The sequence below is a fragment of the Camarhynchus parvulus genome, chromosome 4A (genome assembly GCF_901933205.1).
Source record: "Camarhynchus parvulus chromosome 4A, STF_HiC, whole genome shotgun sequence".
Classification (NCBI taxonomy): domain Eukaryota; kingdom Metazoa; phylum Chordata; class Aves; order Passeriformes; family Thraupidae; genus Camarhynchus; species Camarhynchus parvulus.
In genome coordinates, this window is record NC_044600.1 from 5285049 (window position 1) to 5427272 (window position 142224).

Genomic DNA, 142224 nt, shown 5'->3' on the forward strand with positions numbered 1-142224 from the left:
TCTCGCACATCTCTCAGCGCAAGGAGTTTCTTTATCTCGTCTTGCGGCGGGATAAACGCAAGGGCTCTCAAATTTTGCGTTTTTCACCTGTGGCCCCTGGGTTACACTGACGTATCCCCACCTCTTCCCCCGCGTTTTTTTTGCAGCCCCTGGCAGCTGTCTGAAATGGAATTCACTGTCTGTCACCTCCCCCAGACGGAACTTGCACGGGATTAACACCACGTAAAGGCAGCATATTTACCCCAAAACAGAAACCCACGCGCTGCCAAGCCCGGGATGCTCCCGGGGCAGAGCAGGCTGGGCGGGAGGAGCATCCCTTACCTGTGAGCAGGTCGGGGCCGAAGCTGGGGGCACGCTGGATGGAGGAGCAGTTCCAGCGCATGTCCGCAAAGCTCTGCTGGCACAGCTGCTGCGTCCGGCGGGCGGCCCGCACGATGCTGGGCATCGCCTCCAGGTGCCGGCGGCACAGCTGCAGCTGCTCGGGCACCAGCAGCCGGCAGTGCTGGCTCTCGTTCCAGGCCACCCCGCTGCCCGCCAGCCCGCTGTGGGGAGAGCTGGGGGTCACTGGGGGCGCCGCAGCGCCCCGAGGGACCGCCGAGAGGGGCTCTGGAAGGAGAGATCCCGATCCCTACTCACAGCCACTGGATGGCTGCGGAGAGCCCCAGCTGGCACAGCAGCGCGGTGGCAGCGGCGGCAGGGCGGCCCATGGCTGGGAATGGGGCTGGGAATGGGGATTGGGGGCTGGGATGGGGCTGGGAGGGGGATTGGGGGCTGGGATGGGGCTGGGAGGGGGCTGGGGGCTGGGATGGGGACTGGGATGGGGACTGGGGGCTGGGAGTGTGTTGGGACAGGGATTGAGAACTGGGATGGGGCTGGGATGGGGACTGGGAGCTGGGATGGGGCTGGGGCAGGGATTGTGAGCAAGGCTGGGGCCGCTCGGCCCCACCGCCCCTTTTATAGCAGCGGGTCCTGCCCCCCGGGGAGGGGAACAAAGGCGGTTTCGGTGCCATTCACAGGGTTAGGGACAAGGAGGGGCTGGAGGGAGGCCAGCTGTCACCAGCAGTGGCCGTCCCCAAACAGCACCTGGAGGGGGTGAGGGATGACCCGCCGCAGGATGTTCCCCCAGCACTGCTAAGGCCACTGCTGACCGTGTCCCCAGAGTGCCACATCCACGTGGATTTTAAATCACTGCAGGGATGTGACTCCACCGCTGCCCTGGGTGCCTTTCCCATGAGGAATTTTCCCTAATATCCAACTAAACCTCCCCTGGCACAGCTGGAAGCTGTGCCCTCCTGTCCCTTGTCCCCTGGGAACAGAGCCCGACCCCCCTGGCTGCACCCTCCTGTAGGGTCAGCACAGGCTCACAATTTCTATTTCTTTTTCTGCCCTGGCAGGGCACCAGGGCTGGCTCGTGCCTGTCACAAGGTGCATTTCTCAGGATCTCTCTCTCCTACAAGTACAAAACCAAAAGTGCTGCCTGGAGCCCGTGAGGAACCAGGTAGGCCGGGATTTTCCCACAGTGGGAGGTGACATTTGCCACAAGCCCAGCTGACCCCAGGTTTTGGAAGGCATGACAGGTTGAAACCACTTTTTAGGCTTTCACTTTCTCCCTGGCTGTGCTACTTCCTCTCTTTCTGGAAGGTGCTTTTCCTTGACAGAACCAAACTGGTGTTTGGTTGCCATCCCCCTGTGAGCTCTCACCTTGACAGGACATGCCTGGATGGTTGATTGTTGTCCCCTTGTGACCTTCCTTTGACTTGGGATCACGTGCACTGAAACCAAAACACAAGGCTTGAGTTATTGTCCTTCCCAAACTGTTCCCTTGGGATGCAAAGGCCACAGCCCATTGTGCTGGAGCAATGGCCCTTGAGGAAGGGTCCCAGGTCACTCCCAAATGCCCCACCAAGTTACAGGGGATTGGTTAAAGGGCAGAGAGAAAAGGAGGAACACAGGGGTGACCCCTAAACACCAAACCTGATGCTTGGGATTCTGTCCCTTGTGGCTTCCAGCTCAACTCCTCCTCAGGGTGTGGATGGAGTCTTGTGTTGGGACCTGGAGGATCTCCAGGGGATTGCCAGGACAGCACTGGGGTTGGATGGCAGCTGGGAAGGCACCTGAGTTCCCAGGGGGTTCCAAAGCCATGAGAATGGTCAGGAAAAGAGCTGGAATGCAGAGAGGAACCAGGGCTGGCAGGAGGGAATTCCCTTCACAGGCGATGGGGGCTGTGATCAGCACCAGGATCGGCACCAGGTCCCACCCCATCCCTTCCCTTGGGATGGGAGCTCACCCTGGGGATGGGCAATGGAAGCAGTGCCAGCACAGGGAACTGTCACAGGCTGCCACCTCCCACCAGAGGTATTTTTACCAATCCCTTTTCACAGGAAAGTTTTGCAATGACGGAGTAGTAAGAAAAACACAAACCCTTCCTTTTAAAGCAAACCCAGCCCTCCTTTGAACGTCAATTCCTCTTTTTAGCTCAATCCTTGGAAAAAGTGGAGGGTGAGTGCTAAAAATACCCCTTCCTTCCCCTTCCAAACTGGGCTGGCGGTGGGCAGGAGGGGATTCCCAGCGCAGGAGAGGCTTCCCTTCCCCAGCTGGGGCTTCACTGCTGGGCAGAGACCAAAGGAGCCGGGAAAACATTGGGAAAGGTCCTGTCCCATCCCATCCCCCTGCCTGGTGTTGGCCACCCTGGGGACACAGGGAGGGGACAGCTCCAGGAGGGGCCAAAGGGGCAGAGCTGGTGCTGGCTCAGAGCTCCTGGGGGGAGGCTTTAGTGCAGGAACAGCAAAGAGTTGTCCTGGAGGGGCAAAGGTTGCTGTCCCTCACTCCAGGGAGGCAGGGGCCAAAGCAAACACCTGTGAGTGGATTGTGACCCCTGTGAGCACGCGGGGTCCCCATGCACTGTCCCAGCTCCCAGTGTCCCTGGCTTCCAGGCTCAGCAGGGGCAGATCCAGGGACCTTCCAGGGGTTTCCCTGCCATCCAAGTGTCCCCTCAGGCCCCGGCGGCCTCGGCTCCCAGCCCAGCCTCACCTCCCGGCCGAGCCTGTGAGGAGCCACATCCTGTGCCAGAGCGGTGACAGCGACACAGGGGGTGGTGGCACGTGGTCATGGGGCACTGACGCTCCAGCTTGGGATGGGGATGAGATTCCTGCTGCTGGTGGGCACTGGCAGCACCCTGTCCCCAGTGGGACGGTCACCCTGGGTGGCAGGAGCCCTTCCTGCCACGGAGCTCAGCTCTCCTTCAGTGAAACCATCCCCTTCCTCTTTCCAGAGAGCACGAGAGAACAGGCTGGGGACAGTGGCAGGGACCTGATCCTGCAGAGCCACCTGTCCCCACAGCATCCCAAACCTGGGAGCAGGGACAGTGCCTCTGCATGAGGACACACACTGGGTGACACTTCCCGGTGCCAGCGCTGCCTGTGCCCACAGCAGTGTCCCCGTGCAAGCCCAGCACAGCTGGCAGGGAGGATCCAGCTGCAGAACATGTGGCACATCTGTCCCAGCACAGGGAGGTGACACTGCAGAGGCAGGAGGGACCCGGGGGGACACGTTCCACATCTGCCACACCCCGAGGCACCTCGGGATGGAGGGCCCAGCCCGGCCAGAGCCTCTGGAGAGGAGGAAAAGTGTCATGAACGACACGGCCGGCCTCCCCCCGGGCTGGGAGGAGCTGCCAGGGCAGCTGTGCCAGTCACGGAGCCGCTGGGGCAGGCAGGGATAATGGGAAGCAGCCCTACGGACGGGAGGGACGCAGGGCGGTGTCCTGGAGGTGCCACCAGCCTCTTGTCCCATCCCAAAGCCACAGAGAAAGCACCACATGCACCAGGAGAACATCCCAGGCAGCATGAGGATGGGCCTCGATGAGATCAAAAGGGTTTGGGAATGGGAGCTGCAGCAATATCAGGGAAAATAAAATAAACTGTACCTCCAGCAGCCCTCTGGAAAGGGATGTACCTTCAGCTGGGTGAAAGGAGTCCTTATCTTCCTTATCTTATCAGGGCTGGGGAGATTTAGGTTAATTTGGGCTCTGTCTGAACACAGAGGAGAAGAAATGCTCTCCTCTCTGCCCAGCTGGGATGGCCTGAGGAGGGAGATCTGCCAGGCACTTCCCAGGACATCCTTCAGCTCCTGCAGCAGATGAAGCTCTGGATCATGAAAAAAAAGACAAAGAAAAAGGAGGGAAAAGGGAAAAAATAAAAGAAGAAAAAGGGGAAAAGCAAAACTGCTGTAATTGAAGGGAGTTGAGGGAAGGTAATTTCCGCCTGGGTTAGTGAAACAGCTCGGTGGAAATTTTTGATGAAAATCTATTCTTCTTTGAAAATGCAGATCCAGGGAAATGTGAAGGCTTTCCACTGGAAAGAATGAGTTTTGCTGGATTTCTCAACCAGTTCTCTAGAAAATTTGTCAATGGTCACAACATTTTAATCACTGCTGCTTTTTTTGTCAGACCAAAATTTACACTCCTGCCGTCTTCCAGCCTGACACGAAAATGCAACATTTTTGGCATCGTCGCTTTATTTGTTCAAAATTTAATATTCTACAGATCTTTTGCCCTCCTTCTGGATCAAGAAAACACTGGAAATGCCAAGACATGCCTGGGATAGGGAAACCATTTCCCCTAAAGCACGGGAAGCTCCGGATGAGCAGCAGAGCAGAGCTCAGCACAGACCCCGCGTTTCTCTTGGCCTCGTGTTGGTTCTGGGGACACAGACGTGGTTTGCTGCCACCTCACTGTCCCACCCTGGGCCAGCACAGGCTCACCTCATGTCCTGCTCCTGGCCAAGCTGTTCCTGGGGCTGGAAGAAGTGGGCATTGCCCTCAGATTCAATTCTTGGTAAATCCACGAGAGCACAACCTGGAATCCTGTTTTTCTTTGAGGCAGGAAAGCACGCAGACATCAATAATGGTGATAACCCAATAGCACTGCCCTGGCTCATTTTCCACACCTTCACAGCCCCTCCTCAGCCTGGGAAGTTCTCCCTCTCCCCCCCTTACCCTGGGCTTTACAGAACCCTTAGGGCTGGAAAAAATCCTCTGAGATCAAGCCCAGTTATTTGGGAGCTTTTTTCTGTGGGGTAAAACCAAACCCAGCATTCTCCCCCTCTATTTTTAGTGCGTTTTCCAGCAGATGCTTCAATCCCCAGAGAAACCCCAGCATCAGCAGCCGCTGTCCCCAAGTGCCACTGCCCTGAAGAGGTCAACCCCCGCCAGCTGCTGCTCTGCGGGGACACAAACACGGCTGGGGACACTCAGGATGGCCGAGGCAGCGCCTGGCACCGAGTGGCGGCAGCACATGGTGTCCCTGAGCACCCCGTGGTACGCGGCGTCCCCGCCCGTCCCCAGCTCCCAGCGTAACGCTGGTGGGAGAGCAGCACAAAGCCAGGACATCTCCTGTGATACAGCCTGGGAAGGGGTTAAAACGAGGAGCAGAGGCCACAAAAATGCACCAGAGACGCCCAGGGAAGGCAGTTTGGGCACTGAAGTGTCCCTGCAATATCACCGAACGCTGGGGCAGGAGGATGGCATGGATCGGGATGGGCTGAGCTCCCCCAGCTGCTGCCCCAGCACTTGGAAAAGCAAATCCTGCCCCAGGGACAGTCTGAACTCACCTGGGGACACTGGGGAAGCAGGTCCCTGCCCCTGGAGCTCGGGTGTCCCCCAAGGACAGGGGACAGTGCTGGGGAGAAGCCCCAGGTGGGCGCAGCAGCTCCTGGGACACTCCATGCCCAGAGCCCGGCTGGCTGAGGCTGCCCAGGGACATCAGCTGGGGACAGCACTGGGGATGGGGCCAGGGAACACCGGGATGGGAGCAGACAAGGGTTGTGGTGGCTGTGGCACAGGGACTTTGTGACCTGAGAGGGACATGGGAACAGGAGTTCAGGGGGAAGGGGTGTGGGAGCAGGAGATCCAGCAAACAGCAGCCCTGGAGCAGGAGACTGGGTTCTCTCCTGTCCCCAAGGTCCTGCAAGGTGGTGACACACAGTGACACAGCCATAGCCACTGGCTGTGAAAGGGCACAGAGCTCTGCATCAGAGGGAAACTGAGGCAGGGGTGGGAATGTGGGGGCCACCAAAGTCACCAGGGGGGTGACTGGAGCTGTGTGCCCAGCAAAGGACAGGAAGCTGAAGCCCTGACATATTTTACACCAAAAATGCCCTTTCTGCTTCCCAGTAAAACCATGATAAGCTTGAAAAAAAAAAAAAGAAGAAAATGAAGCAATTGGGATTTTAAGTAACTTCCAAGCCCTTTTGCTCCCACAGCTCCAACCCCCCAGGTGTGTGGAGGTGACTGGGCCCAGCTGGGGACTTCCAAGGTGGAACCAAATGGATGTGAAACGTTAAAGGTTTCACTGCAGCCTCAGTTTTGTATTTCCTGGAGCTGGCCCAGCCCTTCAGGTGCTGCCCTGGGAAGCTGGGCAGGTCACTCAAGGGGGAGATGGGCACCAGCACACAGTGACAATCCCACTCAACACCTTCTCCTGCTGCCTTGCCAAGCTGGGGTCTGAGCCCCTGGATGATCCCTGGCTTTGGAGGGTGCTCAGAGGGTGCCAAATCCACCCAGGACCACAATTCGGGCAGCACTTACCTCGTGCTGGGACCAGCTGTCTCTGCCACCGTCACCTCGGGGGTCCTGGCACTGAGGGTGGGACATCTTGTGCCAGCCAGGGACGGCACAGACCCCCACTTCTCCCATTCCCACTGTCCCAGTGGGTGAGGACAGGGTGGAATTCCTCCCAGCATCCACAGCAAGGAAAAGCAGCAGAGAGGTGGGCACACAAACCCCCTCCCCACCCCAGCACTGAGAGCCACCACTAAGCACCATTCCCATTCCCTCCTGCTCCTTCCTGGATTAGGGAATGCTTCAGGAGGAGCAGCAGGGCATTAGCAGAGCTATTAAACCTTTTTAAAGGGGCTGCTGGGCTAGCTGGGAAACAGCCAGGTGGCCCCAATGGAGACAATTCCCATCCAGCTGAGTGTGATGTGGAGGAAGGGGGATGCTCAGAGCAGCCAGCCCAGGGCTTGGTTTCCTGTGCTGAGAGATGGGAATGTGTGATGGCACCCCAAATTCCATGTTTAATTTCTGGCAGGGGTCAGAGAGGATGGGGGAATGTCCCTCCTGGAGAAGGGGAGGTGGCTCAGAGCCCAGCACCCACCACGCTCCTGTCACTGGGTTCACAAATCACGCAGGTACCAGTGAGACTTCAACCACAATAATATTATTAATATTAATATTATTAATAATAATTAGAGTTCTGACCGATGGCTGCAGCTCTGGGCTACACTTTGGTGATGCTGTCAGGTGGCCTCTCCTCGGCTGACCCCTGTCCTTTGGGGTGGGGCTGGGACACTCCCACCCTGTTGCTCTCCAGTCCCGCACATCCCGGAGCCTTCCGCCCTTTCCTCAGGAGGCAGAAAACCCAGGCCCCGAGGAGGAAAAGGCCCATCAGGGCCACCAGCAGAGCCAGGGAGGCAGTGCCCTCGGGCTGGGGACAGATCCACCGGGGAGTGCCGGTGATCCTGGCTGAGATATTCCGGCCGTGCTCCTGGAAGAGGCAGCGGGCCTGGCGCAGGTCCGGCACGGCCACGCCGGCCGCACGCAGCGTGTCCAGCCAGCCCAGAGAGCAGCAGCTCCAGGGGTTCCCAGCCACAGACACGGCCCTCAGGCTGTGGGACCAGCTCCTGACTGCTCCCAAGGCCTGCAGGTTGTTATTCCGAACGTCCAGGCTCTGCAGAGGGGAGCAGGAAAGCCCTGGGGGCAGCAGGCTCAGGCGGTTGCCCGACAGGTCCAGCACTCGGAGCGTGCCCAGGCAGGGCAGCGCTGCCTCGTCCATCTGGTTGTCCCTCAGAGAGAGCTCCTGCAGGGACAGCTCCAACCCTGTCAGCGCTCCCGTGGGCATGGACAAGTCCCTGTTTCCTGACAAGTCCAGGGAGAGCAGTGGGGTCCCGCTGAAGGCGTGGGGCTGCAGCCTGGAGATGTTGTTCTTGGACAGGCTCAGGTGCTTCAAGCGAGGCACGTTGTAGAAGGGGGTGCAGGTGTCTCTGAGGGGCTGACATGTGAGAATCCCCTTGGAAATCCCTTCCCTGGTCACTCCCCTGGCTCTCACAAGGCTGGAGGCTGTTGGAGCCCAGATCCACGGATTCCAGGTGAGGCAGGGAATCAAAGAACCACTGTGGCAGCACACGGAGCGCGTTGCTGTGGAGGTCCAGAGAGTGCACGGACAGCTCCGTGCCATTGGTGACAGACTCCCTGGCCACGTCCTGGAGGCAGTTCCTTGCCAGGCTGAGGCTGTGCAGAGAGCCCAGGCTGCGGAAGAAGGAAAATGGGAACAGCTCCAGGCGGTTATTGCTGAGATCCAGGTCAGCCACGTGTGTCAGAGCGGCCACGGGACGCACGGTCCTATTGAACCTCTGCATCTCCTTGTAGGGCAGGACAAACTCCCAGGGATGGGGTGAGCCTGGGAGCAGGGAAGCAATGAGGTTGTTGGAGAGGTTTAAGTGTGTGAGATCATGGGCTCTGGGGAGCTCTGGGAAAGAGAGGAGTCTGTTATGGCTCAAGTCGAGCACTCGGAGCAGGTAGGGCTCTGCTCCCTCCCCCTCGGAGAAGAGCTCCAGGGCGTTGTGGCTGAGGTTTAAAACTCGCAGCTGCGTGAGGCTGAAGCCAGAGATACAGTGGAGGGAATTCAAAGCCAAGTTCAGCACCTCCAGCTCTTCCAGAGGCTCAAAAGCTCCCTCCTGGATCTCCATGATGTAGTTGTTGCTGAGGTCGAGCCGGCGCAGCCGCGGTGAGCTCCGGAAGGTCCCTGCCAGCAGCTTGGTCATCGTGTTCCCGGAGAGATCCAGCACCCTCAGGCTGGTGAGGTTGCTGATGTACCAGCTGGCCATGTGGCTCTCCAGGTTATTCACAGACAGGTCCAGGACCTCTATATTCCTGAGCAGATGGAAAGCTTCCCCGTTAGCCAAGTAATTCCGGTCCAGGTGGTTCGAGCCCAGGAGGAGCGAGCGCAGCCGAGGCAGCTCAGCCAGGGCGGTGGCTGACACGGATTCCAGCTGGTTGAAGCACACATCCAGGTACTCCAGCTGCCCAAAGCCTGGCATGTTGCTGCCTGACAGGTTTTGGATGAAGTTGTTGGAGAGTTCAAGGTACTTAATTCCTTTGCCAAGCTCCTTGGGAAATTTCTGCAGGCCAACTCCTTTGCAAGACACCTTCGTGGGGCTCTGTGGGGAGACAGGAGAGGTGTGAATGAGGGAGGGCTACAAACCACAGCTCCAGGCAAGCCATCTGCTGTCCAAGATGGGCATGAGAAATGGGAATGAGCACTGCTCCCCCTTCTGAAGCCCAGCTGGTCCAGAGCATCCCTGTTTAGGCAGAGGAAGGGCACTGTGTAGGCTCCACCTTTCCTCTCACTCTGCTTTCCTCTGGAGTTGGGAACCTGGATGGGAGCAGCTGATGTTTTTCTGGGGAGACAGAAACCTGCTGTTCCCCATCCAGGCTCCCAGCTGCCTCCCTGGAATCCCTGTACTCCATCCTCTGAGCACCTCAGGCATGGCAGGGACGTGGGAGCAGCTGGATGCCAGGGACCACCTCACAGGAAACCAGCTCCAAGGCAGGAAAACAGAAGAAAAGCTGGGAAAGTTAGAGATGGAGGCTGGAGGGAGGTGAGAGCCATAGGGAGGAGACCCAGGGTGATGCTGGCAGCCCCAGCCACGCTGCTGGAGCCATCCCAGCCCAGGTGCTCCTTGGAAAACAGCCTTACCTGCTGGCACAGCGGGGAGCTGGGCCTGGTCTCGGGGCTAGCCCGGGCTCTGAGGATGGACGGGAGCAGGCAGAGCAGGAAACATCCCCGTGCAGCCCAGAGCATGTTGGGCTGCGGGCGCTGCCAGCCCCGTCCCGCTCCTGCGGCGTCGCTGGCAGGCTGGGCAGGAGCCAGGCTCTGTATAAATAGGCTTCAGGATGGGATGGGGGAAGGAGATAAGGCATGTGGGTGTTCGTAGCTACGGAAGTGGGAAAAGAAAGACATCAGCTCGCAGAGGGGGAAAAACGGCACAAAGCCACAGGGAAGGGAAAGAGAAACGGCAGGATGGGGAGGAGGGAGCTCAGGTGACCAGCTGGACCCGCTGTGACATCAAGCGCCAGGAGGCAGAGGTGGCACGTAGGAAAGCTGAGAGGGTTTGGGGGAGTTTCCCTGTGCCAGGGACAGGATGTGCCAGCTCCCGGGACAGCAGGGGCAGCCATCCTGAGCCAGGGACAGCTCCTGGCTGTGGGATCACCCGACGGCCACACCCAGGCAGTGACAGTCCCTCCCCATCCCAGCGCAGCCCAGCCGAGGGGACTCTGCCTCTCTCGGGAAACAACAGCTTCCCAAGGCTCACCGCCCCTTCCCGGCGAGATGCGCAGGGCTGGGATCCCCCTCCTCCTCCTCCTCCTGCTGTCACACGCCGTGTCCCCACCTGGGCTGCCGGGTCACCTCCTCGCTCAGGGCAGGAACAGAAGGGAACTGTCCCTGCGGCAGCTCCAGGTGGGATCTGTGCGCCCGGAGCTGTGCCCCACCCACAGGGACATTTTTTTGGTGATGGTATCTCCGTGTCCTTGTGCCACCTAGTGCTGACACACTCCTTGGGGACACGCCCCCCATGCTTCACGGGGCACTCTCCAAAATGCACAGTTTGGGGGTTTTTTTGGCTCAATGTGGCTAATTCCACGTGAAAGAGCAACTCAGGCTACTGAAACGTTGTCCAAGGATGTGAAGGTTCAGCCACAGAGCTCATGCTCTAATCCTGGAGGTGTCTGGCAGGAAAAAAATAGTATATAGACATAAAATACATAAATAAATATAGATTATTTATATATATATACACACACACAGAGTTACACAAGTGAGTTACCCCTCTGATAGTCGGCGTGGTGGGGGACACTTTGTCACCTCAGGATGTGACTCAGCCTTGAGCTGGCCGGGTGTCCCCAGCACCCAGGTCAGGCAGGACAGTGGTGACAGGCCAGGGACAGCGTTTTGGGCTGATGCCCCGCAGGGCACACGGCACATCTGTGCAGATGTGAGCTCCTGCTAGGGAAACACCGGCCTCTGGGTGACCCCCGGGCCGGGCCCTCCCAGAAGCAGAACCGGCACATCCGGCCCTGCCACGCCCGGGGAAGCCCAGCCTGTCCCCCTGCACCCCAACTGCTGGACGTGGCTCTGCACGGTGACACAGCCCCTGTCAGCAGCTGAAAAGTCCCTGATGTGGAGCAGGGACTTCTGCAGAGAATCCCGGAGCATTTGCATCCCAGGGCTGTGAACTCCCTTGGCTGGAGCGCCGGGCGTGGATCAGAGCCGGCAAACACCGAGGCTGTTCTTGGATTATGATAAAGGCAGAGTGAACCACACGGCCTGAGCAGGGAGAGATCTGCTCTGAAACCAGCTCCCCTGTGCTTCTTGGCCTTCCTGCCCTCCATGCTGGCTCCAGGGCTCCAGCAGGATCTGTTGGAGAAGTTCCCTGGTCCCACTGAGGCTTCTGTGGGAGCAGTCTGCAAAGGATGTGAGGAACGAGCAGTAGGACTGAGGTGTGGAGGAAGCAGGGACAGAACCACCTGCCCAGGTCACATCCCTGCTGTGGGTGATGGGCTCCAGCCTGGCTGTTTGGGAGCAGGACACCTGTCCTGGGCAGGATCCAAGTCCATTGGCTCTGCCCTTCCTTCCCTGCATTCCCAGGGCATTGGGAAGGTGACTCCTGAGCAGATCTGATCCCAGCAAGGGGACCATGCCTCTCCCAGCCCCTGAAGGATGGAGCTGTCCCCTCACAAAGCACAGCCAACACTCTGCTGTGGCTGTACTGACCTTCCTTGGGAGCTCCTGGTGTGGCTGGGGAGGGACATCCCACCGGGAACACTGAGAGCAGGACAAAGCTGTATTTGCCAAGGCCACCTGCAGCCAGCTTCAAGTCCATGTCTCCAACTCACACTTTGGTTAGTGTGAGTACCAGAAAAAGCCTGTTAACGCATTCCATGAAGGAATTGCTCCCTCCTGCACCCCAAGCACGCATCAGGAAGAACTTCCATGCAGGAATTGCTCTCTCCTGCTCTCATCCAACATCCCGAGCGCACACCACAGGGGACAGCAACACTCCGGCCTTTTACAGAGCAAAGGGATTCTCCCTCTGCCTCCCCCTGCCCACAGCCATGGAGCACATCCCAGATCCTGCCAGTGGGGGACATGGAATGCAAACTCCATCCCCGGCTCTCCCAACCCCCTGTTATTTATGGCTGCCCCCAGCCTTGCTGCTCAGGCCTGTTCTAAAGCAATCCTGTTAACGATTTGCTTCATGTTCTCACTGTACACAGTTGTCCCGCTTCATTCTTGTCACAGGAACATGTCCCTCTTAATCCATTTGAAAGGAAAGAAAACCACAAAGCCCAGTGAAGAGCCCCCAAGGCTCTTGCCCGTCCCATATGTCGAGGCTGAAGGGAGGAGAAGCCACTAAAAAGCCAGAGCAGCCCATTTGTCACGCAGTTGTTTCCCGAAGTGCACGGCTCCTGTGAATAGCGAGGCCGCGGCCAACGCTGCTGCCCCGAGGAATTTTTCTGTCCCAATAACTGCAACACTTGGCAAGGGACATCACTCGCTAGGGCTGGAGCCAGCAACGCTCCAGGCAGGGCGGACCCTCTGTGGCCACAGCACAGCGCTGGGACACGTCCCTCCCACACCCTGCAGGTGACCAGAGCCACCTCTGCATGGAGCCAGCACCAAGAGCATGGAATCACAGCATTGGGCTGGGAGGGTCTTATGGATCAAACAGTTCCACACCCTGTCATGGGCAAGGACAGCTCCCACTAGCCCAGGCTGCTCCAAGTCCCATCCAACCTGGCCTTCAACACTTCCAGGGATCCAGGGGCATCTTTCCCTGTGCCAGGACCTCAGCACCATCACCGGGAAGGATTCCTTCCCAATGTCCCCTCTATCCCTGCCCTCTGGCAGTGGGGAGCCATTCCCCCTTGTCCTGTCAGTCCAGGCCCTTGTGCAAAGTCCCTCTCCAGCTCTCCTGGAGCCCCTTGAGGCACTGAGGTCCCCAAAACCTTCCCTGCTCCAGGCTGAAGATGTCACTTTGGGATTTGTCCCGTTTCTACACAAGCTGCAACTTCACTCCCCTCTTGAATGCACAAACAGGCTCTGGAAAGAAACACGGGGAAACAAAACCCCAACCAAGCTGAGCAAGTGTGAGCCAAGGGCTGAGACAACAGAGCAATTTGTGCCTCTTATGGCTCAGAGCATCTTATGGCTTTAGGTCTCCCCAGCTGAGGGGAGGTAACGGGACAGAGTTGCTCAAGAAGCCAAAAGAAACAATAGTGTCCCAGCTCCTCTATTAGTCACCAGAAATCAAGTTATGACTAGACTCAGCAGGGCTCAGAGAAAAGAAAAAGTGGTGACTTCATGCTGGACCGGATTTTAAAATCCCATTTTTTTTCCTTTGCTAAAGTCTCCATCACCACTTATTTTAGGTAGAAGGGTGCCAAAAGGAAAGGGGTGGGGGGAGGAAGGCTAAAAACCACATCTAAAAGCAGGACAGTTGCTATTAAAACAGAAAAAAAAATCCTGTTTGAATATTTTATTCTTAAACATAACAAACTTCCTCCGAGTGTTGTCATAAGTACTTGTGGCTGCTCTACGTGGCTTGGTGAAGCCTGTAGAAATGTGTTCTGGTTTGCAAAATATTAATTAAAAAGAACAAAACAAACCTCCCCCCCAAAAAAAAAACCAAACCAAAACAAAAAAAAACCAAAACCAAAATACCCCCAATCCAACACAACTTGCTGTAACAGCAGCAGTACTTGAAGGCAGCCCCCGCTGGGGCAAGGTTACCTCTGGGGTAAGGGCAGGAGCTGAAAGGAGCAGAGGCCTGGACCCGGGAATCGGCGTTTTCTTTGGGATTTGGTGGTTTCTGGAATGTGGAGGCAGTTTCCTATCTGCTAAGCCTGCTCTAGTTATTCCTCTTCCTCTCGCACTTCCTGCTTTTGCTTCCAAGCTCTATGTCGAGGCACTTTTCCTCCTCCTCCTCCTGAGGATGAATGTAAACACCACTGACCCTGTCTCACGCACCTCCCCTCGCCCCCCAGCCCTTCCAGCTCCCCCTGGGAAGGCAGGAAGCCAGAACCCCCTTCCTGGCTGTGGTTAGCGTGCACATGCAGGAGCCTGGCTGGGATTTTGGGACAGGAGTCCGTGTCCTCCCGCTCCCTCCTGCCTGGGATGCTCCTGCCAGCGCCAACATCCGAGCAGAGCCCCCAGCTCCCCCAGCAAGCCTCGTGTGAAGGTCACAGAGCAGAGTATCAGTGCAGTAATACTTGAAATACTGAGACAAGGCACACCCAACAGCCTTTCCTCCTCACAACGCTCTCCCCACCAGCTTTTTGGTTTGATCCGAGTCTCCCCGCGAGTCACAGAGGACAATTGTGCTTCCTGCATTCACATATAGGAATAAATAGCTCTGGATCAGTTTCCTTTATGGCCGGATTACAGAACCCCTGAAATACTGATAGGCTTTATGAACAGCAGCACTGGGCAGTTCCGTGGGCGTCCCTGGCCACGCCAAGTTCCTCTCTAGGACGCGGGTGCATCTCCCAGGCGGATGGCCCCAAAGAAAGTCGTGTGCTTGCTCATGTTGATGGAGATGTCAGCGTGGACCATCTTCACAGCAATCTTCTGCCTGGCCTTGAGCAGGCACACGCCGGCCGTGTAGCAGGTGTTGAAGTTGGTCTTGCCGGTCTCGATGCTGCGAGTGCATTGCAGAAAGGGCTTCTCGTCCACCACCACCTCGTAGCTGGCGAAATCGGTGAAGTTGATGTAGTAGACCTGATGTGAAGTAGGGAGGAGAAAGGTGTCAGGGAGGGGGTTGGGGTGTGGGGACCAAGTGCAGCGTCCTGGGGGTGCGTGCAGCCCCTGCTGGCCCCAACACCTGCACGCACAGGTGACTTGTGCGAGGCAGGGAGAGCCCCAAACCAACCAGGAACCTCTTTTATTCCGCTTCAGACTGACCCAAGCATGCAAAAACCCCTGAATCCGTGTGCCTAAGGCTGAGCTACCATCCTGCTTATTCCAGGTAAGTGACACACCTGCACAGAGCCATGCAGGACCCCCTGCGTGCTACAGCAGCTTCTCACCCCACACACAGACACACACATTCGACTGAAGGCCTCTTGCACTTACCTGGCCAGTCCTGCTTCCTGGTGCCAGGAGCCTCCTTTAGTGGTGACATCAGAACTGCCCTAAGGTGGCCTGGGAGCTGCCTCCTGGGTAACTGGACTCGGTGCTTGCACAGGCACGAGCTATTATAGGGAAAAGGCTCTCCCAACCTCCACAGCTTGGAAGGAAATCACCTCACAATGCTTCTACTGATTGAACTCCCTGACTTCTTCCAAGGCCCTGTGACTCTACTTGTCCTCACTTAACCCTCTCCCAGACTCTCATTCCAAAGAGCTGCAGGAGGAAGACCTGTCCAAGAAGTCAGTCTCAGGGAGCTGCTTCTTCCTGAGAAAGGAAATCCAGCCCTTTTGGAGGCAGGAGCTGCCTGAACACTGAATCCCTTTTTTTTCCTTGATGGACTACAAATGATGAGACTTCACTGGTCCAACACTGTGGACAGCAATCAGCATCAAGCACGTGGAAAACAATTATACTTTGGCCCATATGGAGCTATATTTTCTGTCCCCATCCAAACTGGACACGTCACCAATTCCATGGAAGAGCACCTGACATCCATGGCCCACTTCATCCCAGAGCTGGTTCTGGGGAGGAGCTACATGGAGCACGGGGAGACAAACGGAGTCACCTGGGCTGGAATCTGGCCAAACCACTGGGCTGGGAGTCCTGTGCTTCCAGAGCGACACAGCTCCAAAATAACCACAAACAACCACAGTTTGGGTCTTTTAAAGCACTGAGCTCAGCGTCCTGCCTGCAGGGAGGTTTGGAAGGGTCGGGATATGGATAAACGGAGGGATAACCCCGGGATTGGCTGGTGCGGGGTGTCCTGGCGGTGACAGGGGTGTGACACCCCTCCCCACACCCCTCCTGAGCCGAACGCAAGCTGCTGGCATTTGTCTGTTGTCTGGAGCCCTCTCGTGGTTCATGCAAGGCTTCCACCGGAACACAAGAATAGGAGGAGTTAGCCTAGGACCGTACTCACTTCTACCTGACTATAGATGAAGTATGTGCCGTCCACCAGTACCTCCAGCTCCCCACTGCGGGCATGCAGCTTAAACACCTTGGGGTTCAGAGTGATGCGAGACCAGTCATTGAGGACTCCACCTGAAAGATCTCAGTATGAGAAAACGGCGGTCACTCAGTACCCGTCAGGAGGAAAAGCGCAGGAGCAACACAAACACAGTCACAGCACCACGGGGAGCAGGGAGCTCACAGGGGGATCCCAGGATTGCACACCAGGGAGTGGGAGCAGGGACTCTTTAGCTCTGAGCACACACCATGGCTTGTGGGGTCACCTGTCCCTCCAGCCCTCTGTGCTCTCCAGCTCAAAACCCAGAGCAGAGCCTGGTGTGCTCTGCTCATCCCAGGGCATAGAGGGATTTATGGATCCACCACCCAGTCCTCTGGGATTACTGGGATAACCTAGGGACAGACTTTGCTATGAGCCACACACTGAGCCAATCTCTGTAGGTGCCTCAGTTTGTCAAATCCCACTCTTTTCCTCTCAGTCTCCATCTGCCTCTCCTCTCCCTGCTGGATGGGCCTTTTACTTAAGAGTTGGACTTGATGATCCTTGTGAGTCCCTTCCAACTCAGAATATTCTGTACATCAGCTGGAGCTCACCAGGCTGGCAGCTGGACAGCATTCCTGGCTCCCAGCTCTGGATTGTTCCTGAGCAGCAGGGAAGGACACTCACAGGGCATTCCCGCTCTTAGAGAGCAGTGTTATCCCTCTGGAAACCCTCAGCATCCCCAGTAATGAAGGGATAATTGCTTTCTGAACGTAAGCAAACAGCAGCTTTTCCCTCACATTGTTCCTGGGAAGGGGCGGCTTCCTTTTAATTCTGGGGAGCTGCAAGCACAAATCCCTGTCCATGAGAAATTCCAGCTGCCACTGCTCACAGGGAAAGCTGCCTTCCCACAGGAGCAGTGGCCAGCCCTCCCCATCCCATGTGAGGCAGGAATTCATGGACAGGAATCCTGCAGCCCCTTCCTGCTGCCCCCACCCTCGGGAGTCCCTCCCAGCCTGGGACTGGGGTGAGGATGGATGGATGTGGTCCCTGGGGAGCTGCACGTGGGGACTTAGGGACAGGACAAGCCAGCTCCTCTCCAGCACAGCCAGAGCAGGGAGGCAGGAGGTGATGAATGAGCCCCAGCTGTTGGCAGGGAGAGCAGGAACTTGAGGAGAATTTGGATGGGGATCTGGGAAGGAGGAGGAGAAGAGTGAGGAGCTGCCTGTGGATGGGAAGTGGCTTGGCAGGATCTGGGATTAATGGCTGTTGGTGGGGCCAGAGGTGCTCAAGGGATCCCAGGAAGAGCTGGTGCCTGGACAACACCTCTGTGTCCTCTCACCACTGGGTCTGCCCTGCCTTAAATTCCTGGGAAGCTGGAGGAAAACGGGCAAATGGGGAAGCGACAGGACAAGGATCCACTGAGGGCTTAAAATAGAATGGGGGGAAAAAGGCCTGGTCATGGAGGGGCTGGGGAGGCACGAGATGTACCTGGAGGTAGGGAGAGGGAGATTCAGTGTGACAGAATTACTGGGGTGTGCAGGGCAGGGATTATCTGGGAGACAAACAGGAACTACGGGGAAATGGAGGTGGAGACTCCACACAAGACTCTTCTGGGGCAGTCTGGGCAGGGGTACTGGAGAGCAGGGATGGGCAGGGATCATCTTGGAGCTGTGTCATGGAATGGACTGGGATCCAGGAACTCTAGGGGTGCAGGAGGGGCTCTTCCCAGTACCCACAATTATCAAGAGATCCTTACCATTCTTCACTTGGATTGCTGAGCCTTGGCCTTGGAGATGGACCACAGCTGGCTGCAAGGGAGAGCACAGGGATCGAGGATTAACGGGAAGCACTGTGCCAGTCCACAGAAATGCCCCCCAAAGCTGGGTTTTTCCATGGAAATATCAACCCACCTGGATGTCTCTGGAGCTGGCCTTGTCTGTGGCACCTGCAAAAGGCAATTCCAAATCATTGAAGAAGGTTGAGTGAAAAATCCCATAAACAAAACTTCTTTTATCCCAAAATAACCCTTAAACCCCCTTATAAATAACTTTTTACTCCAAAATAACACTGAAGCCCCACATAAATCACTTTTCTTACTCCATAATAACCACTAAACCTCTGTTTTAACAGAAGGAGGGATATGGGGTGCAGATAATTTTAAAATACATAAAACAGAAATATTACACATTAAAAAATATTAAAAAACACATAAGGAAGGAAAAGACTCATCCTATATTTCCCTAGTTTATTCCCAGCATTTCTGTCCAACCATCAAAATTCTTTATTATTCAACAGGTTTGCACTAGAAGGACAAATTGCACAACCCATTCCCTGATCCACAGCAGGAATAAAACCTCTTGGCTGTCAAGATGCCAAGTTTCCCACTGCAGGTCATCCACTCCATCTCCCTTCCCTGGGAGCCAAATCCGAATTAGGGAGGAGATGCCTGTGGCAGCACAGCACGGAGCTGAGGGGCTCCTGTTGCTCCTGGCCATTCAGAGCCATGGAATCCCAGAAATCCAGCATGGTTTGGGTTGGAAGGAACCTTAAAGCCCAACCTTAAAGCAGGGACTCCCTCCATAGGCTGTTCCCAGGACACAGCTCAGGACACCGCAGTTCTGCTCCAGGCCCTGGTGCCATCACACTGCGACACTCTGGTGACATCTCTGGCATTCCTGCCCACCCAGCCCGGAGCAGAGGGCACGGATGGATCCTTACCTGAGGGGCCCTGCAGGCCGGGGGGTCCCTGAGGGCCCGGGGGGCCAGGGGGGCCGGGCGGGCCCATGACGGTGGTGCCTGGAATGCCGGGGATGCCGGGAATGCCGGGGGGACCCTGTGGCCCGGGAGGCCCCGGTGGCCCTTGGGGACCATTGGGCCCTGGAGGACCAGCCTTTTTACCTGGAAAACACAAGGACAGGCGTCACCTGGGGCTGCAGGGAATGGGAGGCTGGGGATGGATCACTCCTGGCTCAGCACAGCCAGGGTGGGGGTCCTACAGCTCCACACCATGAGGACAACGCTGCCAGCAGGGCAGGACCCTGCAGGCTCCTTCCTGGTGGGAATTACACTGAAACACAGCACAGGGATTCTCCAGGGCCTCTCAAGGGATGGAAGCTCAGGGGGCTCTTCCCACAGCTCCAGTCACTCTGCTCTTGGCATGGGGTCAGTCCTCAAGTCCCATGCCCTGGGCCTGGTCACATCCCTACAGACCCGGGATGATCTCTGGATGCAGTCAGGATGCTCCCACAGCACGTTCCAATGCACCCAGCCATGGCTGGGTCCACACAAACCACTCTGCAGTTACTCAGCTTACTGAGTTTCGATGGAAAACAGGGATAATCTTTCCTACCTGTTGCATAGATTTAGGATTGGGAGATGATCCACATGGCTTGCTCTCCTCCAGAGGGCAGTTCAGAGCTGAGCTCCAGCTCTTCCCCAGTATTGCTGGAGGAGCCCCTGTGCTGCTTGTGCCTCAAAATAATTCAATATTTTGGGCTTTGGATGGAGGGAGGGCCTTGGGATGGAAACATCCAGGGGATGGAAACATCCAGGGGAATTGTTACAATCACAGATCCCAGACTGGTTTGGGTTGGAAAGGACCTTAAAGCCCATCCAGTCCCACCCCTGCCATAGGCAGGGACACCTTCCACCATCCCAGGTTGCCCCAAGCCCTGTCCAACCTGGCCTTGGACACTTCCAGGGATCCAGGGGCAGCCACAGCTTCTCTGGACAATTTGCCCCAGTATTTTACCAGGTTAGTGGTAAAAATCTTCTTCCCTACCATGATCCTCAAACACCTCACACGTCCCAAGGAAGAGAAATGACATAACCACATCAGGAATGACTCCTACATACAGAGAATGGGATGAAACAAACTCTGCGGGGAAAGCCTGGTCCCTGCTCTCCTGATTTTCCACGTTCCTGACAAATTGATGTTCTTTTGATGTAGTTTTTAAAATGCCACTTTGGAACAGCTTTTCTGCCAAGGAACATAAACAGAGCAAAATCGCTTCAATTGCTGCCACAAGGTCCCCAGTAGGACAAAATTAAACTCATATTTAGATGACAGCAGCAGTTGGGATATGAAATTATAGTTGTTGGAATAGTTTCTGAGTACATTTATGTACTTGTTTCTCTACTAATATTCATCCTTGTAATGGACAGAAGTGTGAAGAGAAATCCATCTGTTTTAGCACAGGACTGGGAATCTCTAGGTGGCCACTAGCCAGGAGCAAGGACATCAGGGTGGGACAACTGTGGACATAATTTAAATGTGCAGAAAATGGAGCTAAAGTAAGCAGAGGTGAGTAAAGCCACACTGGTGTCCTACAAAAAACGGGAAAAGGCTTCAGGGAACAAATCTCCACAGCAGTATTTCTCTCCAAACCAGCAGCCATGACTTCCTACCTGAGCTGGCCACAATCCCCACCTCCTCTAATCCAGTACTTCTCTTCAGGATGATGCCCTGCTTTGGAAATGATCACCTTGAACCACACCCATTTTCCCAACACCAAACTCCTCTCACTGATATCCCTCCAATCCAGGCCATCCCAAGGGAGGACTGCAGACAGGGAGTTGGGAATGCTGCTGCTGTCACTCCAGGCTTCCCTTCCCAAGAGGGATGCACATCACAGCTGGTTTAACTCATCTGCCTCCAAAATCTGCTGTGCTACTCAGGGAGCTGCTGCTTGAGCAGCGACACAATCGCTCATCCCAGCCACACATTTCTGTGCCTTTCCCTCCTTCGAGGCACTTCAGCCATTTCTCTGCATTAACAAACCTCACAAGCCAAAGGTGTTCTGTTTATTATCTGATAGGTCCCTTATCAGATCTCCAAGGAGGGTCCCAGCACCCAAATCCCAGCCTGGCAAGCTCTCCAATGTCTGTACCCAAAACTCAGAGCAGGCAGAAGCAGGGAGTTCTCCATAATCCTCACTCATCAAACAATGAACTGGAACTCTAAAAGGAATTAAATGTGACAATACCATAAAATTAAGCTACTTTATACAGCTGTATGCAATCCAGCACCATGAGATCCCCCTGCCCCTCTGGAATTGCTGTGGAGGCTGCAGCCATCATTTGTTATTTGTGGGGCTGGTTGAACGCGGGCTGAGCTTTGTTAGGACAAACTTCTCCAACATAAAATTTTACGCTGCTTCTCGGAGTAAATACAAATTAAGTTGCTAAGTGTGGCCTATTCCCACCTCTCAGCTGTGGCTCTGGAGTTTGCATCCAAAGATTAAAGTCATTTGATGTGCTGCTGCAGTAGTACAGACATGGAAAATGCAACTGCTTGGATCCTTGGACTTGTTCAAACTCCTGGAAGTAAATGTGGGACCCTACATGTAGGACTCTAAGTGTGGGACCCTAAGTGTTCCCAGAAGTCCTACAGAAACAAGGATGGCATCAGGAACCCCCCAAACAGGGCTGCCTGAATAACCCAAATCCCAAAAATCCACTGCAAACTGCCTGAGGAACATCATGAAATCCACAAAACCTTGAGGGCTGAGCAACACTCAGAAGGGGCTCATAAAATGATAATTTGGAGGTTAAAACAAGGAAAAGCAGAATGCAAAATGTGTTCATGTTGAGTTTGGTGGGTCTGAAGGAGAATCCAAGCTGCAAATTGGCAGGATTGGGATGAAAGCCAAGGCTGGAAAACCGCAACAGCTCCTGGTATTTGGTACTGACTCAACTCAACTCTTCAATTGGAGAATCTTCAGGATTACTTCTGTACAACATAATTAACTTCTTTCAGTGTTTAAGGAAGTTTAAAGGGGTGCTTGTGGGTGTTATTCCAGCCTTTCCTTGAGAGGGAAGCTGCCATTGGTTTCTCCTTTGTGTTGGCCAAGGAGAATTCACAAAGCACAGAAAGGAAAATTCAGTTAAAACTCAAACTTACCCTTTTTCTTGTTTTTCACTGAACTTGGACCTACAAAGGGGAAAAAAGAAAGAAAATTAGTGAAATTCAGTGATCATTTCATCAGAGAAAATCTCCATTGCCATTTTTTATTTTCCAAGTGGACAATGGATGTATTTGTGGCCCGTGCAGCAGCACAGGAATGGTCTCAGCTGAGAGCAGTAACCCAAATTTCAGAGCATCACAGAGTGGTTGGGGTTTGAAGGGACCTTTAAAGATCATCTGGTCCAACCCCCTGCTGACCCCTTGTGAGCCAAGTTGTTTAAAAAATAAGAATAAAACACTAAAAAACCACAAAAGCAAAGAATTATTCTGAACTGGCTGTTTGAAACAATGGGAACCCAAATCTCCCGAGCATGGAGAGAAAATATTTACAGTGAAGCTGAGAAATAACAGGACTTTGTGAGCATAGCCTGAAGTGTGAAACATGTTCCACTGCTTCCCCAAGAATTCATCATGTATGGGAATTAACTGCAAAAATCCCCAAATACTCCCTTGCTATTCATCAGGGAAATCCCTCTAAAACCTGGGGTTTAGCACAGCAATGACTGAAATCACCTTTAACTGAGATAAAATTATAACCAATTGAAAGTAACGAGGTGCTTTGAGTCTGAGGGGGTGGGGAAAGGTAAATTCCCAACACAAAAGCCGTTTTTCTATAGATAGGTAGAGGAAAGACAAGAAAAGAACCAGAGAAATTACCCATCAACCTTACTGATGCCTTTCCAACAGAAATATTGATTTTCCCACATTGTGCTGTTGGGTCATGGGAAAATGATGGTATTATCTATAAAAGGCATTATCTGTAAAAGACATTATCTATAAATGGGAGATTATATAATTTATATAATTTAAGGGAGAAATTCCTCCCTGTGAGGGTCTGGAACAGATTGCTCAGAGAAGCTGTGGCTGCCCCAAACCTTGAAGAGTCCAAGGCCAGGCTGGACAGAGCTTGGAGCAACCTGGAATAGTGGAAGATGTCCCTACCTATGGGGTTGAATGAGCTTTAAGATCCTTCAATCTAAATTATAATTTCTGCTAATTGACTATTTTAAATAATATTTTTATACTATTTTTTTATAATATTCACAGGTTGGACAACACATGGATTCCTAACAATGCCACCCCAGTATACCACTAGGAAGCCACACCAAATTGCAAAACTTTTTAGGCTGGACAACCAGGCTCCTGATTCTGCACTTCTGAGCCCCACCAGTCCTCACTGTAGCCACCAGCCACTGAACAACATTAGAAGAGGGGAAAAAAAAAATCCCATTTAAAGATCCCAGCCCATCCCAGCCCAGCGAGACGCGAGCGGCTGTGCCTCGGCAGCCCTCGGAGTCACGAGAGTTTATTTCATGTTCCATAGATCCCACCATTAGCACCAGAACCAGAGTGAAAGTACAAATAGCTGTGGCCAGCCAGACACATTTGGGCTGGCTGGATCCAATTAGCTTCAAAGATGACTGGGAGGAATGAGAACCACATGGGATGTCAATGTTCGCAGTCTATATTACAACACACGCATCTGTTCCAGGCACGACAGAGAGAGATGTTATGGATCTGCAAGTGGAGCTTTCGACAGACACAAAAGTATTCCTGACACGAGGGGGGAAAAAAACTCAGGATTATTAAGCTTGGGAGCTTCTGAGTCTCTCTGGGGTTTGCATCTGTTCGCCTCCCGAGAGCAGGGGGGGATCGTTTAATTGGAGCGCAGAGCTGAAGCTTCTGATACAGCAGAATTTCCCTTGGTTCTGCTCAGAATGGGAAGTTCATGAGCTACTGCTCCATTTAGGCTAAAATGGTAATAAATTACTGAGTCTAAGCTGAGGGCCGCCAAAATTTCAGATCAATATTCCTCTCAGGTGCTGAGGTGTTGAGGCATAAGGCTTGAAAACTTGGCTCGATGGACGTTATCCCAACATTGATGTGCAGAGGAGAAAAATGGTAATTAAAAAATCCTTTCTGCCAGGGTTTTCAGAGGCCACAACCCAATATTTAAGCATTAAACTTGTTATAATATTTTAAAATACTTTTCAAAATATTTAAGCTTGTTAAATGCAGTGGTTGAACACACAGATAATATAATTATAATATAATGGATACTCCATCCCCTAGAAGCGTCCAAGGCCAGGTTGGATGGGCCTTGGAGCAACCTGTGATAGGGGAAAGTGTCCCTGTCAATGGCAGGGCAATGAGGTGAGTGTTAAGGTCTTTCCCACCCAAACCAGTCTGGGATTCCATTATATATCTGACCCACTGGTTACCTCTTAATTGATGGTTAAATACCTACAAGTTATGCAACCATTTATTTACTGTGGCTTCATGCAGGCCTTGATTCCAAGGATGGCTAAGAGATAAACTCTGTTTTTTTCCACTCCAAGACCTGGATCACAAGTGTATCCACTCTGTTCCTTCACTGTCCAGGAGTATAAAAACCAAATTACAGGATATCTGCTGCTGCTCCAGAATCTACAGACCTGCCACCTTCATGGAGAAGGAAACTCAATTGACTTGAAGAACTTCTGACTGATCAACAGCCCCCACACCTGATTTCAGGGACTTTGCCATGCTGCAGTTGAGGATTTATTCCAGTCCCAATGGGATCTGAGAGCAACCCAACCTCTCAGCTGTTCCCTGGCACCTCTTTTCCCCTCTTTATAATGTGCACCTTTCTGAGTGCACCTTTCTGCTCCTCATGAACCCCTTTCCATATCCATCAGGAATGTCCCACAGATCCAGGTGGTGCCAGTTGCCAGGATTGAATGTGGCAGCCATCCAAGTACAGTTATTCTTCCTGACCTCTGTCCTTCTTCCCACTAATCTCACCTCTCCCATTCCACATGCTGCCTGTTCTCCTTTGAGGTCAAACCAGGCCCAGACCTCGGGAAGTCCATCCCTTTCTGCTTTCCCCATCTTTCAACTGGAATTAAATATATGTTTAAACTCTCATCCCTCCTTGAAGGAGTTGTCAGCTCTGTCTACCCCATTGCTTAGGGGGAGGGAAATTGGCCAGAACTGTTAATACAGGAATGGACTGGGAAAGCAGGACAGGCTGGATGGCTTTGAAGGATAATAAGCATGGAATGAGATTCAGTCATACAAAACATACAGTCCTGTAAAATATATATAAATATAAATATATGAGAAATAATAAAGTGTTCTGGTGGATGCTGGAGGACACCTGCACATGCTCAGCTGCTGCTGCTCAGCCAGGGAAGGCAGAAACACAATCCTAAAATGGGAATAACTCTGGAAAACATGGGGAAATCCTGCTGCCAATTAGTGAAGGGTTGAGGTTGAGGAAATCCTGGGAACAGGGAAGTCAATCTGGATCATCTGATACAGAAAGATGAATTGAAACGAGAGGAACTCCACAGAAAGGCTCCTGGAAGGAGCAAGGAGTGGGCAAGTGAGCTTGCTTTGGTAGCCACCAGCACTGGGAAAGGGATGAGAACAGCACTGGGAAAAGAAGGAGAAGACCTGGAGGGCTTCAAGAACAGTGCTGGCACATCCAAACTGCTCCCCAAGACCATGGAGTTGGGAATGAGAAGGATTCCAAGGAGAAGCACAGGTCTAGAGGGGAACTTCTGGTTCAGAGCGAGCCCTCCTGTGTCAAAGGTCGTGTCTGGAAAGTCTCCCAAAAGTCTGCCAGTCCCTTTGGAATGCTACTTTTGGTAATATTTTTGCCTAACCACCAAAGCCATCACTACTGAAGCTGCTACTGGAAACATTGCAATTACCTGATTTACTCCTACCACAGATACTCCCTTTCCCTGGATCTCCTGTAAGAAAAGCTCCTGACTCTGCTGCAGTAACTCAGACCAGCTGAATTCCTCATCACAGGACAGGATTCCCTCAGGAAAGATGGGAGCAGGAATGCTGCATGCTGGACACCCTGGCTGTGAGCAGCACTCCAAAAGCTGATTTTTCACAACTGCTGGGAAAATATAACACGAGGCTATCAGAAAAAGAGGGAATATCAAGCCTGCAGGAACGGTAAACTAAGAGGGAAAGGTACAAGCAGGAAAGATGTCTCTATATGATGACAAAAGACCTCAACCCAAACAGAGCCACCACACGTGGAAGGCTCCAAGCCATCCCAAGGCAATCCACACAGTTCCAAGCCTCTTCTAGCAAAAGCACTTTGGGTTCAGATGCAAAAACCTCACTTGAAGCTGGGGGAAACCCTCACAAGAGATGAGTTTTTGGTGTGCAAACCCCCAGTTGTGGCCCAGCCAGCAGCAGAAGACATCTCCCCAGGCTTCAGGGAGCAGGTTCCAGCCTCTGCTCCTGCAGCCATACCATCTGCTGGATCAATTCCAAGGCCTTCAGAAAAATCCCAGATGGTGATGCAACTCAAGGATATTACATGTGACATGTTTGCTCTCAGCAAGATTAATAGAGTTGACTTTGCCCCCCCTCCAATCTCTCTTTCTGCACGCTACACACTGCTATGATTTACTCTAAATACAGAAATATCCCAAACTTCTTTAGGACATCTGCTGATATAAATAGGATATTAAAAAACCCCTGCATTCCCTTATTAGCTGTGTGTGTGGATTAACAAGAAATAGTTTAAATTCCTGCCAAACAGTTCCAACTGGTTTTATGGATGGGAACAGATCTTTGTAATTATGCTGATTTTATATCAAACCTATAAAAGGCTGACCATTATAGGAAAAAGCCAAACAAAGGATACACCTAAAGAGGTGCTGAATGTGCTGGAATTCCCAGTTGCCAAGAGGAGAAAAAAGCCATGGAATGCCACAATCATGTTTTAGCAGCATCATTTGATTCAGGACACAACACCAAGTGATGTCTTTAAGGTGTTCATTCAGTTTGGGAAAGGTATATGGCAGCAGCCATCAGTTTTGGGTATCCATCCATCCATCCATCCATCCATCCATCCATCCATCCATCCATCCATCCATCCATCCAGACTGTGCCAACCTGTTTTCAGCATTCATTTGGAATTATTGATCCTTCTCCTATTTCCCAGCACTGAGTTACTATGGAACATCCTCAATCTTCTTCCCTGAGTGTGACACTGGTCTGGGGACATGTAAGACCAGTTAATTCAACTGAGGCACCTCTGTGTTTCCATCTCCCCTCCACCCTGGGAGAGGAGAGGATAGAGGTACTGAAGAATTCTCCTCATCCCAGGTTCCAGATTAAAGACAAAATCATGGTGATTCATGAGATGTTGGTGCAAGCCAGAAACACCACATCCCTTCTCACTCTTCCATAAAATAAACATTAAATCATTAAGTCACAGAATCATGGAATGTTTGGGTTGGAAGGACCTTAATGCTCATCCAGTCCCACCCCTGCCATGGGCAGGAACACCTCCACTAGTCCAGGTTGCTCCAAGCCCACCTGGCCTTGGACACTTCCCAGGATGGGGCAGCCACAGCTTCACTGAAATCAATTCCAGCTCCTCCACAACCACACAGGGAAGAATTCCTTCCGCATGTCAAAAAACTGCCCCTCTTTCATTTTGCACCCATTTCTCACTGTCCTGTCACAACTGTTCCTGACGAAGAGTGCCCTTCTGGCCTCCTTGTAGGTTCTTTCAAACACTGGAAGTGGTGGAGTCTCCATCCCTGGAGGTGTCCAAGGAAGGCCTGGATGTGGCACTCAGTGCCCTGGGCTGGTGACAAGGTGGGGATCAGTCACAGCTTGGACTGGATGATCCTGGAGGGCTTTTCCAACCTCAAGGACTCTGCGTGAAGTCCTACTCATCAACCAACCCCTCTATCCCTGTTTGACCAATACCAAAGGTGGGAAGAGCAGCTTGGGTGTTCCTTGAGATTCCAGGTGATGATGAACCTCCTGCCATCCAGGATGTCAGTTTTCCCAATGAACAAGAAACCTCCAGAACTCAGCACTTGCCTTTCCAATGCTGGTGCAGTGACATTCATTTCATTCTCATGGGCAGAAGAAATGTAAAGCTTTTCAAATATTTTTAAGTGTGGGGTTATTAATGCCAGATTCCAGTGGATTGGGGAAAGCTCCCAACACATGCCTAATCTAGAACATGTGGTTTCGGGGGAGGTTTGGAACCAATATGTTTTCAACATTTTCAGGAAATTTGGTCTATCCAGATGAAAGCTTCTTGGACCCTACTGAACTATCCGTCAGTGATACAAACACTGAAACAAGAGGAATATTTTCCCTTTTCCCCAAAAAAGAAAGTGCTTCTTTACCAACTCCAGAGAAAGCAATGGGTCTGCTGAAGAGCAGCTTTGGGATTATTGCTGCAGAATATTTAGAGAATATGATAAATGATACATCTAGGAAAACATCCCAGAAGTAAGTAAATCACATCCTGTGCTATGAATTCTGGCACATCTTCCCAGGGTGGCTTTTTGATGAGGAAGGGGGATCTTCTTCTGAGAGTGGAGGAAAAGTGCTGCCCACACTTACAGAAACCCAAGCCAGGAGTGTGAACTAGAAGTAACTTCAACAAATCTGAATACAGAGAATATGTTTGGTAAGGGAATGGGAGGGAATCCAGACAAAAAGTAGGGGAAGGATGAAACAGCACTGTGGGATGTCTGAGCCCATAGGGCAGAGCCCAGGGCATTCCAGCTTTCCTCAGCCTTCCTTCTCTCCCTGCTTTTGTTTCAACCTCATTTTAAAACTCCTAAAAATTCACGTGTGAACACAGCTGCCCTTAATGGTCTTTGCCTGGTTACACCTTAAATCCAGATGCTCCTCAACAGCCCCCACAAGCCAGAGCTCCCTCCCTGCCCTTCATCCAGTGGGATCTCAGTCCCATGCCATTCCCAGAGTCACCAAAGGGCCATCCCAGCCTGCTCCACCTGCACAACACTGTATTCCAGGAGTCTTTGCTTTGTGTTGCCCTGTCCACTGTGGTGTGAGAGGCTGCTGAGTCCCCAGAAATGGCTTGGGGACAGTGACATTTGTGACCCCCCAGCCCTGTGCAGGACTGCCCCAGCCCAAAGCCAGTCTCCACCAGCTTGGGAGATCAAGGACAGTTTGCAGCTCATTTTGGCCTCTTCTGAGGCACTCCCTTGGCTCCATCCAATTTTTGAGGCAATTCTTCATCTATTTGATGGACTTTCCATGTGCCTCCAGGGGAAGAGTCCTGCACTGAGGTCACTCCCAGGGCTGCTTGGCCACAGGGTGTGAGAGGAGCTCGTGTCCCAGCACCAAGGGTTGGGAATCATCTCTCATGTGGTGGCTTAGGGCTGAGAGTGGCCTTTGCTGCCTCCCTGCTCCTCTCCTCACATTCCACCAAAGGACAAACCTCCATCCATGTGTCATCCAGATGAGCAGATGCTGCTCCAGGAGCTCCACGGATCAGTAGCCTGCTCCCTCCCCATTCCTCTGATCCCAAACACCAGCCCCCAGCTCAAGCTCATCGGGCTGAAAACAAACGCAGGGAAGTCACAGCTCATCCCTGGAATCCCTGGAGAGACACGAGATGCCAGAGAGCCACAATCTCTCTTCTCAAACAGCTTCAGACCACGTAAGATCTCATCAGGAACAGGAGTTTTTTTGCTGCTGAGAAAGTTTTTTTTCTCCTGCCAGTACTCAGAGATTTTTGCTTGGCTTGACAAAACCCAGGACTCCTTGGGGAATCATTTGGTGAAGCTCCTAAGGACAGCTAAACTCAAATTTACAGATAATGCCAATAGTGGCAGTAGGCTGTGATGTAGTTTACCCTGGTCTTTAATCACATTCAAAGGAAAAAAACCTGATTACTGCAGATGATCACAACCAAAGTGTGAACAGGAGACAGACCTAAGGGACAACCACTCATCAACCTGATTTTTGCTCCAGGTAGAGGTCAAAAGGAAAGGACAAAAGGAGCAGGATGAATTAGCTGTGCTCATGCATTCCACAGGTTTTTCCACCTTCAGGAGGATGATGGGACTCAAAGGGCACCAGGTGCTGTCTGAAGGGAGGTGCTGAAGCAGGCAGAGCCCCATCAGCCCTGTGTATCTCCTTCCCCAGGGCTTTTTGGCATGAGGAAAAATACAGGTGCAGGACTGTAGGAGAACCAGGATGGAACAGCACCTGTCCTTTAGAGGTCTGTCACCTCTGCTGTTGTCACCTCTGTCACAGTGCTGGTCCCATTTAGGAGAGGCTGGATCCAGTCACCTCCTGGGGTTCTCTCCATCCTACAACCTCAACTCTGCTCTCCAAGAGACAGAGCTCTGCTGAAAATCCCTCCTCACTTCCTTGAGCAAGGCAGATGTGTCCCTGCTCACTGCAACGGGAATTTCCAAGCCTTTACAGGACACAGGGAACAACCAAGGTGATTTACCTCTTCCATCCTCTCCAGATCCACTGTAGGATCAATAGCAAGGCACCAGGACAGGCTGCTGGTACCAGAAGGCTCTAAAAAAACAGCTCCAGCCTCTGAGTAGGTGCAAGAACACCACAGCACAAATGTGGTCACGAGCAAAGACAAAATCCTGCTCCCAATTAACTCCAGAGCCACTGTTGCTGGCAAAATCCTCCTGCACTGCCTCCTCAGAAACACAAAAAGCCAATCAAACAGAAATCTCCGCCCTCCTCAGCTCTGCTCCCACATCACCAGCCCCAGCCAAGTTCCTGGGGTTCACACCAGAACCTGTGGCCATCATATTTCATTTTCCACTCTCTGGCTGGCTCGGAAAGGAGGATGTGATGTGCCTTTTGTTTCCCTTCAGGCATTTCGGTTGGATTCCAAGCACAAAACTGACAAAGAACATTCCCAGTTCTAATTCGAGGATCCCAAGGATTTTTTTGGCTGCTGGCTGGAGTCACCAGGCTGATTTTCTATCCACCACTGCACCCTCTTGCTTCCTTTATCAATCCCACATATTTAAATCCAACAATTTGAAGCGTAGTGTTACAGCTGTGTTTTTATTTTGTTTGTTTTATTCGGTTGTTGCCTAACACAAAACACTCTGACATTTTCAGTCACATCCCACTAAGATAAACAACGAACATATGTCATGAATTCCAGCAGAAATGATTCCCAAGTGGGGCAGCAGCAAGGTTTGAAGTGGGAGTACGAGAGCCTCTCCCGAATTGTTTGCTGGATGTTTGAAATGAGCTCTTCCTGTGGTTATCCATAAGGAATCGAGGGCAGGTGGGAGGAAACCTCTCTGACAGTCTCATCCCTGCAGAACCTGATGTGTTTTTCCTCCTACCATCCATAATCCTGCCTAATTGGATGGAAAACCTCCATGGCATTGAGAAGCTGCCTGAGAACTGATGGATTAATTACACAGAAAAACGCAGGATCTGTATCCAAGGATCTGCCCGTATGCATCCACATGTACTTACAGCTGGATGAATCTAAAAAGAGGGGAAAAGGAGGGAAAGAAAGGGGAAGAAGGGGGAAAAAGAAGGAAACCCAAGAGAGACCCCATCACTCTTGTGAGGATTGGATGAATTTGATAAGAGGGAAAAATAAGGGAAAAAAAATGGGAGAAAAGGAATCCCAGGAGAGACTCTGCCACTCTTGGGAAACTCAAGTGAAGTCCCTGCAGCAGCTGGGACACAGGGAATGTTGCCTGGCTCAGCCAAGCCTTGCATTTATCTCCATTGAAAGCAATTAAGGCACTTCCCCAAATCCTGCTGGAATTAGTGGGATCAGATATGACTCCAACAATGTCTCCATACATCACGGCCAACAAAGCCCTCATGAAAACATTCAACCCCAGCCCCATTCACAGCTTCTTCCCCAAGGAATTCCTCACTGGAGCTCTGCAGCTCTGGGCTGGTTCAGCTGCTCTGTGACAGCCGAGAGGGTTCCAGTGAGTGCCCAGAGAGGGCCCAGGGAGGACAATCACAACTGCCACCACCAGAGCAGCAACTCCAGGTTTGGCTGTTCACAGAATCCCAGAATAGTTGGAAGGATCCTCTGGAGATCACCCAGTCACCCTTTGGAGCAGGTGACATGGGAACACATCCATGTGGGTTTGGGATGTCTCCAGAGAGGGACACTCCACATCCTCCCTGGGAAGCTGTTCCAGGGCTGTGTCCCCTCCATGGAAAGAAGTTCTTCCTCATGTTGAGCTGGGACTCCTTGTGTTGTAGTTTATGGCATTGCCCCTTGTCCTGGAGCCTGGCACTATCCTCTGACACCCTTTGGAGATATTTGTATGGATTATGAGATCCCCAGACAGAAAAACAAGCTTATTCATCCCAAAATCTGCAGGAGGAGGATCCTTGTGATGGCAAGGGCAGGACCTGACAGGGGGCTCAGGTGGGTCTGACCCAGTTCCACAACAATTCCTCCACTTGGAGCGACCAGACGGGCCTGGAGCACGTGCTGAGCCTGCAGAACCTCCCTGGCTGAGGGTTTACCCACTGAAATCAAAGCTGAGCTGCAAATCCGCCAGCAGGGAGACAATGGAGCCTCTCATGCTGCGAGAAGGGAGCAGCAGCTTCCAGAGGAGCCCGGCATTTCCAGCGCTCGGTGCAGCTCAGCTGCACTCACGGCTCAGCTGCAGCCACATTCCTGCCCCTCTGGAACATCTGTTCTCCTCTCATTAGTGCTGGCCCTGTTTTGTAACACAAGGAACTCAGTGAGATTCCTGAAGCTCAGTGTGTGACCCGGGGCGTTCCGAAAAGCCCCGGCTCTCAGGAGTGGAATTCAGACGGAATCACCAGCCACTTCCAATAACGTTGCTGGCTGCTCAAAGTGCAGCTGGAAAAGGAGCTGAGCTCTGGTCGAGTTTGAGCACAGCCCCTTGGGAGCTCAGAATCCATCCACAAGTGCAGTCAGGGCAAGTGTCTGAAAGTGCCACCGAGGTGACAATGACCAGAGAATCCCTTCTCATCCTGAGCAACTCCAGATCTCCCAGTGGCCAACCCACGGCCTCATCCCAACCAGGGAAGGACAAAACCCCCAGAGCAGCTCCAGGGATGGACCAGATCAGCAGCATCTCATCACAGCTTTGTAGACTTCCAAATAATGAAGCAGAGTCCCTGCTGGAACAATCCAGATCCCAACTGGAAGGGCTGATGAAAAAGCCAGGGGGCAAAGGGAGGTTGTGGATGGGTCAGGACACACCAACCATTATTCCACTGTGATCCCTGTGAGCCATGGTAATTCCTCACCCTGGACACGCCACAACTGGGCTTGGGCCTCTCCCAGCTTTTCCTATTTAACATCCAACAGGGACAGCAACATAGCAGAGCTCAGGGAGGAATTCTGGACTTCAGCACAATCCACAAAATCATAAACTGGTTTTGGTTGGAAGGGACCTTAAAGCTCTTCCCATTCCACCCCCTGCCATGGGCAGGGACAGCTTCCACTATCTGAGGTTGTACCAAGCTCTGTCCACCCTGGCCCTGGACACTTCCAGGAGCATCCACAGCTTCTCTGCACAATCTGTGCCAGAGCTGGAACCAGCACCTAGACACCACTCTGGGTTTTTAGGGATAAGACCAAAAGAGATCCCGGTAATCATAAGCCTGGAAATAACACAGAGATAAGGATATGTAAATAAGCTGCAGCCCTAATTTTATCACAGTAATAACAAACACTGATAGCAACATCCCAGGAAAGGGATGAGTTTATCCCCAAAGATTAAAACATCACATTATTCCCAATTTCTCCCATTTAGGGGGAAATCACTGAGAAATTCTGAGGGAAATCAGTAAGAACAAGCACTTTGTGGTGAGCCTTTCCTTCTGGGACAGTCTCCTGTGCTCCAGGATCCAGGAAATGTCCAGTATTTACTGCGTGCTCATCACCATGGTTTCGGAGCACAATAAGGCTCTATCGCTCTGCATCCATCTGTGTTTCTGGGAATGCCGGGGCTTTGGGAATTGCAGGGGCCAATACAAAGGCACCCATTGTTCTGGAGGCAGAGGGACGAACCTGCCCTTTCCACAGGAGAGGAAGCCAGCAGGAAAAGTTGCTATTGTGAGCTGGATATTAAAAAAAATGCAGAAAAAACGTCTGATTGCATCGTCAGTGTTGCCGGGTCGGGAAAGGGGCATGGCTGGGACAGGGCACCTGTGGGACTGGGGGCTGCCCGGGGGGAGCCAGGCACCCCCAGACAGACTGGCATCAGCTCCTGCTAAACCATCCCAAAAACACCCAAAATCCATCCTAAACTCACCCCAAAAGCCAGATTGGCATCAGTTCCTGCCAAACCATCCTAAAAACATCCAAAATCCATCCTTAACACATCCTAAAAGCCAGGTTGGCATCAGCTACCTACTAAACCACCTAGAAACCATCCTAAATCCATCCTAAAAGCCAGGCTGGCATCAGCTACTTGCTAAACCATCCAGAAAGCATCCAAATTCTACCCTAAACCCACCCTAAAATCACTCTAAAAGCCAGGCTCTGGCATCAGCTACCTGCTAAACCATCCAAAACCCACCCTAAAACCACTCTAAGACCATTCTAAATCTATTCAAAACCAACTCTAAAACCATCTTAAAACCACACTGAAATCACCCTAAAACCACCAAGCAAATCCTAAGAGGGTGAAACGAAACCCATGTAGCTGGAGCATCACTTCCACAGCTTCAGGTAGGAGCAGGGATGGGGAGGAGCTTTAAATCCCCCAGAATTTAATTTTCCTTTCAACCCAAAGCCATTTGCAGTGCTGGAATTCTCCTCCAGGACTTTCCTCGGCAGGAAGAACTGCCAAAGTAGTAGAAACCAAATTGCTGTCAGCTTAAGGCCAGCCATCTGCTCAGCCTCTTCCCAGCTGCCATGCTCCCAATCAAAGCCTGGAGAACAATCCCTGATGTTTCTCACCAAGCTCAATATGAAAAAAATCTAGGAAGGAAAAAAAAAACCAAAAAACAACAAACCAACAACCCCAAACCCAAAATGCAAAAAAACCCAGAAACCAGGAAAGCAGCCCGGCAGGGATCTAACTGGGAACAGAGATGAAAGTAGGAGAAAAAGAAACTATTTTATTTGTTTAAAACAATGTTTTTTAAAGAGTCCTATTGACATCTGCTTTGTAAATGCTCTGTCATTATTTATAACCTCCAGAGCACGGAATTGTCTCTGGAGTTACAACCATGCTACTCCCAGATTTTGGCTTTGTTAGCAAAGAGCCAGCAGCATTTTTACTGGCACTCTGGGAATAGAGATCTAACATTTCATACCCAGTTTATTTAAAAGTGGACTAATTTAACATCCTTGATGGTTCCTTTTAGCACAACTGTTGCTAATTAGCAGCTCCAGAATGATTTGTTCATCTGGGAGCAGCAGCAGTTCCACAGCAGCATAAATACACCAGGGCAAAAGGGAAGGAGGGGGGAAAGGAGAAAACAGGGAAGAGGCATTGGAAAGGGGCAGGTTTTGGAGAATTAAAGGAAAAGAAGCAACAGGTGGAGATGGGAACACTGAGGAGAAAAGAGGCAGAAAAAACAGAGTGGAAAGGGATAATCCTGGGCCTTGAGAAGCTGGAAAAATCTGTGGCAGTTTTTAAAGTTGTGCAAAAGTTGGGTCTGGTGGCATGGACTGGACAGTGGCTTTAAGATGATGGTCCCAGGACTGGTTCAGGCACCAGCCCCCAGTGTTCCCATGGGATGCCCCAGGGCTGAAGGGATTCAGGAACAAGGAGAGGAACCTTGGCCAGGACACAACCTCAGCTGCTTTAAGTAGCCCCAGGGCACCGTGGGTGCAGGGCCACAACCCAAACTTAAGCAAACCCAACCATAAAACATGTCAGGGGTCAGAAGGCTGAAACCAGAGTCTTTCAAGGAGGAGCCCCTGAAATTCCAGAGTCCTGTTGGAGAGTGAGAGGATCCAACTGATGGCTTTGCACACAATTTTCCTTGGATTTTTGAACAAAGAGGCACCAAAGCAGCTTTGCTGCTCCCATGTCCCATCCCTGTGGCTCCATGCCCTGGGCACAGCCAGGACCATCACCCTCCCCTGGCTGCACAGAACCAGCTCTGCCCTGTCCCAAAATCACCTCTTTCACAGCAAAAGGCTTGAAAGCAAATCCTCCAGAAAGAAAAAGCTTTTGGGAAAGGAACCACGTTCTCCCTGATCTTTAGAAATCATCAAAGCCAGCCTGTTGCTGGTACCAGGATGAGCAGGACTGGAAGAGCTGGGAAGGGTCGGAGCAGCCTCCCTCCAGCCCCAGCCTCCATGCTCAGATCACTTTGGTCTTTCCCTGCATGTGCAAAAGCACTTGAAAGTTCATAAAATTAATTCCAGACAAATATTAGCGAGGCATCAAGTGGAAAGCACATCTCCTTCCTTCTGGGAATTTATAGTTCAGCCACTTTTATCTTTGGGAGGCTCTTTGGAGATCAAAGATTTGATCAACTTTCCTTTTGCGAAACTCACGAAGAAAACGGTGTTATCAGGACCATGACATGATTTTATTTATTAGTTTAATGATTCATTGCCCTGCTCTGACAGCAAGATCCTTAACAAAGGTCTAAAACAAACAGCCTGAGCTCCCCAAGGCTGTGGCTCTGTTTGTTTCTCAATTTTATGGTTGTTACAAGGTCAAGCCCTGCCCTGACAGCTCCCACTTGTTAAGTGCAGCTCTAAAACCACCACAGCCAAACGTGGGGCAGCCACTTGCCAAAGCCAGAGGGACACAACCTGTCACTCTGGCAGTTTTCCCCATCTCCACCACCTACAGGGTCAAAATCCCTAATTTTCAAAAAGACACAGATAAGAATCACAGGATCAGTGGGGCTGGAAAAGGTCTCTGAGACGGCCAAGTCCAACCTGTGACTGATCCCAGCCCAGAGTGCCATGTCTGGGCATTTTTTGGACATCTCCAGGGATGGGCACTCCAAACCTCCCTGGGCAGCCCCTTCCAATGCCTGACCACCCTTTTCAGGAAGAAATTCCTCCTGATGTCCAACCTGACCCTCCCCTGCCACAGCTTGGAGCCATTCCCTCTTGTCCTGTCCCTGTTCCCTGGGAGCAGAGCCTGACATGCCCCGGCTGTCCCCTCCGGTCAGGGAGTTCTGCAGAGTCAGAAGATCCCCCTGAGCCTCCTTTTCTCCAGGTTGAGCCCCTTTCCCAGCTCCCTCAGCTTTTCCAGACCCTTCCCAGCTCCACTCCCCTCCCAGGACTGGATAAGGGTGGAAGTGCTCTGCATTTCTGGAGTGACTCAACTCTGAGCATCCAGGGAACATCAGGGAAATCAGGGAAAGGAATGCCAGTCATGAAAGGACAACACTGGGCACAAGGTGATGGGCAAAACCCTCCTCAGACACCAACTTTCAGCCTCCCTATCTCGTCTCAGCAGCTCTCTGCACATCTGGCAAGGCAGAGGCAGCCTGAGGGATGAAGTTAATCCCTCCCAACATCTGCCAGCAGCGCTCCATCAACTCCGCTCGCCTCCAGTGGGAACTTGCTACTACACAAGCAACTGGTGAAGACAGTGGGATAGATTTCTAGGAGACTGGGAAAAGGACTGGGATGCTGTCTGAGCCATCTGAGCACCAGAGCGACACCAGCCCCAAAACTGAGAGCCCACACTGGGCTGGAATCACTCAGGGAGTCTGCACCAAATGCATCAGACTTGTCAGCATTCTGGGCAAGAGGAATCCAGGGAGTTTCACCAAGCTCTTTCTTGGAGCAGAGCCACAGGGAAATGCTTCTCCACTGTGAAACTGCAAAGGTTTCAGAGGAGATGGGAGCTGGACTGGAAAACTGATGGTGATAATGGAGTAAGGACTCGGGCACAGAACCTTTCCAGAATCCAGTCCTTTCTCTGGAATCTGTTCTTTCCTGCAATATGGAAGCACGAGAGCTCTTCCAGGAGCTCATGCTCCTGTCTTTGTGTCATGACAATCATGGAAAGCCAGGACTGGAAATCAAATTCCTCACAAAGAAATCAGGAACCTTTCTGCTCTTCTAATCCAAGCTTTGTACAACTTTGCCTTCCCTTCACACGGGCTTTGTCCCCACCTGAGACTCCACAGCAACTCAAAACCCCCTTGAAGCAGTCACCAGTTTGGGATGCAGATGTTCCCAGCTGTTTGCTGGATTGTGAAAAGCTCCTTGATGATTTTAAGCAAAGCTGGGTGCGCAGGACAACAAATAAGGGCAAACAATTACAAATTAAAGCCTTAAACAAGCACAGTTCTAGGAGTCAAGGATGGAATTCCTAAGCAGCATTAATTCACACAAGTCCTACAGCTGCAGAAATCAGAACTTCTGGAATTCCTCATCTGGGAGGGGACCAAAACCAGGGAGAAACTGAGCAGGACTCACCGTCGGGCCCTTCGCTGCCTTTACTCCTTTTATTCCGACGGACGCGCCTCCCTTCTTCTCCAACGTGCAGCTTCTCCTCGGGGTGGAAGAAGTTCAGCAAGGCCAGCTGTAAGGAGAGGGACAAGTTTAAGCATCTCTGCACAGCGGGTTCAGCCAAGCTGAGAGACTGGAGCCTAAATGCCAAATCCTTTCCAGCAGGGAGAGACGAGGAGGACGTGAGACGGCTGCTCATAGATCTCAGCTCATCCCAAGTCCCCTTGGAAGCAGTCTAGGACTTGAGAAAACTCCACCTGAGGGGTTTCAGCATGGAGAATCCTTCCCCCAGAGATGGGGGACTGCAGGCTGCAGGGCGACCTATGGCTGGAAATAATCAAACAACTCAAAGGCCGATGCGATAATTCCTAATTTTTCTCTGCAAAACTTGCTCAATCCTGGATCTCCTTCTTCAGCATTACTCACTGCCAGTAAGTTTTGCCTCTATCAACCTCTTCTCTGCAAGCCTCATTAGCTATTGAGATTCAAAGGTCTTCAGGGACCTTTAAATCCAACCCAATATACCACATAAATTAACACTTTAAACCTACAGCAACATTTGTAACACCAGATTTGCCAGGAGGCAAAAATTTTATGTAGCGACCTCTTATTCAGGAAAAAATTACTGCTGCCTTAAAAAGTCCTTAAAAGATCAACATCCCGACCCAGAAAATGGAATTTGGGGTTAGAAACCAGAATCCCAGCTACCCCCGGGTGTGGCAGATCATCCCCAGCAGCATTTTCCTGTTATTTCCACTTCATAAAAAAGGGAAGTCAAAGATCAATTAGGGACCAAACACCTTCTGTGTGTTACTGCATCCAACAGCCAGGGCTGCTCCGACCAGGATGGGGATTTCTTGCTCAAGAAACCCGATCTGCTTATTTCAGCTGTAAACACACAGCAAAACAAAAACACAGCCCAAGACGAGAACCAGGAGGCTTCAAAAAGCAGCCCCAAAGGTTATCGAACCCATCATTGTTCTGAGAACAAAACCTGGGGCATCAAAAGCAACTTTGAAAGAGCAGAGAAGAACAAACACCTCCCCTGAATTGCCGGGCTCGTTAAGCTCCAGCCCATAAAAGTCCCTATCGAGAGCAATAATCGCAAAAGGCCCTTGGCTTTTCACAAGCCCCAGGGCTCTCACCTCCCCTCTCCCGCCCATTCCCAAGGTATTTCCCAAGCACAGCTCCCCTCCCAGCCTCAGCATCCCAGTCCTTCACTCAGATTTTACAATCTGCATTTTGCTTTACCCCAACAAGCTCGGCTGCAGTCTCACAAACTGAAATGTCTGGAAACCCTTTAGTTTCCAAAGGAGAACCCCCAAAGCGTTTCTCAAATTCCCAATCTGTTGCTATTGCCTTGTGCCCCTGTGCAGGCAGATCTGCAAAATTCCTGGATGTTTGACACTGCAATGATGTCGTGGCTGAAAGGACCCAGAAACGCTGTGGGATGATCTGTGATCAGCTTCCCAAACTCTCACTACTGAGCTTTTAAACGCCCCTAAATGGCAATGATGAGTAAAGCTTACCTGCCTGAGGAAGGTCAGTTACAGGGTTGGATGGACAACTGAAGGCTCTCGTTTACAACAAGGAATTAAGGATGAGAACACTTCCCAAAGCACCACATTCCCAAAGCTCCCACATCCCACTGCACTGCCCCAGGTGGGGAACACTGGAGCAGGATGCTCCTGCAGGCACCACCAGCACCTTTCCTGACACACCATAGCACAGCCAGTGATAAGAAAAAGTGAATTTCTCTTTAGATCTCTTATTTAACTAATAAATAAGTGAGACACTGCAGAACTAACTGAAGGAACAAATTGCATTATAATTTGGGTTAAAGTGTCAATTAAATCCTCAGCGTGGCTTTGGAATGCTGTTATTGCCTGGATCATTACTGGATTTTACAGAACAGGGTAACAGAGGCTGTAATAGAAATAGAGGCTGTTCCTCCAGGCTGAACAACCCCAACTCCAATGCTCTGCTCCAGGTTTTAATCTGATGTCACTTGTCACTGACCACTCAGAAAAACACCAAATTTTGGCTAAAAGTAATCCGTCCATGAAACTCTGTATTTCTAGTCAGAAAGAGAAATGACAGTGGGGGCAAATGACTAAATCACACCTTTTACTTAGAAAACAAACCCACAAAAGCAGCTTGTGACTCCAATTGTGAACACAGCAGCTGCTGCTTTGGGACACCCCCCATGAAATTGTGTTTTCCAGGAGCAGTGGCACACCCCACCTGGGAATGGCCACAACCCCTGAGAGCAGAGAGGGGCCATGCCCAGGGTGGACCTTCCACAGAGCTGTGAGTTATGCAAACACCAGCACTGACCCTCCTGTGACTGGCACGGAGGGCTCGGGGGTCCTGCTTGGGATGGAGGGAATGCTCAGATCCCCGGGAAGGTCAGGGGCAGGGAAAGGGTGACCAAGGCTCTTGCAGCCACCCAAGCTGCCAAAGGCCAAGTGGCTCTCAGGGGACTCAAGGGCCCCGTTGTTCCAGGGCTGCAGCTGCCCGAGCTCGGGGATGCTCGGCCATGAAGGGCCCGTCTGTGTCCGGCTGGGAATCGCTTTTTCCATTCACCACCCCCGAGACAGCAGTGAAATATTGGGAAGAAATTCCTCCCTGTCAGGCCCTGGCACAGGTTGCCCAGAAAAGCTGTGGTGCCCCTGGATCTCTGGAAGTGTCCAAGGCCAGGTTGGATGGGGCTTGGAACAACCTGGGATAGTGGAAGGTGTCCCTGCCCATGGAAAAGAGGCGGAATGAGATGAGCTTTGAGGTCCCTTCCAGGCCAAATCATCCTGGGATTTCATAATTTTATGATAAAGTTTTAAAAACAATTTTCCTTGCTCCATAACAAACCCAAGACTTCCTGTCTGAGTGCATTTTTTCCCTTTTCAGCACAAGGGCTTAAAAATCCTCTTTTCTCAATCTGAATGTTAAATTTGGCCTTTGGTAGGGATTAATTTTTATGAGGTTTAAGGTTTCTTCCTTCCTCTGCATCAACCCTGGGGTTCATGGGGCACTCTGGCTGTGCCACCTTCTGGGGAATTCTAAAAGAAATTCTTACCTAGTCCATGATTTCACTGAAACTCCTCATCCTAAGTCATGGAGAGCTGATTCTCTCAGCCTGTGCACTTTCAGAGCCAGAGAATTTTTCAGGAGTCAAGCACACACAGCTTCTTTTTTGGGAACAGATATTTTCCCTGCACAGTCTAAACAATCCCCATTTCCCTCCTCCTCCAAGCTAAAGCCCTCAAATCACCCTTAATTTTAGAAACACCGTGGGTTTAATCAAGAGAATCACTATAGGATGCAAAAAGGTCAAAAAGCCAACACAGGAAAAATCCCAGGGGAAGGCATTCCTCAAAATAACCTGGGAAACAATAGCGCAGGCACCGCTCGCCGGAGGGAATCGGATCTGCCTCGGTTTCTCTGGGCAAAATAAAGCAAAACAAAGGCACACAGAGCTGGTTTTCCCTGCAGAACCTGCCTGGGAACATTGGACAAAGTTGTTGGATGATGGATGTCAAGGGAGCACAGTGGGAACTGCCAAGATAACAGGGCCTCTCAAACTCATTTGTGGGATGGACATTCCACACTCCATGCAAGTAAAGGAAAAAGAAAGGTATTATCATTTTTCATAAAATAAAATATTATTTGTCTTGTCATTACAGGCCCTTGTCAAAAGTGTCTTGAAGAGCCACTGGACACCAAGGGAATCTATTTCCAATTGTCAAACAGCTTCAAAGGAAGAAAAGTAGAAAAATATAAACTCACCCCATGCAATTATACACAAAGGGTAGATTTTTCCTTAGGCTAAGTTGGTAGGAAGAACAAGTGTCTTCTTCCTGCAGAAGGGAAAAACACCCAAACCTTCAGGTGCACAAGGCCTTTTGGGTGAAAAGTGAAAAAAACCCAAAGATTTTCTGCCTCTAACAGCTCCCAATTCCTCCTGACAAAGCAAGTCCAGCCAAAGATCTCATCCAGAAACCACAGCTCAATGCCTCAAAGCACCTCAGAAAAAAAGCATGAACTCACCCTCTTGCACGAGTGTTTAACAGGATTGTTAAAATCAAATTCCCTCTTCCTTTGCAGTTTGGGAGATCAGCAGTGTGAGGAGCCTAAGAACCAGCCCAGGCTCTGCAGCAGCATTCTCTGCAAGCAATATTGTTGTTTTTCTAGTGCTCTCAAGTTCAGCCTGTGGTTCAGAGGAGCAGCTACTTGAATATCAGCCCCATTGTCCTCCAGAGCTTTGCCTCTGGTCACACGTGGTGCAAAAAAAAAAAAAGATCAAGCAGATAATTTATATTCCACCAGCTCGGAAAGAAGCTCGAGGAGTAGCTTTGCTTTATTGAAAAGAAACCCCATCCCACATATTTTAAGAATTGTTTTTGTCATTGTTTCTTGCTCCTCATAAAAATGCAAGGAGCAAACGAGGGAACAATTCCCATTTCAACGTGACAGAACTTTGACACCATGTCTTGTCTGCAGGACAAGCCACGGCCCTGCCTGCAAAACTCATGTAATGTCATCAATACCATGAGGGAAGGACCAGACATGGAGAGAGCAGAGATGGTACAAACTCCACTGCCCACCTTCCCCCCAAACTTGGCACTCCCAGCTGGCTGTGGGAACCCTTGCCAGGGCTCTGGAGCAGGTTCCACACCATAACAAACCCCTGCCCTCAGCTTTTTCTGTGTGAAGGTCCAATTTGGTCCTCACCTTCAAGATGCCCAGAACTCCTCTGGTCCCTGTTGCTTCATCTCTTCCCTCCCAACTCCAGCCACATTCTTGCTCTTTCCAGCTGTTCATCCTGAAGCCCAAGATCCCAGAGGCACAATCCTTCACCCTGGAGTTGACACAAAATCCCAACTCCCTCTCATTCCAATCTGCACTCAAGGATCCCCACTGGTCTTCAGACACAACAGGGAACTTCAAAAGCATTTTCCACCCAAAGCTGTTCTATAATCCCAAACCACCAGTGATGCAGGGAATGGGTTGGACTCGATGATCTTGAAGGTCTCTTCCAGCCTTGTGATTCTGTGCTAAGGAACTTATCTAGGCAGGAAGTTTGGGAGGAGGGATTGAGCTCTAGTCCAGGCAGGAGCTGTAACAGCAGAGCCAACACTCGTGAGGAGCTTCACAAAAATGACAGCCAAGGAGTCAAGGGAGTATTTGACCACTAGGACACAGAAATGACCTTGGACTTGGAGGTGGACCATGGAATGCCATGGACTGGGGGCACAGCACCTGCCAGCGGGCAGGAACTCCCATCCCAGCACATCTACACCCTGAACATGCCACCAGTGCTTTTGGGAACAGGATTTGAGATGCTGCCAACATGCTGAGCACTGGGTCAAAATCCTCTCCCAAGGAATGTGCAATCCCAGTTTCGAGAAGGCGACGGAATGGCACTCTGGGTCTTCCAAGCACTCCAGTAACAGATACCAACTGGAGACCAGTGGAAGAGGAGGGAGCAGGTTTTCCCAGGATTTATTGGTATTTTACATTCAGTACCCAGGAAAGCCAAGGGGTTTTGCAGGACGGAACCCTAAATCCAACTGCCAGGTCTCAACCTGAGCCAAGGTGATGGACAGGGAATTAACTGTCATCAGTACAATTAAAACACCTCATAAACTTCCCTTCAGATCCAAACCTTTCCCTCTCCCTTCGTCCTTTCCATGTGGAACTGGGCTTTAAGCAGACCTATGACAGCAGGATCACATCCTGTAACTCCAAGTCTGAACAGGAATTCACTCCTTTCCTCTAATCCAAACCTTCCTCAGCTCAAACTCAGCTTACTTCAGTAAGCAACATGCCAAATCCTTACATTTCCACCACTGATGCCAAATCCTTACATTTCCACCCACTGAACACACCACTTGATTTTTACTTTCAATCAGCTCAGGGAACCTGGAGCAAATGCAGGTAAACCTAGTGGGTAAGGACATGGCAGAGGGGCTGGCAGGTGGATTTGCTCCTTGTGGGAGGAGTGAAATGCAACTTTGGAAAAGGGAGGTTCCAGCATTCCTTCAGACAGAGAGAATAACCTAAGGGACCCTCAGAAACACTTTCTGCCCAAAACCTCCACAGAGAATTGGTTTCAGCACAAAATGGAACCAGGTCCACAGTCCGAATCCCTGGATTCCACACACCCCACAACTTTCCCTTACTCAATCACCAAAATCACCAAATCTGACCCCAAACCAGCCCCACCTCAAGGCTAGAAGACCACAATTTGTTAAACGAGGCTGTTTGTCCATGCAATTGTCTAAGACACCTTTCCCTGGAGCTGCCCTGTGCTGGAGGGGAGCTGGTGGCTCCCACAAGTGCTTTGATGGAGGGACAATGCCACGGAGGTGGACACGGCTGGAGCTGAGCGACGGCTCGGGCTTCCCATTCCTTACACCTGCTGGCACTGAAGGGAAAGCTCAAACACAACCCAGATGTGAGCAGAACAAGGTCAAAGCTGAGTTTAACACTGCACATGAAGACACCTGCAGTGAATTTTTTACTGGTAGCAGGAGTAAGAGATTCCTGCTGCAGGCTCCGGGTCCGGCACAGCAGAGCCAGGGGAAGTTCCTCGCTGGGAACAGGCTGTTTAAATGCTGAGAGGGATCAATGTCAGCAAGGTAAGGAACTTAAATCAGTTCCTTTTGCCTCCCAAGGAAATCAAATTTAGCTGTGAAGCAGCGCCAGGCAGGGATCTGCTGTCTATTAGCAGGAATTCTCAGTTTTTCACATTTTAATTAGCTTTTGTAGCCCTTTGCAGGCCAATTTTCAGCCAGCTGGGCTACGCCCCCCTCCAGATGGAGGTCATGGGTTCTTCTCCTTCATTCCAGCAGCAATTCCTTCCTTATTTGAGCAGTTATATTCCCAAAATATTCATGCATTTTATAAAACACGGCACACACTTGATTTGGGGGAACTCAACCCTCAGCAATTCCATATCAACCACAGTTCCTCTTCCTTCCTCCAGATGCACTATTGCTCTTGCTCCTCATGACCTGAAGCTTCTCCAGCACATCCAGGACAACATGAGGTCAACAGCACAATCCTCCTCAAGCCAGAATCCCTCTTAAAAACATTCCCCAAATAAGAGCTGCTCCATCAAAGAGCTTCATGGCCCTGCTGCTTCCCTTGCAGTACCTCTGCTCCCTGCTAAAGGAAGAAGTGGGCTCACTCCAGCCTGAAAACACCCTTGGGGCTCCTCCTTAGGAGAAAAACTCCTTTTGGCAGGTCTGAACACACTTTTAGGAATATCTGGAAGGTCCTGCTAGTCATGGCAGGAACAATGACCTCAGCTGCTTCCACAACCAACATAACATGGACCATAATGTGCGCAGGGGCCATTCCCAGAGGATATTCTGGATCACCTCCACTGAAGGTGCTTCTTTGCCACGCAACTCCTTCAACTTCCACCCATTCCAGATGTTTCTCAAGAGACAGGAGCACTGAAATCCCAACATCTGGGAAGAGCAGCTGATTCAATGAACAGTCTCCTTTTTGAACCCATCTCCAAAGCAGACAAACATTCCAGGTGGCCAAGCCACCTCTTCCTGCAGGAGGTGATCAACCAGATCCTGCTCTGGAGCCTTCCATTGGGAATGTGGTTACAGGACCCAAATTTATGACATTTTTCAGTTCTCTGATATTTGGCCTTTTATCTCCATTCTACATAACCCCATTGCCTGGAGTGGGAGCAGCTGCAGCAAAGAATTGGTTTGGATTCACTCATGGATATGGATCCATATGGGAGAAAGTTACAGGAGAACATCTGTCAGACACTGGAGCTGATGAACTTCATTCTGCCCTTGCTCTCAGACAGCCCCTCCTATTGGGTTTTGGGGGGGAAATCTTCAAAAATCTTCGTAATTTTTAAATATTTCTGCTGTTCAGATAATTGAGATAATAAATAATTCCTTACTGTTTAAGGAAGTGTCCAAGGCCAGGTTGAATGGGGCTTGGAACAACCTGGGATAGTGGAAGGTGTCCCTGCCCATGGAAAAGAGGCGGAATGAGATGAGCTTTGAGGTCCCTTCCAGGCCAAACCATCCTGGGATTTCATAATTCTATGATAAAGTTTTAAAAACATTTTTCCTTGCTCCATAACAAACCCAAGACTTCCTGTCCGAGTGCATTTTTTCCCTTTCAGCACAAGGGCTTTAAAATCCTCTTTTCTCAATCTGAATGTTAAATCTGGCCTTCGGTGGGAATTAATTTTTATGACATTTTATTGGAAGAAGAAGAACAGAAGGGAAAGAAACAGGAGGAAGGAATCAAGTAGTCCAAATTGAATTGAATTAAAATGAAAACAAGTCTGCTGAAAATGTAACACCCACAAAATAATGCATCCATGAAACGGTGTGGATAAACAGCCCACTGCAGCAACTGGGAAATAATCCAGTTATTACCCAGCCATCCACATCAAGGGTGAAGGTTTTAATGGCAATTCCCACACCTGCAGGGATGCACGGAATTGTGGTGGGAGACAGTGACTGCTTGGTTAATTCTATACAATAATCTGCTCAAATAAATTACGCTCTGTTGCCTAATTAATCAGATCCCCTGCAATTAATGTCAAGGAGCCAATGACCTCATGCAGACAGGATTAAGAGCTCTGCAAGGCTCCGTTCCGGGCACAGACATGGGAACAAGTCCCTGCAAGGCAGGGCTGGGTGCAGAGTCAGAGATGCTCCTTCATGCAGGAATTGCAAAACTCCACATCCTACAGGGACTCCCCGGAAGCCAACTGGACACAGCATGGGAATGGGGGGAATAGGGAAAGTCCTCTCCTCCCACGGAGGACCAAGGGGCTTCTCATCATGTGGCCCTGGAGAAGCTGCCTCCAGATAAACATCCTGCTTCCCAAAAACTGGATTATAGAAACGTGAAATGGTTGGGCTTGCAGGGACCTTCAAGAGCATTTAGCCCACCCCTCTGCATGGGCAGGGACACCTTCCACTAGTCCAGGCTGCTTCAAGCCTCATCCAACCAAGCCTTGAATATTTCTAGGATTGAGGTATCCACCTCCGCTCTGGGCACCCTGTGCCTGTGGTGGTAAAGACCATTCTTATTGTAAAAAACCTCAGATTCCACTGCTGTTTAGTCCCCTCCTGGCCTGACTTCCCCTGTGCTGTGTGAGCTCAGCAGCAGGAATTGTCTCCTCTGGAAGTAAGGACACCTGGAGCAGGTCCCACAGCTGTGGGACCCACTGAAACCACCGACACGAGGGGAAAACAACAACACCCAGCACTTCTGGGATGGATCCTTCCAGAAGCAAACCTGTGGCACCCTGACCCACCTGCCAGCTGCGCCATCTCCTCGCCCTTGGAATGTGCTCTGGGATATGTGGGCAGCTGAGGGAGTCGGAGGAGGCACATGGGATCCCTGGTGGCTCCGTGGAGTGCCCGGAGCAGTGCCATGGGATCAACCATGAGCACTGGGCTGGCTCTGCCCCACCACGGCCTGTGCACTGGAACAGCACAGCCCTGAGCTACAAGGGATGAGCTGAATCAGAAATGCCACGATGTGCTGTGGAAACTCTGGGAAAAGGAGCTGGGAGGAGTTCAGGAACATGAGCTTTCCAAGCCGCTATTTCACAGCCGGTCTCAGCACCGTGCGCACCCCCAGCCGCCCCCAGGCCCAGCTCTGGGGCCACCAAACCCAGCTCCACTTGCTGCTGCGAGCACCAGACAGTTCCTAATCAGAACAACATTCCCCACTCCCTCTCCACATGGCAACAGCTCCGTTTTCCATCCAAACAACCCATCCCAAGCCCCCACGGCCCGGCCAGCGAGCGTGAGCAGCTGGCACGGCACAAGTGAGCGGATCGCGAAGCTGCGCGCAGGAATTCCATCACCTTCCCAGCAAACAAACCTCAACCACGGCATTCCCAGCGCTCTGGCTGCGGGTGGGAGCCACGGCAGCCCCAGAGCAGAGGCAGAGGTGTGAGTTTGTGCAAGCCAAGCCTTTCTGAGCTGGGCTTTGAAGTGCAGAGCCCGACGCACGTCTTCAAACAGCGCCCGAGGCTGCACAGCAGCATTGGCTCAGCGGCTCCCGCCATGCGCCGCAGCCCATCCAGATGTTTCCAGCCAGGCAGCCAGGCCAGCTGCTGCACAGCTGCCTCGTGTCAGGCTGGGGCAGCTCTTGGGAGGGAGCAGAGCTAGCTCAACATCCCCTATGACATGTTCTGACTCCGTGAGGCTGAAAGGAAAAGATTTTGTGCTGGCTGAGTTGTTTGTCGAAAGGAGTTTAAGTAAGGAAAGTAGTAAAGGATTTAATATTTCGGCTCCTGGATGGTGCTTCGCGCCTCTGCAGCAGATGGTTCTCCATCCTATGGTAAAACTGAGGCACTGGGAGGTTAAAAAAAACGCAGAAGGTTGAGAAAACTGGAAGGTTAAAAAAAAAGAGCCAGAAAAAGAATTTCATGGACAGTTCTGTCCATACCCAGCAGCTAAAATGAGGCTAACTGGCTTGGACTATTTGGTCTGGCCAACAGCTTTTCCCAGCCCTGGAAAAGAGACAATTCCAGCAGCAAAGGGTGGGGAATTCAAGACCATAGGATCCCAGATTGATTTGGGTTGGAGGGACCTTAAAGCTCATCGTGTTCTACCCCTTGCCATGGGACACCAGACGAGGCTGCTCCAAGCCCTGTCCAAGCTGGCCTTGGACACTCCCAGGGCTGGGGCGCCCTCAGATTCTTTGGGTAACCTGTGCCAGGGCCTCACCACCCTCACAGCCAGGAATTCCTTCCCAATATCCCATCTATCCCTGCCCTCTGGCAGTGGGAAGCCATTCCTTGTCCTGGAACTCCAGCTCCCACTCCAAAGTCACTCTCCAGTGTCCCACAAAACTACAACACACAACATGGGGTGACACATGAGCTGGGGATGGGGGGTCCTCATCCAGGCACTCCACACACTCACCAGTAACAGGAAATGCTGCTGCGGTGAAGGAAAATTAGGAAAACAACCCCCTCCTGCAGCCAGGGACTGTTTTCCTACTTCTCTGTGCAAGACAAGCAGTGACACCGCTTGGGGCTCAGCATAAGAAAAAAAAATTACTGTTTACAGAGAGAATTTTGCAACCTCTCCAAATGTCATCCTGGGTCATATTTTGCCAATGATGGGGACACAAAACCTGAGGGAAACTCCAAAGGCTGTGGAGCCCCAGGGTGCTCCCTGCAGCTCCTGCCTGGACATGGAGAGGCATCACCACGTGCTGGAGAAGGACCCACAAACCTTCTGAAGGCTTGAAACTGAAGAAGGATGGAAAATGTTTAACTTTTGCCAGGAAAAAGTATCAAATATATCCTCCTAGGATTTTTCAGACAGCTTGGTTTGGGTTTGTTTGTTGTATTATTTTGGTTTTTTTTTTTCCCCTAAAGTTGAAACTGGTTTCCTAAATCATTCTGGACAGACAAACAACCAGGGACATCACACAATTCAAAACCCAAACAAAGATGAGTCCACTGGTCAACTTTTGCTACAAATTGAGTGGATTAAAGCCTTTATTTTTCAATAATGACCAGCCAAGCTGCCTGCAGAGCACCGGAAGGTCAAGGGCAGGATCTGGCTAAAACCCCATTCCCGAGGAGCAACAACACCAGGGACCAGCTGGAACCATCACTGTGGGATTCCCCGGGGGTGATCAGGTTCAGGATTTTTATTCCCCTGACCCCTGGGATCAGCCAAGCTGGGAAAGGCTCCCACAAAACAGCTCCAAATGAGAGGGATATTTTACCATAACCTTAAATAAACAAGAGCAGAGGAGAGAGAGGAGATGCTGCTGGGAACTACAAAGGGGAACTGTAAACACAACAGCAGATAAAGCAGATGGATGTTTGAAACAACCATTTGCACTGGAGAAAACACATGGGATCCGTCCCCAAGCCCGCAGGGAACGAATTTACTGCAGCCAGAAACCACGTGCTGCAGTCAAATTTCCATTTATAACCATTACCTGCTAAGCCTGAAAAACCCACAAATAAAATCCAGGGCAGCAGAAATTTGTAACATTGCAACAGGAAAAACCAAATGACTGAGGATCCCATGTGGAGAGAAGGATACTGGCAATGCTGCTGCAGCAAGCTCAGGGTGCCCAAGGGCAGAAATGCATCTGGTGGTTTTAATTCCCAGAGAACTTGGACATCCAGCACCCAAAGGAGAGGGAAATGCTTGGTCTGGATCACATCAGCCTCAGTTCTGACTCTCCTTTTCTTTCTCCAGCAGAGAAAACAATTTGATTTTTATTATTAGCCTGGAGAGGTGCAGGGTGGAGGTGGGAAGTGAGTGAGCAGAGCAGGAACCAGCCTCTGGTGAGAGATCTTCTGGAAGTAGCAAAGCACAGAAACTACCAATAAAATAGGCTTATAAAGTGAATTATTTGGGAATGACACCACCATTTAACAATGGTATTTTGGTAGCAGCTCCCACTCCCCCGGCAGCACCTTCACCTACAGCTTGTGGCTAGATTTTAAAATTTAATTAATTAAATCATGGCCAGGGAGGCAGGAGGAGAATGTATTGCTTTGGACCACAGTCAAGTAACAGATGCACACACTGGACTAATTGAGACACACTTGGCACTACTGGAATATGCCAGACTCCCAAAAAAGCCCATTCCCCACTTCTCTTTGCTCTGCCTACACATGGCAGCTCCTCACGCAGGGCTGGGATTAAAGGGGGAACATTTCACCAGTGCTGGGAAGGGATCCTGAGGTACATATGTGATCCTAGAGAAATTCAGGGAAATAATGAGCAGCCTCCCCTCCTTCCCAGATGCTCCCATATATCACTGGGCACGGACAGCACAGAGTCAGACAACTTTATGCAGCAAGGTCACCTTTCAAAAGGAGAAGCCACCCAAGGCCTCTTTCAACTTTTAGAGTGGAAGAAAAAAAGAGAAAAGGAGAAAGAACATCTGAAAGGGATGAAACCCCCCAAAATTCACCTCACTGCTAAAAAACAACTCCCCACGGCCTGAGCGTGCAGAGCCGCCCTGAACCCACTTCCTTGTGGGATGCCAAAAGCACTGTCAGTCTTGCATTCCCAGAGGAGAGGAGGGATTCCTGAACCAGCTGTCTGTGTGCAGACAGCTCCAGCAGCAAGTCCCAACACCTTCCCCTGCGGCCCTGCTTTCTGGCCTCACCCACAGCCGTCAGGGGCTCTTTGAGTGTTGACAAATCCTGTTCTGCACAGCTCCCCACCACGGGAAGCAACAAAAGGCTGGGCTGTGCTGCTGTGGATTAGCTGCTCTCATCCCTCTAGCCAGGAGCTCTGCCTGTTGCGTGTATTCATCAGGAGGATTCCTTAGCCAGGCACGAGGCAGAACACCCAGGGAAAGACAACAAACAGGGCTGCTTGTCCCACCCCGTGCTCCACCAGAGGCACCAGGAGAACTAAAGTGGTCTTCACTTCAAGCACAGCCTCAAGCTGTGCCAGGGGAGGTGCAGGCTGGACAGTAGGAGGAATTTCTGCAATGAAAGGGGTGGTCAGGCATTGAAAGGGCTGCCCAGGGAGGTTTGGAGTGCCCATCCATCCCTGGAGGTGTCCAAGGAACACCTGGATGTGGCACTCGGTGACAAAGCGGTCCCAGGTTGGACTGGGTGATCTTGGAGGGCTTTTCCAAGCTCAGTGGTTCTGTGTGATGTTGTGAAAGTGAAAAAGCAGCACTTACTGCAAGCAGAACATTCTGGGCAGGAAATGTGCGAACTTCTCTCAAGCTGCTCCTCCACCTTTTTCCTTGTTCAGCACCTCCAGCACCTTTCCTGAACCCTCAGCTCTGCTGCAGCTGAAGCTCCATCCCTGTTCCAGCATCTCCTTTTGACACCAATGCCAGCTCATGTCTTTTAGCAAGCAGATTTTGAGACATGTCTCACGTGGCACTGGAGCATTTCCACCAACAGTCAGGGCAGCCAGCTCTTCCCATCACAACCAGACCAGGAAAACTCTGACCCACAGAAAAGGGAAATGCACTGGCACAACCTGGTCACAAACACTCAGAGCCCAAACTGCAAGATCATGTCCCCAGGAGGACTATGAAGAATCCCAGAACCCCAGACTGGTTTGGGTTGGGAGGGAAATTAAAGTTCCACCCCTGCCATGGGCAGAGACACCTCCCACTGTCCCAGTTTGCTCCAAGCCTCATCCAACCTAGCCTTGGACACTTCCAGAGATGAGGCAGCCACAGCCTCTGAGGCTCTGTGTCCATGGAAATGCCCATGGGCTAAGGATGGACAGTGCCCCTACCCCAAAAACCCAATGTATGTACACAATATATAAATATAAATTCAAATAAAAACAGCAGCCTCTTTACCACCACTGGTACAAAACCAATATAAAACCAGTTCCCCCCCAGAGCAAGGCTCCACTTTCCCATCAGCAACACACACAAATCCCCAACACAAACACAACCAGATCTGAGGCCATCACTCAAGCCTGGCTGATGAATAATGTTGGGAATAATCCATTTAACAGCAGCTCTGCTCCCCATTTCCCTCCTGGCCCTGCCCAGACACGCTCCCAGGCTGAGCTGCTCCCCTGGGCTCTGATGTGGAGACAGAATCCCACACTCACAGGATGGTTCGGGGTGAAAGGGACCCATTTGGGGTCACCTTTGTCATGGGGCACATCACTGACAAGGGACAACAAGCCAAAATGTCAGTGTCCATCGCCTGAACCAAAAGTCTTCACTCCAACCCCCACCAAATTCCAACAGCATCATTCCCAGTGTGTCATTTCCAAAGAAAAAGAGAGGCTAGAGGAACTGACAATAAAGACAATGAGAATCTGTTCTTAAAAAACACTGCTAGAAAAAACAAGTTTCAAATTCAAGTCCTGTGCCTCCAACACCTAACAGCAGCTTATCATGTTACAAAAACCCTCTAATTTGAAGTGAAAAAACCCTAAACCACACAATTATCAAACTGCAGGCATTAAATCCTGTGTCTTACCTAATTTCACAACTTTCCTTTTGTTAACCACTGATTAACACTGCAAACCCCAGCAGAGGGCTCTACCTGGCTCTTTACACTACAAAGCAACTGAGAAAAGAGGAAAAAAGCTTTTTTCCTTCTTCAGAATCTCCAGTTTGGGTATAACAAATCCCTCCTAAACCAGCAAAGTGTGCTCTTAGCAGGTGCTGGCAGAGCAAGATGCTCCTTCTTTTTAGTTTATCCCAAAGTCAAACAATTCCTGCTAAATTAATTCTTATTTTCTATACAGCCAGTGCTCAGAACCTGCAGCACCCAGGGCTGGATTTCTCCTGGCAAACCAATCCAAATAATCATATAGAGAATAAAAATAGATCTAAACAAGACACAAACCTCATGGATTCTTGAACTTTGAGAGGTTTAGTTAGGAAAGAGTGAGAAGCAACCAGTGGAGCAATAGGAGCCAGAGATAAAAATAAAATGCTTAAAAAGAGAGAATAAACCAACATGGAGAACTCCCTCATGCAGCAACAGAAGTTAATTAATTAATCTTAATTTGTGCATGACCTGGCCAAGAAAATGTGATTTCTAGCACTGCTCCTTGAAGTGTCAATGCATGCCAGCTTTATTTCTTTCAAAAAGTTGATTTTAATTCACTTATCTCAGTTTTTCTGTGTCCTCTACAGACACAGGTCCTTGGTGGTGGTTTTCCCCCTGATCCAGGAGGAATTTCAGGAGGAAATCAAGAAGGGAAAGTAACTTTATCAAACAACCCAGGAGCTGGCAAAGACCTGAAGCTTCCAATTTGCTCCATCATGACCCCAAGGACAGACCTTTTTAAGCTTCAAAACCCAACCTGCTGGGGGAACATCCTCTACAGCAACACCTCACTGAAGAAATTCCAGACAAATCCCTTGGGATGCAGAACTGAGGATGATCTCGAAACCCCAACCTGGCACCTCAAAGATCCAGGGAGAGGCACAGATGTGTTGAACTCTGCCTGTCTGCTTTCTGACCATCAGAATTCCTGCTGGATCAGCTCCCAGGGACCCACAGGCTGTAAATCCTGGCAGCCCTGACCCCAGGGAACACGTGCTGCCCCCCACTAATGCCTCCAGCAGCTCAGCCCCAGCTCCTGCACCACGCCAAGCCTCGGCCCCAGACGCTACAAATTAGTTCTGACTATAGAAATCCCAGCCATAAGGCTAAACCCAGAATTCCAAACAATAGAAGGGAATCTAAACCTCACCCAGAGACCATTTGCTCACAATATAGTTTTTTATAATGTTTGCCGCATAAATCACAGCAGAAGTGGCCTGGGTTTGATGATTTCATTTGGGGGTGGACATGCAGACGCCTCTTTTGAGGCCATAAAAGATTTTTCCAGAGCCACCTTGAGTGCTCTGCAGCAGGAGGGGATGTACTGCTACAGGAGCCCCTGGAAAATGCCTCCAGCCCCTCAGGAATGTCTGGGACACGGCACAATTCCCAACCCCTTCACACACGGATCAGCCTCAGATTGAATTTCCAAACTATCATAGAACAATCCTGGAATGGGTTGGGTTGGAAGGCACCTTAAAGCTCATCTCATTCCACTCCTTTCCCACCTTCCACTATCCCAAAAACCCTTGTCCAACCCACCCCTGGACAATTCCAGGGCACACTCCCACCCATCTGCCTCCACCCCAACCCCTCAGTGCCTCCAAAACAGAAGTTGCCAGAGCATGGAAAAATGGAACAGATGGACAGTAAAGGCACCATCCTGGCCGCACATGTGCTGCCAGCAGCGGCTGATGCAGGATTTTGGGACACCTCTCCCACCCAAAACAGTTGAGTTTCCCTTCAACAGCCTTGTCCCAGTGAAATCCCAGCTTTCCCCCGAGCTGCTCTGGCAGATTGGGATGCCTTTTTTTCATTAAATCCCTCCTTCCAAGTTGAGAGCTTTTCCTAAATTTAATTTGAGTGACTCACTTTCTTGCCAAAGGAAAAAAACAAATCAAAGGTTTATTCTGATGCTATTGAATTCAATGCCTGTAAATTTAATTTCTATCTGTACTTTTGTTTAAACATTTTATGGTGTTAATTACAACAAACCATGCAAATTAGGCTGCCAGTGGAATAAAAGGCCTGTTCTAACAGATAATAAATAGCTCTCAACCATAAGCTCATTAAGATGCTGCTCAAGTGCGTGCTCCGACTCCCAGGTTGAGATCAAAATCTGCATCCTAAAAACAGGAGGATCTTTGGGGCAGCCCAAGCTGCTGGCACGGAATATTGCATTCTTTCCAAAGGAAGATCCTAGAGCAAGAGGATGGTCTGAAATCCAAACCCACAGTGTCTGGTTTGGGGCTCCAACAGAGCTATTTTAAACAGGTACCACGAATCCTATGCATTATTCCTGCTTATCCATGAGCATTTAAATGTCAAGCTTGGTACAAATAAATTACTTTGGTTGAATCATTGATACCCTCCAAGCCCTGCTGCCCTGACCCCCCTTCCTTAAATCCACAGGGAAAACCAGCTGAAGTGTCAGACACATTCCTTGCAGTCCCTGCAGGAGAAGCTCAGCACCTTTCTGGTCTTCCAAAGAGGTTCCATTTTCACTGCCCCAAAGAAGGCTGCAGCCCAACACAGACCAAGGGAGGGATGGAGAGATCTGAAATGGCTCTGTCTTTACAAAACCTGGGAGAGATTCCACGGACACAGAGGGAATTTCTCCCTGCCAGCTGCAGGTCAGCCTCAGGACATGAAGGGTTTTGAGGACATCTGGTTGATCCTCCCCTTGTGATCCAAGAGCCTGGGAGAGAGGAAGGTTTCCTGCCTGTCTTGTGGGCCTGATACACTGCTGACCCTGAGACAGAGAGGAATTACCACTGGGAGCAGGTGATCCATTGACAGGAATTCCAGCAGCCAATATCCCAGGGAAAAAAGTGTGTGCCCATGTGTGGCACGTGGACACCTGCACATCCCACAGGGATGTGGGAATGTCCTCCCACCCAAGGGGCAGCCCTGAGCCCTCATCCTGCAGGGGGATGGCTGCAGCCACAACCAGGGAGGGATGGGAAGATCTGGAAAGGAATGGAAGTATGGACAGTGAGCCAAGGAAAGCTTTTCCTCACAGGGAATATGAACAACTTGGTCTGTGCTCTGGATCTCGCCATCCTTAACTGGGATCTGTCACCAAACTGGCCAAGCACCAAGATCCTGCCAGCGCTCCTTCCCTCCTGCCTTTTGGAAGGACACCAGCCCCAGTGCCAGATGCAATTGTCCCCCTGATCCTCATGGGATGCAGCCTCAGCCTGAGGAATGTCCCTTTCCTCTGGGCTCATCCAGAGACGAGGATGTGGAACATCTCCACACTGACAGCTCCCAACATTACAGTCCCCATCCCACTTTCTGCTGGAGACAGGCTGTGCCTGGAGCCCAGCTCTGCAAGGACAAACAGCTTTGATGCTCAGATTGCTCCTACAGGGAATCATCCCCCTTCACCAACTGGGAATTGAAGTAGTTAAAAACACCAATAATGAATTCAACGAGTTTATCCTCAGCACCACCCCTGGCTGTCCTATGGATATGACCCATGTCCTACCCAAGGAAAAAGATGGATTTACCACAGAGAGGAGACCACCATCCACAGCCCCTTCAGGCACCACCTCCCTGCTTTCCTCAGCACAGCAATCCTGGGCAGAGCACCTCCAGCCAGCCACAGATGTTCCAACCACACATCTGGCACATCAATGGCTTTCCTCCATTCCCTCTGCATGGACAGCGACTCCTTGATCTCCTGATTTAATATGGATTTCAAAACAAAGCACAGGCAGGTGTTTCCCTCCACAGTTGGGCTTTTGGCTCTGTTTGAAAGGCCAGAAGAGCTCAGAGAGCTTTAGGCAGAGCTCTGGCTGGAGCTGGTGGCTCAGGGCTGTGCTCAGGAGATCCAAATGGAAAATGTTGGCTCAGCCAACTCTGCCACTCTGGCCATGGAGGCTCCTCAGCACCAACATCTCCCCGTTTATGAATGGGGTGAAACTCCCCAACCCAACCACCCCCTGCTGCTCTTTGGGGCCTTTCCTGGGTCCAGAGGAGAGAACAGAGCTGGGAAAGAGTCTGGAGCACCAGGAGCAGCTGAGGGAGCTCAGCCTGGAGAAAAGGAGGCTCAGGGGGATCTTCTGGCTCAGCACAACTCCCTGACAGGAGGGGACAGCTGGGCGGGTCAGGCTGTGCTCCCAGGGAACAGGGACAGAAGGAGACACAACAGCCTCAAGCTGGGTCTAGGCAGGTTTAGCTGGATATTAGGGAAAATTTCTCATGGAAAGGATTGTTTAGCCCTGGCACACGGGTGGAGTCTCCCTCCCTGCAGGGGTTTAAAAGCCATGTGGCTGTGGCACCTGGGGATGTGGGCTAGTGGTGGCCTTGGCAGTGCTGGGGAAGGCCTGGACTCAATGATTCCAGAGGGCTTCTCCAACCTGAATGATCCTGGGATTGTCTGAAACAGAAAATGAGGCCAAATCCAAGGAGAAAGGAGGGTTTTGAAGGTGAGGTGGGTGCACAGAGTAGCACTGGGCCCTTTTAGGAGCACTCAGAGGTCTGGAGAAGGTTGGGTCAGATCAAGCCAAGGGTGCATGGAGGGGTGAGATGCCTCCAACTCCCATTCTGGAAACATAAGCCTCATTTATCCTTCCTGGAAAAGAATGGGCAGCCTGAGAGAGGTCTGGTAGGTTGGAGCTATAAAAGAGAATAGCAAAACATGGCCAAGAAGGAATTTTCCATTCAGCATTAATTAGTTTCCATTAACACCCAATGCCACGGCTCACTTTTAGAAGAAAAGCTCTTTTGTTCCAACTCCAGGGGCCGAAAAGGGCAACGAAGGGCTGAAATGCTCTTCCCAGAGAAAGAAGAAGCATCAGGGTTTGTATTCCTGATATTCCTGGGGTTTGAAGATGTAGGGAAGTCACTTAAACGCACAGCTGGGTCTCCTCCTGCCAAGTAATTTTGTCATCAATGTAGGAAATTCCAGAGAAAAGCAGCAGCTGCATGAGCATCTTCAGTACTAAACTCCTTCCACAGTTTAGGATAATTATTTGGAAAGAATCCTGGAATGGTTTAGGTTGGAAGGGACCTTAAAGCCCATCCAGTTCCACGCCTTGTCATGGTCAGGGGCACTTTCTACCAAATCAGGTTGCTCCAAGCCCTGTCCAACCTGGCCTTGGACACTTCCAGGGATATAAAAGGAATGTTCTATGCTTGGAACAAGGAAGGAAATCCAGTAGGACCAGATTAATAAGGATATAAACAGAAAGGTGATTCTGCCCATCTTTCCTAAAGACCAACACGCCAAAAAGTGAAATGAAACAAATGCTGAGAGTTTGCTCCTCTCATTTCAAACCCTTTCATGCTGGATTTGAGAGTTTTTCAGGGATTTCCAGCTACATGCAATACAGGGGATGGGAATCTCCATTTCCAACTGAAGTGGCAGTAGCCAAGCCTGGGCAGGAATAAAGAGGAGCAGGGAATGCTCATCCCATTTCCCAGGCAGCTCACATGGAACACTGCAGCAACACAGAGCTCAGAGCCCCTCGTGTGCCCTCCAAGAGCCTGAAGACAATGTGGGGCTGGAAGAGGCAAATCCTCAACCCCTGGGTGCCCCCATCCCTCCTTGGAAAGGCAGCTCAGGAAGGACTGGGACACACCAGGAGGTTTCCACATCTGCTCCCACAGCCCAGGCACATCCAGCAGCTCCCACTCCCTCCAAACCCTGGCATGGGGAGCACCCCAATCCCTGGGCACCCCTGGAAAGCCACCAGGCACCACATTCCCTGCTCTGCTCCCTCCAGCTTGGCAGGTCCCACATCTCCATGCTCCACTACACAGCCCAAAGTCTGCTTTGCTAGGGGTTTTAGGTTGGAGTTTTTTTGGTTTGTTTTTTTTTTTTTAATTTTAATACTATGTTTAAAGTTGTATATTGTTCCAAAGTTTCCTTGTTTCATGTCATTGTTTGTTACTGTGCTTGAAAGTTGGCACATATTTGTTCAATTAAAGATTTATTTGCACTATTTGTTGAATAAAGATTATTCTTGCTAAAAGCTAAATAAAGTTTCATAAAAACTCACACGTCCCATAAACAAAATACAATGTCCTTTCCAAAAAAGCGTTGCACAAAACATTTCAAAATCACTCAATTCATTAGACAATAAATCCACACACAAAATAACCAGACCTTGCCAGAATACATCATAAAATCTCATTACAACACTTTCAGGCCGGGGCTTCAAAGCAGGAACACAAAGGCTCCACCAACCCTTCAGCCTTGAAAAATCGCTGCTGGTGTGGCTAGAGTGAGTCCCTGGCACCCCCAAAAGCTCTGGCACCTCCAGCAGCACCCATGGGTGCCAATTCCCTGCCCCCAGGCCACTCTGGGTAGCTCCAGGCCAGTGGGGCCATTGTGGTCAGAGTGGGGATCCCGGGCATCACATCCCAGCTCTCCCAAACCACGGGAGCAGATGGAGAGCAGGGCTTCCCAAATCAGCACCACACGAGCCCCTCTGGGCACTGCAGCAACAGGAGGAGCTTCCAAAGCCACGGATCCATCCAGATCCCAGCACAGTATCCAGGCTGGGGATGGGACAGTTGTGAGGTGAGAAGTAAGTTCTTGAAGGCTGAGCTCAGGTTCGGGGCAGAAAGTGATGTTACAATGCACTTAGGGAATCCCAGCCATGGAAAAGCATCCCCAGACTCAGAAATGCTTCCAAAGGAAAATGGCAGCCCCAGTGGTTTCGTTGGACCTGGCCAAATGTCAGCCCTGACCATGGCAAAGGCACTGGCAGCACTGGCCTTTGTCACCCTGAGGGCATCTCAGCCTGGCACACAAGGGGACAGTGGCACTGCCATCATCACCGAAATTAGCATCATGGAATATCCTGAGCTGGAAGGGACCCCCCATGGATCAACAGTCACCCCAACAGACACCCCAACAATCCCACCCTGTGCATCCCTGGGAGTGTTGTCCAAACCCTCCTGGAGTTCTGGCAGCCTCGAGGCCACAACCATTCTCTGAGGGGCCTGTTCAGTGCCATAACACCCTCTGGGGAAAAAATTTTTCTAAAATCCAGCCTAAAGCAGTTTCAGGTAAACCTTCTCTGCCCCCAAAACAAAGCTGTGCCATCACACACAATCCCTGACCCTGAGCAATCCCAGTCTGTGAAAAGCTGTGAAAAACTGGCATTTTCATTTACAACTGCACAACACCTTGCCTCTTCCCTCAACCAGAATTTGGAAGTTGGAGAGGTTTTGGGGTTTGTTTCCCTGGTTTTCAGTGCCAAGGGCTCTCAGAGAGCAACGGCCGTGCACCGGCTGCGCTCCCTCCAGCACAAATCCCAAACTTTATGGATGCACTTACCCACTCCCCTCTGAGCAACAGCTGTCCATGTGGATTTGGTTAGTTGGGAGCAGCTACTCCACAGCAGCACTGAAAGAAGCCCCCTGTGCCCAGGAGCCCTCAGCAAATCCCAAAAGAAACGGGTGATGGAGCATGAAGGTGATGGCAGTGCCCCAGCCTGGCCTGGCTGGGTGTGACAGAGCACCCAGGCTCTGCCGAGCAAGGGAAACTCTGGAATAACATTAGGAGAGCCTGCTGAGAGAGGGATGAGGCTGTGGAATTGCTTTCCAAGAAAAATGGAAGCGGAGCTGGCTCTGCTGCCTGAACAGCACAGGGAATTAAGGAAAGGAACAGAAAAAGGGGGTGCAATGAGATGATCATCAAGGCCCCTTTTGACCCAAACCATTCTGTGGCTCCACAATAACAGAGACCACAGCACAGATGCCCCATCTCCTGAAAACCCAGGACACGTTTTCCACCTGGAAAAGCTCCTTGACTTCATTAAAATCAGCTGCTAAAGCTCAGGACACAGGAGGAAGGATGGGGACAAAGGCGCCTGAAGGACAAAGACCCCTGAAATCGGTCTTGGTGAGGAGATCAGAGACACACAAAGGTTCACAGGGTTAAAACTCTGCTTTTTCCTGCCTCTTCAAGCACATAATCACTTGCTTTAGTTGCTAGAGACGCCTCACTCCCAGTTCTTGGGGAATATATTGTCTCAGCAGGCAGAGGGGGATGAACTCATCGTGGTTTCCCAATCCTGACCAGGGGCTCTGTGAGCTACTGGCAATACATATAATAAGTTATTATGCAAATAAAAACTGGACCCAGCCAAGGGAAATATGCTGGCTCTTCAAGTCCCATCTGCATCCCAGCAAGGATCTCAATGAACTTTAAAATCCTTATTGTCACCACAATGGGCAATATTATATTCTAGTTTGGATCTGTTCCTTCAGAGCATTAGCTCTCATTTGGAGATATTTTTAGATTTTCCTATCCCACTCCTCATTATGAAACACTGAGCTGCAGATTGATTTATTTCTTAAAAGCAAGTTGCTGTTTTCCCAATAACAGATTTAACAAATTTGTTCCACCTGTTCAGCTATGCTTCCAATGTCTTTTTTGTGGTTTCATTGAAGTTTTTTTTAATCCAAACCTCAAAGCCTCTAAACTCAGCATTAAAAGACAAGCTCAGCATCATCACTACCACTCACAATTCAAATGCTGCTCCAAATTACTGCAAGCTTTCATTTGTAAGTCGATACAGACACCCAGATTATGGAGCTTAATGGCTGTGGGCACAAACACACACTCTTCCAAGGGCATTCTCCTACTGGAAATCCTGCCTTGCTGGAGCAGGGACTCGCTGCCTCATCCCCTCCATCCTCCTCCCTCACCCCAGCTGACCCCAGCCCCCAATGGCAAACAGAGCTACTGAAACAGAAATTAAATCATCCTATATATTAAATAACTCTATATTCACCAGAGCCCCTCCAGCCCAGTGTTTTCCATCATTTTATGGAAGAAGCTGTGGTTGCCCCATCTCTGGAAAGGTCCAAGGCCAGGCTAGAGTAACCTGAGATAGTAGAAGGTGTTCCTGCCCATAGGAAGGGGGTAGTCCCATCTTGACCCACCCCACTGCTTCTAAGAACAGTTCATTTGCTTGAATAACCTCTTTTTGTGCAGCTTTAATTCACAACTGACCATGTGAGAAGTCTCAAAAGAATCATTTTTAGCTTTCCCAAACCATCCCTCAGCAAATATTTTAGGAGCAGCATTTCAGGGCAGCAATTTCCTGGTGGGTGATGGGAGTGCACAGGTGTGCACAAGAGCTGGCCAAAAATTCTGCTTCATTTATGTGCAAATGGTTCTGTTGTGGAGATTCCAGAGAGAAAGAAGAAAACAAGGATCCTGTATGAAATAACCCAAATTCTTCCAATCTGAGCATGTCAGCACTGAGCAATGACAGTGGAAGCTGAGAAAAATCATGGAATCATTAAGGTTGGAAAAGCCCTCTGAGATCAGAGTCCAACGACTCCCCCAGCACTGCCAAGGCCACCACTGACCATGTCCCCAAGTGCCACATCCAGCTCCAGGGATGGGAACTCCACCACTGCTGTGCCAGGGCTGGAAAACCCTTTCCACGCAAGGTGTCCCTTAGGGCCTCCTGGCCAACAAAACCCAACCCTGCTGATCTGCAGACGCAGCAATCAGCACCTCCTGAGCAGCCTGACAGGCTCCTCTTCCCCATGGACACCAACCCTGGGAGAACTTGGTGGAAAACCCCACGAGGAGCCCAAACTCAGCCCAGACCAACGAGCAATTCCTGATCTCCAAAACGAGCGGCACAATGCACTGGATGTAAAGATAAACTGAGTGACTGCTCATCCTCCTGCAGCTCCAGTTGCCACACACATCTCCACTGGCTCTCCAACGGAGCTCCCTAAATCACTCACCCTGTGGGGTGAAGCCCTGGCTACACCAAGCCCAGCTGAACCAACCAACCTAAAAGCCACCACAACAGAAGCTGCCGGGGACACAGGACCAACAGGGCATCACAGAGAACATGGCCAATCTCTTCCATCTCTAAACCGCCATAAATTTTCCCCACAGAAGTTCAAGATCTTCAAACCCAGAGAAGTGGCCTTAAAAAAACCCCAAACATCCAAGCAATGGCCCTGGGTTTTGTTCCATCTCAGGCGCCCGTCAGGCTGACACGTCCCGACACGAGAGCCCTGGGGCCAAAAGGGACACGGGGACATCCAGCTCAGCCACGGCTCCTCCTGCTCTCAGACCTCTCCCTGGAGCACAATTCCCTCCACAACCAACCTCTTTATCAGCAGGAACATTTCAGTCGGGTCCCTTTCGGGTGAGAGCAGAAGTAAAATCCAGGGAAGGCAGATTTCTGGAGCAGCAGTAACTCCAGCTCTGTTCTGGGGACGTCAGGCATATTTCATGGGAAGATGTCAGCTCCTCACATTTAATGCTGACACTGTCATTTGCCCTTCAGCGAGAAGAAAAGCATGTAAGCAACACAAACCAAACTGAAATTTCCCCATTGCAAAGCATTCCTGCCAGGAATCACAATCCCAGTGTCATGTTTCTTATGCCCTTCCTTCCACAATAGCCCTCGAAGGCCACACTTCCAAAGTTTTATTGCTCAGAATTCCTCATGCCAGAGTTCACAGAGCATCCTGGACACCCTCTGGACCAGTTTCAGGCCAGTGCTTTTCTGTATCAGAGTGAAATCAAAGGGAGCAGCTGGATCAGGACCAACTTTACAACTTTATTCCAAATTTTTTGTGTCAAAGTCCCTCTGTTTCTCACAAATGCAATTTTGCTTCACTCTCCAAACACACACAACCAGGACAGAGGGATTGGTGGATGAACACGTGACACAACACCCTCACAGAAACATTTATTCCCATTTAATTCCCATTTATTCCCATTTAATAATAGTTCAGACCAATCCAGCCCCAGCACAAGGGGAAGCCCAGCTGGGCTGAGGGCTGAGATGACTTTTGGGGTCTCAGGAAGGCCTGCACATTCCAAAGTCAATTTTTACTGCCCAACCCAAACATTTTCCTTTAGTTGTTTCTAACCCCCTCTTCACCAGCCTCTAAGAGCCTCACAGAATTCAGAAGTTAAAACTCTTCCAATCCCAGTGTTTTTAAAACTCTGATTCAGGCACTATCTCACCACATTTGGCCTCACTCCAATTAACCCCTAAATGCCAAAGAGTCAAACAAAAAGCAAACATCATTTGTTATCTCCAAGCTGCATCTGCTGACAAACCCTGCAGTGGGTTTTTTGTTGCTATTGTTCTCCAGGTTTGGGCTTTTTGAGCACTTCATGATAAGAAAATTGTTCGGTAAATATGTCAGGAGCCCTTCCCTGTCAGCCGTCATCGCCTCGGGGTGTGATTGCTGCTCACAGACATCAAAATTTTTGCTATTTGCCAGATTTCAGAAAGCAAACTTGGATCCCCTGGGAGATACCTGGCTCTGCTCTGTGCACCAACAGCAGCAATTTTTAACTCCTTCAGTACCTGATCCAGCTTGAAGCCACACAGGATCTTCACAGGGATCTGACTGAAGGTTAGTTGCCCCAAACACCCCATGAACCTTTGTTAGCAGAATTATCATTTATAAACTGGGGTTTCTGCATCTTCAGAGATGGGGAAAAAAGAATTTTGAGTCAGAAGAACACAACAGAGAAGCTCATGGTCAGTGAGTGGGGGTATACCAGCCCAGGGGTCCCTGGGGGTCTTCTCATGAACCCTTCTCAGAACTGGGCTCAGAAAGCCTCTATTAGAAACAAGTTCTTTAATATTCCAGCCAAAATCCCCCTGGGTCCAACATCTTAGGTACCAGAGGAGAAAAACATGAGTTAATCTCAGCTTAATGTGACCCTCAGCCATGGGATTGCAGAGGGACCCCACAGCCCTCGTGTGGGGTGAGGATGGAGGGAAATTCCATTTCACCTCCCAACAGCCCAGTTATTGCAGAAAGCAGGAGAAAAGCTGCCTGGCAGCGTAGGGAGGAAAGAGTTGACAGCTCTTTGCTGCATCCAGCGTCATTTTCCTTGGCAAATCCAGGCTGTTGTTGGAAACGCGCGCCAGACGCGGGATCGGAGCTGGGCCGGCAGGAGCAGCGCTTGGGATTTAACACTTGAAGACCTCAGCTTCCCAGAGCTCCTCCTGCAGCTCCATCCCAGCCAGGACAGGGACACAGCACGTCTGGAATTGTCCAAGCCCTGCAGCCACGCAGGGGAGTGTGAATGACCTGCCCAGCACCTGTGCCTGAAGTCAAATCCTGCCTTTATTGGGAATGTGCTGGCTCCCAGCATCCCTGGCAGTGGCACAGAGATCCTCCTGCCCCTCTGCTGCTGGGCCTAAAACAACAATCAGCCCCTGGGGACACAGGGGAGATGCACTGGACTGAGCCCAGAGTGCTGGATTCCATCCAGGAGGTGCAGGGATTACACCAAGACAGCATTCCTGCAGGTGCTGAGCATGGAGGCTCTCCCATCTCCTAAGCAAAATCCAGCCTACCAGCAAAAGGTCGAGTTTTTCTCTCGGTTTCAGCATCTCACCAGACACAGAGGCCAAGCTCAGCTGAGCCAGGATTAGCACTGAGCTCCCAAGGCTCAGCTGAAGGCTTCAGCTCAAGGACTTTTCCTGCACACATTCCCTTTCTAGTGAATGAAGAACAGAATGTTTGAGTGGGAAGGGACCTTAAAGCCCATCCAGTGCCACCCCTGCCATGGACAGGGACACTTTCCACTGTCCCAGGTGACTCCAAGCCCCATCCAACCTGGCCTTGGACACTTCCAGGGATGGAACAGCCACAGAATCTGTGCCAGGGTTTCACCTCCCTCATAGGGAAGAATTCCTTCCCAATATCCAATCTAAATCAACCCTCTTAGTTTAAACCCATCACCCCATGTCCTTTCACCATCAAGTCCTGCACAGTCCAGGAATCTCTGCAGGAATCATGTTCTGAGCCAAAACAACTCCTGTCAACAACAGGAGAAAACCTCAACTTGGCAATAAAGATATTGCTCAAAAGAAGATTTAATATTCCTTTAAAATAGACAATTAGCAGCTTTAAATTTTGCCTTCCTGCCCCCCTAGAAAAAAAAATCCCATTTTGACCTTAGAAATCTGCCAGAATTTACTCTGAGGGCACGTGGAGGTGATTCCTGATGGGCTTCCCTCCCCTTCGGATGGGATCTCCCCCTTCCCAGCAAGAGTTAACACCCCAGACAGACAGAGCAAGCACCAACAAGCCCATCCACAGCCCCAAGGCAGCCAGCTACTCATTGAGTTCATTATCACTCAAAAGATACAAACAGCTGCAGTAGAAAACCCAGCTCCTCTCTTCATCCTGCTCTCCAAATGCACCCCATCAGCTGCACATCCAGCGATTCCCTGTCGGATCCCATTTTTCTGTCAGAGGTTATGTTTTATGGGAAAACGTGAGAATTCAAGTTTTCCAGGCAGAGCCTTCCTGCAGCCCCAGGAACAGCAGCAACTGCAGTAAAAAATTAAAATAACCCCCTGATTTTTCAGTCTAAGTTGTTCCATCCTCTTGGGTTGGCAACAGTTCCAGCTGCCAGCTTTAAATGCCTTATCCTATTTTCTTATCCCATGGGAAAATTAGAATAAAGCGCTGGTTAAGGGAACCAGTAGCTCAGCAACTTGTTTGCAAAGTTGAAGGAAATAATTGCTCTGAAATGATTTCCTGGATGAATTTCACAGAGCCTGGCACGTGGGGAAGACTGGAAGGATCACAAAGGTCTGTTTAGGACATTTAGTGCCTGCCCCACATCCCTGGCCCCACACTTCCCTGGGAAACCCAGGGAAAGCTGCTGCTGCCTCATGGATCAGAAAATATAAGGAAGAATTCAAAGATTTAGTTATTATTAGAAAATATAAATATTATTATCAAATAAGAATGAGATTCAAATATCTGAATTTAATTTTTTTTTCTGGACAGGGCACTCTGATCTTCTCAACTCTCTAGGAAGGAATGCCAGAATTATCCAGTTAAAACAAGAACTGGAAAAGGGAAGAAGAGACAACTGGGAAGATGCCCTGAGAAGCTGCCCCATCCCTGGAAGTGTCCAAGACCAGGCTGGAGCAATTTGGGACAGAGGAAGGAGTCCCTGCCCATAGAAGGGGATGAGCTTTAAGGTCCCTTCCCACCCAAACCATGCTGGGATTGTGGGATTAAGGAGCACAATGGGGTCTGTCTGCCACAGCATCTCCCCAAGCCTCCCACCTGCAGATAATTTACAACCACTGAGCCTGTACCTGCTCCCAGGTGGATTTGACTTCCAGCCCAGCTCAGGGAACACCTTCCCTGTTTCCCCCCTCCCTCTGTGCCTCCGGAGAGGCTGAAAGCCCAGAGGTGACAGGAATTGCAAAGAGGGATTAAAGGACAAAGGCAGCACTCAGGGACAGCACCCCGCTGGCCTGGCACACGGGATTTAACCCTGCTGTCCCACAGGGATGGGATTTAACCCCTGGGGCACCGGCACTGAGCCAGGAGGGCTCTGAGCAGCTCCCAAGGGCCGTGCGAGAGGCAGCTCTGGCAGGAGGCAACTCTTCCCTGGTCCTCTCCTCCTCCCTCCGGGGAGCATCCAGCAGCTTCCAGCCATTGTGGCCACTGTCCTGCCACACCACGCAGTGACCACAGCCCCACACAGCACAAACAACCCCTGTCCTGTCCACCACGGCAAAGCCACATCACACAACAGCCACTGCCACAAAGCCACCGAGCCACCATGGCAAAGCCATGGAATGTGGACCCTCCACATGGACATAAACCTGCATACCATGGACATGGGCCCTCACACCATGGAACAGAGACCCTCCCCATGGACATGGGCCCTCACACCATGGAACAGAGACCCTCCCCATGGACATGGGCCCTCACACCACGGAACACAGACCCTCCCCATGGACATGAACCCTCACACCATGGAACACAGGCCCTCCCCATGGACATGGGCCCTCACACCATGGAACACAGACCCCCCACCACCACCACACAAACCCTCCCCATGACACAGATCCTCACCACACGATGCCACCTTGTGTCACACACTGCCCACAGCTGCAAAGCCACACAACTCAACCCCATGCCACGCAGTGAACCCCAGTCCTGATGGGATCCTCCCAGTTCAGCAGATTCTGGGATTCCACTGCAAGAGCCACCCCCAAGGAGTGTACCTCAGCTCCATGCCCAGAGCTGAGGTGCAGCCAGGCAGGAGGATGCTGACAATCCCATTTGGGAGGTGTTATAGGGCTGGCACCCCATCAATAGGGTCCTGCATCATTAGGACTTTGCACTTATAACAGAGTTTCACTGGGGCTTAGGGAAAGAGCTCGTTTCCATCCACACCCATCTGGGAGTGATTATTCCTGCTGTAGCAGCATCCAGGCCCGACTGGCATCGGCACCATTAGCACACAAACCCAGAGTTTAACGAGAGAGCACTTACCACTGAAACCGCCCCATAAAGGCACTTAGCCACGTTCAAATTGCAGCCAAATCTCCCACTTAACCACGGTAAAACTGCAGCCAAATCTCCCACTACACCACGGTAAAAATCACATCAAACCTCCCTGGGATTCCCTGCTTGTGCACAATGGAACCTGACAGATTACTCCTCTTGGGGGACACGCTTCCCACTTACTGCACGGAGTTTACTCAGTGCTTCACATCCCCCAAACCCCTCACAGACCCATACCTTCTGCAGCCAGACACCTCTAAAAATAACATCCTCCCCAAGTGCTGAAAGATATTAAAATATAAAGCCATTAACATATAATAAGACTGGAATGAGAGCTCCGCATGCTCCGAAGCTCTCAGGGTTTGGCTTCCAGTCAAGAAAAATATATTGGATTAGTCTGAGAGCAAAATTAGGCTGGTGTGCAGTTTAATTAGCATTACAAGACACTACATGTGTATGGGAGAGAAGGGAAGATTTATGTTATTATGTGGTAAGAAAAATAATGTTAAAAGGTTAAAATAATATGGGGTTGATATGGCATTATTTACTCTGGGGTTAAGGGGAAGATAACTTTGGAATGCCACTGAATGTTGTTAAAAAACCAATTTCAAGGATTTGCCAGGGAACTCATCAAAAAATTGTGGAAAAACCCTGCAATTTGGTCACGGGTCAGTCGAACACTTACTCTGGCAACAATATTCTCCATCAAGGAACTCAGTTAATGCTGATAAAACATCCTGGTCCTCACACAGAGCCACAGATTTTCTCCTTCATGGAATGAGCAGAAAATAGAAAATGAAACCCCAGATCAGCAATGGAGAAGGCTGGGAGGGGGGGCAGAAGGAAAGGCACCCTTGCAGCACCATAAATCTGGAAATAAGGACTTTGGGAAGGTCCTGATGGAGTTGGAGGTGTCCCTGCCTGCGGGAGAGAGATCGAACTCGATGGCCTTGAGAGGTCCCTTCCACCCCAAACCCTTCTGTGATTCCACAATTCCCAAGGACCAGCCAGGCTGTTCCCACCCAGCCAAAGGTTTCTCTTCACACAGGAATTCACCCCACAGCACCTGCAGGGATGCACCTCCAGCCCCTGGGGAAAGCTCACACTGTATTTAATTTCTCAAAGGATGCAACACATCCCACAGGCACTGCCAGGCTCCTGTCACTCTGCAGCATCCCAACAGGAGCAGCTCTGGATTCAGGCCAGATTGTGCATGGAATATTCATAGGCACAGCAGCAGGGATGGAGAATTCGAGTTGTGAATGAAGGTAACCAGAGCCTGACATTTGCCACAGAGCTCTGCAGGCTCCCTTTATTGCCCTCTGAGAGCTTCTTCCAGCTACAAGCAGCACCACAAAGTGGAATTTGAGGGAAAACCCACTGTGAGGGCACATCCCTAATCAGCATCTTCCCTCTGCACACACCCAGCCTTCCCCTAACCCGGGAGCAGAGCCATGAAATCCCAACACACAGGCCCTGAGCAGGGATTGAAAGGTCAGAGCCCACAGGAGCCGTGCTGGGGCTGCTGCCAGAGGAGGCTGGAGAAGCATTTCCAACAGGAGCTCTGCTCAAAGCTTTCAGCACGTTGGGCAGGTTTCAGCTGGGATGCAGGAGCCAGACACGGGGATGAAGATGCATGGATGAGCCACAGGTATGCTCTGGGAGGGAGAAGCCTCTGGAGCAGCTTCCACACCTTTAGTGCCTTTGTGCCAACCACACCAACAGCTGCCTCTAACTCCGGAGCCAGAATAAACAAAAAAAAGGAAAAATAACTGCAATTTCACACTGGTGAGGGGAAAAAAAGGAAGAAACTCCTCCCTGTGAAGGTGAGGAGGCCCTGGTACAGGGTGCCCAGAGAAGCTGTGGCTGCCCCAGGATCCCTGGAAGTGTCCAAGGACAGGCTGGACAAGGATTGGAGCAACCTGGGCTAGTGGAAGGTGGCAGGGGGGGCACTAAATAAGCATTAAGGTCCCTTCCAGCCCAACTACTCCATGAAAGCAAGGATCAGGAACACCGATGTGGGCACTGCTCCAAAGTGGGAACATCCCTTGTTAAAAAGGTGAGAAGTGGAGACTGAGATCAGACACCTTGGCACCGGGAAGGTGAAATGCCAGTCAGCAAATTGCTACTCAGCACATTTTTTTGGATGACTCAGCACCTCCCCTCCCTCCCCCCACCAGCTGCAAGCGCCTCTACAATTAGTTTGACAAAACCGATGGCTTTTGATCCCATTCCCAGGCTTTGGAAGTTTTTATCCCCATCTTGGGACACTCTCAGGGCACACATTTCACCCAGCATTGGCCAAAGAACAAGTTTTGGCAGAAATGTGGCAGCACGCGGATTTGGTTGGAGAAAAAGCATGGGAATGATGCTCTGCACAACTCAAATGCTGCAAGGATGATTTTTGACAGCAAAATACGATTTCATTTAGGCACAAAATCCTCCAAAGGGCCACAGTGCCATGATGTGGATCTCCACGAGCAGAACCTGCCTGACAGAATCCCTCTCCCATCCCACAGCACACCCATCCAGAGGGATTATTTGGATTTTATTGGTGGAGCCGAGGCTCCACCACTCCCCAAACCCTCTCTCACACCTCGGAGCCACTGAAGAGTCAATGAATTAAAGCAGCTCTAACAAACTCCTCATCTCGCAGCCAGCGTGGTGATGCAACACCCGGCGGGTTCTGGGACAAAGATGTGGAACTACAATGCCTCAACCTCTGCCATGAAAATCTGCCCTTCCATCCCAAATGAGTTACATATTTGGATACCCTGTGAGATAGGGAAGCGGGGCGTTATCGAGCTGCCAAATCTCACTCCTGTCATGAGGTCATTTCTGGCACGGGGCCAGGTGAGGTTTGGGCCAAAATCTCAGTGCTGACCATCGCTCCCCATCCTTCCCCCCACGCTCCTCTTCCTCCTGCCTCAGGTCAGGAAGGGGAGGGGGAATAAAATAATTTAAAAATAAAGAAAAAAGGGTCAGGAAGGGGAGTATCTTTTGGGTTTAAATGAGATTGTACAATCACAACACACACAGCACTCAGCCTCTTCACTGAGAGACCTCAGCAGCTGAAGGACATTTGAGGGCTCGCAGCATTGCGGTCATTGGTCCCCCCCAAATGAACTCTGACCATGGTCCTCAGGAGAGAAACGTGATTGATCACATTGCTTGAATTAATTATTTAGTAATTTCAGCCCAATTTATGCAAGCATCACATGTATGGGATCATACTTTGGGTTTATCAGCAGCACAGCTTGGCAAGGCTGTTGGGAACCCCACACATACCCCAAAGCTGGACAATAACTTTCTAAATAAAGCTGTTTGCAAATCCCTCATTTCACTGCTTTAATCACAGAAGGGATGCACTCACAGCACCCCAGGACACCCAAAGTGCTTGTTTTTAGCTGCAAGGCAGAAAAATCAGCAAGAAACGGGTGAGCAGCACCACTACAAATCCCATTAATCACACGTTTCCCAACCGGAGCAGCTCGGGACGCTCAGCCTTCCTTCCCCATGTCCCTACTACCAGCAACCTTTCTCTACAACCCAACTGCTTCAGTGTGCCCCAAAGAGTATTTCATCTCAAGCCTGACAGGCCAGATGTAGAATAAAGAAATAAATAATTAGCGTTACCTTATCTGGAGTCCGTCAGCTGCAGCGAGCGACGCTCGGAGCTCCGTCCGCATCCAGAGACAAATTATCTAACGCTGTAATTTATGAATGCCTCAAGTATTTGCCCTGGTATTTCATTATACGCTCGCTGGAAAGAAGAGCTCGAAAAACTAAACAGATCCAGCACGATAACACGAAAGGCACTCCAGCCGCGCGCTATTCCAAGGCAACCCAGGAATCCCAGCACGACATCAAACCGCTCCGGCTCGCTCTGTGTTGACACTGCTCGAGAGGCAGCGAGGGCAGAGCGATGACCCGGCAGCTCGGCCTCCCTCCGCTTCAGAGCTGGACTTGGATTTATTATGGGAAGCTGCGGGACCCGGGCAGCGAAGGAAGCGCAAGCCCGGCTTTCCCGAGGGCAGCCGAGGCCGGCGCGGCGGAACGGCTCCCGCTGCCAAGTGGGAGGAAGAGTTCCAAACTCGCCGCTTTATCAAAGCTATTTTTGTCCTTCCCCCCACGCACTGATAAGCAGCAAGGCGAGGACCGCTGGGGTGCCGAGGCAGGGCTTGGCATCTCCCCCGAAACCCCGCTGCGACTCCGCGGCAAAGCCACCCGGCACCTTGGGGGAGCGGGCCATCCGCTCCGGAGGCTCGGAGGGGAGGAAACTCCTTCCTCCAGCTTATCCTGCTCGCTGCGAGGTTTCGTGCCTGGAAAAAATGAGCTAAGTTTGCGAGCGGAGGCCCCAGCTCCGCTCCGGCTCTCCCAGACGCTCTCGGGACAGGCGACCCCCGCAAGGGCTGGGGACACCGGCGGGGACAACCGGGAGGCTGCTGCCCACCTGTCCTGCACAGGCTGAGCAGCTGCTGCGGGGGGACACCGAGGCATCACCCGAAAGATGATGCACCTGGGCTGGGAGAGGAGCGCAATCAGGAACACAGCGCAGGAGGAAGGAGGGGAGCGAGCGGAGGCCGTGCGGGACCGGGACCCAGCGCGCACGGCGGGTGCGGGGCCGAGCCGTGCGGGGCTCCCCGGCAGCAGCACCCCGCGCCCGGGGGCACCCCGCAAGGGCCGGGGCAGAACCGCTGCCCCCGGCCAAGGCTGCGCTGTCGGGACACACGGCGGGTCTGTCGCGACAGGGAAACTACGAGCAGCAGGTGGAACACAGGCGGCCCCGCAGCCCGTCACCCCCAGCCCAGGCCAGCTCCCCCCGCGCTTCACCCCTGCACCGCGACTTGGGGCTTTCCCCCTTTTTTCCACCAAACTCCCCCGAGGGGCCGCTCCGAAGCGCCCCGGGGCGCGGCCCCCGAGCGCGGGGATGGAGCCGGGGGATGGCCCCGAGCAACGCGGAGCCCCCGCCGTCCCCCCGCCCCCGGCCGGACCCACCTGCTGGCGCCGCTCCGCGCCCTCGGCCGCGCGCTGCGGGCGGCCCCCCGGCCGGGGCTCCGGGCGCTGCCGCCGTCCCGTCCCGGCGCGGCGGGGCCGCGGGCTGCGGGCCGCGGTCGCGGCGGAGCTCGGAGCGCAGCTCCAGGTAACAGCCCAGCGTAAGGACGTGCAGCGCCAGCGACAGCGCGAAGAAGCCGAGGAAGAGCCGCCAGCTGCCGCCGCCGCCGCAGGCGCAGCCGCGGGGAGCCGGCGCCGCCGCCCTGCGCTCCGCGCCCATGGTGCGCTCGGGCGGAGCGGCGCGGAACGGCCCCAGCGCTGCTGCTCCCGGGGCGCGCCGGGCACCGCGGGCTGCGCGGCCGGGCCGCCAGCGCCCCGCCAGGGGCGGGGCCTGCCCGGGGGCGGGGCCGGGCCGCCGGTGGGGCGGGGTCCAACGGGGAGGGGAGGGGCTCGGCCGCGGCAGCACCGCCTCAGCGTCCGGCCGGGGGGCGGGGCCTGGGCAGGGGCGGAGCCTGAGCAGCGGCGGCTACGCTGCGGGCGGGGTTATGCAAATTAGAGGGCGGGGTCAGATCGGGCTGGAGCCGCGCCCCGCTGCGATACCGATCCCTTATCCCTAATTCCTATTCCTATCCCCATCCCTTATCCCTAATTTCTATCCCTGTCCCTGTCCCGGTACGGACAGGCGCGCAGATGGGTGGGCCCGTGCCCAGTGCGGTTTAGTCCCGCTTCCGCCCCCAATCCCAGTCCCAGTCCTGATCCCAATCCCCCCCGACATCCCCATCCCGATGCCAATCCCGGTACGGATGGAGCCGATCCCGACCCAGTCCCCGCAGCCGGCGGAGCATTCCTGGCAGCAGGCACCAAACGCCACCCATCCCCGGGCAGGGACAGCGTTGTCACCGCTCTGCCGGGGGACACGGCCGAGCACGGGGTGCCCAGGGGTGTCTGACTGTTCTCCACCTTCTCCAGCTTTTTAAAGGTTGATTGTCACTGCTGGAAACTAATGGAAGCTGGAAAACAGCCTGGGAAAGAGTGAACCAGGGAGGGGAGTGGATTTGAAGAGGGAAGCATGGCACGAATCACACCTGGTTGGTTTGGTAGGACCTTAAAGCTCATCAAAAGAAGTTGCTAGCTCTATTTCCAATCAGAGGGTTTAATTGATAACTAGAGGGATAATAAGATGATTAAGGTGCTGTGTGATGCCCGGAAATTTGAATTGAGAAATTAGAGATGTTCCGAACAAACTCAAGAGGTGGCCTGAAGAGACTAGGATGTGATTTAGAAAAGTAAAAGGAAACAAGGGATTAAATATGAGGTGTTAATGGCCGCAGAGGAGGTGGCAGTGCACAGGAGGATTCCGGCTGGTTTTGGAGGTTCACATGAAGCAGAGTGGGTCAGCAGTGCTGGGAGATGTCAGAGCCATCTCCAGGAAGGGCCAGCACCAAGGACTGTCACTGCTGGGAGATGTCAGAGCCATCTCCAGGAAGGGCCAGCACCAAGGACTGTCACCAGCGCCTCCCTGGGCTGGGTCCTGGTGAGCCCCCCTGGGTGGGCTCCGGGAGCTGGGTGGTCCCATGCCAGGTTTGTGCTCCCAGACCTGGGGGCAGGGTGAGTTTCCCACCAGGCTGTCCCTTCCATGAGAAACCCTTCCAAGCCCTGGGACATAACGTCTGAGAATTTGTGGGGTCTTCATGCCACAGACCACAGCCAGAAAGAATCCCACGGTGGCCTTGTCCTGCCTTTGGGGAGGAGGATGAACTTTTCCAGCCCTTCCTGGCCTTGTTTTCCTGCAGGAGGGTTTTTTTTATTCCTACGAGTCTTGTGTCATAGGCATGAAATTCCATGACAGTCTCTGTTTTCATTTAAGAAAGAAATGTTTCCCTAATATTTGGGAAGAGCAAAACTGGAAGCATCAAGCACTGCCAACCCCAACAACTGAGGAGCAAAAAGCAAATAAAGGCAAATGAACCCTCTGTTCAAAACCCTGCAATTATTTCAGGAACATTTATAATTATTTGAGTGCTTAGTGTTGTTACTGGTTTTCATGGAATCACAGAATATCCTGAGTTGCAAGGGACCCGCAAGGATCATCAAGACCAACTCCTGTGCCACCAAAATCCTGTTTTCCAAGATGAAAATCCCAACCCCAATCCTACATGGACCTACCCACACTTGCAGCAGCCTCATCCCCTTTTCCAGAGTCATTTAGGTCACTTTGAAGGTGAATTTTAGAGGTCAGGTCAGCCCGGGGCTGGGTCAGGGGGAAGATGTGAGCTCTCCATTCCTGCCTTGATCTCACCAGGGATTTAGGCCAAATCCTCACACTGAGGGATTTCTACCTCCCAGACCTGACCAGCATCCCACTAATTAAAAAGGAATCCCATGTAATGATGGAATTAAAACATAATTATTAAGTGGGATCCTCACACCCGGACCAATCAAGCCCCACAGCCCATGGTTCCAGTTTCTCCAGGATTTTGTTTTAATTCCTCTTGTTCTGGGCACTCCCTCCTCTTCCTCTGCCATCCCTGAAAAACTTCATTGCATGGATGAAAAACCTCACAAGTTTAAGTTGTTTTCTATATCCTACCTGTGCCCCAAGAGCCCTGGTCCAGGAGAAGCAGGAGCCAGAGGGTGGGGAGGATGCAGAAGGGACAGGGATCCCTGATGCTCTGGCTGGGAAATTAAAGAGCAGTTGAGAGGGAGCTGGGGAGGGTGGGCAGAGGCTGCAGAGGAGGAGAACGCACAGGGGAAGTGTCTGGAATGACTTTTTCTCTTGATTCCCAAACTTGCTGGGTTTTTTCCAGCATTGCCTTCCCATCCCAGCAGGATTTAACCACAGGTGGGAGGAAGCTGCTGCAGCTTAGGAGCTCTCCCTCCCCTTTGGAATGGGTACAGCTCTGCACAGCACAGGTGGCAGGTCTGAGTGCCCCTCTCCATGTGAATTCCACAGATCAGGGAATCTCTGAGTGATGTAAAGCAGCTTTGAGCCCATTTCCCATTTACATTTTGGCAGCAGCTGCAATTCCTGCAGCGGCTGCAGAGTCAGCTTAACATGTGTGACCTAAAAGCTTTGGAATTCCTGACTTTCTTTTGAGGAAAGCCATCCCTTGCTCTCTCAGTGATGTTCTCAACAACAAGAGTACAATAAAGTCTCCTAAAACCTGAAATCCTGGCACTCCAACTGCACATCCATCGGTGTTTACAAGCCCTTAGGAAGGAGAATCTTGATTTTATGGAGCCTCCATCCAGCACTGCAGTCCCAATTCCTCTTCCTCAGTGAGATCTAAGATGTTCCATACAATCTGCTTTGCCTAAGACTGTTTTTTTTCAGTAACTGTGAGCTCTGTCCATGCAGGAAAGGTAATTGTGTCCAACTGCTTCCATAGGGGCAGGGATTGAACAATATGTTCATTTTAGAAGAGCAAGATGTACCAAGGAATCACAATCATGACTTTTTTTTCCCTAGCTCTGCCAGGGACTCTTCCAAGATTTTCCCTCAGGGCATCACAGCGTCTCTAATCATTCATCTCTCCCTCTCATCTTCCTCCATGAATTCTCACAATGAACACTGAGTTGCTCAGAGCAGCTATGGCTGCCCCATCCCTGGAAATGCCCAAGGCCAGGATGGATGGAGCTTGAACCAACCTGGGATAGAGGAAGCTGTTCCTGCCCATGGCACAGGGTGGGATGGGATTTTTACAACAAGAGAAAAAAAAAAGCTGTATTGACTCTTGCTGGGTTTATTTTCACATTTCCCCCTGCACTGCTGACTTTTGAGGAGCAGCAGCACATTGACACCTCATTTTCCTGCTTGGATCAGGCTTTGCTGTGTTTTGAAGGAAGACGAGGCCTGGCAGCTCCATGATTCCATCCCAGAGCACACAGGAGGAGGTTTGGCCAAGGAGGCCGACTTCAGCCTAAACACAACTTCTTGCAGAGGGGCTGAGGAAGATGCTGCTCTTGGTTCTGTTGTATGTTTATTTATATGTTATTTGGTGATAATGAGAACCAAATGTCTGGGATCCATTCAGTTCTTAAACTTTTATAGACTCATTGTCTTGATTTTCAACTGTGCAGCCGTCTCTGAGCCCCTGCCTCCCCCGGAATGGTGGCAGTGCTGTCGGTGACCAGGCTCAGCTGTGCTCTTACTCATCCTGGCTGGAACAATGATATTCCACACCACGTTATTCAACCTCCCTGGTGCCTCCTGGCCCCTTCATCCCCATCCCCTCCTCGGCTCCCACATCCCGGGTCAGCGCCGGAGCCGGCCAAGGCATTGTCCTGGGGGTGCCACTCTGGGGCCGTGCTGGTGCCAGGGAAAGAGGATACGATCTGTGCCTGGAGGAGCAGACGTGATCCATGAGAGATGCTCTGCCAGAGAGCCCAGAGCCCGCTCTGCCCCTCACCAAAAGGCAGGGAAAGGAGGAGAAGGGAAAGGAGGGAGCTGCATCTGTAATGCTGAGCCTGACCACAGCAAGGGGGATGCTCTCGCTGCCCCTTGGCGAGGATCTCGCCAGCCTGCCTGGTGCCATGGTATTGCTGGGCCCCAGGTTGGACTCAGTGATCTCTGAGGTCTTTTCTACCTTCATGGATTCTGTGCTTTTCTAGGCCTGTTTGCCCAGGAGCACAGCTCTGGATTTGGGGCTCCTTGGAGAAAAGGTTCCACACCACAGAACTCTGTCCAGGTGGGAAACCCCTCAAACAGAGCCGTCCCCACCCAAACCATGACTGCTCTCACAGCACAAGGGTTTGCAGCAGCTTTGCCACACCCTGAGAGCCCCTTCCAGTGCCTAAAGGGGTTCCAAGAGAGCTGGAGAGGGACTTTGGACAAGGGATGGAGGGACAGAACACAGGGAACAGCTTCCCACCGACAGAAGTACTGTGTTGGAACCTCAGTGCCACCACTGGTGTCTTCTCCAGGTGGGGGGAATTCTGACAGGAGAGCTCCTGGAAATCCCCTGCCACAGGTTTGTGGCCCACGTGCCCATTTCAGCCTCTTTGGCTTTTGCTTCTCTCTCTTTAGAGATGTAATTCCGTGGATAATGATTTGAGCCTAAAGATGCAATTTCTGCATTAAGAGAGACAAATGTAAAGTGACTAAAATCCCTTGTAGATGGAGCAGGAACACAGTTCCAGCCCCAGTATAGAATCCTAGGATGGTTTAGGTGGGGAGGGACCTTAAAACTGATCCCACCCCACCCTCTGTCACAGGCAGGGACAACTTCCACCAGCCCAGGCTGCTCCAAGCCCCATCCAACCTGGCCTTGGACACTTCCAGGGATCCAGGAGCAGCCACAGCTTCTCAGGGCACCCTGTGCCAGGGGAGAATGTTTTCCCAAAATCACATCTAACTCTGCCCTCTGTCAGGTTGCAGCCATTCCTCCTTTTCCTGCCACTCCAGGCCCTTTTCCAAAGCTCAGTTCTGGCCTGGACTCAAACTTTCAAGCATTTTGGGTAAGGCAGGGCGAGTCCAGCATTAAGAACTGAAGCCCTGGCTTTAAAAAGGGTAAATCCCAGGAATTCATATCAAAGCAGGAACAGTCATAAGGAGAACATATGGAAGTGTCTTTTTCTGCTCACAGTGATTGGAAACTGCATGGCCAGGCCCTGATCCAGCTACAGGACCCCACATCCGGGGCTTAGTTTCCAGGTGACCTGGGATTTCAGCGATTTCCAGCCTTGGGATTGTTAATGTGAGATGACAGCAATAACCAGGGAAGGAAAACCCCACGTGTTTGTTCTTCCCAGCATGCCAGCACTTGTGGATTTAAGTGAGGAGAAAGATCACAAGGCTCAGACAGAATATCCTCCAGAACACAGCCCTAAAGCAGCAATTTCCTCTGCGGAGACCGTGTGAGATCAAGGCAGGATAAAGCACTCCATGTGAGCCTGGCTGAGAGGATTTGGGAAGGGGCAGGAGCCATTTGTTGGGGATGGAATAGTAAAGATTAAATTGGGTGTTACAGAGGGAGCTTTCCAGAGGGAACAGCTCCAGCTCCATTTGCCTTCACCTCTCCTCCATGAGAAGACTCCTGGCTTTGGGAATGCAGCATTCCTAAGCTAAACCTGCTGATAGGAACATGTGCATTTCATCTCAGAATGAATAAAAAAATGATTGAAAAATAGCAAACCCTGTAATTTTGGTGAGGAATAATCCCCAGGCGATTGGAGGCAACGCGCTCTGGGATGGAAGGGCCCATTCCTCTGGATCAATGGGATGGAAACATCTGCTTTATCTCACTGAGATCTGAAGAGGTAAGAGCTGACAGCTCTTTGTGGGAACCTTTGCTATCTCATTGTATATCTAAATTACATTAATTGATGTCCAACATTGATGTTTTGGGTAATTCTCGTGGATCTCACAACCTTCTGTTTCAAATTCACAGTCTTCCACCACTCAAACTATTATTATTTTTACCAGTCCCAAGGGTGTGCTGGAGTCTCTTTGGTACAAATTAGAAAGGCTTTTATGAAAAACTCACAGTTTATGGAACAGAGGTTCCCGTTGGCTTCCTGACCCCGAGGTAGTGACAGCTCCCACCGGAGCCTCACCCACAGCAGGGGTTTTAGCACTGATCCCAACGCGGCCTGGGAGCTGACGTGGGGTGAGGAACAGCAGTAATTTCCCCCAAGAGTGACAAAAAAACCCAAATGTTGACAAGTTTATGAGTGCAAATATGGCAGGGGATCTCCTGGTAGTGAGGTTTTGCTCCAAGCCTGTGCTTGAAGGGTTTACCTGGGGCTCGTTGTTCACCTGGGCTGGGCTCTGAGCCCGGAGGAGGGATCTGGGGGAGACAGAACCCATTCTGCAAGGAACAAGAGTGGAGTAGAAATGGCCCAAAGATCCCAGCCCAAATAATTCTATTAAAAAACCCCAAACTCAACGAGTTTTGGAGAAAAGATCAAGCAACACAGCTGAGAGAGAGAAGAGAGTGGTAGGAAGATGCTGAGACTGGAGGAAGAAGAGTGACAGAATCCCAGGATTTCCTGAGCTGGAAGGGACCCACAGGATCACCCAGGCCAAGCCCCAGCCCTGCACAGACACCCCAACAATCCCACCCTGTGCCTGGGAGGTGGTCCAAACTCAGCTCTGGAGTGCCCATTCCCTGAGGAACCCTTCCAGTGCCTGACACCCTCTGAGGAAAGAACCTTTCCCTAAAATCCAACCTGAACCTGCCCTGACACAGCACCAGCCATTCCCTGGGCGCTGTCCCTGGTCACAGCGGGACAGATCAGAGCTGTGAGCCCTTGGAAAGGTGACACTGTGAAGGGTAAGCAGGAAACCAGGGGGAGGTGGAGGCAGCAAACCCTTGCTCCTGCCCATCAAGGGCTTCTCTTCACTGCAATTAATGTTGAATTAATAACAACATGGATTTTTCAGTGGGGAAAACACAACAGTGAAACCTTGATCTTCCTCAGGTACCAAAACAGATCCAAGGCTATGATCCAAAGGAGAAACCAGGGAAAGCAGAACAAGGGAGAAAGAAATTACCAGTGAAAACCATCTGGCTCACAGCATCCATGGAAATCCACACAAACCCACCTTCCACAGCCCCTCCAGGCTCTGCTGGGGCAAAGGGGGCTGGAATGAAAAATTAATTGTAAGCTGTTACTTAACACAGATTTTGAGACAAAAAGAAGAGAACAAAGGAATCCTTCAGGCAAAAAATGTGGAAAATGACAATCATTAATAACGTCAACTCCTCACTCCAGGATTTTCATCAGTTGGCTGAGGTGGCATCACATTGTCAAGTCACAAAAGCCATAAACACACCCAAAAAACCTGATTGATGCCAGAAAAATAAATGCAGAACTCACCAACATCAGGAGCTCCAGTTGGAATGTATCCAGAATGTCCAGACTTGGAAAGGCCTGAAACCATCCTGGAGTTTCCTGGTAGGTGGAAAACACCCTGAAACTGCATTCCTGAGAGAAGGAATCTGCTCTTCTGAATTCTCAATCTCTCATGGTCAAGTGTAGGTGTGAGAAACAAGGATCTCAAGCACATTTTTAGAACCCTGTTTCTGGATTTCCATGAAGCCCAAGTTCTCCTCTGCTCAGGAAGGATGGAGAAGATGCAGGAGGTCCAAAATTGTTCAGAAACACACATTTGAAAAGGATCCTTTTCCTCTTTTGATAACCCCGAAAGCAGGAGCTGGTGTGCCATCTATTAAACTATAAATAAAGACATAAAAGAAGAATTCCTAATCCACATCCAAGAAGGGCTGAGGTTCAAAACCCAGACCCCAGCCAGGACTCCAGCATCTGGAGTGTCCCATCTCACACCTCAAAACATTCCCAGGCCTGGACTTTGATTTGGGTCTGCAGCCCTTTGTGTTGTTTTCTTGGGGGTGCAGCATTTTCCAGGCTCTTTCCAGCAGAATTCTTTCCATGCTGCCCATCACAATTTTTATGGAGTCACGAGGCAAATTTACAGCTGAGAAACTTCTCCCTGGCCCCACGCTGCCTCCCAGCTTTGATGTGCGCAGCCCTATAGCCATGAAAATTCACATCCACTTAACTCAAATCCCTCCTAATCAAATCCTTGGGAATCAGCACGTTCCTGGGTGGATTTGCAGCTGCTGCAGCAGTTTGGGCACCACGTGGCCACCAAAACCCTTCCCTGGGAGCTCAGGAGTGGCATCACTGCTCCCCAAGCACCCAGGAAAATGAGAGATAGTAGCAAGGTTGCCAGGACACACCTTGCAAGCAGCATTCCCAAAGGAAAAGATCCCAAACACCCTCCTGACAAGACTGATGCTGCATCCCAACACTGCTCACCAGCCCAGGCCCTTGCAGGACAATTTTATGCAGTTCCCAAAACCCAGCTGGGGCCCAGAGCTCTCAAACTGGGGCAGTTTAGGGCACACCCAGGAGGAAGCACTCTGGAACTGGGAATCCCCTGGGCTGCTGTAATTTCCTGCAGCAGGACAACCTGAGGCTTCCTGGGGACAGGCTCCAGTGGGTGCTTTCCTGTCTGGGGGGACAAACACCTCTCCCATCCTCTCTGGGCAGCCTGTGCCAGAGCCCCACCACCCTCACAGCCAGGAATTCCTTTCCAATATCCCATCCATCCCTGCCCTCTGGCAGTAGGAAGCCATTCCCATGTGTCCTGTCCCTCCATCCCTTGTCCCCAATCCCTCTCCACCTCCCCTGGAGCCCCTGTAGGCACTGGGAGGAGCTCTGGGGTCACCCTGGAGCTTTCTCTTCTCCAGGTGAGCACCCCCAGCTCTCCCAGCCTGGTCCCAGAGAGACTCCAGCCCTTGTGATCTCCTCTGGATTCACTCCAGCAGCTCCATGTCCTTCTGATTTTGGGGTTCCAGCGTTTGAGGCTCTGAGTTTGGGGCTCCAGTGGTCTCAACAGGGCAGAGAGACAGAACCCCCCTTCCTGCTGCCCACACTGGGGAAGTGCAGGCCCCTCATTGTCACCCCCAGCCCCTCTCACTGTGACCCACCAGCCCCCTAAATTCCCCCTCCTGCACCTCCAGCTCTGTGCCTTGGTTCTCCAGCACAGCTGGTGCCTCCCCCTTTGCCTCCTGCACCAATCTGTTTGTTTTTTTTCAACATTTATTTCCATCCCCATCCAATTTCTTCCCCTTTTCCTGGTTTTCTTTCGAAACAGAGGGTTTCCAGCTCGGGATGGGGATGGCCACAGTGTAACTCCAGAGCTTTGTCCCGTGGCCTTTCCCAGCCTGGCACGCAGCGCTCAATTTGGAGCGTGGTGTCCTCGCTCTGTTCCATGCCGAGCTCTGTTGTCCAGATGAATTAATTCCAGATTATGTGTGGGTGTGGACTTCAGCTGGGCAAAATTTGGATACCCTGGTTGAGTCATTATTGTCTGATGAATCTCTTGGTGACAGCCTTCGCCCCTATTGTTCTGAGGTGAGCCCCGTGGCAAGAAATGTGAAAGCAAGAAACAAAAGAATATAAAGAAAGGTTACGAAATCAAATTCAGTTAAGGCAGGGTTATTGTCCCTCCATCCCGCCTCTCTGGCCTCCAGTTGGGATTGGATTTGGCAGGAAAACAACCCCCATGGGACAGTGGCTGGAGTTTAGAGCAGGTTCTGGGGGGAGCCCGTCCCTGTGGGACCCTGGTGGCCCCAGTGACACAGCAGAGACAGGGAGGAGGAGTTATCATCAATTCTTAACATTTTATTTCTTTACTGGGTTAAACAAGGAGCAGAGAAAACCTCGGCCCCAAAATACAACAGAACTGAAAGCATTACAGGTACAGAGACTATTGAACACAGAGAGTAGTAGGATAATATTTTAATACAACTGAATTATAGCATGGGATTGTGTTTTTGTTGGGTTTTTTTTGTTTGTTTTTTGTCAAACCAGTTTGGAAAATAAATGTAATAGGAACTAGTGCAAAAAAGTTCTAAACATGAAGCACAGTGTATAAAATGGCATAAGAAAACTGTCCCCTCGAGGACACAGTCACTTTCTTATGACAGAAGGGAGAAAGAGAAACAGAAGGGGGGTGGGAACAGAGGGAGGGTCCAGGAGGCGGAGGAGGAAAAGCTGGAAAGAAAGAGAAACCGGGCCGGGGGATTAGAAAGGATACTTTGACTTCAGCAATGTTGGTTTGTGTTTCACCACCACGCACTGTTAAAGGACTTCGTTGGGGTCGGGCCGAGCTCTGTCACCACCCACATGGCACAAGCACTTGAGAAGGGTTCGGGCAGCAGCAGCCTGGGCACTGCAGGGGTCGGGTCCCACAGGTCCCCCTGAGGTCCCCACAGGTGCCCCAAGGCCCTGGGACACCCACGCAAGGCAGGGAGCCCCAGCTCGGACACGCTCCAGAGGGAGGAGGGCACGAGGGGCTGGGCTCTCCTCCTGCTCTCCCTTCCCACATCCCTCAAGGACCAGCACATGGAATTTGTTCCCAGTTTCCACCCCCGGGCTCAGATGGGAGCGTCTCCCTTTTGAAGGCATCCTGAGGCTGTGTCCGAACGGGAGGTTCGGAGGAGCTGGATTCAGTTGGGGTTGGAACAGAAAACCAAACCAAACCTCCCTCAGAGGGATGGCTGGGGATCCCCAGGAATTCCTGCCGGGCATCAGCATCTCTGATTCCCACGGGGAAGGTGTCCCTGCATTCCCAAGGTGTTATCCCGGCCTGCTCAGCCAGGATTTGCTCCAGCCTGTTCCCACCATGGAGCCACCCAGCCTCCTGCCCTGGAGAAACTGGCTGGATGCTATTTTAAGGAGAGCTGGTTGGAATTCCTTACAAATTGCTATTCTCTCCCAATCCGCTGCTGCCCGTTCCAACTCTGTGAGCAGAAAAAGTGTGATTGATTTTTATTTTTTTTTTGCCTCGTTTTCTTTTTGGAAAATGAAAGGTTTTGTGGGAAAGGACTGTTCTGGATGCATTTCTCAATCTGCAAAAAAAAAAAAAAAAAAAATTGGTCATAATGATCAATCTGGCTTGTTTTGACAAGTTTCAAAATTAAAAAAAAATCCCTGTCTGGCTCTTTTTGTCTTTTTGTTTTGCAACTTAGGCATGTCCAGTTCCCAAATACATTTAAAAATGGTAAAACCAACCCCAAATTTCATAAGCCAAACCTAATTCTTGGAGTTTTCTTGTTGAGTTTCAGTTCACAACAAGCAGAGTTGTCGACCTTCTGGGCTGAAAAAAGATCATCCTGAAGCGCTAAAAAGGCTGGAAACTGCTCCTGGCCTGCCTGGAACACAGGTCCTGGAGATGGGGAGCAGGAAAGGGCAGAGGGACTGGGCTCAGGAACTCACCCATCTCCTGCCCACACCTTTGAGAGGGGCTGAGAGCTTTGATAAAACCCCAACTTTTAAAATTTATTATTCCTTAATTTTTTATGATCCTCAATTAAAAATGGTCCACCCCCCACCACAGTCTTCTCTTTGCTCCCTTCCTCCTTCCTCACAGAGACATGCAGGGCTGCGAGGTCACCCAAAGAGCCTGGACCAAGAACACCCAAAAAGAGCTGCTAAAATCCTTCCATTCCTGGGATAAAATGAACTCATGGTGGGAGCTGTGCAGCTCCAGGGCTCCAGTGATGCAGGAGCTCCGAGCAGGCTCCTTCTGTGGCAGAAGGGATGATTTTGGGCTGGTGTGATGGTGGCACCTGCAGCTGGCATGCCCGTGAGCTAACTTTTGGGCTGAAGGAGATCCTTAACATCCAACCTGAACACCTGACATGGCCCTTCCCAACTTTTCCAGCCTAGTTTAAGAGAGATTCAACCCCCAGGGAAGGGAAGCCCAGGGAAGCAGAAAAAGCTGATTCACAGAATTCCCTGCCTGTCTTGGCAGATGTAAGATGTAACCAAAAGATAGGTGGGGCAATGTTCTTTATCTTTTCCCTGATAACTCCCTCCAGGGAAGCACCAGCCACTCTGTGGGGAGCCATCTCCACTCCTGGGCCATCAGGGTCCCACAGAATGACTCACAGAATCTTATCATCCCATTGTGTGATGCTCCACCCTGAGGGGAGGAACCAAACATTCCTACCTGGATAGAATCTGAGATCGGGAACACCACAGGAGCACTACCACTGCATTCCCAGAGGACAAGAGCTCCAGAACCACCACTGGACCTCCAGAGAAGGACCAGGTTTTTCTACAGGATCACTGCTTTGACAGAACCACATTCATCACTCCAACAGCCCCCATTTAATCAGACTGGTCCCACCACCCTGACCAACAGGCTGTCAGATCGTACTCTGACTCTGTCAGTCTAAGCCCGTGCTTCTGTACTACTGCCTTTACTTTAATTTTCCTATCAAATTGTAGTTGTGACTTGGAATCTCCTGCTGGGTTGCTTTCAAACTAGTACACTGCCCCATCACTTTCTGGCAGAGTCCAGGAATGTTTCTGTCCTGACATTGTCTCCACCAAGCCCTACAGGCATTCCTTTCCCAGACAGCAGCAGGAATGGGATTAGGATGAATCACAAACTGAGGGTAACCTGGGCTATGGGACTTCACTCTCTTTGGCTCTGTGAAAATCATGGAATCCCAGAGTGGTTCGGGTCGGAAGGGACCTTCAAGATCATGCAAGTTCCACCCCCTGCCATGGAGGGACACTCCACTACCCCAGGTTGCTCCAAGCCCCGTCCAACCTGGCCTTGGATGCTGCCAGGGATGGAGCAGCCACAGTGTTTCCAGCCAACCTCAAAAACCCATCTCAAACCACCACGCTGGGTGCAACCGGAGACCAGGAGGCACCTGCCGAGCTCAGCACAGGGACACTCCATGGCCTGGCCTCCCAGGATCCTGCCCAGGAGCAGCAGATATCCGGGATTTTCCCTTTATTCCCTTCCTGCAGGCGGCAGCCGAGCGTCTCCCGGCCCCGCCCGCGGCCCTGAGTGGCAGTGAATGAACTGCCCTGACATCTCCTCTTGAAGCAAAGCAAAATGTGTTGGAAGATAAACCAGTTCCAGATGTTTTCCCAGTGTTGCCAAGTTACTCAACATGTTCTGCTTTAGTTGTCAGATGCTTTCAAAGCGATTTCCCTAACTCCGAGCACGAATGGTGAGGGCTCTCCCTGGGAATCTTCTGCCTGGGGCTACCATGGATCTGTATTTTCATAAGAAAAAGACTCAGCTAATGATTAATGTTCCCCAGAGGAAGCGGGGCCTTTCTTTGGGATTTTTCTTCAGTTATTTTTAATTAATTTGTACAACTGGCAGCTACATGAAAGTGCAAAACCCGGGAATAACGCTGGACCCGACTCCTTTTGCTCCTTCTCTCTGCCCACACCTGGAGCTTGTGGAGACATCATCATCCCTCACTTCCCTGGGGGTGAGAAACCCCCTCACCAGGGAGGAATCACTGCTTCCCAGAAAACTGGGAGTTTTCTCTGAGCAAAGAGAAGTTTGTCCACTGAAGGAAAAGTTGAGTTTTACATATTAATCCCAACACAGGGCATCTTCTTTAGGGAGAAGAGACAAGATCATTGGATGAAAAGGACAAAGCCCCTTGGGTTTAAGTTCCTGGTAGGATAAATCGTTTAGAGTTCATGTATTTCAAGGTGGCTTTGGGAATATGGAAAGCATTTGGGATTGCAAAGGGCAATGGTGGACACGGGGCTTGGGGTGAAGCATCCCTGGACACACACACAGGGTAAGGAAGCCCTTCCCCTCCTTATCCAGGCACATTCCTTCTTTATCCAAGCACACTCGCTCCTTTTCCAGGCACATTCCCTCCACTTTGTCATAAAAATAATGCCAGTGGTGTTATGTTAAGTGAGACAATGTCACCGTCTGCTTCCCTGGCTGTTCTCTCAGAGAGCAAAGCCAGAGTACTCAGGGATGGACGATTAGGAGGTTGTCAGACCAAAAGCAGGAATTTTATCCAATGGGCTCCTGATGATGGACTGCTCCATACACCACTTCCAGCTGCTCCCGCTCTGGGAACAGCCTTGTCTGGATCCGTTTAAACAGATTGGCAAAGTGCTGAATGCAGCATATGGTGCCCTAAAACCACAGAACTTATTGACAGCAGCCCAGACTCTCTAAAGAAAAGATCTTCTACAGCCTTGCTCTGGGAAGACCCAGCACTTTCCTCCTCCACTTGCAGCAGGTAAAGCCCATCCCACTCTTCCAGAGCAGATCCACACTCTGTGTGCTCTCTCTGGCATCTCATCCTCTCTGGCCTGGAAAACACATGGATCTCCTGTCCTGGGGGCCTCCTCACTCGTGGTGGATGGGGCTCAAACCTCCCCAGTAGCCACCTAAACCAGCCCAGTTCTGAATTGGCTCCACTTCCCGATTCACTGGGATGCAACACCTCCCAAGGGAAGCCTCCAGCTGGTGTTAGGGAAGGTGAAACTGTTTCTCACAGCTCCCAGGTTATCCCAGCAAATCCCTGCCAGCACCCCCTGAACATGACTTAGGTTGTTGGATCTCACTCCTGCAGCTCTGTGAAAATAATGGAATCATGGAATGGTTTAGGTTGACGGGATCTTAAAGCCCATTCTGTTCCACTCTCTGCCATGAGCAGGGACACTTCCTACTGGACCAGGTTGCTCCAAGCCCCGTACAACCTGGCCTTGAACACTTCCATAGCTTCTCTGGGAATCCCACATCATCCATCACCACCCCCAAGCCTGGCCTGACGCTCCATCACCAGCAAGACACAAGGGCTTCAGGGCAGGGAGAAGGACACACAACCCTCAGGGTGGTGCCAGATCTGGATGTGTGCAGGGACTGAGGCCGGGCCACCCTGTGCCCGCCAGCGCTGCTCAGTGTCACACATGACACAATGCACAGGGCCAGTGACTCAGGGCCACTTGCTGACGCACCACACTGGGCTATTCTTCTCTCTCCCGATGAGTCGCTCCAAGATTGGACACAGTCTATCTCCGAGAGAGGCGCCTGGAATTAGCTTAACTCTTGGCAGTGCAGGAGAAATCTAATTTCCTTCGGGATTCGGCTGTCTGGAGGCAGGGACAGGGCTGTGCTCCCTCCCCTGGCCTGCCTGGGAGCTTTTGCTCCTTGTCAGAGCAGCTCCACAACCCACTGCTCACAGAAAACCAAGGGATTGGATCCTGGTTTGCAGAACTGCTCCATGTCCAACTGTTCTGATTGGTGTAAACTAGGCTGAAATTATATGGATGTCATGAGGAATAGTCAAACGAGAGACATCCTACCTTTTGGGTGGTAGTAGCAGCAAGGGAATCTGCTCGGGAAACACTCTCCATCTTCCATGTGCACCAACTCTCCCACCCCAAAAACCACGGGACAATGGGATCACAGGCCTTGTCTCTGCAGGACTTGGGGAACAGGCAACTGGTAGTGTGTAAACATCACCCCAAAGCTCTGAGATTCAAGTCAAAGCAGGAATCAAACATTCAGCTGCTTCTCAGAGCCTCTTTGGTCTGGAAATGGGCTGGAAATGTCAGGAAACCTGTGATTCCCACGAGATGCCTGGTACTTCCTTCTTCCAGCCAGGCAGGAAGTAGCTTTGCTCATGGGGCTCTGCTCACGGGGCTCTGTTTGGTTTTGCTTTACCTCAACAGACCAGAAACCATAAAACTCCTACAGATTATCAACTCTGGGACTTCTTGCACCCTCACAGGGATCTGGGATCAATTTGGGATGTAGGACATTCCTCCTGCTCCATCCCTGTCTCCTGCAGTGACCCACGCGGGGCTCTGCTGTAGGTTCCTGTCAAGAGCCAGCCTGGAAACAGAGGGACCATCCCAGCCCCTCTGGGAGCAGGGAGTGAGCTCACACCCAGCTTGTGACCTTATGCTAAAACACCCTCTCTTCCTTCCCTGCCCACACCCAGGACAAATTACAGCCACTGGTGCCCAGCCTGGAGGCACCACCTCGCAGTGTCCATGCTGGGAACAGTTCTGGTGGCTGGGTGGAGAATTGGGAGTTTCCTAGGAAATGACCTGGGGATCAGATTCTAGGGATCTGATGTTTGTTTGGGGCTGAATCCCTGGATATGCTGAGCTCAGGTTAAAAATCCACCCCAAGTGAGCCGAATAAGGCTACACCAGCCAGCACCTTGCCCAGCCAAGTCCAGCTGGGCTCCCAGAAATTTCCGGATCTGGGGGCATCCATGGATTGAAACTATTCACAAAAATGCTCCTCCCTAGCTGGGCCTTATTAGTGCCTCTTTGTGTGGGAGACTCTCCCTCCAAGCCAGATTTCTCCAGCCCGTTTGCCCAGTCCTCCTGCCATCCAGTCAATGATTTGTAGCTGGGAAGCATGGAAGGATGCCTTTGGGATTCCCTGCATCCAACTGCTGCCACGTGGCATCCCTCTCCCTCACAGCCTGTGTGCTGCTGGAGTCACATCTCCCCAAGTCCTCACTGAGACCAGTCCCACCAGCCAGGGAGGACAACAAAAAAGGTTACACCAAATCATCAGGACACTTTGCGAAGTGGGATGTGGGAATGCTGGGGACATCCCTCCTGCTCCATGCCTCCTCCCTCTCCTCCTCCTCGCATAGAGCAGCAGGAAAGGCCAGGCTGGAGGAGCAGGCTGGGATGCAGTGAGACCAACCCCGAGTGGTACCACAGTGCAGTGTCACAGCGTCCCACTCCTGTCCCCAGATGCCATCGGTGAGGCAGCGCCGCGCTGAGGACACTGCGCCCCACCAGGGCGGTTCTGCCCCGAGCCCCAGAGGCTTTTCCCTGGGACAGGAGTGGGCCAGGCTGTGCCGGGAGGTGCTGCCCCTCCGCCTGCTCCCTCAGCATTCAGACCCAGGAGAAAAGGAACCAGGGCCGGGCTGACCGTCCAACCTCGGCACGGCATGGGCGGGGGAGGCGCGGGCACTCAAGGCACTCGCGGCAGCGGCCGGGGGACACCCTTCGATTCCCAGGGACCCCTCCCCTCGGTCCCCCCGCCTCCGTGCCGTTCCTGCCCTCCCGGCGCCTGCGGGGCCGGCAATGCTGGCCCTGCCCGAACCCTTCTGGCGCCGGGTCCCGCAGCCCTGTGCGCGTTAGAGACTCTTCAGCACGGGGATGCCCCGCGCGAGCAGCTCTTGGGGGATGTGCGGGGGTGCGCCTGTGCCACCCCCAACCCCGTGCCTCCCATTGGAGGAATAGCATGTGCCCCCCTTATGGGAAAAGATCTGGCGTTCTCCTTGGAGGTCGGCTCTGCCCTCTGTCACTCGTCCCGGGCCACGCTCTCCTCCAGGGCGGGCGGGGCCTCCAGGCCGAGCCCCCCGGCGCCGCCGTGCACGCTCGAGAAGGACACCATGGTGTGGAGGAGCATCAGGACCAGCACGCACAGTCTGATCCTGCTGCTGCCGAGGCGAGACCCCGCAGAGACCGGCAGCAAGGACGGGGAGCGAGGCTGGTGGTACTGGTGGTGGTGGTGGTAGAGGTGGTAGTGGTTCTGCCTCTGGTGATGAAGGTGGGGGTCGTGGCGGTGGAAATGGAGTGACTCTGACGCCGTGGATTTGGGGGATGTGTCCTCGTTGCTGTCTGGGGGGTGCTCGCAGGAGTCCCATTGCACCTCGCAGCACTTGGCCTCCTCGTCGGGCAGCTGGTTCTCCAGCAGCCCTGCAGGGAGGAAGGAAGCAGGAGGAGGGGTCAGCGGGACACTGAGGAGGAAGCGAGCCCTGGTGCCCACCAGCTGTGGGATGGGCACACCTGAGAACCAGGACATCCAGACACCCCCGGCACTGGCCCCAGCATGTGTGAGCCTGCACACACCAGCAAGGTGAGCTAAGGGCTCCCCAAATCCTGCTCACAGTGGTTCACTATCCCTGCTTTAATCCATCACCTGCAGCTCCCTCTATGCTTTAGCCTTCAGTCAGAGGTAGGACTTTCACTTCCTGGGCTGAGATGTTGCTGTGCCCCCATTAACCCTTTACCCCCACACCCTTGGAGATGGCCTTGTGGGATGGCCACATTTTGGCATCAGGCAATTTCCATACTGACTCTCCTCCCACTCCACCCCGGCAATCCTTCCAAACCCGGGGAGTGGCTTGGAAATTCGCCAGGGCTCACCATCACCCCCCTGTGCCCGCTGTGAGCCCGGCCCTCCTTACCCGTACAGATGAAGCCAGGCAAACCTCCATAGATCAGCTCATCATTGTCCGGTAACACGAAGGGGCACCTGGTCTGCACCTCCAGGCAGTATTGCTTGCATGGGATCCGCTGCCGGCACTGCTGCTGGGTCACGTTGAAGTACTCGGAGCACAGCCACGCCTTGTAGACAGCCTGGGGGAAATCATGGAGAGGGACACGTCACTTCCCAAGCATCGGGACAGCTGGAGCACCGCAGGGTGGAAGGGGACGGGAGAGCTCCCAGCTCTTGTGGGAAATGTGCGTTGGGGTCGTTTGTTGAACAGCGATGGATTCAAATAATCCACTGGAGTGTAACAATGGTGGAACTCGTCTATCCAGCTAAATACACCACGAAAATAAAGCTAATTACGACATGGAATAATGTCCCCTACAGACAGGCATCGTGACAGATTCTGCCAACATCAGTGACCCAAGAGCTCAGTCTGTCACACAAAAATTCAAACGCTGCTTATCACTTGTCCCAGAGTATCCTCCTCATCCTCAAGACATCCCACTGCTCTCCTGGGAAGGGGAGGATTCTCACCTCCTCTAAAGTGTTTTGGCCCTCATCAGCGCTGGACCTGGGACAGCAAAACACATCATGGGCTGGTCTTCACTGGAAATTTCCTGCTGGAAAAGCTGCTGGACAGAAGCAGCTGGGATGCTGCACATGCAGCCATTGCACCTCAGACTTGTCCGTCTCTGCCACCAAATAACACCTTCCTCACCTTCCCCACCAGGTCCTGGGAGAGGTTCCTGATTCCTTGACATCTGAAACTTCTGCTGTGCCTTTTCTTTTGGCTCAGGGGGGAAACTTGTTCATTTTCCATGGATGTTCTGGCACTGAGATGTACCAGTGGTACAGGTGTCTCCATGTGCTCTGTTCACCTGCCTGATACTTCAAGCTGTGCTTAGCAGCATTTCCAGAAGGAAGAGCATCCTGGGGGTTCAGCTGTGACTGCAAGGCTGTGCCACATTCTCCAGCCTGTCCTGTCCTGGGTTTCCCTCTTCCCTTCCAGCCTCCATATGCTTGTGCCCACAGCAAACAGCTGGGCATAGCCCAGTTGGCTCAGTTTCTACCACATTCCCAAATTCCCCTTATTTCCCCAGCATCAGGCATGGGGGGAGTTGTTTGTCTCCACTGGCTGTGGCACATAGGGAGGGAGAGCTCCCATTTCTCCTGGTGTGCATCATTCCTCAGGCTGCAAGAAACCCATGGCACTTCCAGCTCATCCATGAACTCATGAGGGCACGAATGACAGCACCATGGTCATTCCATGGCCACATCCAACTTCCTTTGAAACTAGCTAGAAAGGGCTCCCTGTGATTCAAAGGGAGTGAGTTTTCTTCCTCTGCATGCTTAGAGAAACCCCCTGCTCTGCCTTCCAGCTGCATTTTCATTTTCTCGAGGCTTTAAACCCATCACTTCTTTGTTTCCCCATGTTTTTCATAGATCCTTATCATTGTTTCTTTGGCCCACAGTGGTGTCTCAGGATTAAAGCTGGTTGGGAAATTCTTGGCAAGTTATTTTTTTTTCCTGTAAAATGCCAAATCATGAAAGCCAGAATTTTCACAGAATTGTATTAGCTTTGGTGAAACTTTCATCCCAAAAAGTTTAATGGGCACCAGGACACAATTTATGGAGTGAACATTTTGGAGCAGTCCCCAGTACTGTGGGCAGGGCTGGCCCCTGGGATGTGGGAATGCAGGTGCTTGTTCTCCTTGTCCTGTTGGATGTTAATTACTGGGACACAGTGGAGCGGCTCCAGAGGAGGGAATGACTCTGCAGTGTGAGGATACAAGCAGGAGAGTTTCCAGGTCTGGATCTGCATCCCTGAACATGGAAGTGTCCAGGGCCAGGCTGGATGGGGTTTGGAGCACCCTGGGATAGTGGAAGGTGTCCCTGCCTGTGGCAGGAGGTGGGACAGGATGTGTTTAAGGTCCATTCCAACCCAAACCATGCTATGGCTGCATGATCTGCCCGAGCTGATTCCCTAGAACTGAGGAGGAAGAGGCCATGCTCCAGAGGGGCCACAACCTCCAACACGTGCCCTCCCTGATGGCCTCTGCTCCCTTGGGGACAGGGTCAGGAGCAAGGAGACAGAGGGACAGCAAGGAGGACACAGCAGGACCCCTCAGTGGGTGGCACATGGCCCTCTGCAGGCACCACAAGTTTCTCTCTGTTGGGAAAGCAGGACCTGTCACTGCTGCTGTGGAACCTCAACAGGATGTAAAGGATGATTAGAAGAGCTCAGGGGACAGTGACACCTTACACTAATGGGACAGAGCACCAGAGGGTGTACAGTGAGCTCCAAAGCACAAACTGACTGCCCAGGATGTATTCAGACAGGCCATACCCTTATTCCAATCTCAGGACTCAACCAGTCCCTGCCTGGACACAATGCTGTTGTTCCCACATGCTCCAGACACACTCCAGTGTAATGTGAAGCAAAACAGAGAGAGGCCTCATTAATTACCTTAATTATTTGGGGTGCCTTTAGAGCAACAAGGAGAGGGTGTCCTGAGAACAGCCCAACCCTTGGAGCATCCGGTAGCGAGCAGCTGGATGAGCTTCTCCTTCCCCTGGTGACCATCCAGGATTTTGGACAGCTGGGGTAGATGACCTGCTTGAATTTGAACTGGCTGATGTCAGGTGGGCGAACTCCCCCCAAAGCCATGAAGTTTTCAGGATTAAAATCTGGATGGATTAATTGAACCACAACCAGCTTGCAGTTTAAAGGGGAATTATGAACACACAAGGAGCTGGATGGACATCAGTGGTGTGCCCAGTCCCATCTGGGATGGACACCCTGAATTCATCCCTCCAGCTCAGCCTCCTTTCCAGCCCTCATCTGCCTGAGGATAAACATCTCCATCAGTGGGACTTCCTTGTGTTTCCCAAGGAGGTTGTTTTACAGCACTTATCTCGCTGCCTACAAGTTTTCCTTCATACTTGACCTACATTTTTCCATCCAAAAGTTCACTCCCTTCAATCATTCCCTCCACCATTCCCTCTCCCTGCTCCGTGTTTACACATCTCTAATATTTGCAGATGTCTCACGCTTCCCCTTTAGTCACAACTCAGGCGAGCTGGGCTGATTTACTCACTCCCATTTCCTGCCAATCTTCTTCCCAGCGCCGACTCTCCCACGCTGCTTCCCAGATCCCAGTCACATCCCAGCTCCCACCTGGGCTCACATGCAGCCTGGCATGGAGGCTACACTGAGTGCTCCAGCAGAGGATTGTGGGCGTCACCTGAGCTGTCCCAGCTCCAGATTTGGGTGGAAAAGGCAGCTGGAGCAGGAGATTTCCCAGAGCTTTGTAGGTAGCTGGTTGGGTTCATCCTGCTCTCATATGGAAACAGCTGGCACAAGCAGGCTCTGCATGGATCCACAAATATCCCTCCTAAAATGTTTGTGATGATTCCCATCAGGGAAGTCTGACAGAAGGTTGGGGTCACACACAGGGACATTCCATTAACTTAATGAAAATATGGAAGGAGACACTGCAAGGAGCTGGTGATACCACTGGGGAGGGCAGAGCTGGAGCACTCATGCAGAACCTGAACCAGGATTCCCTGGCTGCCTTCCATTCTTCCTCCCCTTTCCCCTTGAGGGAAGCACTGACCCCAGCCAGCTCTTGCCATTCCCTTGTGGCAGATCCTCCAGGTGCTGCAGCAGGAATTCTTGCAGCTCTGCAGGATGGAAACTGCCTGTGTGTACTCAAAACCAGACATATCCAAGACCTGCTGGTCCAACAGGGCTCTCCCACTCCACTGGGATCAGGCTGATCAGACACAGGTGGACCTCCAGGAGATCCCAGTGTCCTCCCATCACTCACCCATAGAGATCCATGTCACAGACAAGGAGCAAATTCCCTGGGATGCTCAAGGTTTGGGTATTCCCAAGTTTACCCCACACAACCTCCTTAGTTCTGCTGTTAAAAAGGACATGGGAGAATTTAGGACAGGAAGAAATTTATTCCCTGCTTAGAGCAACTAGCAAAGCTCTCTGGTTTCCATCCTTGCCCTCTCTGGATTCTTCAGGAAGCGGGTTGGGTTGCAATCAGTGTTCCTGCCATTCTGGTTTGGCTTTTGGCAGATCTCCAGCCCAGCCAAGTAAATTAAAGTGACCTCAAGTCCAAAATAGCTCCAATTTGGTGCCCTCTTCCTGCATTTTTAGCTCTGGAGGACTGGCTGCATGACTCTGAGGAAGCACATGGAATTTGGGTGCCTAGGAAAGGAGCCAACTTCACAGACCCGATTTATACAGAAGGAAGAGGACAGGGTATCTGTCCACATTGGAATTTTGGAGGTGGGATGAAAAACCTCATCCTAAAAGACATTAAAAAAACCCCAAATGAATTGGATTTCTAATAGTGAATTAGGCTGTCTGCTCATGCTTCCAGTGGGATCTGGAAGCAGCAGTCAGAGGGATGGTGCTTTCACAGGGAATTCTGTGCCAAATGGGAGTTCTTCCCTGCCTGCACTATTCCCTCTGTCTCCTGGCAGTACCAGGACAGCATTCACCACCAAACAGCTTTTCCAAAGTCTTTTTGTGTCCTTAGGATTTCTGCACAAATGTGGGCACTTCAAGGCCAGTCCAGTTGCTGCCAGTAGGTTGGAAACACTGGCACTGCCTGTGGAAGGATCCCAGCTACATTTTGGGAGAACCAAGGAGCAGGAATGGAGCAGCATTCTCAGGACACACCATCACTGCCGAGGATGCAGTGCTTGGGATAGCTTGGATGCCCACTGGGAATGCCCAGCTGTAATTAACAAAACAAACTGTTGTTTTCCCATCTGAACAGGAATCAATGCTTGGGAAGTTTCCCCAAGGAAAATCTTGCTAATGGCACAAACATAATAAACCCTTCTCATTAATTAGAGGCAGGGGTTGGGGCAGCATCCCCAGACCAAAATCTACTTCTCTGGAAGGGGGAGATGCAGTCTGGAAGGCAGAGAGGGAAATAGGGAGATTTTCCCTACACAATAACCTCAGAAGGAGACCTGAGAGTGTGCTTGGACCAGAGGTGAGGATCATTCTGGAAGTTGGGCTCTGCCATCATGACTCTCCTCCTTTCTCTCTTCTCACTGGGTGCAGCCAGCTCCCAGCCGGGATGGGATGAAAAATCCCTGCCTGTCCCTGCCAGACCCCCAGCCTGCAGCAGCCCCCTCCCCTCCCAGAGCAGTTCCTGGGACTCACATTTCCATCCTGGTCTGAGAGGAGCATCTGGAGTGGCTGTGCCTCATTAATCTTGGACACAGGGAAATGAGCACTGCTAATGAGCCGCTCGGGCAGCTCTCCAAGCTCTGGCACATGAGGATGCAGCGCGGGAAGCAGGACAGGCTGGGGGGGAGAGAAGAGCCCCCCTGGATGGCAGAGGATTAAGGGAATACTGAGGTCCAGGGCCAGCCAGGAGGAGTCACAAACACATCTGCAATGTCCAATTACCACTGTATTCAATTAACTCAGACGGTAACAATGTGGAGCTTTAAACCAGCTTCTTTTAGGCTTTTAAAAAAATTCTCCTTGCTATGGGCTGTTCCAACATCATCTCTGGAACAGCTGATTTTTGGTTTCTTTGATAGTTCTGGAGTTGTTATCCCTGCCTTGACACATTCACATGCTCTGGGTTAGGAGAGAGGGGACAAAAACACCAACCCAACCCTAAACCCCAACAACTGGACAGGATTATGGGATTTGTATTGTTTTTCCTTCATTTTTAATATAAAGTTGCCTTTTGCCTGGCGATGACAGCCCTGGAGCCGCAGCTCCTCCGTTTCCCAACCAGGGGAGCCTCTGCCCATTGTACCCAGCTCCAGAGGGCACGGGGATGGGGCTGCCAGCAGGAATGCCTGGGACATGGATGGGGATGGAGGAATGGGGATGGATGCACACAGGCTGCAGGAAATGGCACTGGTGGGAACCCCAGCTGGAGTGGGCGTTCCTCAAACACCACTGGAAACTCCACACAGAGCTGCTGGGTTGGCTGGCACGTGCCCATTCCAGGCTCCTCATTACCCTGCAGCCCACTCCTCTCCAGGGTTGGTTTGCCCAGCAGTTCTCCCCCAGCCATCCCCACCCATGACACCAGTTTGCATTCTGATGTTGTGTGTTGCCCTGACCAGGCTCATCCTCCAGAAAGGTCCTGGGCAATGGAATGTCCCCTGTGCTCTCAAACTGTGCCTTCCCACCTACATCCCACAGGACCAGACCATATCCCTTACCTTGAGTGATGAAGTCACTCCCAAATTACTTGGAAGCAAATTGTCAGAGCTACCCACTCACCATTCAATCACCTGATAAAGCAGCTGATAGTTTTAAAGTTTAAAGCTTTCAGTTTTCATTTAAAAAAGAAAGCATTTTAGTTTTAATTCCCAGTTCTTAGATTAAAGAGAATGTCTGAACCCTCCTTCTTTTAGAGGGAAAAGCCCCAGATTTCCCCCTCTAAGCCACTCAAACCCAGTCTGAGACACACAACACCCCAGGTGCTCATAGGTCAAAACTAAGAGAAAATAGTTTTAAAGTGTGACCCTTTAAAGCTGACATACTCAAGGCTCAGGTAACAACTGTCACACTATGTCACAATATTAACACATGCCTTGGGAAGGACTGGAGTGAGCAAGGATGGGAGAACCAGCACCCCAACCTGTCTCTGCAAGCACACACACCCCCAGCACCCACAGGTGATGGGCTGTGGGGTGGCAGTGCCAGCTCCCAGCCCTGGGAATGCTCTCAGGGGACAGACACCATAGGCACAGCCTCCTGGCTTTGCTCATCTGCTCGTGGCACCGAGGGCTGCTGTGTGCAGAGCCCAGGGAAAAGCCTGGTCTCATCCCAGCAGATGCCACACTGCCCTTGGAACAAGCCCAGGAGGAAGAGCTTGTGCTCGTGGTTGCACCAAAGCAGGAGGCATTCCCTGGAAGAGCAGAGCTTGAGGACTTGCTTTGGACACCTCTGACAGCTCCTATGCTGAGGAGACAGAGCACATAGCATCCCAACATGGCCATGTGCCTGTGCCTGTTGATTAATCACAGTAATTAATGGCGCAGCTGGATGAACAGGAAGGCAGTGACCACTGCCAGGCCCTCCTGCTTCCCACAGCCAGTGCCTGTCTCCATGCCTGTCACAGGTTGCTCCATGCCCAGCAGTGTCTGCAGCCCTTTCCCTCCCACCACAGCTCCCACTTTTCCCAGTGCAGGCTGGGATCTGGCTGGAGGTTACCCCTGTCCGGCCACCCAGTCCTGACCACTCCTACAGCCCCCAGCCCAATGCAGGAGGCTCTTGATCCCAGATGGCTGCCGTAAACATCCCAATTCCCATGGAATATTTCCATTTCATTATCAAACTCCACCTTGGGGTAGATGCATCCTCTCTCCAGGGGGGGTGAGCACAGGCTGACAGTGCTCTGCTCACAGATGGAAGCTCATCCCAGCATTCCTGATGTCAGTCTCCTGTTCAGTCCCCCCTCCTCACATCCTGGGTGTGTCCCCTCTACTCACCCTGGGAATTCCCTGGCAGTGTCTGGGACAGGGTGGCCCAGCCATGGTGGGCTGCCCGTGGGCACTGCTGCCAGACCCCAGGCACAGCCAGTCCCTGTCCCAAGATCCCAGCCCAGGAGCACGGGTAGGACACAGGGACCAGCATTCCCAGGCTGCAGTTAATCCAGGCTGCTGCTCTGTGCTCTCCTTTCAAAAAGGGTCTTGGCTGGGCTTTAGAGAAGAGAAGAGCAGCTTGTCAGGAAGGCGAGGCCAGCTGGAGTGTGGAGGTTTGTGTGGGAAGGGGGTGGACACCAGGAGACAGGGACAAACAGCTGGTGGCCAGGGAGAGAGCAGCTCTTCCTGGCATCTGGAGGGCTCTGTCCTTGTGACACCACATGGCCATGCCCCAAGGTGGAAGAGGGGAGGCCAGGCCTCCTGTTCCAGGGTATCACCATACTCTGAGGAAATTCTTCCCAATATCCCATCTAACCCTGCCCTCTGGCAGTGGGAAGCCATTCCCTGTGTCCTGTCTCTCCATCCCTTATCCCAAGTCCCTCTCCACCTCCCCTGGAGCCCCTTTAGGCACTGGAAGGGGCTCTAATGTCTCTCTGGAGTCTCCTCTTGCCCAGGTGAGCACCCTCAGCTCTCCCAGCCTGGCTCCAGAGCGGCTCCAGCCCTTAGAGCAGCTCCGTGGCCTCCTCAGGACTTGCTCCAGCAGCTCCATTCTGTACAATCCTCACCTGCCAGCCCCCAGTGGGTCAGATACCAGCCCATCCTACCAGCCCAAGGACTTAAAAAGTAATTAAAGACCTCTGCAAAACTGAAGCTGAACACGACGGAGTTGGGGACAGAGGGAAAGTGAGGTCCCTGCAATCCATTAGGATGGCTTGAGGAATTCACTCCCATTAGGTCCTGCTGCAGCCAGGGGCTTAACAGGATTCAAAAGTGGATTAAACATTTATACAGCTAATGAGAACATCCTGTTACATTAGATAGGATATAAAAAAATAAAGGCGAGACACTTCAGTGCCACGAGCCATAAATTACCCACCAGTGATGGGGGCGAGGGAGAAGTTTCTCTGCTCATCCCCCTTCCAAGGAAATGGTGAGGCTGGAGAATTGTTCTCAGGATGGTGTGAGTGTCCAGCCCAGCAAGGGCTTTCACAGCAGGGCTGTCTTGCATCCAATGCCTATGGAACAGCCCAATCCTGTACTCTGCCAGGAGCCCCCTGCACAGCATCCTGTGAGGTGCCACTTGGCTTGAGTGGGAATGGGACAGAGTATAAGGCAGCAGGAGGAACCTGGTCCCTCACGTCATCCTTGAGCATCCCACAGAGATGGGCAAGCAGCAGGATCTGGCCCAGCCCCACTCCCTCATGGAGCAAAGAGTGGGGAGACAGGAGCATCCTGGCTCCTGAGCACCTTCCATGGTCACAGGGAAGTGCAGTTTTCCATGCTCATGCTGGGTCTTGTATCCACCTCAACTTGTGCCTACAGGTCCCTTAAATGCAAGCAAAGATGATTTTGAGATGCTTATCAGCACTCCTGGCAGCTCCTACTGCTGGAGACACACAACGGGCCACGGCTCATGTCAGACCCGAGAGCTGCAACCTCTGGTTTTCTCTCCCTGGCTGAACAGCAGCACTTGCAGAAATCTCCTGCTCCCTTGCAGGGAGGAAAGCCCCAGGATAACTCTCAGTCTCCGTGGTGAGCAGCAGGCAGGCGCTCCCGGCTGGCATCGCTCCTCAGCCAGAGAATCCCAAGGGATGCGCTGCTGCAGGGAAACCCATCCCTGCTGCTCTCCCCTGGAGCGAGCCAGGCCAGGCTGGGGCTATCCCTGTCCCTGATGCTCCACAGAGTGGAAGTGCTTCCCCTGCATTCCCATGAGCAAGGGGTGTCTGGAGAGCAGTCCCAGGACCACACTCTGAGCCAGGATGCCACCCCAGAGCTCCTGGTGCCTCCTGGCAGTCTCATTTGAACAGGAGAGCAAGGAATGATGACAAGCAAGCAACACAGCATGGCAGGAAAACACTTCTCCCTGCACACACAGGCAGAGACCCTTGTGGATTCTTCCTCTCCACATGCAGCTCCATGGAAAATGACACAAAAGATAACCAGCTCCAAGGAATATGACACTGAAGAGCAGGTCAGGGAGATGCCTAGGTCTGAAGGGGTTGAACTCATTACATTAAAGACACAAACACAGCTCCTGCTCAGCCAGCACTGGTCAGTCCTTCCCAAACTATGCCTGTTCAGAAAATTCCACTTGCCTCCTCTCCCTCTGTAACCACCAGCAGTGGGGAATGCCTGTGGGCTCTGGGTGTTCCAGACTCCCTGATCTGTGCAAACCCAGGAGCTGGCACACCCCTCACCAGGAAAACCCCCATCCCAGCCACTTCCAGGCCCCCTCTCCAGCTCTACCTTTGCTCTCCTGTCCATTTGCAGCCTCCACCCACCAGCAGTGCTGCAGAGCTGCCATGCAGGGATAAGATTCCAGCCAAACACCAAACACGTGTATCTGTTACTCCCAAGAGGATGAGCAGGACAGGTGGCATTTCCTTCTCCAGCCAGGACCAGGAACACCAGGATGCTGGCACAGGCAGTGCTCTGGAAAACCAAATCCTTGCCAGGTGAGGCCATTTCATGCTGCTTTTTGAACAGAGTGGCCATGTTGGCAGCATCTGGGGGTGCCAATGCTGCCAGCACTGCTCTTCCTGTGACACCCCAGGAGCATGGCTGGGAGAGAGTCCCCAAGGAAAAGCCAGGAGCTGGGAAGACGAGCGAGGCTGAAGCAGGCAAGCCATTCCAGGCAGGCAGCTGCCAGCTCTGCCCACGGGAATGGGGCTGGAGCAGCGTGGACAGATGGCTACTCCTTGCCCAGGCAGCCTCCGTGTCTCATTCACAGATTTGCTGTCCCTGAGTCATTGCCCTTCAAAGGACAGCAGAGCTGAGCTCCTGTGTGGAGCCAGGCATGAGTCGCATCCTAATGGCATCCCGGTGACAGCAGGAATAGCCCCTGGCAGCCAAGCACATCCTGCCTCTGCCACCTGCCTGCCTCCCACCCTGGAGGGCAGCTCTGGAGCCCACAGCAGAGGAAAAGCCTGTGGGGCATCCCTAGGGACAAGCCTGGGGCTGTGGGATGTTTTGACAAACCCTCTCTGTGTGGGATCCGTGGCACTGCCCAGCACCGGGGTCAGGCCAGGCCATGTGTGATCCCCGCTGTACAGAACGGCTCCTTTCCTGCTGGAAAAGAATCCTGTCCTCAGGCAGGGACCAGGTGAAGCCCATTGTGAGGGCAGGTCCAGCTGGGCTCAAGCAGACACCCAGTGCATCCTCTCCCACTTCCTGGTGCTGGTGTAGGAGGTGCTGCCTGCTCTCCTTGGGATGTGCGTGGGGCTGGAAGTCGGAGTGGCACCAGCAGATCCCTTTGTCCATGGGGAGCAGGGATCACTGCCTGGTAGGAAAAGCAGCATGGCAAGACAGCCCTGATCTGGATGGCCACAGGCAGCCTGTGCCAATGGATGCGCACAGCAAGGGGGCTGGGGGTTGTGTTGTTTTCCCAGATCTCACACTTTGCTGATATCACTGTACATGCTGAGCTCCTGACTCCCAGAGCCTTCCCACACCACACAGAGCAGCCAGATGCTTTCCACCTCCAGCTGCTGAGGTGGCACCTCTGAGGAGCTCATCCCACCCTGCTGGTGAAGCCCCTGTGCCCACCATGCTTCCAGGGATGGGCACACATAGAGAAGAACGTGGGCCTGCATCTGGCAGCAGGCACAGCTGGGAGCACACGGAGCAGGAACTGGTGCTGGAGCCTGTGGCACTTGGTGTGACATCACCAAGTGACAGTTGACAGTGACAGCTGACAGTGACAGTGACTGGTGACAGTTTGATGGAGAGAGATGTCATCCTCCCTCGCTGTCCCTGCACCATTTGCTAGCCTGCCTGTTGCTCCATGGACCTGCTGCTGCCTTGGGAAACTTGTGAGTTGTCCTTGCAGCACCACTGACAGACACAGGTGAGGACAGGCAGACAACAAGGACTGACAGACAACCAGAGCAAAGGAGGCAGCCAAAAACCACCCAATATCCCCCGTAAATCCCTCCCATTCATATCCTGACCCCATCCCAGGCTGATTCTCCCCATAGCACTGGTGTAGGTTCAGCCTTCAGCCCACCACACCCTCCCAGGCAGTTTGAGATGTCTTCACCCCAAGCAAAACTCAGGACTGTCCAAGCACCATCTGAGCACCCCCACTCCCACCTGGCTTGCAGCCCTCCCAAGTCCCAGGTACCACTGGCACATTCCTGACACCTCTACATCTTTTATTCCAGGGGGCAAACTCCTTCCATCAGTTCAGCTTTTGTTTCACCTGTTTTTCAATCCTTGATCTTCATTTTCAAGCATTGAGGAGGTACCAGACACAAGGCACTGGAATTGGGCTGTGCCAGAGGCTGCAGCCACAGCACCTGCAGACCAAACCCACCACGGTCCTTTGGCCCAAATTCTTTATACAACTGAACCACATCTTTGTGCAAGGCTGCAAAAAATTCCCTTTGTTCCCATGGAATGGGTGGGGAACATGGAGCTGCACACTTGGCTAAGCTCATGCATGTGCTCCTGCTCAAGCTGCCAAATGACTGCACTGATCTGCTGGAATTACTTTCGAATTCACTCTGGAACCTTTTTTCACCTCATGAAACACCTCACTGGCCAGACTGGTTGTGGAGAAGATCTGGAGCTGACACAGGTGTGTGGGAGCAGCCTCTCCCCTCCTGCTGCTCCTGCTGTACCAAATGCTCCACAGGAAACCAGGTCCAGGGTGCAACTTTGCAGTCACCCATCCACAGATTCTCTGGAAGCCTCACTTCTAAAGTAACTTAGCAACCTTAAAAAACCTAAAGTAACTTAGTAACCTTGAAAAACCACTAGGTTTTGGTGAAACCACTTTTGCTGTGGTTCTCAAAGGACCTTCCCTCCATGCAAGGAGCCATCCAGGCTCAGAGCAGGAGTGCACCAGGTTTAGCAGCATTTTGGATAAGCCCAGCCCAAAAAAACTCAACTTGAGCTACTTTTGTGAAGGTAAAACGCTGCTTTGGTTCCCCCAAGAGGTGTCCCTGGCACTGGGATAACCCCAAGACATGGTGTTCCCAAAGCTCCTGGTGCCAGCAGGCTTAGGTTTCCAGAGGATGCTCCACAGGGAGGGATGCTCTGTAGGGATGCTGATTGCTGATGCTATTCCTGTTAAACCAGAGCCAGAAAACAGGACCCCAGAGGGTGCTGAACCTGGGCACTGGGGATTTGCTCCCTGCTCTGTGCGGGATGTGCCAGGAATGATGCCAGAGCAGGAACAGCCTCCATTTCTCACCACATCACTGCACACCAGCAGCACAGAAACACCAGCAAAGCCTTGGGAGTGAAATCCTGCCCAGCCAGGGGTACTGGGGAAACCAGAGGTGCAGAACCAGATCCCACAGCCGCGGGCCCGTGTGCAGAGAAAGCTGATAATCTAATCACATCTGAGATGCTACAGGTCCTGTCCAGCCCAGCCTGCCCAGCTCTGCTGCCAGCCCCTGTCAGTCCTTCTCTCTCCACAGCTTTGTTTCTTGCAGCCTAATGACTCCTTAATGGGCTTTGTCCCATAGATCTTCATTTGCCCCAGGACTGGTGGGAGGGGGCACTTTTGGGAGCTGTTGGGGTGGGAGCCAGCATGCAGAGCTTGGCCTTGGCATGAGCAAAGCTCTCATCTGGTGTCTGAGCTGGAGCAACACTGCTCTTTTCCTGTTTGGAAAGATGGGAAAAGGCACAAATGAGCCCTAAGCATCCCTCAGGGCATTGCTTTGGAGGGACAGCGATTTCCTCCTGCACTAAGTCCTGCAAAGCCTGGGCTGACAGTTTGAGTGCTGCTGCTGCCCCACATTTCCTGATGCATATTCGAGTCCAATATCCACATCCCCAGACCGTGACCTCCTCAAGCCCCTTTGGAGGATGCTCCAAAGTGTCCCCACAACTGCTCAGTGCACTGAGTTCACTGTGTCTTGCAGTGACAAAGGGTACAAGTTACACAGCAACAGGCGAGATGGAGGAGGCCGGCAGCTGCTCCCGACTCAATTAATGACTTTTCCCTCTTATGTTCAGGAAAAGAGGCGTGTGCCACCTTTTATCCACACCATCCCTACCTAGCACCATCAGCCAGCAGCTGGCAGGCATATCCTCACAGCACGAGGTGAAATGTATTTGAGAAGATGGATGGACCTTGTGAACCCACTTCCCTCTCTTCCTCCTGTCACAGGACGCCGGTGCCCCTGTCCATGAGCGTCCCTGTGGGAGCCAGAGCCCCAAAATCCCACCAAATGGGAAATGCAAACAATAAACCCCAGAAGTGCATCTTCATGGTTTAATGTCTCTCAGCCACAGGGATTTCTGGTGTTAGTTGGAAGAGTAGCAAATAAAACATTTCCAGGGAGTGATTTGGAAGTTGATGGTGCTGCACAGGAATAACAACATATGGAAAAAGTGGGACCTGCCCAGGAATGATCGATCCCCAAGCAGAAAATAAAAAGGGAGAGTATGACAGCATTGAGTAATCTCAGCAGCTGAATTACACACAGACCCCACCATTTCATGGGATTCCTGTCTCCCAGGGAGACTTTGGTCCAGTCTTCCCCAACCTCTGGGCACAGATGGATGTTGCAGACAGGTAGAGAAATTATAAAAGAAAGGCCTCATAAAATCAGACCTGCTCTGTTAAATCAATAGCTAGTCTGTCATTTCTTCTAAGTGCAGCTAGTACTTTGCAAGTTCCCATGTGAAAACAATCTGGGTATGAACAGTTTGTTAACGTAACAACCTTTTTTGGGTGAAAAATAAGTGCACCTGCACTTATTAGATCTGTTCCATGAGAACCCACAAAAGAAAAATGTAAACAACTTGAACCTTAGCACATACACACAAATCACCTTCTGACTAACAAATGAAGTAGTAAGAAAACTACCAGGTAATAGATGTTGTACAGGAGGTCTGTGAAAACTGTATAAAATAAGTTATGTGAATAAAAATTTGGCTTTTCCTGCATGAAGAAAATGGAGCTCAAGTGATTTATTCCAATAGACAGATCTGGGATTGGGATGTCTAAGATGCTGTTTCCCCTCCTGGCAGGACCCGCTTTTTCTCCCCAAACCTGAGGGCAGTTCTCAAGATGATTTTTTAACAGGGCATGATGTGTCTCCTCAAACCAATCCACAACACTTACACACTTCAAAATTTTTAGCTTGGGGTGAAACCTGCTGCCATAGGGAGGAACTGGCAGCTCCAGCTGGGATTTGGTGTTGCTGTTGTTTGAAATCAGGTGGAAAAAAAGAGCCAAAATCACCAGAGTGGTGATTTTTGGCTGCCATAAAGCTCCCTGTGAGCTGTCTGCTCAGCCACACTTCTTAGGCACCAAATTCCAGAGGGATCCGTGCCTCAGCAGAGGGAGGCTGTGTGCAGGTGAGCTGAGCTGCTGTGCTTCCTCATCTTCAATTTTCCAGCTGCTGTTACAGAATGGCAGGGATGTGAATGGGATGCAGCACTAACCATCCACACTCAGCCCTGCTCCCACAGTCCCATGTCCCAGAATTATCATTTAAATCCTGTCTCTCCAGCTCCAGAGCTCCTGAAGCCAGAATCCTGCTGTGAGGGCTCTGCAGGAGCTCTCACACTGGCCAAGCTGCACATTCCACTGTTTTCCTCCACTCCTCTGCTGTTTTCCTGTTATTTGCTCTCAGATGTTATCACCATCAAGCAATAGCTTTGCCATCCTTCACAAACAGATATTATCCAGCATCTGGATGGGAATCACAAATTCAAACTGCTTCAAAAATCCCATCAGCCACATTTTTCCAAGGCAATGAGTAACTGTAGTCCCTGCTCAAGTCCAGAGGACTCGAAACCAGGCCGCCAAAACTCGCTTGTCACCACAGTGCTGGAAGGGTCTGGTATTAGCCTTAATTCACAGATGGGAACAGCCACTGAGAGGGAAAAGCTGAGTCTCATGGATGTGAAAGGCTGGAGTAAGACACATAAATATGGAGTGAATGGCCTTAAACAAAGCAGCCTGATTTTTCAGGACGGGAGCTGTGAGGGCTCCAGTGGGAGTGTGCAGACTCGGGCACTCCCATGGGAATTTCCCAGTGGGTGGCCCAGGGGAGTGTGCACAGGTTGTCCCTGCTGCTCCTGCCTCCTGTTGCTTCCCAAGTGCTGCCTGAGGAATGCAAGGCTGGAGCTCACAGATGCTCTAAGGATGCACTGATGTGACACAGAACCAGCTCAGAGGAACGAGTCCTGCCACTACCTCCAGCTCTGCATCTCCCCAGCACATCTCCTGCTCTCCCATCGAGGATGTTAAACCCAGGGATAATTAATGGAGACTCATCGAAGCACAGCTCTGTTTCTAGACATTTTGGAGTCCCAACATAATTATTTTCTCACCTCTTTTGCTTTTCTCTCTGGGACTCCCAGCAGAGATGGAAGCTAAGCCTGAAGCTGGAACGTTTATGCTCCACCAGACATGGCACAGAGAGATCCTGATCCTGCTGGGCCCCTGGAAGCAGGAGCAGCACAATGGACAGCACCCTGTGGAAGTCGAGCAGCAGGACCAAACTACTCAGAGCAGGCTGAATACTACATCCCTTGGAAACCACAGGGGGAATTTGGGAAGCAGACTGCAATTACCTGCCTTGGCCCATGCCCAGAACACAAGCACAAGCTCTTGCTCAAACCCAGCTCCCCACAAAAGCGACCCTTGGAATAGTTGCCAGGATCTCAGCAATGTGCTCTTGCTGAAAGACACCACCTCAGTGTCCCAGTGCTGCTCTTGGTGCTGCTCCTGCACTTGCCCAGGGCATGAACATCACTTCAAGAGCTGCTCTGCAAATCCAAGTGTCCCTCAAAACTCCTGTGCCAGAAGAGGAGCAGCCAACCCCGTTGTACTGCCAGGGAGGAAGCTCTGCCACCTTCCCTGTGGGGACAATGCTGTCACACACCTCAAGACACAGCTCTGAGAAAGGGAAGCAGATTTAATTATGGACACCATTGCACTTTCCAGAGGTGATGCCTGGAAGGAGCATGCACAGGTGAGCCAGGCAGCCTGGAGCTGGTGGAAGCTGGGGACATCACGAGCTTGTAAGACCAAGCAACCAGCAGAACCACACTGGGAGTTTGATGGAGATCCAACCACAGCTCTCATCTGGGAGAGGAGATAGCTCCATGCTGAGCCTCAATCCCATCGATGTTGGGAGACACAACCAACCCATCAGTTTTCAGTACAGGGACTATGCCCCAGGGCTGGGGACAGTCAGTGACACTGGGGGAACACCAAGGTGGGAGGCACATTCCAGCACCCCTGGGCAGAAAGGGTGTAAGAGCTGGAAAACAGCTGCTGCATACAGGGAAGGGGCCCTGGCACCATGGTTCATCTCAGGTCACCACTGGTCTAATGACAGCCAGGCAGAACTCTGGGCTGTCCCAGGAGCAGCAGCAGGTCTGAGACAAAGGTGAGGGGCCTCACACGTGCCCCAGCTCAGCCCCTGTGTGGAAAGGGTTGTGGGTAAGGGTAGCAGGGATTGGGGTTTCTGGAGTGAAGTACCTGGATTGAGGTGGCATGTGGGGATTGGGGTGTCAGGAGAGGTGTCAGGATTGGGCTGCTGGCAGTGGAGTGTCATGAGCTGGGTGCTCAGACTGTGTTGGGAGCAGGGTGTTGGGAATGGCAGTGGGATATCGGGAGCTGCCTGTGTGTGCACAGCTGTGAAGGGATGTGCCAGTGCTCATTCAGGCCAAGTCCTGCTTTGCCTTCTCTGTCCCACCACTCTGTCCCAGCTTTCCCAAGGGCTCCAGACCTGTCCCACCACCACTGCCAGGAGAGGTTTGGGGAGCACAGGGAGATCCCAGCCTGCAGGCAGGTGTGAGAGCAGGGGGACCACGGTACCCCCACACCACCAAGCCCGCTGTGGCCCAGCTCACCCGGGACGCCCCCTTGTACCTTGCAGTCCGTCAGGCAGGATCTGACCGAGTACTCTTCCGATTGCAAGTACTTCTCCAGCAAGAGGTCGAACTCCTCGTATTTTTCCTGAGCGTGTTGGTCCAGCCGCTGGTACGCCTGGACGCAGCTGCTACAGGCCTCCCCGTCCAGCGCCCCGGCTGCCGCCACCACCAGGTCCACCATCAGGTTGTCCAGGCTGCAGTCCAGGCCGTCGGGGCCGGCCATCTCCCGCAGCAGGTCCCAGATCGTGTAAGTATCACAAAAGGAGAGGTTGAAGTTCCTGAAGTAAGCCTGCAGGAAGGTCCTTTTGGAGGAGGGCGAGGCGAAGAAGGGCGCGGCGGCGGCGGCGGCGGGGGGCGAGCGCAGGGGCGCGCCGGGGGCCCGCGGGCGCTGCGGGGCGAGCAGCCGGGCGCACGCCGAGTCCAGGTCCCCGCGGGCGGCGGGGCAGGGCCCGCCGGGGCCGCGGCTCAGGTTGCCCAGCAGGGCCTCGCAGCTGCCGCCGCCGCCCGCCGGCTCGGCCGCCAGCAGCGCCCCGCGGCCCGCGGCCCCGCGGCCGCTCCCGCGCCCGCAGCTTGGCCCCCGGCGCAGAGCCACAGATGGTCGGAGAGGAGCACGGTGAAAAAGAGGAGCGAGGCGAGCGACAGGCGCCATTTCTGCGCCCGCTCGGGGTCGGCCACCGGCTTGTCGCTGCGGCGCGGCGCGCAGCACACGGCCCCGCCGGCGGCGCCCCCGCGGGGACATCCAGGCGCCGCGGATCATGCCGGGGGCGCGCGGGCGGCGGGCGGGCAGCGCCGCGCTGCCGCCGCTGTCACCTGCCCCGCACCGCCGCCATGCCCGCGCCGCCCCCGCCGCGCCCCGCCGCCGCCGCCCGCCCCGGCCCCGGCCCCGGTCCCGGCCCCGGGCATGCCCCGGCCGCCCTCACTCGGCTTTCCGCTTGCCCCGGCGCGGTGCCGGGGCCGCGCCGCGCCCGCCGCCGCCGCCGCCCGGCCCCATCGCCCTCAGTCTGTCGCCATCTTCGGCCGCGCCGCCAACACCTTGAGGAGCCGCGAGCGCTGCGCCTGCGCGCTGCCTCCCTCCGCCGGCACCGGCACGGCCGCGGCCCGGCCCGGCCGGCGCTGCCGAGGTGCTGAAGGACAGCTCCGCTCCGCTCCGCTCCGCTCCGATCCGCTCGGCCCGGCCCGGCCCGGCCCGGCCGGGACACCCCCGCGCCCGCACACCCACCACACCCCGGCGGCAGCTCCGCGCTCAGCCCCGTCCTCGCCCCCACCCTGACCGTCACCTCATCCGCACCCTCAGCCTCAGCCTCCTCCTCATCCCTTCCCTCATCCTCGCCGTCACTACACCCCCGCCGTCATCCTCACCTCACCTTTGCCATCATCTTCATACTCATACTCATCCTCATCCTAACCCACACTTGAATCCTCATCCTCATCCTCACCTCACCCTCATTGACTGATCCCATACCCATCCCCAGTGTCAACAGGTCCCAGTGGAGAGCGGCCCTGGGCGCTCCGGCAGCAGCCGCACACATGGTGCTGTCCCCCAAGGGCAGAGCGTGGTGTCCCCTCACTGCCCACACACCCTCAGCCCCACAAAAAGCCCCCAGTGATTCCATTTCTGGGGGACTGGGAGACAGATATCGCCAGACAGCAAAAGCAGCTCTCAGGGACATCCCTTATGCATGTCCCTAAATCCCTGTTAGGGGGTTCTTGGCATGGCTAAACCCTGAGAGACCATCAGCTCCCTGGGAGTGGAAAATAAAGAGCAGCTGAGGGAGCTGGGGCAGCTCAGCCTGGAGAAAAAGAGGCTCAGGGGGACCTTGTGGCTCTGCACAACTCCTGACAGGAGGGGACAGCTGGGGAGGGGGGAGGTTGGGCTCTGCTCCCAGGGTACAACAGACAGGACAATAGGAAATAGCCACAAGTTGCACCACTGGAGGTTTAGGTGGGATATCAAGGAAAATTTCCTCAGTGAAAACATGTCCAGGCATTGAAACAGACACCAAGGGAAGCAGCGAAGTCACTGGAAGTAGTCAAAATCATGAGGATGTGGCACTTGGGAATATGGATTCATGATGGCCGTGGTGGTGCTGGGGGTGATGGTTGGACTCACAGTCTCTGAGAGCCACTCTGACTTAAATGATTCCATAATTGTATGGACATGAAACCCCAGTGTACACGGTACAGAGGGCAGAGCCTGCTTGGAGGCTCCTTCTCCATCAACAAAGCCATCCTCAGCCTTGGGCACTACCCCAGCTATGGGAATTGCTTTCTGGAGTTTTCCTCAAGCTCTGTCCCAAAGTGAACCAGATCCTCTAAAGCCATGGGGTGCTGGAACTGGTTACCCAAGCTCCCTCAGGAGAGTGGGATCCTGCAGGCACAGGGCTTTATCCTTCTCCTGTTGATCATCCTAATCTGTGAGGAGAGCGCACCCCATGGGAAAGGGGCCCTCATGGAGGGGCTGTCACCTCAGCTGGTGCCATTAGTCACAAAGGCCATGGCGTGTGAGCTGCTCACGCTCCAGCAGCTCAGCCCTGGCTGAGGCACTGAGGGAGGGAAATACCTGGTGCAGAGCCAGGAGAGGTTTTACAGCCGGAACGAACAAATGTTGAACATCACCGGGAGTGATGTAAGGATCTGCAACCCAGGCTGGAGGCTCAGCTCCTCTGAGCCGTGGCACAGACACCTGTGACTCCCTCAGGGGCTGCTTCTCTCTGGCTCTTCCACTCCATCCCTTCCTGCTCCCCCAGCGTGTCCACGGCCCTGCTGGGAGGATATGCTGGAACAGCTGAGAGGGTTGTTCCTGCAGGTCTGGGGGTCTTGGGGTGGGTTTCTTTCCCAGCACTGTCTGTGCCTGCTCTGTGCACACAGGGTCAGACCTGGTTTGAGGAATCACTGGATGGTTTGGGTTGAAGGGACTTTTCAACATCACCTTGCCCACAGACAGGGACACCTTCCACTAGCCCAGGTTGCTCCCAGCCCTGTCCAGCCTTGCCTTGGACACTTCCAGGGATTCAGGGGCAGCCCCAGCTTCTCTGAGCAACCTGTGCCAAGGCCTCCCCACCTCATCACCCTCACATGGAATACTTTCTTTCCAATATCCCATCTAAACTTCCCTTCTCTTTAATTTAAAGTCATTTCCCCTTGTCCCATCACTCCATGTCTCAGGGGGAGTGGTGCAGGCAGGAAATCAGCACTGCCCTGTCCTGTCCAGGTCTAGGAAGAGCTGAGACAGCAACAGAGCCCCTCCAGGCCTTGTGCACCCCGTTAGTTATGGGACACTGAGCCCTGCTGTCCTTTCTTTCTTATTTCCTGTCTGTCCCCACTTGTTCCCACCCTTTTTCAGCTTTCTACCCAGCCTGAGACTCAGCTTTCTACCTGCCCCAGCACTCGTGGTCCTTTTGTGTACCTGGGGCTGAATAAAACCAGGAGGGAGGCCCTGGAGAGGGTGTCCCAGGGAGCCACCATGCAGGAGCACTCTGCCCATCCTTGACCTCAGCTCCCCTGTGCTCCCATAGGGCCATGATTGGAGCCCATCACTCCCATTCCCATCAGGAGAGGTCCATCCAGCCCGGAGCATGTGCCCAGCTCAGCAAGCCCTGCTGAGAGGAGGCTGCACTAGCCCTGTTTGCTGACAGCTCCGTTTCCAGGGCACAGCGCTATTTCCACCCAGGAGTTTCCTCTGCCTGGGAAAACATTATCTGCTCCTCCCACTCCCTGCCAAACCAGCAGCTCACACATGACCCTTCAGGAGAGAGCAGCTTTCTCAGCCCTCCTCTGGCTTCTCTCCCTCTAGTGCTGCTGCTGCTGTGCTGAGGGCAATGTTGTATGGATGTTTTACAGCCAGTATTCCAGGGGAAATGTGATTTATGGATGTTTTTCTTACTCCAAGCAGATATGGACAGGCTGGCACCCAAGTCCTGGTTCCTCAGGTGGGAGAGGCACCTCTGCCAGCCTCTGCCTCGGTGCTTGGGAAGATTCCTTGGGGAATTTGGAGTTTCTGTGATTACCTGTGAGGCAGATCCTTGGTGGGGATAACTAGGAAGGAAATCACCATCAGCACAAGGTGTTTTCTCACTTCCCACTGCTCCAGCCAAGGCTTGGCCTGGCCTTGGCAAAGGGCTTCAACCGTGTGTTTTTATGGGATTGTGATCACACCCCTTGTTTGTCATGGGGTGACATTCCTGGCAAGCCCTGCTGCCCCCAGCTCCTAGGCAGGGGGGTTTTGGGGGGTTTTGTGTTTTATCCCCAGCTGAAGAGGGCACTGGGGTTTTGGGGACTCTCCCAAGGGATGTCCCCAGGGTGGGATATTTTGCTGCAGCCAGAATGCAGCTGAGGTTGCTTTGTACAGAGGGAGAGGCCCTGAGAGCTCCCCAGAGAGTGAGTAAATCAAGGATAATCAGATCTAATGGCCAAAATGTGGGGAAGGAGTGGACATACTGGACATTCCTGGAATGAGGCTGGGAAAGGCGGGGAAGCGCTTGGTGCCGTGTCAGACATCAGGAGTGCCCTGCCAGTGCTGCCCAAGGGACTCCCGTGTCCCCTCCTGGCACCAGGCTGGGAGGGGACAGCCGCCTCCAAGTGGGGGCTCAGGACCCCCTCTCCCCGTGGTTTTGTCCCATCAGCACTGCCCGTCCCGCTCCCATTCACAAATCCCAGTCCCGGCTGGCTCCGTGCCCTCCCTGCCGACCTCGGTGGCCTCGTGTGGCGCCGCTCGGCGTTCGGAGGCATCCGCGGAATGATGACAGCAGCGTCCAGCCCTGCTGCTATACGGCCCTCCCGGGACAGCCCGCCCGGCCCGCCAGGCTCCTCGGCAAAGGGCTCCGATTGCTTCAGCTCCCGAACAATGGGTGCTGGCGGGGGCTCTCAGCCAGCCTCCAGGGCATGGGCTGGTTTTCACAGAATCATGGGATCATTGAGGTTGGAAAAGACTTCCAAGGTCATCAGGCCCAACCTTTGACCGATCTCCATCTGGTCAACAAGCCCAGAGGACTGAGTGCCACATCCAGTCCTTCCTTAGACACTTCCAGGGATGAGGAATCCACCACCTCCCTGGGCAGCTCTTTCCAATGCCGGACCACCCTTTCCATGAAGAAATTCCTGCTGATGTCCAACCTGAACTTCCCCTGGCACAGTTTGAAGCTGTTTCCTCTCATCCTGTCTCTGTTCCCTGGAAGCAGAGCCTGACCCCTCCAGCTGCTCCTTCCTGTCAGAGTTGTGGAGAAGGTCCCCTCTGAGCCTCCTTTCTCCAGGCTGAGCACCCCCAGCCACTCCACGTTCTCCAGATCCTTCCCTCTGTTTGGTGCCTGACCATCCTCTAGGGGAAGAACCTTTTCCCAATACCCACTGTAACCCTCCCTGACACGGCTCCAGCCATTCCCTGGTTACCAGAGAGAACAGCTCACTCCTTGTCCCTCACACTCAGCTGCCATCAGGGGTCTGGAGAGTGGTGGCAGAGGTGGCACAGTGGCAGAGGTGGCACAGCAAGCTATGACAGCTGTGGGCCAGGGGCACAGCTCCCCTGGCCGGGCTGGCTGCAGCCCCATGCTGCTCCCAGCTGTGAGCGCTCGGAGCAAGGGAGGGGAGCAGCGAGAGGGTTTTACAGCCCACAAGAGCAGATGTTGCTAATTGAGCCTTTGAGTTCCATGCCAAGCCATGGCATGGAGGCTCTGCCCGGCTTTCAGAACCACTGCCAGGTCCCTGGCTTTGAAGACGGTGGGGGTGGGAGAGGGGGCTGGTGGGGGGGTCATGCTTGGATATTGGAATGGGCACAGAGCCCGAGGCCAGGCTGATAAGCCCCAGTCTGCACCAGCAGCAACTGCTAGGAAGCTCATCCTGCTGGAGCAAAGGAGCCCTGGAGTGATGATCCTCAAACCTGCTCCTCAGCCAGGGCTGGGCCAGGACACATTAATGACTCAGAGTAGAGGGGAAGGTAGCACCCACAGACACAGGTGGCTCCTCGGTTATTTGGTGGTTGAAGATGAAGAAGCCCTTGTGAGTAATGCCAGGTCCTGGAGCTGCCTGAGTAGGAGAGAGGAGCTGACACCAGGCTCCATCAGAGCACCCCGGGAGAGCTGGCACAGGATGCCCGGAGAAAGTGTGGCTGCCCCTGGATGCCTGGAAGTGTCCAAGGCCAGGTTGGACATTGGCGCTGGGAACAGGCTGCTCCGGCGGCAGTCTCGCTCCCAGGACAGGGTGGGTCGGGCGGTGTCTCAGGTCCCTGTCCCCGGTCGCTCCAGGGCTCTGCCCGCCGAGGGTGCCGGTGCCGGTCCCGGTCCCGCTCGGGGTTGCGCCCGACGCTGCTCCCGCGCCCGTGCCTGGCGCTCTGCCGCCCTCGCGCGGCCACCGCCGGCACCGCAGCGCCGGGACAACGGGGCGACAACGGGGACGGTGCCGGGACAGCACGGGGACGGTGCCGGGACAGCGCCGGGACAGCGGTGGGGACAGCGCAGGGAGCGCCGGGACAGCGCGGGAACACCGCGCGGACAGAGCCGGGACAGCGCCAGGACAGCGCGACCCGTGTCCGCAAAGGACCCCAAAAGAGCCCCAAATCAGCCCACGGAGGGAACAGGGGTATCACCCACCCCCGTGGCTTAAGGACGGGTGTCCCTCTGTGCAGCGCTGGCAGCAGCCCGGGAGCCTGTGTCCCTGTGCCCACAGCCCCGGCGGGGACAGGGCAGGGTCACCTCGATGGGCTGTGGGGCGGGAGGCAGGGCCAGAGCTGGGCACAGTGGCAGCAAGTTGAGGAAAGAGCTGAGGCTGAGCTGAAATAGAGCCACGACAGGTTTGTGGGGAGCCCCAGGTGAGGCTGCTCCGGCTGTGACAGCCCCGGGTGCTCAGGGACCTGCACTCCATCCCTCCTCCATCACTCTTCCCCTCCTTTCCCCGTGCCATGTCCCTGTGGGGGCACCCCTCTGTCAAAATGGGGTGGGAGTCCAAAGAGGTGTGGGAAGATTGAGGGCAAGTAGAGACCAGGAAAAACTGGGGGCTGAAAAAGAGGGGGAGGCCAAGAGAGGTGGGAGGGCGATAGAAATGTAGTGGGAAACAGAGACTGGGAGGTTGATGGAGAGCGGAGGCCGCTGAAAAACGGGAGATTGAGAAGGAGCAGAAGCCTAAGGAATAACTGGATACCATTAAATTAAGTGGAGACTTAATATAAAACTGAGGCCAAAAAAGGGTTGGAAGGCCAAGGGGGACTGGGACGTGAGAAAAAAAAAATGAGGGGACAAAGGGATGCTGAATAAATAGCCGAGCCCTTAAAAATGCGGAGATCGGAAGGGAGTGGGAGGTGGGGCTTGGTGGTGCTGCCTGCCTGCCCCACCTGCTTTTCCCTGCCTTTCCCAGCCCTTCCCTGCCCTTCCCAGCCCCACGGCTCCGTGTCATGGAGCCGGGCGTGCACTAGAGGACAGCCGAGCTCCACGCGAGCGGCCCGGGAGGAGCCCCCGCAGCCCCGGCACCTCCAGCCTGCCCATGGTCACCCCCCAGCCCCGAGCATCCACATCCCGGAGCATCCCCACAGCTCGGAGCACAGCCCGGAGCATCCCCACAGCCTGGAGCATCCCTGCCGGTCCTGAGTCCCCTGCCAATCCCGAATATCCCTGCCAGCCTCAAGCACTCCTGCAGCCCCGAGCACATCTGCAGTCCAGAGAGCCTCTGGCAGCCCTGGGAGTTCCTGGCAGCATCCCTGCAGTCCCCAGCACCTCTGGCAGCATCCTTGGAAACATCCCTGCAGCCCCGGGCATCCCTGACAGCATTCCTGCAAACTGCCTGGATCATCCCCCAGCCTGGAGCACAGCCCAACTTCACTCAGGACTCTCAGGGCCTCCTGGACCTGGAGACTGAGAGGTTTTGGGCTGCCAAAGGTGAAGCTGGGGGGTATTTGGTACTTCTGCTTGTCCATGGGGTTAATACATTCTTGTACTTTATTTAAATCCAGAGCAGGGAGCCTGTGCAGGAGCTGTTGTGGTTCACAGTAAATATGGGAAATGTTCCCTTTTCCCCAGGTTCAGGTCAGATGGGGTGGGGGCTCTGCACACTGGGGGCTGCAGCAGGCCCTGCTGCTGGCATTAAAATCCAGGAGGAATGAAGGGATACAGGACATCCCAGCCATGCGACGGACACACAGCCCTCACTGGGGTCCCCTCCTGTCCCCACAGAGGGGCTCCCAGCTGGGAGCTGCCTCTGCCTCCCAGATCCCATCTAGAGCCAGAAAGTGTTTCCTGATGTGTAACCTCCACTTCACCCCGAGCTCCACGTGGACGGGGCAGTGGTGGCCTCACAGCCTGTCCTGTCCCCACACAGCTGTGGTGTCCCCACGGAGTCCCTGCTCCTCTGCTGCTCCAGCTGGGTGGGGGATGGTCCCTTGCCTCACTCCCACCCCTCAGGGGGTTCTCCCTCCAAGGAATCGGCTCATCCACCCCATCTGCCACACCAGCAGGACTGGCACCACCTCGGGATGGCTCCTTGGGGTGGGCAATCCCTTTTCTCATGGCTTGCTCTGGGCTGGCAGTGCCACCTCAGCTCCCACACCCCTCATGCAGCAGCAGAGCCATGCTGTCACCCCCTGGATGTCCAGGATTGCTGTGGGATCAATCCCAGGGCCATTTGGCTGCCTGGGCAGTGTGTCCTGGGCTGGGGTGTGCGGCTGCTGCTTGGGGCAGAGGAGCAGCTGTGTTTATTTTCCATCTGCTGCAGGGAACAACAGGGGGAATTTTTTATTTTTTTTTTTGTTATTAGTTTTATTTTTTCGAGGCTTTGTGTGTTCTTCACCAGCCAGAATCCGTCATGTAAACATCCTGCTGTGTCTTTAGGAGGGGGGAGGTGTCCGGCCTCCCACTCTGCAGGGCTGTCCCTCTTGTCCACCCTCCACCACCAAAAGGGGCACAGGGGAGTGCCACCATCCCTCCAGCTCAGCATGGCTCCTGTGACCTGGCTGGTCACCCTGAGGATCCCCAGGAATCCCCAGGAATGCAGGAGACATCCTGGCTGCAGACTGCTGCCAGTGCCAGCCCCGAGTACAGCATCCAACAGGCAAATATCTGCCAAAAATGGCTCAAATTCTGTCCCTTCAGAGGGGGATGAGGTGGTGCCTGCTGGGGGGAGGAGAGAAGGGCATGTCCTGGGGTCAGGGGGTTGGGATACCCCAGGAAAACTCCCAGCCTGCATCCTGTGGGCACTGGAGTCTCAGCCAGGGGGTGCACGGGAGGCAGAGAGGGCAGGAGGCTGAAAGGGGGAGACAGAGAACCACCAGGATTTGGGACCACAAGGAACCTGAGGGCTTGCTCTGAGCATCCCACAGCGCTTTCCTGTCCCCTGCTCCAGGCAGGAGCACAGACATCTCCTGCTGGGGTGTGTGGCTGGATGAACCAGCAGAGCGTCCCAGGCAGTGACTGGAATCCCAACGAGCAGGGGCTCCCTGACCCCTTCACCCCCTCTGCAGCCACAGCCTACCCAGCTCCTGGTGTGACTCCTGGGGGACACGGGGGACACAGGGACACGGAGCAGGAGGCACGGTGCTGGTGGCACAGGGCTCTGGAAGAATGTGCTCAATCACCCCGCTGAGATTCCCAGTCCCGGGGGCTGTGTGGAAGCAGGAGGGGAGGGGCAGCCCCGGCTGCTGCCAAGGCTTCATCAGCAGGTTTGTTCCGAGTCGCGGCCAGCCTGATTAATCCAGGCTGCCTCTGCTGGGCTGCTGATTCCTGAGCCTGCCAGAGAGCACATTTGGGACTATTATGCACAGAAAATTGTGCAGGTTCTGGCTGAATTACCGGTGTCCAGGGAAACGGAGCATTCCCTCGGTGGCACCGATGCTAATGGTGCTGCAGCAGGGCCGGTGCCTCTCTGTGGGTGTCAGACACACGCAGGGGACAAAGCCCGAGGCTCCAAGGGACACCAGTCCTGCTCTGAACGGGACAGGGAAGACCAGCTGCTGGCTCAGAGCATCATCATCTTCGGTGGGGGGGAGAGGAAGAATCTGAAGCTGAGGGGCAGCTCTGTGGCTGGGGGCTGTGGGGACATCCAGCCTTGGATGGAGACATGCAGCCTCCAAAAGGGCCATCCAGCCTCCAAAAGGGCCATCCAGCCTCCACTGGGACCAGAAACACAGCCCCAGCACCCAGGAGAGTTTGGCGACTGCAGCTTGGCTTTGTTTACCCTGCAACTTTCTGTGGCTGTGGCTGGAGTTTGTTAAGGGGTCAGGGGGTTTGGGTTGTTTTCCTGTACTTTACAATTTCCTATGTGGGACTTTATGAGACGAGAGGGCGCCTCCAGCCACAGAGACACTTTGGTTTGGGTTAGAAATGGAAGGAAGGGAAGGAATAAATGCACCCAGGCATCACCTCCCCCTCCCTGCTGTCTCTCTCTCCCTCGCTATCTCTCCTCAGTCCCTCACCAGCTTCCTCTGGCTTGGGGGAACCTTGTTTAAAGCAAACACAATATATTTTTAATGAGGCCTGTTAATTAGCCCTGGCCCCAGCCCGTTGCACATGGCTTCCTTGGAGCTGGGCCGGCTCTCCGGAGCTGCCGCCGGCTCTCGCAGAAAATCACGGAATTGCTGAGGCTGGAAAAGCCCTCTGAGATCAGAGAGTGCCACTGTCCCCCAGCACTGCCAAGGCCATGACTGGCCATGTCCCCAGGTACCACATCCACACAGCTCTTAAACCCCTCCAGGGATGGGGATTCCACTGGACAGCCCTTCCCAAGAAGAAATGATCCCTAATATCCAACCTGAAGCTCTCCTGGGGCATCATGAGGCCGTTTCCTCTTGGCCTGTCCCTTGTTCCTTGGGAGCAGAGCCAGACCTGCTTCTTCTGCCCCATGTGCAGATCGCCATCGTGCCAAGGTGACATTCCTCCTTGTCACAGCAGGTTCCTGCTGGCATCCTGCTGCAGGCACAGGCAGCTGCTGCCCCAGGACCTGCCCCTGGCACTTGTTTTTGCACAAACACTGGGGCTGCTGCATTGATAAGGTGCCAGCAGTGCCTTTCCCTGCTCTCCCAGACCCTGAGGGCAAACATTCCTGGCATATTTGTCATGTTCAGCTCAATACAGCATCCTTCAGAAAAGAAAAAAAAAATCAAATAAAAGAAAATCCGGTTCTTCCACTACTCCCTTCAGTGTTCTTTCACACTTCAGCTTTTGCGTTGTTCCAGCCCTGAAGAACTGTCTGGATGGGGAGGTCTGGAGAGTTGCAGCCCTCACCCGGCTGGGGCAGGGCTTGAGGGGCTCAGCTTGGGGTGGGGACACTGGAGGAGCCCCCACCATGTCCCTGATCCCCACGGGGACCTGGGGAGAAAGGAGCTGGAGGTGCAGTGGGGCAGGTGCCCATGAGGCTTGGGGGTGGCAGGGACATGGGGAGGGTGGCACAGGGTGGCCTCAAATGAGACCTCAAAAGCAGGGAAAGGGTTTCTCATTGTGTATTTTTATTAAGTTAAACAGAGCTCAAGGATTCTCTGCCACCCTGGAGTCCAGTGGCTCTGGCCACTGTGGTGGCACCAGACCTGTCACCCATGGCTGGCCCAGCAGCACCACCTCACCTCATCCCATCCCTCTCCCTCCTCAGCAACCACCCTCCTTTTGTGCCCTTTGTTCTTCCACCAAAGCTCTCAACCCACCCTCCTGCAGGTTCATCAACACTTGGTTTGAGGCTGGCAGGTGACTTCCATCCCCAAGCTCCGCCAGGAACGGCCCTTCCCAGGGGTGCCCCTCCCAGTGCCGCCCATGCCGGGAGCTGCTCCCGTTCAAAGGCCACCTGGCTCCGGGGGCGAGAGCTTCAGAGAGCTCGCCCAGCTTGGGAAAAAGCCTCCCAGGCTCTTCTTTCCCAGCTGTTTTTGCCTCCTGAGCCCGGTGGATGAGGCTGTGCTGTTGGCACGCTGCTCCCCTGCCATGATCCTCCACCTCTGCCAGGAACACAGCCCCAGGGGCGGGATGGGGTGGGGTGGGATGGGATAGGGGCCACAGCTGCCTCCAGGATGCAGGTCTGGGGGAGTCCAAGGAGCTGGGGGAATGGGGAAGCAGCAGGGAGGGGTTTGGGGCAAATCCCCGCTCCTGCGGGCAGCTGCCCATCCCACCCTGCCAGGACCCAGCAATGCTCACAGCTTTCCCACTCCCATCCCCAAATCCACCCCCAGGAAAGTGATGTTTTTGGAGGAGAATGAAAGGAAAGCCAGGGAACTCTTGCTGTGCTAATTCTGTCAGGGAGCCAAGGAATATGAAGCACCCCTTTGTTTTTTGGAGCAATTATCCTCCACGGTTTGGCTTTTGGTATCTCCATGTGTGTGAAATGAGGGATTACATCCCCCTTATCCATGGGGTGATCACTGCCTCCTCTCCTCACTCCCCCATTCCTGGGCTGTGCCACACTGGGTACCCAGTCCAGCTCCCCCTGCCCTGCTCAACGAGTCTGAAAGATGCAGAGCATCCCTAAAAATGCAGAATCCCAGAATCACTGGAATTGGAAAAGCCCTCCAAGACTGAATCCAACCTGTGACCATCCCAGCCCAGAGCTCTGAGTGCCATGTCCAGTTGTTCCTTGGATACCTCCAGGGATGGGGTCTCCAAACCTCCCTGGGCAGCTCTTTCCAAGGCCTGACCCTTTCAATGAAAAAAATTGGTCCTGATAATGAATCCTGGCCATGGATGTTTGCTACAATGGAGCTTTCTGGCTGTTTCCCCAAGCCATCACCTGCAGCACCCCAACATCTCCCTGGAATGGATCCCCCTCATCCCAATTCCCACCCAAGCAGACCCATGGCTCCCACTCCTGGATCCAGCTGTGATTCAGCTGCTGTACCACTCCAGGGAGTCTCTGATGCTCTGAACTCCAGGATCCTCTGTGGCCACAGCCCCACCCTGAGCTGTGTGATGGGGAGGCAGGAGCTGAGTGCTCCCTGTGCTGGCCTAGATCCCACCACGCAGATTTCCAAGCTCCAGGGATGGGATTGGGGCAGGCAAACGCTCTGCAGTGGCCCCAGAGCCTCCCCCTGCTCTGGCTGCCCCCACGCTTGGCTCTCCATCACAGCAGCTCCTTCCACATCCCATTCTGAGCCAAAGGCTCCCTGAGACCCCCCTTATCTCTCCTCAGGGCTGCCAGGTTTTACAAGGGGCTTTACTTTAAAGCACAGAGCAAATCTGAGGAGTGTAAAAGCAGAGCCTGGAATGCTGCAGGGCCAGTGGATGCTGCAGGGCCAGCCCGGCCTGGGGACACAGCTCTGGGGTTCCCTCCGTGATGCTGCCAGCCTCAAACGTGACACTGGAAACAGCTGCCAGAGAAAACATTCCTGGGTTGGCTGGATGAAGGATTTGAGCAAAGTTCCTGCCTTTCCTCTCCTCTAAAGGGAGCTGATGGAAAAGATGGAGAGCGGTTTTCTACATGGACAGTCAGTGACAGGAAAAGGGGAAATAGTTTTAAATTAAAAGATGGGAGATTTACATTGGCTATTAGGGGAAATTCTTCCCTGTAAGGGTGGGGAGGCCCTGGCCCAGAGAAGCTGTGGCTGCCCCTGGATCCCTGGAAGCGTCTAAGGCCAGACTGGACAGGACTTGGAGCACCCTGGGATAGTTGAAGGTGTCCCTGCCATGGCAGGAGGTGGCACTGGATGAGTTTAAGGTCTCTTCCAACCCAAACCATTCCATGATTCTATGATTTAGCAGCCCTCCCATCTGTCCTTCTCCCATGGAAGGGACCAGAGACCTCACATGCACAGAGGCTGTGGCAGGGACAAAGCTGGAATGCTCCCTGTGTCCCTGCAGGAACACACGTATGTTCCCTGTAGGGAAACCACAGCAGGATAAACAAGGCTGAGCTCCTTGGGCTGTCCCACATCCAGCTCTGGGGAGCAACTCAGACCTCCCTCTCTCATCCCTCCTGCAGCTGCAGCTGCCTCCGGTTTGCAGAGGGTCCAGAGGGCCGGGAAACCTGGAATCAGCCTGGGCTGAACAGGACGTGAGCAGGAGCATCTGTCCAGCAATGCTGGGCACGGACACGGCGCTCCTGGGGCCAGGGGAGCGGGCTGGGAGGCAGCTGTGCTGAGGGATTGCACCAGGAGCATCCTGATCCTGCAATTCCCAGTGCCCCCTGCACAGTGCGACAGCAAGACAGGCTGGGAGAGCTGGGGGGGCTCATCTGGAGAAGAGAAGGCTCCAGGCAGAGCTTAGAGCTCTTCCAGGGCCTAAAGGGGTTCCAGAAGAGCTCATAGGGACTTGAGACAAGGGATGGAGGGACAGGATGAGAGGGAATTTCTTCCCACTGCCAAGGGGCAGGGTTAATTGGAATATTGGGAAGGAATTCTTCTGTGTGAGGGTGGGGAGGCCCTGTCACAGGGTGCCCAGAGAAGCTGTGGCTGCCCCTGGATCCCTGGAAGTGTCCAAGGCCAGGCTGGACAGGGCTTGGAGCACCCTGGGGTAGGGGAAGTTGTCTCTGCCCATGGCAGGGGTGGAAGGACACCCTGGTCTGTACAGCCCTTTCCAACCCAAAGCAGTCTGTGATCCCATGGTTCCCTGGGCAGAGGCTCCATGCTCACTCCCCATGCAGCTGGGGTGCTTTGCCTTCCTTTCCTCACGATTGCAAAGGAAGGTTTGGAAGCAGCAGCTGCAAAAATGAGGGTGAAAACCAAGAACCTGTGACTTAAATTTGGAGGATTTTATCTGTGTGAAGGTTCTTTGTGCAGTCTTGGAGCTGGCGATCCTGATGGGAGCTGCTGTGATTCCAGGAGGATTCAACGGCAGTTCTGCAGGAGGTTTAGCCCCAACAAAAGAGAGGAAGAACAAAACCACCTGGAGGAAGCGGTGGAACCCATTTCCTATTGGAATGGCTGGGAAGAGCAGGAGTCTCTGCCCAAAGCAACGCTGGGCTCATACCTGATTGTTTAATGAGCTTCCCACAGGATGAGGACCTGAGCAGAGGAATTCCAGGCCATGGAAGAGGACACAGCAGCCCTGGTGGGTGCAGGGGGTCCGGGTGCTCCCCAACACCCACATCCCCAGCAAGCAATGGATTTCCTTATCAGAAGCACCTGACAGAGACCCAGCTGCTCCAGCTCCAATGAAGGAGCTGTCAGCTCCATGGGATGGGGGTCTCCTGGCACAGGGAGGCGAGGGACGAGCCAGCCCCTCTGCTCCTGGCCATTCCTCGGGAACATCTCTGCCTGGAGGCTTTAATGACAAAGCCAAATGTGTGTGAGGAGGTGTAAGCCAAGGAGCCCATGCCAGGTCCTGCTACCTACTTAATACCTGGGGCCTGTGCTGTGCTGACGATTCCCGCCTGGATAATGAATATTTTTAGCACTCTGCTAGAGTGCTTTTAGTGCCCGGAGAGGCCGTTCCTGGCCGGCTCCAAAGGCGGTGCTGGGGCTGCTGATGTTATTCCAAGGATGTCTTCCTCTATACAGATCCCAAAGGACTTGCAGAATATCCTGATCTCTCTCTCTTTTATGATGATTTTTTTTTCAACTTTCTCTGATGTAAGCAGAAATAAATCCTCTGCTTTGGAAACAGGGAAAGCTGCCGGGCCCTTCCCGGCTCCAGCACCGGGCACGGAGCAGGGACAAAGGGCAGATCTGTCCCTGTCACCCCCTCCGGAGCCTGGGGCTGAAGGAAAGGTCCATGCTGGGAGCAGAAAGGGGGGGTTGGCCCCTACCCTTTGGTGGGAGCGAGGGGCTCCATCTGGAAGCACTAAGGATGGGGGGAAAGCCGAGTTTCCAGTATTGTGTTTGGCTGGGATCTTGTTGTAGCGACTGCTGTTAATGCAAATCCCGGGGTGATTCGCTCCAGCTCACTTAGCGCGGGCGCGAGGCAAAGAAGCAGGATTTCTCCAGCTGGAGCCAGCAGCCAGGGCAGCAGAGGAGGAGATGGAGGAGAAAGAGAAGGAGGAGGAGGGCACTGGGATGCCCAGCTGCATGAACTGCCCTGGGCACTGCAGGGAAGAGCCCATTGGGGTCTCCTCATGATCCCTGGACATCCCTCTGGGGTGTTTTCTGGGCTTTTGGGATTATATTTCTGAAATTTTTGGCAGTTGCTGAGGTTGTTGTTTATATCCATGACACCAGGCGATGAACACCCACCCTGATCCCCAGGAAAGAGCCCTCACTGCCTGAGCTCTGGGGGCTTTGTGTCCCACCCAGGGGCACCCACTGCCTGCACTCCTCTGCTCTGTTCATCCCTCTCAGAAGAGCTTTTTTCCTTGCAGGTTTAAGTAGGGATATGGGATGGTTGGGCATTGGCATGGGCAGCTCATCACAAGCACCCACAGCCACTGGAGGCAGGATCTGCTTTCCCAAACAGATGAATTCCTCAGCCCTGGAGCACCCCCTCCCCTCTCCTCAGGTTACTCCGCTAATCCCAGCAGGAGAGGCATTGCTGATAACTGGGAGATGCTTTGGGTGGGAGGTGTCAGGATCCTCCATCCCGTGCTGGAGGACACACGTGGCAGCCCCAGGGTCACTTCCCACCTTGGGCAGAGCTCTGGAGAGCTTCACCCAGGAATGAGAAAATTCCCTGTGACATGGGGAGTGAGCCCTGACACCTCTCTGTGGCCGGGGGCTGGAGCTGTGGATTGCTGGAGAGGGTGTTCCTGCCCTCCCAGGGATCCCTGTCCTGGCCTTCCCACACCCAGGGCATGGGCAGGGCAGCAGGTGACAATTTGAGCAAAAACTGATCCCATTCCAGGTTCCTGAAGTCACTGTGCCTTTGCGATGTGCTAATTCCTGGGCCCGCACAATAATTGATTCCAGATCCCGGAGCAGTTTTGCAGGAGGGCGATGGATCTTCGCAGCCCTTCCCACCTCCAGCACAGGGAACCTGCAGCTGCAGAGGGACCGGGGCACAGCCCCTGCTGAGGGAGGGATGGTGGGAAGGGCATCAGCTTCCCGGGATGCTGCAGGGCTCAGATCCAAGCTGGAACAGCCGTGGGTGGCCATTCCATGCATCCCACCTCCTGATCCACCTCATCCTCCCCGGCTGCTGCACGTGTCCCCCACCGCAGGGACATCTGCTCCTGCTCTTCCCTCCCCCCTGCAATCCAGGCCGGAGGTGCAGCTTCAATCTTTCCAAGGGTTCAGGAAGGTCAAAGACTTTTTCCGATGGTTCTCACCGGGCTGTGCCTTCCCCGGATTGCATCAGGGCAGGAGAGTGCTCGTGATCCCCCACATCCGACCCCACGGTGAGCTCATTCCTTGGCCGGGCTGCTCCCATCCCAGATGGATTTATTCACCCCTCTGCCTGTCCCACAGAACGTGGATCCCAGAGGGTTTTTCCTATGGATCTTCCCTCCAGGACAACTCTTGCTGGAACATCCACAGTGTGTGGGTGAGGGGTGAAGCCTCCCAACCCCCTGCCCATGCACCAGAGCAGGGGGGTTCCAACAATTTCCAAATCCTGGCTCTCCCTGGCCATCCAGGGCAGTGCTTGGAGCCCAAACGGAGCCACTGCGGCTGGGGAAGGTTGTGCTGGGGCAGAGGCAGCTCTAACTTGTTTTTCCCTCTAATAAAAAACTAATAAAGGAGAAAATGAAAAAATAATTTTCTGGAATTTGGCTGTGTCTGCCTGATTTCCTCTGTCCGATCCACAGGGATGTGGATGTGCTGGCATGTGAGATGAGGGACACTGCGGCATGGATGCCTCAGGGCAGGGATCTGCTTCCCTTTTTCCCTTTTTCCATTTTTCCCTTTTTCCCTTTTTCTGTTTTTCCCTTTTCCCCTTTTCCCCTTTTTCCCTTTTTCCCCTTTTCCCTTTTTCCTTTTCCCTTTTTCCCTTTTTCCCTTTTCCCTTTCCCCTCTCCACTTTCCTCTTTCCCTTTTCCCTCTTCTCTTTTCCCCTTTTCCTTTCCCTTTTCCTTTCCCTTTCCCTTTTCCCTCTCCATTTGTCTTCCCCTACTCTTTTCCCTTTAGCTTTTCACCCTTTCCCTTTTTCCTGCTCCTTCCTCTTGCTCTTCTCCTTCCTCTTGCCCTTCCACTTTTACATTTCCCTCTGCCTATTCCCTTCCCCTTCTCCTTCCTCTTTTCCTCTTTTCCTCTTTTCCTTTTCTCTTTCCCTATTTCCTTCCCCTTTTCCCCTTCCTCCTGCACCACCACGCCTGTTCCATCCCTTCTGCATCCCATCTTTTCCCTGCTTCCCACTCAGTGCCTCCTGCCCTTTCCACCCTCTCCACAGCCATGGTCACCCCTTGGCAGGGCCCAACCCCCTGATCCCCTCTCGTTGTTGTGTTGGGCTCGGAGCATTCCCGGGTGTAAATCCCTGCTCAGGGCCCATCCCGTGTTATTTATGCTCCCGCCGAGACCCCGCGCTCTTTTATCCTCCTCTTTAATCCGAACCAGAGAGGGGTTTGGCTTAACCCAGTCTGCAGCATTCCCACTCTGGCCCCTGCCAGCCCTGCTCCTTGGAAATTCAGATAAGGGGAAGATTTATTCCGGCGAGGGGGGGGTTAAGGGAGAGTCACTTTTGGGGGTTCTTTGAAGATAAATTTAACTTGTTCTTATCTGCTGCACTTAACCAAAAGTTAACGCTGGGGGGGCTGTTGGAGGGGGTGGTTTTAATCTTTGGCCTCTTCCATTTTGGGTTCATTCCAGGGACATCCATCTCTCTGGCCAGGTAAAGAATTCCGGTCCCTGCCAGCACTGGGAGAACTGGAGATGCTGTGGATAACTGTGGGATCCTGCCCCCCCTGCAGCACTGACTCATCACCTCCATGGGGTGGGGGTGGAAAGGGGAGGTCCTGGCCGTGTGGGGCTCTAATCCCCCCTAAATTCATTGACAGCCCTGCCCCCATGCCTGGGCTAATGAGCACAGGGCTAATTAGTGCCCCACGTGCTCAGGGCCCAGCTCTTGGCACCAGGGGTTATTAAGGTGCTGCCAGCCGGGGTGACATGGAGGGTGTGGGGGGCTCCCCATGCTGGGAGGGGGGTTCACAGACCCTCTCCAGGAGCTGTGCCCTTGCCTTGTCCCAATCCATGAGGATCCCTTTGCCAGATGTGTGTCTGCCTGGATCTGGGGGCAGAAGTGCCCCAATCCCTTCAGGCAAGCTTCAATTTTGGGATGACCTGAGCAGCTGCAGGTGACATCCCTGGGGTACCTGTGCTCGTGTCTGGGCAGAGCACATAAATACGGTTTTTTTGGTTGTTGTTGTAGTTGTAGTTCTGTTTGTGGTTTTGTTTTTGGTTTTGTTTTTGTTGTTGTTTTTGCACAGTTTCTTGCGGTACGAAATTTTGGCCAGAACGTTAAAGGTTTTCCTTGTGTGAGCAAGGAGAGGATGAGAAATAGAAAGTGTGGAGGAAATCTTTGCCTCCTGCCTGCTCTCTATGCAAAGCCAGCCATAGGTTTGCTGTTCTCTGTTCCCACATCCCCTTGCTGGAGCCTGCCTGGCACCCAGGGCCCCCATCCTGGGAATGGTGACGATGCCTGGAGCAGCCACATGTCACTGCAAAGGCCACTTCCCGTGGCTCTCTGGGATGGTTGTCCCTGACCTGTGACCTCAAGGTCAGCAGGTATTGACAACCCCCCCATTCCTGGGGGAAAGGAGCCCCCAGCCAGCCCAGGAATTCACGGCTTTGTGGAGTCAGAGCATCCCGGGATGGGCACTGCAGCTCCGGATCCCTCTGCTCCAGGCCCCTCCGGGCCAAGGGCTGGCTCCTATCACTGATTCCCATCACTAATTTATGTCCCAGGGCTTGGGCTGCCTTAATTCACCCGAGGAGCGAGGGCAGGTCCTGGCAGCAGCAGTATTTCTGCCAGAGGTTATCTGGGAATTCCGCCTGGCTCTGCCGGGGGTTATCTGGGAATCCTGCCTGGCTGTCATGACCCTGCATGGGCTGAGCTGTGCCCTCCCCTGCCAGGGTCCCACTCATCACCCCAGAGCACTCCAGGACTGTCACCTTCCCCCCCAGGGTCACGGGATGTTGACCTGGCACAGATTGTGGGACAGCTTTGGGGCAGGAGAATGTGGGAAAGCAGGGAGGGAAAGAGTTCTGGATGGGGATCCTGGTGGTTCTGCTTCCTAACAGGGATTTCCTACAGTGTCTCCCTTGGAAAAGGGGCTATTTAAGATGGTCCAACCAGCAGGAAATAGTTAAAAGCAGCCACAAGTGTCCAAAATTTAGACAGAAAGGACTAATGGTGGAGAGAAGAGCTGAGGAAGGGATGAAATCCATGACTTTCCTCAGGCTGCACCAGCAGCTCCAGAGGGTGAATCGGCTCCTATCCATGGAGCAATGATGTTTTCCATGTGCTTTGTGCTCTCTCCATGCACTGCCCTGGGTGGGAAGTGCACAGGAACCATTTCCTCTCCCTCCCACCCCCTGGAAGGTGGATGCCGGTGGGGCAGCAGCGATCCATCAGGCTGAGGACATTATTTGGGTTTCAATCAACTGGAAACGAGGGAGTACCTGCGGAACAGGAGAGGGAGGGGGCTGCATGTGGCTGTTGAAAGGTCGGGGGCCCTGGGGATCTCTTGCCTTCTCCTGATAAATTGAGGCTGTGTGTTCCAACCCCATCCGGTGTCAGTTCGTCTCCACCAGGGAATGGGATAGGGGCACCTTCCTGGATGTCACTGGGGCATCCTCCAGGACTGTGTTGAAGGCAAATAAAGGTGTCCCCCTGCTCTAGCTCCTCATTCGGCACAGTGTGTCCTTAGGGATTGAATTCCCAGCAGGCAGGAAAACCTCCATGTCCCCAAATCAGCAGTGACCTTGTTTTCCAAATCCTTTTCTGGAGGAGCTGCCCTTCCTGAGCCCCTGGAAATGGGATGTGGGTCCTGTCCCCACAGTGCTGAAGGACAGGATCCCCCTGGGAGCCTTTTCCCACTTGCCAGCATCCTGCAGGCATGGCCTGGGTGAGCTGGGAGCGTCCCAGTGAGCAGGAATGTCCCAGGTAGGACCTCGGGAGTGGCTTTTGGTGGTGGCAGTGCCAGGGCAGAGAACAGGCAGGGATCAGGCAGGGAACAGGCAGGAATCAGGCAGGAATCAGGCAGGGAACAGGCAGGGAACAGGCAAGGATCAGGCAGGGATCAGGCAGGGAGCAGGCAGGGATCAGGCAGGGAACAGGCAGGGATCAGGCAGGGATCAGGCAGGGATGCCATGAATGCAACATTTTGGGAAATCCAGTGTCCTTCCTTTGGAGGGGACAAGGGAAGCCCCAGCCCTGCCAGAAAGCAGCAGGGACAGCCCTGGAACTTTTCCAGCAGAGAAGAGATCCTGGAAAGGTGAGGCTGAGGGCAGGAGCCTGCGGAATGGGAGCTGCAAAGGTTTTTTGAGCCCTGAGGAGAACAACTTGCCTGGAGGCAGGAGAAAGGACAGGAAATAGAGTCGGCTGAGGCAAGGGTAGGGAACAAAGTCCTCCAGCACTTCAGAGGGAGAAGCTCTGCCAGGGAATTTGTGCCTCCATGAGAAAGCCACAGGCAAGAAAAGGGAAGTGAAGGTGGGAAGGACACTGCAGAGGAGAGGGAGGATTTTCTGTGACGGATTTTTTCAGAGCCAAAGTCCCTGTGAAGGAAGTGCTGGGGGTGAGGGGCTGCCACTGCCAAGGAGAATCCCAAAATCATCAGCCCCAAGGAGCACCAGCCTCTCCAGGAGTGCAGGAGGATGGAACAGCTCTGCTGCCAGAGCAAAGGGATCAGGCTGGGAAGTGGCCAAGGAAAAAACCAATTGTTAAAAATGCCGATTCATCAACTTTGTCAGGAGCAGATCGGCACTATTTGCCTTTTTCACTGCAAAAAAAAAGAGAGAGAATACCTCCCCAAATTATTGAACACGTTTTTCTGTTTCGAAAACCCTGAAATTAAACTTAATGACAGGAAAACATATTAAAAATAAATGACCATCGTGACTGAAACAAAAGCTTGGGAAAATCCAGGGGGAGCACATTTGGGTTGTCCTGAGCTCCTCTTTGCAGATATTTTCCCTTCCCCCACATCATCTTTTAGCTGCTTTTTTTGAGCTGTCACATCCCCAATGCCCAGTGTGGCAGCTGGGGATGGATTTGGATGGAGAGGAGCCCATCCAAGAGGATGATGAGGACAAGATGGAGTGGCAGGAATCCACAGAGGATCCTGGATGGAGCTGTGAGCTGGGAATTTTACCTGCACCTCTTGACTCACTTCAAGCCAACACTGAACCCATTTTGTGTTCTGCTCCCAGGCTTCCCAGAGAGGGATTGCAAAGTCCTTGAGGCACAACGAGGTGCTAAAGTTATAATAAATAAGGTTTTAATTAAGCTTGTGGTCCCCAAAAAAGACCTTGGTGAAAGATGGGAGCAAATCCCACCGAGGGAATGTCAGCCCTACAAAGAGTGAGGCTGTGTGAGACCTGTAATGGCTCTGCCAGAAGGGCTCTCCCTTGGACAGAAAGTGAGAAAAGATGCCTTAATTGCTAATCCAGAGCAACTCGGAGCCATAGGCACAATGTCCCCTCCCCGGTGCAGGGAGGATGGGCAGGGAATTCCTGGAATGATTAATCATGGGACAAACTCTTTACAAACATAGAGAGGTGAACCCAAAGACTGGAGGCTCCTCTGGAAAAGGGATTTTAGCAGGGGAGAGGAAGGGGCTGGAGCAGCTCCCAGCAGTGACTGCTCTGGGTGACCTCGGTGGCCCCAAGCAAGGGCAGGGGTGGCATTTCCTGGCTGCTGTGGGGAAGTGCTGCTCCTGAGGGAAGATCCCTACTGGAACTCACCATCCTGGGGGCTGGAGCAGTGAGTTCAGGGTCTGGGGAGCTGGTGGATGCTCCATTGGCTGTGCAGGGCAACCACAGGACATCCCTGACAGCAGGACATGAGTCCCTCATCCTTGTCCCGTGCAAGGGAGGGCACATGCCTGCACGACTCAGCGAAGGGATGTGCTGGGGGGATGAGGGCAGGGAGAGGGGCAGGAAACTCCAGTGGGAAATCCTAGAATCCTTTAGGTTGGAAAGGATCTCCAGGACCATCGAGTACAACCCTTAACCCAGCGCTGCCAGATCAGCCTCTGTGGGGAGCTGAGGGTGTCTGGAGAGCTGGGGGGCAGAATGGGGAGCCCTGAGTGCCACGAGCCTGCAGCTGGGAAGAGGCCAGGGCTGGAAGGGATGGCAGGAATGGCAGGACAGGCAGGACAGGCAGGACAGTCAGGACAGGTAGGTCTGGCAAGGCTGGCAGGACAGGCAGGACAGTGGGCAGCATCCTGCCCCCCAACCATCTTGCTCAGCAGCATCAGTGCAGCCCCAGGTCATGTTTTCCCATTTCCACAGCACAGCTGGTGGCCCGGGGAAGCTCCCAAAGCCCCGAGCCATGTCTGCAAGCACTCGCTCAGCCGGAGCCCGGAGGGTGGGGAGGGATGGGCGATGAGTGGAGCCGTTTGTGTGCCGGGGATGCTCTTCCTGACAGGAGCCGCCCGCGGGGCAGATCCCGGTGTCCCGGGGATTCCTCCGGCTGCCAAGCCCATCAAAGATCCCCAACACCTCCGGGGGAGGCGGCGGGGTGGCCACGGGGTGCAGGGCTCCCGTGGCTCCGGGGTTGTTCTGGTGCAGAGCTGGGGGATGTTCCTGTGGCTGGATTTTGTCCTGAGCTGGTGGGAGCAGCTGGTGAAGCTGTGGCTGCTCCTGTCCGGCTGCTCCAGCGTCCTGGAAAAGCCCGGTGGGGTGTCCCAGGAGAGGAGACCTGAGGGAAGGAGGGGTGGGATGCCCTGCATTTACTGTGGGGTGAGATGTCCCCACATCGAGGTGGCTTTGGGAGGCTGGGATGTCCCCACATCGAGATGGCTTTGGGGGTGCGATGTCCCCACCCCGAGGTGCCCTTGGGAGCTGGGATGTCCCCACATTTCCCAGCATAAGGGCAGTTGTGTCCCCGTGCGCTGACCCGGGGAGGCTCCGAGCGGGGCTGGGAGGGGCAGCAAAGGTCTCGATCAAAGCCGGCTCCCTCCTGCCGCCCCCCCAGCGCTCCCCTGGCCCCGGCAGCTGCCCGGTAATGGCTTTCAGGTGTCCCCCCGGGAACCGGGCACGGAGGTTCAAAGGGAGAGGCTCAAAGGGAGAGCGGGGGCTCCCGAGCGAGCCCGGGGTGCGGCGGGGCCGGGGGGCTGCGGGGGGACAGGGACAAGGGGGTGTGACACCAGTCCGTCCCCCCTCCTTGTGCCCGCCAAAGGCTGGTGTTGAAACCTCCTTTTTGCCACGGAAGAGCTTGGGTGGAGAAAAATTCAAATGTGAACGTTTTTGAGTTTTTATTTTCCCCAATTTCACTAAAAAAAAAGTCGTGTTCCCTGCCCTCCCGATTTCGATGAAAGACTGAAAACACGACTTCCCCCATCTCTTTTATGTGTAGGGGAAGTGACCAGTCTCACTCCGTTTTCCCTCCTCCCGTTTCTCCTTGTCACGGCTGGGCCTGCTCCCCGCGTGCCAGGGCTGTGCCATTGGCCCGAGGTGGCAGAACCCGCACGAAGAGTGAGAAAAAGAAGACATGAAAGTGGTTTTATCTCCCGGGATGGATGTTAACACCCTTCACCCCACCCAAGGATGATGTAGAGAGGAAAAACCCAAGGAAAGAGCCCAGGAAAGGGGGATCCAGAGCTGCCGGGGGGAGGATGGGGATAACCAGGATGGGTTTGGGCGCTGCTGGGTGGCGCTGGTCCCACCTGCCTGGCGGAGACTTTGGCATCCAGGGGCGATGGAGCTGCTTTGGCAGCGAACACCTGCGGGGCTGGGCCAGGGAAAACAAAGGTGAGGTGTGGGATGGAGGGCGAGGGGTTCGCGGGGTCGGCCGGCTCCTTATCTCCCGCACTGTTTGCTCCAAGATTAACCCGAGCCTGCAAGATGCGAAAGTCCAAGGAAAAGCGAGGCTGGGGTGGGATGATCGGGGGCCTCTCCCCCTTCCCCCGGCGGGATGGCCGCGCTCTCCGGGAGGGCTGGGGTTTAAAGTCCAGGCGATTGCAGGGTGATTTACGACTCATTATTCTCTGCTGCAAGGGCTGGTTAATGAGCAATCAGGGGTTGGGCAGGCGCGGGGGAAGGGGGGAATTGCGGGACATTCCCCTGGGGAAGGGGCTTCTCTCCCTGGGGCTTCTCTCCCTGCGGCTTCTCTCCCAGCTCATCCCGGGACAGGAGCAGGGAACAGCGCTGGGAAGGCCGGGGAAAATCATTCTCAGCCCCCTCAGCTCAAGGACAGGGCAAAGAATTCCTGGATCTTTTCCATGTTTTACACACCCCCTGCCACCACGTTTAGCTGTTTCCCCATTACTTTCCAATCATGCCAGTTATCAGGAGCCCATTTATCTGATAATCTGGGACTTGGAATTATTCCATGTTTTTGTAGTAGGTGATAACACTTCCCCATCCTGCTGACTCCATCAGTTTGTCTGGAATGGTGTGGACGGGCGCAGGAAGCATTCCTGAAGGAAAGTCTCCCAAACCGGGCCAGAACCAGCTGGATTATGGCAAAACCTGGAAGAGAGGGAGGCAGCTCTGCTTCTCTCCTTGCTCACAGCCAGCTGGCCATTCCTGCCCGGAGAGGGGATCTCGCTCCCAGCAGGGCCTTGGAAGAGTTAGGATGGAACAAGAGGATTCCCTGCACCCCGTGCCCTCGGGGCTTTGCCTGCCCTTCCCCGCTGAGTGCGGCACAAACATCAGCGGATAAAAAAATCCCATAAGCGAACCCCAGGGCAGGGAGGGAGGGGAATGGGAAGCTGAGCCAGACCGGCAGCGCCTTGGGAAGGCGCCGCAGGGAATGGCTGTGCCTAGAGCATCCCAAATCCCTGCCAAAGCCAGGGCAGGAGCGGGGCAAGGCAGCCCCTGGCTGACCCCGGCCCTCCCGCAGGATGGTGCGTCCCGCCTGGCTGGAAGGTTCTGGAGCTCCCGCGCGCATTCCCAAAGCTTTGATTCCTGTCCGGAGCAGTCCCGCGGGCCAGCCTGTCCCGGCAGGGCAGGGGACAGCCGCTCTGTGGCTCGGGGGACAGAGCCCAGCATCAATCACTGCCCCGGCAGGGCTCGCACGATGTGCTGCCCACGGGTCACCGCCCGCGGCCAAAGGGCGCTGCCCGGGGCTCTGGCTTTGCTCGGGCAAGTGGCTCTGGAATAACAACAGCCCCTGCTCGGTTCATCCCACCTGCAGGGAGCCTGTCCGTGGGGCTGGGACAGCCCCGGGTGATCCAGACTGGAGCTGGGGTGGGATCAGTGCCAGGAGGGATTCCCAGAGGGATTCCCGGCTCTCTGTGTCACAGGGACTTGGAATTATTCCATGTTTTTGTAGCCACGGGACAGCCAGGGGGGATTCCCTGCCTGGCGTGCCTGCAGGGGATGCTCTGCTGGAGGTGTGGGATGCTCTCCCATCAGGAGTTTTCCCCTGTTTGTGTGGGATGCTCTCCAGCCTCTCAGGCAGGGCTGGTGGGGCACATCTTTTGCAGACGCTGAGCAAGTGCTCCCATATTTCCCATGACCCCATTAAAGCAGTTTTCAGCTCCAAGGTCAGCACAAACCCTCAGCTTCACTCTGTGTCTCGGCTGCAGCATCCCCAGCCCTGCAGCTGGAACCAAAGGCTCTGTCCCAGCCCCTGGGGGGACAGTGGTGACACCAGAGCTGCTGCCACCACAGCAGCAAGTGGCTGCTCCGGGGAGAGGCAGGAAAAGCAGAGCCCAAATCCCAGATCCAGGAGTGCTGGGGGAGACCCAGCTCCTGCTTCCCAACCCCTCCTGTTTTGTCTGGGCTGCAGCTGCGGGGAACCAGCAGAAAGTGGCAGAGCAGGGACAGAGGGCCCAAATCTGATTTAAGTCGGTGCATTAGGCCAGGGATTATTTGGCTCAGGGGCTGCTGGCTGTGAGCAGGATCCCAGGGAAATGCTCGGTTTGGGATGTCGGGAAGAGCTGCCACTCCCCAGGCCTGGTCGGATACACTGTAATTAATATCAGCCAGGAATTAGGAGGGATTTGGGCGCAGAATGGCCTGAGATTAAGCCAAACAGCAACGTGATCTCAGCTTTGTTAGAAATGCCCTTCCTAAAGGAGCCGTGCTTCCTCGCAGCAGCAGGGCTGGGAGGCTGCAGGAGCTGTCCCCCCTGTCCCTGGTCACCCAGGGACCATGCACAGTCCTGGGATCCCCCCGATCCTGCACCCACAGCCCCAGGCATCACCCACAGGGTGGGGAAGGGCTCAGAGCCTTCACATGGTGCTTCAGAAGCTTTTCTTAGTGGCCTCTCTTAAGTCCCCTCTGAGGAGGGCAGAAGAATCCTCTTCCTCCCCGGGGATCAGATATCAGGGAGTTAAGCAAGAAACAAGATCCAAATCCCCCAGTTCCTCTCTAAGCCTCCTCTTACACAATTGGGTGCCTCCAGGCTGGTCCCTCTGCCCGACCCTGTCCCTCTGTCACCCCTCACCCGTGTCCATGTGTCCAGTGACAGCTGGAGCTTGGGAGGGTGGCTCTTCTGTGGGATCACAGAGCTGGTGCTGCTTTGGGGAACTTTTGGGCTATTTTTCCATCCAGGACACTGCAGAGAGCCCAGGCTGCAGATCCAGAGGCAGGAGAGGAGAAGGAGGAAGAGGAGGAGGAAGAAGGTGGGCTCAGGGGCTGCTTTATCCAGAGAAATCCTCATGTTTGATCCACCCACTCTTTCGGGATCACTATGGAATTACACCAGAGTGGGAGGAGAGGCCCCTCCTGCTCCCCCAGCCCTTGGCCCTGCTGGTGCTCCAGGGGCATCACACCCCAAGTTCCTGCAAGATGGAGCTGCAGGACCAAGTTCCAGGATTGATTTCCACATCCTGCTCCCTGCACGTGCCCAGGTGCTCTCCCCATAGCCCCAGCTCTCCCTGCCCTGGATTTTCCCAGTCCTTCCTCTCCTCATGTTTGGCCCAGGCTCTCCTTCCCTGTGCCAAAGTCAACACGGCCATGGCCACAGCCCAGTGGTGACAGTGCCCAGCAGCCCATGGACAGGTAGGAAATAAATAATGTCAGGAGATAAACAGAGCAAACACGGCCCGGGCTGCTGCATTTCTGACGATATTTGCACACCAGGTGTGTCCACCCCACCCTCCTGAGTCACCCTGAGCAGGGTGTGGCGGGTGGGGTGATGCCCTGGGGGCTCCCCAAAGCTCTGCCGGGGGTGCAGCCCCTGCTTTCCCCAGCTCTTCTCCTCTGTGCCCTTAAAGGGGCACCCAGAGCACCCCAGGTCTGTTCAGGGGAGCGTTGCCCCCTCAGCAGACCCCTCTGGTGCTTTCCATGGATCACCCACACCAGGGTGGATATCAGGGAAGTTGGGGGCCCCACAGCACCCTGAGGATTCCCTGGGAGATCGTGGAATCACAGAATGGTCTGGGTTGGAAGGAGCCTTAAAGATGATTTTGTTCCAAACCCCTGCCATGGGCAGGGACAGCTTCCACTAGCCCAGTTTGCTCCAAACCCCATCTAGCCCAGACTTGGACACCCCCTGATGCTCCTTCTGGAGTCCCCAGTGCAAGATGATGTTTGATTCAAAGAAAATTTGAGTTCTTTGAACCAGGAACTGAGTTTCCAGAACATCCAAGAGGTTGAGGAGCATTGAGGGACCTCAGCTGACCCTGGTGAACCCAGAGCCAGCAGCAGGAGCAGCAGGAGCTGCTGGTGTGTCCAGGAGTTATCCCAGAGCAGTCTGGCTTTGTCCTGCCTTGCTCCCAGCTTTGCCTTTTCCTTCTCTCCTCCCATCTGGCCAGAGGTGGCTGTGTCACTGCCACACCCTGAGCCTGCAGACCGTGTGTTCCCTGCTGGATGAGGGAAGGGCCAGAAGTGTGGATCACATCCCAAATCCAGCTCTTGGTGTGGCAGTGACAGATCCCTTCATCCAACAGGGAGCTTGGAATGGGCTGGTCACTCTGGCACAGCCTCCAGGGATGTGCAGAGAGATCCCAGGAGATCCCAAGCTGCCCCACGGTCCTGCTGGGCTGGTGAGGGATGGCTCCTCTCTTCCAGGAGAGGTTTGGATGTGGCAGAGATGCTTCTCCTGCTGCTTTCCAGCTCTGCCATGGCACAATTCCCACGGAGATGGTGGGGCTGACCTGACATCCATGGAGTGACTCTGCTCCACCACAGCCACATCCTGGGATGCTGCACCTCCACTCTCCATCGTGGTGGCTCCAGGGTGTGGCACAGCAAAGGGACACTTCCCATCCTCCATCCTGCTTTGGGCTGCCTGGAGAGGTTGGTTTTTCATGGATGCACTGCAAAAATCAGAGAGCTTGGGAAAACTCACAAAACAGAGCTGAATTCCTAAAAAAAAACCCATTTGAGAAATTCCTTGAAGCATCATGAAGTGCAAAGGAAAAAAGTCCTGCAAAGCACAATGAAAATTCTTTTAAATCATCAGGAAAATTTCTAGAGTTCCTCATTTGAGGCATTTCTAGAAAACAGTGGAAGAATCTGAGAAAAGTCCTTGGCTGAGGTTCCCTGGATGGAGAAGTTTCTCAAAAGTATTTGGAGAATTTCAAACCAATATCCTAGACTGAAGAATTTCTTGAGAGCCCTTGTGGGAGTCTTGGAATTCATTGGGATGCTCCTAGACAGGTTGCAGATAAGGAAATGCCAGAAAACTTCCGGGAGAGAGAAAACTCACAGGGAAAATGGAAGATTCTGGGAAAGTTTCTAGGTGGAGGAAAAGTCAGGGAAGCTCTAGGGTGTTCCTCGAAATATTTCAGATTGGAGAAGTCTTATGAAGCCCTTGAACATTCCTGGAGATGTTCTAGATACAAGTCATAGGAAATTCCTAGGAAGCCTTGGCATTGCAAGAAAGGAACGTGCCCTCTCCAAATTCACAGGACAAAACCCTATAGGAGCTGCTGTGCTGTGGATCCCAAGAAAGCTCCAGGAATTTCCCAGGAGATTCCAGATGAAGGACTCAAACGTGGTGCCCACCCTGGCTCTCTTTACTTTCCATCCCAGCTCTGGCAGGATTTGCCTGGAGCTGCTCCTGTTTTCTCACGGACGCAGGGCTGACCCTGCAGATCTGATCTCAGGGTGGTGAGAAGTCTCCACTGGTGACAATTCCTGCATCTCCATGAAGCCACTTGGTAGGAAAAGCATCCAATCCATTATCCAAGGTTCCTGTTGTCAATTTGCCCACTCCAAACCTCTACAACTTCATTTGTCTTTTTACCCCTTTTTCCCCAGCTCATTTTAAGTCTCTCCACACAGGTGTTATCCCAAACCCTGGATCAATGGGATCCTTTCCCCCGCCATCCCCTCATTCCTTGGCATGGATCCATCAGAGAGGCAACAGATGAAGGGAAAAAAGAACATTTCCCCTTTTGTTCTCTTTCCTTGCTCCAAGAATTCTTAATATTCCACTTGCCTTTTCTGACTCTTGCTAATCATGGGAAGGAGGCCTTCAAAGGGGCTCGGCAGCGTCTCCGAGACCTTGTTAAATCCCAATAATTGCTGATACGGAGCCGCCGCACGTGGCCGGGTGGGGGAAAAGCTTTTCATGTTCATTACTCTGCAATTATGAGCAGGGAAGTTCATCTGCCATTTTATTGCTCTGCTCCATACAATCATTCCATTCCCCTGCAACTCCTCGGTGCCAGGAGTAATTTGGAGCCTCTCCAAAGTGCTTGGCTCTGCTCTTCCCTCTTCTGCATCATTTTGGGGGGCACCAGAGGAGGCTTCTGGCCAAACTCCTGTGGGACCTTGTTGAAAGCCTTCTCTCCTGCATAAACAGGCTGTTCCCCAAATCCTGCCATCTTCAACCAGGGATTAACATTCCCATTTATCCCTGGGCTGCTCTTGCCTCACCAGCCTTGGCTGAGTGACCTTGCAGAGACCTTTTAGAAACCCCAAATATTGCAACTTCTTTACTCCAAGCCTTGTCCAGGAGCTCAATTACTCTAATTAAGGTCATGTTACAGCATGGCCGGTGTGGACACACCAGCCCCAGGACTGCCAGGGCTCGGTGCTCATCCCACTTTTCTCCTGGAGGCTGGAGACTTGGCAGGTCTCTATCCCAAGCAGTGCATGAGCTGAGTGACCTGGCAATTCATGGACACCTTCAGCTGCTGGGGCAGGAGGAATGATCCTTAGAACCACAGAAGCCCTCCGGGACTGTGCAGTCCAACCATGCCCCAGCACTGCCAGGGCCACCACTGACCATGTCCCCAAGTGCCACATCCACATGGCTTTTAAATCCCTCCAGGGATGGAGGCTGTGCCAGGGCTGGACAACCCTTTCCATGAGGAATTTTCCCTGATATCCAAGTAAACCTCTCCTGGCAGGGCTTGAGGCTGTTACCACTGATCTTGTCCTTTATTCCCTGGGAGCAAAGCCTGACCCCTCTGACTGCCCCCTCCTGTTGTGCAGAGCCCCCTGAGCCTCCTTTTGTGAAAACTCAACCCCTCCAGCTCCTTCAGCCACTTCTGGTGCTCCAGCCCCTTCCCCAGCTCCATTCCCTTCCCTGGACATCCTCCAGCCCCTCCATGCAGCAGCACATGGGAAAAGCTCTTTGGACTTGACAAAAGCTCTCGAGGTGCTGCTGATGGTCCTGGCTCCTTCGGCCAACACCTGCCAAGGTCGGACAACTGGAAGGAAAGGGGAGGCCAAAAGGCCTCTTTTGATCCAGTTTTTCCTCCTTCTTGAGTGTGGAGTTTGATGGGAACTGGTTTAAAGTAAACAGAGGAGTCCTTGCAGGGCTGGCAGGATCCGCCAGGGTTGGCGCTGCCCCGGACAGCGAGGACGAGGCGTGGGATAATTCCCAGCACCCATAGGATGTTAGTGTTCAGACTTCATCAATAAGACTCTTCTCCTGTGGCTCCCCAAAATGTTTATGGAAGAGATACAGGAAGGGAGGAAGATCAAACCTGCTCTGGCGAGGCCTTGCTGGCTTTATCTGTGGTTTATGAGGTGACCAGACCTTGGCGGCTCTGTTTTAACTTGTTTTGATCTGGCCGTGCTTTATGACGATTATTCTGAAATGTTTTGACAGGCACGAGCCTCACCCGTCTGGGCTGCTCTGCTGGGAGTCCTGGGGCAGCGCTCCCACAGCTTTTCCATAAAAACCCAAAAATTCACAGGGGGAGATGATGCTCATCCCAAGCATGTGGCACCCGTGTCCACCTGGGAAGGTTTGAGTCACTCATAGCCCTTCCCTCTGCTTGGGGTTTGCTGGTAGTGCCTTTCTGAACTTTGGGAATGGTTTTCCAACAGATGTTTGGGCTCTCAAGTTGCGTTTTTGGTTTTTCCCCCAAAAAGTCTCTCTCGTTTGCACACATTTAGTACTTTTAGTTAAAGAATTCCCAGCTGCAAACCACATTTCTTGGAGGATCATTCCTTTGTGTTTCCAGTGAAAATGGGAACATTTCAATAAATCATTCTTGGGTTCTTTTTAAGTTTTTTTTATGGCCAATACTTGGAGCTGCTGGCTGGATTTGAGGACAAGTCAGATGTGCCCGTCTGGAGGGTGGTGGGGTGAGCTGAGCTGGGCTCCCAAGGCCAAGGGAGATGTGGGAAGATGCTGGTGGTTCCCAGGGATCAGCAGGATTACATCAGAGGCTGCATCTCCCCACCTCCTGTTTACAGTCCTTCCAGCCAGGTCTCCATCTCGGAGTCCTCAGGAGCTGGAGCCTGGAAATAATCATGGAATCGCAGGA

At 53.1% G+C, this 142224-nt stretch overlaps 4 protein-coding genes across 4 annotated transcripts in view; all 4 read right to left on the reverse strand.

Annotated features, from left to right (window-relative positions):
• Window positions 1-707, reverse strand: part of LOC115914928 (protein Wnt-11b-like) — a 2949-nt gene extending 2242 nt beyond the window's left edge. Inside the window, exons 1-2 of the mRNA XM_030967804.1 lie at window positions 637-707; window positions 322-542 (exon numbers count right to left, since the gene is read on the reverse strand). Coding sequence (XP_030823664.1) covers window positions 322-542; window positions 637-707 — 292 coding nt within the window. The remainder of the gene's footprint in view (window positions 1-321; window positions 543-636) is intronic.
• A 6569-nt stretch (window positions 708-7276) lies between these two features.
• On the reverse strand, window positions 7277-9859 carry LOC115914965 (transforming growth factor beta activator LRRC32-like). The gene is given in 3 exon segments (XM_030967870.1): window positions 7277-8041; window positions 8043-9215; window positions 9755-9859. Coding segments are annotated over 3 exon segments (2043 nt in total).
• Window positions 9860-13580: 3721 nt separating this feature from the next.
• EDA (ectodysplasin A) lies at window positions 13581-73975 on the reverse strand. The gene is given in 9 exon segments (XM_030967549.1): window positions 13581-14836; window positions 16167-16297; window positions 17953-18004; window positions 18107-18141; window positions 18915-19094; window positions 22099-22128; window positions 38315-38420; window positions 73680-73727; window positions 73729-73975. Coding segments are annotated over 9 exon segments (1062 nt in total). The 5' UTR covers window positions 73957-73975; the 3' UTR covers window positions 13581-14584.
• A 9958-nt stretch (window positions 73976-83933) lies between these two features.
• Window positions 83934-110446, reverse strand: FAM155B (family with sequence similarity 155 member B). The gene is given in 6 exon segments (XM_030967768.1): window positions 83934-91673; window positions 92165-92336; window positions 109688-110212; window positions 110214-110267; window positions 110269-110425; window positions 110427-110446. Coding segments are annotated over 6 exon segments (1326 nt in total). The 3' UTR covers window positions 83934-91275.
• Window positions 110447-142224: the final 31778 nt, after the last annotated feature.